Source organism: Onychostruthus taczanowskii, unplaced genomic scaffold (genome assembly GCF_017590055.1).
Source record: "Onychostruthus taczanowskii isolate IOZ18803 unplaced genomic scaffold, ASM1759005v1 scaffold42, whole genome shotgun sequence".
Lineage (NCBI taxonomy): Eukaryota > Metazoa > Chordata > Aves > Passeriformes > Passeridae > Onychostruthus > Onychostruthus taczanowskii.
The window spans coordinates 6,406,338-6,514,973 of NW_024501682.1; the positions used below are offsets into that span (position 1 = coordinate 6,406,338).

A 108,636-nucleotide genomic window follows, 5' to 3' on the forward strand; every position below is an offset into this window, starting at 1 on the left:
CATTGTCATATCCACATAATCCTCTCCTAGGTGGCAGAGATCTCTTGTTCTCTGCCGCTGCTATCTGCACAGGAGCTTGAATGTGATGTGAAACATCATCTTAAATAATTATAACTAGCAGAGAAGAGCCAAAGCTGCAAAGTCCCATCTATTTCCACTGTGCTCTGTCTATCTATGTAATTTTTAAGGTGCCAATCACCAAAGCAGCCAAGCACTGTCTAATCTGAATTCCCTTGGTGCTCATGGATGCTTGAATCTTAGCATTTTGTGTGAGCCCATCTCTAGCAAGCATAGGGACAGAGCTGCATACTGTGAGTGAAAAAGCCTCCTATTGTTTCATGATTTACTGACCAGAATCCCATTTGGGTTGGAGGAGTCAGGACTTCATGGTCACCCGTGCCCCAGGAAGCGTTAAATCCTCTCTGTTATTTCAGCAGAAGGTAGGGCAGGATTACTAAGGGAGAGCAGGGAGCCGAGGTGTATTGCCTATCTTCCATGTCACACAGCGTGGAACTAGGGGCAGATCTATACAGTCTGCACAGTCTGTACACCAAGGCTGCATCCAGCCTAGAGGCAAGAAGGTCCTCTGCCACCCCTCGCTGCAGATCCAAGCCTCCCCATGCAGGGACAAGGGATAAGCACGAGACAGGAGCCAGTGACCTGCTTGGCAACACGTAGGAGGAGGGGGAAGAAAATTATGCACCCAGTTGCTCTCTCAGCTGACCTAATGTCCCACATTTCCTACAGACTTTATGAAATAGTTTAAAACCTGCCAGAAGACCACTCATGGCTAACACATGAGTGCTAACAGTGGCAAAGGGACTCACTGTACTGAACATACTCACCTGCAGTGAAATGAGATTAAACGTTTCCTTCATTACCAGGGAAGGGGTATTTGTTCTTAGTGAGAACCTGTCAAGTTCAGGCAATGCCAGTAGCAGTGCAAATACTTTCCATCCACTGGGCTACTCTTAGGAAAAAGATCTCTCTCGGTGTCTGCCTATAGTCTCCTTGATTTGACATGACACTTGGCAGCAGGTTTTCATGGCAGAGGATACTTAGCAGTTATTGGGAGAGAGTCTTTCTGCTTGTAAGCGTCACATTTCAGTCTTTATAAAAGTGCAGGTCCTCTCCACCCTCCCCCATTGATCAGCCCTATCCTCCTCATCCCACATCTGCTGGAGTATTGTTAGTGACATTGAATAAATACATGTTAAATCTTTTTCCATTAGTGACATGTCAGAAATTAAAATGGCATTAGCTGTAATGCCTGCAGCAAATCTGCTTTCATCTAGGGCACTTGCACATGGTTGCCCAAGAGGCCAGGAACAACAGTACCATCTTTGCTTTTCCTTCAATCCATCCATACTCTCTGAACACCCTTTGTACCCTTCTTCCTCTAGAAATACTAATGGCACCTTCTGCTGCTGTTGTACTAACAAACTAACCTCAAATCTCCCAGACATTATGTGTAGGAGAAGTCTCCAGGTTACAACATTTCATCCTTTCCAGTCACATTAGACATATCCTCTCCAGACATGTATCTGAGATTTCTTAAGCCCCATTGTACAAAGCAGATTATTTTATTTTCCCCTGCTACAGCCACTGTCTAACAACTCCAAAGCTGCTTCCATAGCTAGGACTTGGCTGGCAGGAATCTAAGTGTATCAATAACTTGATTTTCCATCCACAGCCACAGCTGCCTTTGTCCCCATGATGTCCACTCTTCCGTATACATTGGCTTCTCAGCTAGACTTCACGTTTGACTCTAGGCCATGCCCACTCTGCCAGTCATCCCACTCCTTCATTTCAAACCTTGTTTCTTCCTAGACATCCTGCCTTGCTTCTGCCTTCCCCTGCCTTGTTTGCCCTTGTCCTTCTCCTGACTACCCATCCTATCCCCTTCCTTCCCTATTTGCTTTTTCAGTCTCCCCTGCCTCCCCATCCAATGCATCTTCCTCAGTCAGAGTTGGACATCTCTGCAGTGCCTGGTGGTTCAGGCAAATGGCTTGCATCCTCTCTGAGTTGCCCAAGGCAGGAACTTGCTCTCCTTTGCTGCTACTCCTTCAGGCATGCTTATGGATCAGCTTGAAATGCAGGGCATGAGGAAAAGTCTACACAGAGCTCACAGCATGTGTAGCTTAACAGGAGGACATCAGCTCAAAACCTCTGCCACGAAGGACCAACGAATAATGGTTGAGGGGAAGCTTGAGTTGAAAGAAGCTGAAATGCTGCAGCTATCAAACAAGCCAAAATATTTATAGCTGTGATTTGCAGGGTGGCTGATTGTGCAGGGCAGGGAAAAGCCTATCACTGCCTGCCATTAAGGAAGAGGGAAATTGCAAAACAAACATCCCCTTTGGATATTTAGTAGCACACCCAGAAGATTAACATTGATTGCATCTCCATATTAAGAGGCAAGATACTACCTTGCTTTAATTAACAAGGTGGGTTCTCAATCCTCAATTGCCTCTTTGCAAGTATCAGGTGAAACATCAGGGCTGGTGTTCCCAGTGGCATGAAGCTAGACTCTTCTGGTTAGCAGGCTAATCCTGAGGCCCTGCTCTTCAAAGGTATTTAGGTTTCAGGCCGCTGATGTTATTTAGATGCTTAAATCCTTTAAGGCTCCGGGCCTTAGGAGCTAAGAGGATGGCTACAAACTTCAGATTGCCTGGTTCAAGTCAAGTCTATGTAAGTCTTGTTTGATAAATGTTAGTGTTAGGTATCTGCATGATGTCAAATTTCTCCCTGAGGCTGGGTCATTTTGCAGTTGCCTGATGTAGCCTCTGTGTGCCTTTTTTTTTTTTCTGAACAAGGGGGTGATAGCCAGCATCAGTCCTCATAATGGGTTTGACGGACCTGTGTAGAACTCAGGTTGTTCTACAGCTATTAATTCATTCAGACAAGCAAGCCTGCTGCTTGATAGGTGCTTTGTTTCACTCGGGGGGTGGGGGAGAGAGCACAGAGAGAATTGGTGCCTTTCCCAGACTTGCACAATAGCAGGGCTGGAAATGGGCCCTGTGCAAATTCAATTACTCTGAGTTGCCAGCATTAACTGCTGGGCTGCCCACTTTATTGTAGCTAGGGAAGGAGGTGCAGAGAGCAAACTGGCTGCTGTGCTTTGGATGTGATGGAAATGCTGTCAGATTTTAGCAGTTCAGTGACCTTTTCTTAACAGTTCCTGAAGTCACAGCTTTCCCAACACTTGGCAATAGGTGAGGGTTGTGCACAGGTAAAGACTTTTGTTTCATGGTGCAAGATGTCTATGGAGGCATGAGCAAGAGAGAGAGATTGAAGAGATTGCTTCCTCCACCAGCCTTCTGCTTAATTACCGCCTGAAGAATGACATTGAACTCAGATCCTTACTTCAGGTCAGAGGTTTCCCAGAGGGAACATAGATATCTTAATGATGGAGTATACTCCTTCCCCAGACTTGCAACCAGCCCTTTGTTAATGGTAGGATCCTTCCCTCCCTCCCATTTCAGCACCTTTAATCTCTCTGGAGTCAAACTAAGCTCCTCAGATCTAGGAAAGCAAAGGGACCAGTTTTTCCTAGTGAATCTTTGAGCCAGGAGAAATAACAGCTGTGATGCTCAGGCTTTTCCCATCATTTTACACCAAAGGCAGTCTGCCATCAACCTGGTGAGCTTCTGGGAGAAAGCAGGCTGTGTCCTTTCTGCCTTGTGCATCTCATTAAAGAACAGTGGGCAGTTTGGCTGGAGATTCTTCAAGCTGGATGGGGTCAGATCACACTCCTGCTGCCTGGAGGCATCAAAAAGCCTGAACTGCTGTCAGCTTTTCTTATGTTTTCTGGGTTGCTCTGCTTCTCCCAACCATTCGAGTGTGGAGTCCAGGGGCTCCCACTAGTCCAACTCTCCATAGCTCACAAATACAGTGGAGAAAAGCAAAACTACAGAGCCTGTTCTTAAATTTTGAGGTCTCAGACAAAGAGAGTCCTGAGGTTCCAGAAGTGCATGGAAGATGCCAAAACTGGAGCAGAATTGACTTAGGGGTGATGAGTGGGGTTGTGAGGATGACTTCTTGTAGAAAAGTTTTAGGCGGGGGTAGGGGCTTTGAATCCACCTACACTGTGTGTGCTGTGCTACGGGATGCAGAGGACTCTGAATAGCAGAGAAAGAGCTGAATGTTTTAAAAGCCATTAAAAAAGCATATCAGGGTATTCCCATGTGCGTATGTTTGCTGTAGTTAGAGACAGAAGGGAGATTTCCTAATTGCCTTTCCAGTTTGTACCACTACAGGTACTGGAGAGCTCTTTTGTGAGGATACAGTGCAGCTGGCCAGCATCACTTAATGGTTCTCATGTGTTAGGTCAGTGGGGTAGACAGACTGCCTGAGATGTGACTAAACACTGTGACTTTTCTCCTCAGAATGGCCAAACCCAGAGAAATCTTGGTAGGTCTAGTGGGGCAGGCAATGGTGGGGGAAGGTGTGAGAGGTGGATGTTGTCTCTTGCTGCTGTTGTAGGCAGAGAAAAAGCAGCACTTGCCTTAAGGGTTCAGGTAAGGCTGCTGGGGAAAGCCATCCTGGGGGAAGATGCCAGCTCAATAAAGGGAGCTGGCATGAACAGAAATGCCTAAAGCTTTTTTATTATATACAAAAACCACCCAATGCCTTGCTCCTTGGGAAGAGTTCCAAGATAGTTGTCAGTCTGGCTTGCCCCTGCCCTTTAATCTGAACATGCCCAAATGGGCCAGGGGCCTTATTTTTGTATTATTGCATTGTTGTCTTCCTCCCACTCACTTGTGCTTTCCTCTCAGATGCCTGTGGCTGCTTTTGATACTTCTCTTCCCTGTTTTGGCCTCTCTGTTGGGCAAACTTTGTGGTTTGCCACCTTTTCTTGCCCCTTTTTCTACATCTTTGATGGTACAAGAAAGCTTCTGGTTGTTTCTCTCTTTGCATTTCACTCTCCACAGGGTTGTGTCTGATGTGCTGAGACAAAAACATATGAGTCCTTCTGAGTTCTATTTAGCAGGGAATGCTCAGCAAGAGACTGAAAAGCACAATGTGAAAAGGTTGTTCATTCCTTATATTTCTCAGCATCATAAAGACAAAAATGTTTCCTACTTGCTTCACGATAAAAGCTGCTGGCCCTATTTACTTTGTTCTTATGTGACATGCTTTATCTGGCAATTTCCAAGAACCTTGATAGTGTTATTTATATAAATAAATAAATCTCGTGTTGCTTCTGCGCAATATGCGTTTTCCTCCATTTTAAAGTTCGGGGAGCCAAGGCAGTTAAAAACTAATTGGCTTATGCAGAAGTACAAAATAATCTGTCCTTAAAGAGAGTAAGTCCTGCCTTCCATGCCTTCATTAATGGAATGTTCTCTACCTCTAGTTAATAGGCAGTCTGGTTTTCCTTCAGGTCATGATCATAAAAAGATCCAACTGTCACTTTAAACATGTAATTAAAGTGCCTGCCTTTATAATGACCTTCACCAAATGCACCAGCCACTGTGCAGGTGGGTAAAATGGTGCTATATCTAGAACTATGAGGCTCAGAGAGATTAAGAAAAGCGACCAAGGATTTGGAAAATGAAAACTCTCCCTGTAATACAGAAATGTTGCTTCTTACTGTTCTGAGTCCTAGAGAATATTGTCTCCCCAGTTTCTTGGGGGGCAGGTTTTTTTTCCCCCCTTTAATTTGTGGGGAGTTTTATTTTGTTTTGCTTGGTTCATGCTGTCCCATCCTGTTGTGTGTATCCCCCAAATTTCCTAAAGTTTGTGGGAAGAAGGAGACACTGTCTAGGCAATCTACACATCTGCTGGCTGTCACCATGAAGTGACAGAGTTGGTGACCGGAGTGGGTTTTATATGGACTAGGTTGGTCAGCTCAGCTGTGTCATGGAGCTTGAAGAATACAGATCCACCAAACTTTATTTTATTTATTTATTTATTTATTTATTTATTTACCGCCTTTCTAGTAACTTGTGCTGTTGAAATAGGTCACTACCCCTTTTCAGGAGTGGAAAAGAAGAAATTTCAAATGGCAAAGAAGTCGGGAATGGCTGTGATTGTGTTATGTGCCTTTCCTGGAAAAACCCCTTTATGTGATAGGTGGCCTGAAGACACTGGTACATTTGGACTGCAGCTTTTCCAGTAACCCAGCAGGATTTGGTGGGTGGAGGAAGGGGAAGGAACTCAGCAAGCTGCGACAATGGGAAAATCTTGGCAGGGACTGCACACGCAGTCTTGCAATCGGCCTCAATGTCCCAACTGTTACCAGAAGGGATTGCGTCGGGATGAGGAAAGCTCAGAACAGGGTGTGTGAAGGCAGCCACAAACCCGAGCCCTGGATCCGTGCGTTGGGCGGCGGAGGCGGCCACGCTCCCCGCGGGCTCGGTGCCACCGCCCGGCTGCGGCCAGCGGGGCCTGGCGCGGCCTTCCCTTCCCTTTCCTTCCCTTCCCTTCGCTTCGCTTCCCTTCCCTTCCTGCCGGGCTGCAGGGGCCGCGGGCGGCTCGGGCCGCGCGGCGCGGCTGCCCCCTGGCGGGCTGCGGGCAGGCTGCGCTCCGCTCCGCGCGCGGCCCGCCGTGCCCGCCGCTCGCCCTGCAGCGCTTCCTGCACCGACACCGCGCGCTGGGTCATTTCCTCTTGACTCAGCGGCATCAGTCACGGAGCGCACTGCTCCGGCTTTTGGCTCAGGTCTCCACATGGGAGGATGTGCCCTCCCGCTCACACGGGCTGTGGGAGACAAAGCCCCGGGCTTTGCTCCCGCGGGTCCCTCAGAACCACCAACTGCGGCTGGAAGGGTGCTATTCTCCAGCCTGAATACATCTCCCACTATACATTCCCATGGACCTGCTGGTATGGTCATATATCCATCATGTATGTGCTGGTTGAAAGGCATTGGCGTGGCTGGTGGGCCTGGCAAGTGATCTCCAGGGTCCTGCTGAGCAGGCTTTCCAAGCTCAGACTGCCATGCCAGCATGGCAGATCCACTGCACAGAGCCACAGCCTTCTCTGAGTGTCCCAGCACTGCATACCGTGGGCAGTCGGGTCTTACGGCTGCAGGTTTTAGCTCATGCTGATTCAGAGACCTCTGGCACAGTGAAACATAGCCTACATCTGGATATTGTCCAAACGCTTCACAGGCTGTGCTCTGCACCTAAGATGTGTACAGTATATTGTTTTATATGAACAAGCACATGATTAAGTTTAATGGACAAGTTGACCTGAATGAAAGGTTTTCTTTTAAGCAGCAGGGACTTTTGACTATATAGCTGAAGCCCTTTTCCTGTAAAAGTCAAGACTGGCTGCTGCTCATGTTGCATTGCTGAAGCAAAATCACTGCGTGGACAGAGGTTGCCATCCTATCTACAGATAAGTGGAGTGGTTTGAAAGCTAAGCCTGTAAATAAATACCCTATGCCTCCATATGACTTGTCTGGACTAGTTTGAGGGAAAACTAGCTATTAATGCCAGGGAAAATCAAAGTGTACTTTGTAATTTGGGACACACTGAAGGACCTATATGTGCAACAGGAATGGTCCCACGATTGCTGTGCCAATCCCATCATTCCTGGGTGTCCCACTTGTCTCTGCAAAAGGACATTGTGTGACTGACACAGGCAGGACAGAGCAAGGGCATTCAGGCTCTGAAGAGCTGCAGGGTTGTTTAGCACGAGGAGCAGGTAGAGCTGGTGGTTCAGGTTCCTGTCTGTCAAGGTGGACATAAGGTGCTCAGTCACAGCAGAGTCCTGGGCTTTAGACTGGGAATTGCCAAGTTATGTACAAGATAGACATGAAACAATGTTAGAGATTCACAGCCTCAGAAGCCTCAAAAAGCAAAGGTAATCTTCAGGCAAAGACCTCTAAGCATGGACAAATAGACACTGCAGTGTGAAAATCAGTATGAAAACTTCCCCCAAAGGTTTCCAATTATTCACAATAAAATTGCAGTGTCTGAGAAGCTAAAAATTCCCATTATCTGGAAGGGACACTTGGAATGGGGATGCTTGGAATGGAGACACTTGAAAAGAAAGACTGCTGATGGCTGGTCAGCCATCAACATAAACACCTATCTGTCACATTTTTGACAAGAAGTGCTTCCTATGCAGACCAAACTTGATACCTGTAAATATAATATATGAATGAAAAATATTCTACATAAATGTATATTATATAGACAGTATATAAATACATATAGGCAATACATGTCCACACAATAGGATTTTAGGGCTATGTCTGTATCAGTAAATCTGGGACAGTACGACTCCATCATCTAGAAATTAATAGCTGATTCCATTTAATTTATTCTTGCCATGGTTTTGGCCTGTGCCAGTTAACACTTTTCCAGACAATTCCCAGGCACAACTGAGGGAGTTACTGTGGGCCAGGGGCCGTTCCCAACAACCACTTGGATCCAAATGCCTTGCTTGAAGGATAAAAGAGTTTAATGTTATTGGTGCAAGCCATCCTGTGCCAGGGCTCTCGGTGCCAGAGAACAGTCCTGGGCACGTTTAATTTACTGGTATAGACATAGTCTATGAGCCCAGGGGATTAGGCAGGGTTTTAAGGGTTGCATGCCTGGACTTAGGTAGTTGATTTCTCCCAAGATCCATTTTAGGGAGCCTTGGGTTTTTTTGTGGACATGGGCCTTGAGCCTTTGAATCTTCTATCACCTCGGTTAAAAAGACACCTTCTGGTGTTCGTGACCCTTTGGTATTTTCCCTAAATAGCAAAAATCTGCTGGAAGTTAAACTGGGTTATAATTATGCAGTTTTATTATCGCTGTCTTCATGGCAGTGGCATATAACAATAGTGAGCTCTGTTTAATTAACACTTTTAAAATATTTTTAAGGAGAAAGTCACAAAAAAACCTAGGAGATAAAAATGAAACCATACAAACCAGTAATGTTTCAAAGCTTGGCTAATTTTCATCAGGCTTCATAGAAAATAATTTCCTTTGTCTTCAGGTAAAACGTGGAGATTTTAAGATTACACTTATATTGCTGTATGAATTATTATTATGGGGGGACTGATTACATTTTGAAAGGAACACCCCTGCAGGTGTATTCAGTTACACTGATCCTTGGGGTACTGCATCTCTTGGGAATGGTGCTATTAAGTTTCTAGTATGTACTTGAGCTTTGAGCTTTTCTATGTTCTCTGAAGAACAGCACAGAAAGGCATCTGGCTGACAGCAGCAAACCTGCACTGAAACGCAGGAACAAACCTCCTTTGGTCAGGATGCTAATTGCAGTGCTCCAAGTCACATACTTCTCCTGACCCATCTGTCTGGTCTAATCAGAGCTCTTCCTCCTAACTCTTTCTGTCACCTCCCTGGCCTGACTCCTACCATAACCTCAGTTTCATTTCTGTCAATGCAGACACCTCACTAGTGTCAGGACACACGGCCAGGACTGAGATCAACACTGGCATAAGGAGTGTCCTTTATTATCTGTGCAGCTCCAGTCCATCTGGTGGGACTGCTGCTCTCCTATGCAATATGTGACCTGGGTATCCAACCATCCCAGCCACAGGCTGTATTGGGACAGCTCTGATATTGTGATGATGATGCACTGTGGTGACGTTAGCAGCAAGGAAGTGGGCAAAAGTATACTGAAATTCCATTTGTCTGTGGGTATGATGAGTGTCTGCCATATATAACCAAATTAATCTGGCTCTTCAGAAGTCATCCCTTGGGTTTACAAGGGAGAAAAGAGGAGGGCTGGGAACTGATGAGATGAACATCTGATCCTTTAGATGGAATATGTCTGTCCTGTTTTTCTTGCCATTTGCCATGCATGCCTCCCAGAGATGGAGTCCCACACACCTGCTACATGCGTGGCTTTGTGGTGCATGAGCAGGTTTATTCAGGGGATTTGATGCTGTGTATCTGGGCCCATTTCCCATCTAGAGGGCAACCAGAATACATCTAAATAGATCTGTCTGAGAAAGAGGAGAGTTTTTTTCAAAAACAGGCTCCAGAAAATGACTCATTAATACCTCTAGGAATACTGGCTGTGGTGTGGAAACTAAGATGAAGAGTTTTTCCCTGCATTGTCTCTTCTGAGTGGAGTCAGGTGTGTGACCATACTTTGGTTTGCCTTTGAGGGCTAGGAGCCTGGTGTGGGGCTGTAACCTGTGTTGGGCTCTGATGCCTACTTCTCATGCACTCGAATGAAGAGAGGTCATCCTAAGGTGGGATTTGGAGACAGGCCTGATCCTTTCACTCTGGCCTTCTGCTCCAAGGGGGCTGGCAGAGCCTGGGAGCAGCAACCTGGCTGGCAGTGTGTGAAGACTTGGAGCAGCAACCTGGCTGGCTGCGTGAGACACCCAGACCTTTGGTTACTGAAGTGCGATTTCCCGCCTGAGCGTGTGCTCACATAAAGGAGCTCGTTGCTGCTACGCGGTAATGCCGCTTGCGCCCTCGGCCCAGCCGGGAGAACACGCACGCCGGCAGAGCTGGAGAAGCCCGGCAGCCCTGCATCCCCTGCATTCCCGGCATCCCGTGCATTCCCTGCATCCCGCGGCTCCCGGCAGAGCGGCTGGGCAGGGGGAGCCGGGACAGCGCCAAGCCGCGGTCTGCTGCGCCCCCTGGGGCCGCCCGGCGGCAATGCAGGCACGGAGGGAGTCGGGGACGAGACAGGAGGGGCTTTTCCCGAGCGTGGAAACAAAGAGAAATGAGGGAGTGATGGATGATAAGATCTCCATGAAAATATCTCACCCCCCACCCTTTATCAGCCCTTTGGCTTAGCCCATCTTTTCTTGCCAGCTGCCCCCACTTTTTTTACCATTTGTAGTGTTAGTGTGACTGCATGCAGAGCTCATGGTTTCTGATGCCAAATCTCATTTCCTCCCTCCCAAGGCTGTTTTCATCCTTGTTTACACAGCCTAGAGAGCTGTTTCAAGTGGAGTTTCTGGTGAGCTGCTTGCAAATAACTGTCCTTAGCTGTGGGAAAGTGATAAAGGTTTAATCGCTTGGTCTTGGCCTCTGGAAGAGTTGGGGAGGAGGTACAGGTGCAATGTGCAATTACAGAGTTCAGAAAGCAAGGAGTGCTTTAAATAAGCATGCTTGTGATTTCTTCTCATTACAAAATCTTCTAAGGCCCCTCCTTCCTTGGCTAGTCTAGCGATGTGAGCTTTTGAGACAGAGACTTGTGAAGACAAGTTATCTTTTTCTGTTCCTCAGTTTTATTGGATGCTTGGACCCCTTCCGTTTGCTTCTGGCTGGTTTGTGGCCACAAATCCTCAGTCATTAGCTGTTCTGCAGTTATTTTAAGGACCATATATTTTACCTGCAAGCCCTTCTGGGAGGATTCTGCTGTGCTGTCACTCCTGCAGAGGCCTCAGGCGGTGCTCCTGCTCCTCTCCCAGCCTTCCCTGCCAGGCTGAGCTGCTCAGCAGCACAGGTTCACACACACTGACTTCAGCAGACCCAAAACTGTCTTCCCTGCCCTGCAAGGAGCAGATGGGAGTCCTAACAATTCAGTGAAATATCACCAGTGCTGGCTGGTGTTTTCTGCTCACTGATGGCAGTCTGAGAGATCTGGCCAGGCTCAAAGTGGGGCACTGTGGCCAGGAGTTGCCTGGGATGGCCCAGCCAGGGTACAGCATGGGTGTGGCTTGGCTGTTGCTCTCCTCATGCGTGCATTGTTCCCGCATTAAGGCATCAAGTTCAAACTTGCACGTCCTGAAAATTCTTCCTAGAATTTCTCTCCCCCGTGATACTAACCTGGCTCTTTTTTCACTTCTCTCAGAAGCACTGAAGCTGCTCACAAATACATATCTAGATGGGGTGCCCAACTAGAGGAACTAGAAAACCACTTTGATTTTCAAAACTGTTTTTATTTATACACTTGGGATAAGCCCAGAGGCTGTCTGGGCAGCCAGGAAGTTCCAGAAAGGAATTTCCCCCCATCAGACTAGGAACCACAATAATATTTCCCCCTTCCTCTTCAGAGACTGCGTGTGCGCATTTCCTAGCATTTTTGCTTTAGAAGTTTCTCATTTTTGCAGGACCCTAGGACCTTTTTCTCTGTTGCTGCCCTTCTAAACATTATAGTTTGAGGTTTCTTGTCTTTGACCTAAAGACCTCAGGTCTGAGGCAGCTGATGAGCTGGTAAACTCTTTCTGTGGGGGTAGACTGGATATTTCTTTCTTCTTTGGACTGACTGCTCCTGACTGCATGGCAGGGCTCAGAAACACTGTGTGATCCCAGCTGAGGACTGCTATTGAGAAGGCATTTGAAAAGGAAGAGATGTGAGTGAGTTGCAGTGATTGCATTTGAGGGAAAGAAGGTTAGGTGAGACAATTCCTCTTCTCCAGGGATTACAGAAAGAAGCTATCCAAAGCAGAAATCATTGCTTCTCTTTGCTTGTGTTTCTGAGAAGCCAGGCTGCCCTGCTACCCTGGAGTTTCTGGGTGGCTGAGCTAAACTGTGAGTGCTGTCCCAGCAGCCTGTTACCGAGTGGGTGTCAAGGGGACCTTCCAGGCCCTCTTGCAGAGGAACACGTCTGCAGTACCATCAGGGGAAGCACAGTGTAAATGCCTAGTCTCTCAGGCTCTCGTTGTATCAGCCACATGCTGACTTTCCAATTGGCCCAAGCAATTTGCAGGGAGAGAATGGGCAGCAAGGGAATTATAACAGAGATGGGGCTGCCCAGCAGTGCTGTTGATAGGATTGTCTCTTCTAATTATGTATCTCACATGACCTATGCTGGAACAGTCACTGTTTCTCTATCAAATAGCATCTCTTCAATTTCCTTTTTCCTTCTTTTCCTCTTTTATGGCAGTCAAAACCTGTGTATGCCAAAACAAGTGTCCTAGGTACCTCATTGCTCAGATGAGTCTAAAGGATACATATGTAAAAGAGAACAAATAACTGTTACCCTCAGCCACATTTAACCAGCCCTTCCAGATTCTCCTTGAATGTCCAAAGTGTTTGCATGACAGCAGCTGGCTCAGTTCTGGGACGGTTTGCAGGCTTTAAGATAATGGTGGGCAGTTCTCACCTTTGATTGCTTATAGCTTTAGTGAAGGGTTCCTTCGTGTGTGGGATCTGTTTCCCAAGTGCCTGTCCCATCCTCCTGGTATAAAGACCACACAGTCAGAGCTTGGAGAGCCCTTGTGTGTGCTGCAGCTTCAGCCCTGCAGCTGGGTCAGGGGGTGTTTGTACTTAGTTTGGCCTGTGTTAAGGCAGGCATTGTGCAGAGGCCGAGCCAGAGATGATCCCTTCTGGAGGAGCCCACAGGCTCAGCAGTTCACATGCCAGGAGGAGGAATGCCCTGTGGTTCCTGCTAGAAGTGACTGGTGGCTGGCTAGGGACAAGGCTTGGTGCCCTTTGTCTGTTTTGTCAGTCACACTGTTCTGGGAACAATTCTCATTATTTTTTGTGGATTGTCCTTCTCTTCTGCTTTTATCTACATACGTTGGACTGTGTTTGAATCTGTTGGTGGATGGCCCTGCTCTGGAGCACCATTCAACATGTGCCTGGCTTTGGGTCCCACATCTTCCTCCAAGCAACCTCCAGGCTCAGCTTTCATTCTGCTCCTGCCCTCCTATTCTCTTTTAGCATTTTCCTTGGCAGATGCTCCTTCCCTGCCTGGCACTGGCAGTACCTCCAGTGTCTGTCTTGTACACCACCCGGTTAGGGTCATAACCAAGCAGGAATGGATGGGGTTTTTCCAGCTCAGCCTTGTCTCCCTGGGTGTAATGCGGGGAGATCCCCAACAGATGGCACTTGAAGCTTTTCCCTGGCTGGCTTTTCCCTCCAGCTTCACGATGCTCAGACCCGTGTATGCACAGATGCAGCATGAGCCTGTTACGGCACGGTGTGTGGGAAAAGGAGACCAAAAAGCGGTTCACTGTGTAACAAGGGGCGAGCAAATCCCCAGGTGACTTCAAAGGGTGAAAAAAGCATCTTTTTCCTTTTGAGAAGGCTTGGCCAGGCCTGCCTAATGAGGCTTTCTGCACCCACACACATTCCTGTTCTTGCACCTGGCAGTGTCAGTGGTACACCTTGGGCAGGATAAACTGCAGAAAGCATTAGCTTGTCCTCTGAGCACAAGAGGAAACACAGCCCAGAGGGAATCTGTGCATTAAACTAATCCTCACTGCATTGTCTTCACCCCTACTGCCTGTCTCCCCATTGCACTGTTTGGTCAGGATTCCCACAGAGGAATGTGTCCAAAGGAAAGTAAGATGAGGCACAGCAGACATCCAGCAATATCTTCCCCATGGCAGCAGTGGGCAGGAACATGTGGAAGTGAACCAGTACCCTGCCTCAGCTCACAGTCCCCTGCCCTCTCCCTGTCACCTCAGTGCCATGTGTTCTTGCAGGGAAAACTTGCCACTTGCCTCTTTTCTGCTCCTGGTCTGACCATGAGGAACTTAAAGAGCTCTACAAGAAATACTGGAGCAGGCATATGGGTTTACCCTAAATGTTCATGCTTTTGTCATGTGACCAGAGGAAACTTGAACTAGGTTTGAGATTTGAGATTTGGTTTGAACCCAGTAGGCAGATCAAAACTCCAGGGGTGAGAAACCCACACGAACCAAAACCAGAGCAGAGTGATCACATGAGATGCTTGGGAACAGAAACCACTAAATTTTGCATAGCTCCAGCAGTGTGATCTAGTAACAGGCTAGATTACAGTTTGGGCACATATGGCTTAGGGGCCAGGAGGTACCACTTCTATTCTAGGATCTTCCACAGCTTTTCTCAGTGACCTTCAGAAAGTCAAGTAACATTCTCTGACTTGGGTTTTTAATTTGGGAATAATATTATGACTTACCCCTGGAAAATATTTTGCTATCCTCAGATAGAAGTTACTTGGTAGTGTTCTGCAACCTGTGTGTGGAGGAGCAATGTCTCCAGCCCTCTCAGGAAGCTTTTTTTCCACTATGTGATGCAGCAGTGTGACTTGTCATCTACTGGGAACCCATTCAGCATGTTGAGCCTCATCCTCAGGGCACAGATCACCTAAGACAAGGGTTGCACCAGTGGGTTGTAGCTCTGCTTTCTGTGATGGTTTCTTTTCCTCTGGGGGGGTCTGCTAAATTGCTTGTCACTGGTTGCAGCAGTGTGTCACTGTGCCTTATTCAGAGGAGATGCTGGATGCCATGGATTGATGATTCTGGTCATATGAAATACAACGCAAGAAACAGCTGCTCTGCAGGTATTTGCTGAAACACATAGAGGTAAAGGTTGCAGAAGCAGGATTTGTAGAATTAGTTTCCCTCAAATTGCAAGTGCCCAAAAAAAGCTTCATCAGCACTTGGTTTTGCTGCTTGCCCTGAGAAGGCCTGGCCCTACAGCTGGTTAGGAGGTCTAGCACCAACCCTTCCCAGGCTGGGATCCGCACTGCTGTCCTGTGCTGGGGTGGGGTGAGCTCAGGTAGAGCCTGTGATGTGTTACAGTTGGGATGGCAGGTTCTGCCCTTCTCTGTTTCAGGGAGCTTTTTCAGCTTCATCTGTTCTGAAACAAAAACTAGTCCCTAGAGTTGATTATCTCTGAATGGGAATGCAATCATACACAGTAGTTTAAGCTGATTGTGGTTTATGGGTTATATCTTACAGACCATTACAAGGACAGTCAGTGTCTCCAGAGCTGAAATAAGGATTGAATAAAGGCTTGGGGAATTTTGCTTTATATGAAAAAAAAAGAAAAAAAAAAAGAAAAAAAAAAAAGAAAAAAATTATAAGAGAGTCTCAGTTGTTGGACTTTCGGATATACATTGGTTATTGGTTAGGTCCCAGAAATAATTCTTATCTAACATGAAATAAAATATTGCATATTTGTATGGAGGATTTCTGGTTTCAGTCAGTGTTTTACTCCCTCCTATTGGATGCAGGATGCCAGACTAGTAATCTGCCCATGTGCACTATTCTCTGGTTTTTTAAATCCATGCAATAAGAAAAGCAGAAGTACCTACAGCAATATGTGGTGGCTTAGAGTCATAAGGTTGGATTGTGATTTCAATTTGCTGTGAACTTGGGGAAAACGAGATGAAAACTAGGTGAAAAAGTCCATGGTGTGAATGCAGAAGGCACAGAACAAGTATAGTTTAACAGACGGACAGTTTCCTACTCCAGACATCTTTTAATAAGGCACTATCTGAAAAGCAAAATTTTTGCTTTCTGGCTCAGGCTCTGTGCTTGTTGTACTCATTCAAGAAAAAATACTTTGCTAAGTGGAGCTGAACCGAGGCCCTTTCCCCTGCAGCAAAGATGTGCTCTCTCTTTTCCACAGTCAGCACTTTAGGAGTGCTCTTATCTTGTTACAGGCCTGCTGGCTGAGAACTGGGAACCCACAGTTAACCAGCCTGCGCTCCTCTGGAATTTGTACACAAGCAGAGACCTCTGCAATGCTTCCTAGCTTGTCCCAGGAGGAAGGTTGGGACAGAAGGCTCTGCTGGCCCCCAGGGACGGGTAAAATAGGGACCTTTCACCTAGACACGGGGAGTTCATCGCCGGCACGGAGCCGGCAGTGGGTGAAAGCCCTTTGTTGTTACTGCTGGCAAACGTGTCGGCGGCTTCCTGAGCGTTCAAAGCGGCCGGGAGCCTATCAGTCAGCCCCGGATAACTTTCCTGACTGTTTTGCCAGGGAGGTGCTGGGGGACTGCCCATGGAAATGGGGCACCTTGTGCCCGAGGATGGCCTGTGCAGCAGGAGCTGGTGCTGGCCTGGCCCTGCGCTTGCGTTTCTGTGGGGAAAGGCTGTGGCGAGCTTCCCTGCTGCTGCAGGCGCCGTGCAAGTTCCCGGGGTGGCTCAAGGAACTCGAGACAGGACACACGAGCCCTCCCTATGGATCTGTGCTCTGAATGGGAGGACAGGACAGACGGCTCACGGCATCCCGTTTTGGGATCCCTGGACTGAGCGGGCTGCAAGCCAGGATGCGGTAGCGCAGAGGCAGCTACCAGTCCCCTATATGCCGAGCAGAGCCCGCAAGGACCGCCAGCGGTCAGGAAGGGCCGGTGACCCTTTAAGCGGAGTCCCCGCCCCGTCCCGCCCCGTCCCGCCCCGTCGGGCCAATGTGCGCCGCGGCAGCCGCGCCGCTTGTTGCAAGTTTCCCGTGGCGGCGGTGCCGGAGGGAGCCCGGGGTGGTAGCGGGCCGCGGCAGCAGCGGGGCGCGATGCCCGATGCCCGCCCGGGGCTGACCGGGCGGGAGCGCTGCCATGAGCGGAGCCCGGTGCCTCGGCCAGGGAGCTCTGCCGTCCCGCAGTGAGCACTCTGCGCCGAGTGTCTCTTGTCCCCTGCAGCACGCTGCCAGCTGGTACCTCCCTCCTTTCTGAAGCGTAACTGAGGAGGGGGTGGAAGGCAGAGGAAGTTTGGTGCTCAGTTTTTTTCCGCAGGCTTTGGAGAGGGATCGCCTTTGCGTCCCAGCGCGGAGGGCTGCAGGACGGGGTGCGGTGGCGGAGGGCAGAGGGGCAGAGCCGGGAGCGGCCGTGCGGAGCCGTGCCCCGCCGCCGCGTACCTGGCGTGCTGGATGCGAGCTCCGCGCAGCTCCGCCGAGCGTAGCGGCAGCGGCGCGGCAGATGCAGATGAGTGCGTGTGTGTATGCTTAACCCTTTCTTGGCTCCTCGGATTTGTACCATGCTGAAGATCCTCACCAAAAAGCTCAGGAACCAGAGTTTGAACGAAATTCAACCTTTCCAGCTAAAGGTAAGAGAAGCCGGTTTTGTCTCGGTTGTTTTTTTGTCCCCTTCAGGTAACTAGTAAGAGGGCCTTGAGAAGCTGGAAACTTGCAGTGTTTATTATGCTGGGTCAGTTTCCTCTCAGCCAGTGTGCTCAGGAGGAACTGGCCTAGGCTGTATTCCTGTTACTTAAAGTCCCGTTCCTTTGCACTCAGAATTACCCTGCGCAATTCAGATAATGCAGAAAGGTGTATGAAGACAGATGCAACTGTCTGTTCTTTAGAATGTTTTCCTTTTGATGGGATTCACATTGTGTAGGCATTTGCCTAGATACCCTTGTACGTGGGCAATCTGTAGCCTCTCAGCCCTTTCTAGGCTAGAACCCCACTGTGCTAGGTACTGTACAAACATGATTTACCTAAAATGCCTTTCAGCTCGTTATTTGCATTTCTCTCTCTTCTGGTCCTAAGGCCAGAATCTGAGCTGAAGTTTGCAGGCTGGATCATTGCTTTGACCCATAGCTTTCCAGATTCTTCTTGTACATCCGTTTTTAATGTTTAAAATAAAACTGAGGACCACAGATTCAGGATAAGAACTGTCTAAGCCCTTCCTGCCAAATATAAAGAGGAATTTTTGAGCCATATACTGCGGGATAAAAATGGAGCCATGACGAATGAGAAAAAAATACCAGATCCTGATTTGGCAAAATTGTTGTGAACCAAGGGATATCCCCTGAAATCAGCAGAGTTACTCTGGTTTTGCACCAGTACTGTGGGAAGTGCAGCACCTGGCCCCAAATAAAAGAAGGGATCTGGGAAAAATAGCAGCCCTCGTTGCCTGAGTTGGGGGCTGGGGATTCGTATACCAGACTCTAGTGGAGTCTTTTGTATGTGTTACACAGAGGCTCATTGCCGTGTGGCTGCACTTCTGCGCAGTCACTCTGGACAGCCTGATGGCAACTTTGATGAAACATCAGCACTGTTTCTAACAAAGTTTGCTGTACTTCTTCCTCTGGGGATTGCACATTCTGTGGCTCTCAGGGGAGGCTGGGTTAGATTTTATTTTTGGAAGTAAAGTAAGGGCAATGCTGTAGGTTGTAGTGGATTGATTCAGTGCAGAGTATTTGCAGAGGCAGTGAGGGTTTTTTTAACACTGTGTTTCTGGGCCTTAGGCTGCAATCTCCTCCTTTAGCTTTATTGTTTGTCTCTTGGAGCCTCAGGTTGTGAAACCATGAGAATCTTTGGAAGGAGCTCTCAGAGGCAGATACAGCCTTCAGGATGCTTGGAGGCCTGCAGGAAAATGTGCATGAGTGGGCATCTGCAGCCATTTTGTTCATGTTAGTGCCAAGGTTTTGTGCTGCAGACAGGTGGTCTGCATTTTTGCAGGCTCAGTGGAGACAGTCAAGCTTGCACTGTGCCTTGCTTGCAAGGCTTTTGCATAGCCCATCAGAGCTGTCTTTGCAGCCTGCAGTGGGGAGTGCTACAATGACTGGTACACATGTGTATGGGCAGAAAGCCAGACTTGCAAACTCTGAGTTTAAATCTGTTTTGTAGGTCTTTGGGGACCATGTGCAGCTGCCTGGTCTTGGTTGAGCCTTGCAGCAGCATACTAATTGCTTAATGGAGTGTGCAGTGCTGTGTCTTAGGTGTTGGACCAGAGCTCCTTGCAGGTATGGACCCTGGGTAGGTGTCACAGGGGGTGAGCAGTGTGGAAGCTTCTGGTGGCTGTGCTGTGCATGGACCCTGTGTCAAGGCCAAATGTCCTGTACCATTTTGCTCTACTGCCCTCATGATGTGGGGCTGCCAGGCACTGACCAGACTCAGCCTTCTTGGCCTTGGTTTGTGTCTATGCAGGCCTGTACGTATTCTGGCTTGTATGGTCAATGCATTAGTTAAAAGGTCCAGTGTGCTGTCATTGAAACCTAGTGAAAACCTAGGTGAGAGCACAGAACCAGGTCTGTAGAGGTCTGTAGCCCTGTAAGTGGAGAATGAGCCTCAAGTTTGGATAGAGTAAGAATTGATCTACATTCACCACCCAAACCAAGTGCTTTCTGAGCTTTAATAACAGTGTGCTTAGCTGCTCATCTCCTTCATTGCCCACTTGCTTTAGCACTTTGGGTTTTTTGAGAAGTTCCCAAATTGAAGGAAAAGCAAGCTGCTGTTGTGCTTCTAGGTTACAACTGTACTGAAAATAGCCAAAGTTTCAGGAGACTGTCCTTGGGTAAACTGTCAACTCATTTTTACAAGTGTGGAAGATTTGACCAATCTTGGATTGGCATCAAGCTTTGGAAGTCTTTTCAGGATGAAATTTGTGCCCACTGTAAAGGTTTTATTTTTGTAAGAAGTGTCCCAAATTGGTTTAGTGTGGCTGTAATAGGTCCTCCTAGTTTTCCCCTGCTTGGAGAAGCTGAGAGGATGCCATGTCCTTCTGTAAGTGAAACCACAAAATATGCAATCTTTGGGTGTTGATGTAATGGACTTCTCTTTTTCCATTCTAAAGCTGGCCTTTAGGCAGTTGGCAGCTAGGGCTGCTCAGAGGACTTTGACTCGAGATGTGCTCGTGTCTCTCAGAAAGTGTCCTTCCATTTCCCTTTCACCAGAAGTCACCATGGTGAGAAGGGAAGGACTGACTGACACTTCACCTGATGTTGGGTTAGCCTGATCAGCCAGTAGTTTCTGATAAGGGTGGCTGGGCTGTCAGGTGTGTTAGGGTTCAAATTTGAGTGCCTTGCCTTGGAAGACAGCTGACCTTGCTTCACAGAATCCCAGAATGGGTAAGGTTGGAAGGAATCACAGTTCCAGAATCATCTGTTCCAGGTTCCCTGCTCAAGCAGGGTCATGGTAGAGCACATGGCACAGGATAGTGTCCAGACAACTCTTGAATATCTTTAGTGAGGGAGACTCCACAACCTCTCTGGGCTTGGTCACCTACACAGTAAAGAAGTTCTTCCTTGTGTTCAGGTAGAACTTCCTGTGCTTCTATCTGTTCCTGCCTGTTGCCCCTTGTCCTATTGCTCAGCACCATTGAGAAGAGCCTGGTTCCATCTTTTTGACACCCCCTCTTCAGGTATTTATATACATTGATGAGATTCTCTCTGTTGCCTCTCTTTGAAACTGTTGAAACTGACCAGGTCCAGATCCCTCAGTCTTTCCTGATAAGAGAGATGTTCCAGTCCTTTAATCATCTTTGCTACCCTCCACTGGACCCACTCAGGAGTTCCACGTCTCTCTTGTACTGAGGAGCCCGGAACTGGACACAGCACTCCAGGTGTGGCCTCACCAGGGCTGAGTATAGGGGCAGGATCACCTCCTCGACCTGCTGGCAGTGCTCTTCCTAATGCACCCCAGGACAGCGCTGCCCTCCTTGGCTGCAGGACATGCTGCCGGCTCATGGATGGCTTGTTGTCCAACAGGACCCCAAGATCGTTCTCCACAGAGCTGCTTTCCAGCAGGTCAGGCACAGCTGTCATCTGTGTGCTGGTCCATGGGGTTATTCTTCCTTAGGTGCAGGACTCTGCACTTACCTGTGTTGAATTTCAGAAGGTTCCTCTCTGCCCATCTCGCCAACCTGTCCTTCTGAAGGGCTGCACAGCCCTCTGGGGTATCAGCCACTCCTCTCAAATTTGTGACATCAGTGAACTCAATGAGGAGGCATCTGTCCCTTCATCCAAGTCATCGATGAATGAGTTAAACAACATTGAGCCCAATACTGAACTTTGTAGGATACCTCTAATGACAGGCCTTCAGCCAGACCATCTACCACTGATTATGACCATCAGCCAGTTCTCAATCCGCCTCACTGTCCACTCATCCCGTCCACACTTCCTGAGTTTGCCTATGAGGATGTTGTGAGAGACTGTGTTGAAAGTCTTGCTGAAGTCAATGTAGACAACATCCACTGCTCTCCCTTTATCCAGCCAGGTAGTTTTTTCCTTTTAGGAGGCAATTGGGTTTGTCAGGCATGACATTGGTAAATTCATGCTGACTACTCCTTGTCATCCATGTGGATAGACATGGCCTCCAGAATGAGGCATTCATTCTGGAGGCCAATCACACATTTCTGGGGATTGAGGTGAGGCACACTGGCTGGTGTTAGTTCTCTAACTCCTAATTCTTGCCTTTTTTGAAGACTGGGATAACATTTGCTTTTTTCCAGTTCTCAGGCACCTCTTGTGATCGCCATGACCTTCCAAAGATGATCGTGACTGGCCTGGCCATGGTATTTGCCTGCTTTCTCAACATTTGTGGAAGCATTTCATCAGAGCCTGTGGATTTGTGGATGTCAAGTTTTCTGAGGTGTCTTTTCCATTGGATACTTGTGCCCCTGTAGCAGGGGCAGCATGTCTGCTCCTGAGCTCATAGCACAGCCTGTTAGCTTAAGAGCTTCAGCTCTTCAACCTTCAGCTTCTGTGGCTCAATCCAAAAAAGGAGAGGGCATTGCCTGGTGCCTCAGTCTTTGGTCTACCACTTGCTTCAATGGTCTGGTGTTATTGGCTAGATATTAGGCCAAATCCAGGAACCTTTTTGGCTGCTTTTGAGCCAGAAGTGGGTCTGACTTTACAGGTTAAGGATCATCTTTGATAATGGCTGGCATGTTTCAGAGCAGTTGAGACAGGAGAAAAAAGTGAGATCAGGGGAGTGTCCCACACAGTAGTGAAATGCTTCAAAACCGGGAAAGTGAGAGGGACTTGTAACTCAATACCCGATTTTTTTTTTTTTTTGTGCTAGTTGTCCAGTATTACAGTCTAGTGTAGTTTTTTATTATTTTCTTTCCTAGTTTTAGACTTGTAGCCTTGAGAAGCACTTCCTGAACTATTAAGTTAGGCTGATCAAGGAGCTTTTAAAATGCATATCTTGGGCTTGCATGTGGGTTTGTGATGGAGTACTGATATTGAGCCCTTATAAGTGTTCTCTAACCAGCTCCATGAGCTTTCTGCAAATCAAATGTCTTATTCATCCCCACAATTTGGGGTAGGGGTTTCTCACACAAATGTGTTTCTTCCAAGTTTCTCTTTAACTCTTGGGGCCTTGCTATTTATGTAGTGGCTCAAGTGTGGGTGTCTGTTTTCTGAGCTTTGCTTGCAAGCAAGCTCCTTCGGGCAGGGAGCATCTGGCTGGAACAAGTCTGTGCATTGCCAGTCAAACTAAGCCCTTAATTAGTGGCCCTAGGTGTTATCAGAATGAAACAGTTGGATTGTGGTGTGTTAAAAAATTAACTGGCTGGAACATGCAGCTATAGAAGACTGAGCACTTTAAAGGTGGCAATTTAATTCCAACTTGCTGTTGACACAAACAACTTTGGAGGTGATACAACTGATGTTCTAATCAACAAAAGTTGTTAAATTACTTATGTACTTGGCATATTCACTTTGGTCGTGGGCAGACATAATACAGGTATGTTTGTCACTTCCTTAATGTTGATCAGTGATACAAAGTCAAATGTGAGTGTTCTGGTGACAGGGAACTCTTCTACATAACTTTAATCTTGTACTTGCTTAAAGGGAATTGTGTGTTAGGTGCTAACACAGCCACTGTGTCAGTTGTCTTCATGTACTCTTGCAGCTTATATGTGTGCATAAACACCACTGGGGGCCAGAAAGTCATCCCAGTTATTTTCTGCTGGCATCTCTACCTGGAATCAGCTATGAGACTCTGGTCTGGCTGGCTAGCCCTGATGGGCCACTGGGAATCTTCTTCATCCTCCCTGTATGAAGGGGATTCAGCTGGCTGTGCAAAGTGAACCTCAAGGCTGCAGGCAGTGAGTCCTGCAGTCAGCTTGTTACTCTGTGGAGTTGGGAGCATTATTTTTTTTCTCCTTAGACCAAAAAAAGGAGTGGAGTAGCAATATTATTGATGCACGGTGCGTATGCTTTCAAAGATCTGCATAAGTGCTCAGGCTTACTATGAATGAGGACAGGCTGATTTCTGCCTTCCTTTGGGCTGACTGCTTGTTGTGTGTCACAGGTCTTCGGCTTGGTGCAGGGAACATTCAGCTTTGTCTGCTGTGGTGTGTGCAGGTTTTCTCTCCTTTGTGGGTTTTTCAGCAGATGCCACAGGTTCAGTGCTCTAAAGCTAGAGGACTCCGTTTTACATTGAAATTTTGCTTTTCTTCCTGTTACACCAGCTGGCTAAGTTAGATGCTTCTGGTTTGTCATAATTTCAGCAAAGTCACAAATGCGTGAATCTAAGTGTGCAAGTACAGTTTTGACTTTTGGAGTAATGAATATGCGTGAAGTTAAACTTGTGATAATTTGGACTGGAAATATGTAGGTTTGTGGGTTAGAAAGGCTGTGATAGGTACTTAGCTAAGGCAAAGAGTAGAAGAGGCAATCCCAGTCACTTTAAGCCTTAGGTTTTTGAGACTTTTGCCTAAGGCATTGTAAAATAATAGGTTTGCAGTTCTTTCTACTTGACTTTGAAGATCTGAATCTTTGAGGGTTGTCATCTTTTCTGTGCAGACATTCAGCACTGATAATCTCCTGTAGTGACTTAATTCCAAAGAGTGATACTTCAGACAAATTGCAGATAACTACATATACAGCGTGATGGGGCATTTGTTGACATTGAGGTAGTTTGTTGAGACATTCTCTCAGCTGGCCTTTATGACTGATAGGAAACTGTGGACTAGCTTAAAAAAAGTCCACCTCCCAAAGGCACAAAGAAATCTCATTACTTTGTCTTGTATTTCCCAATTGGAGTTGGTTTTTATTTGAATGAAAAACTAAATTCTGAAAAGTCAGTGCTATGTATTTAACTTGGGGATTTCAGTGAAAATGGATTATTTTTCTTTGCTGAATAGTGCAGTTCTTCATTTCCTGCTGTCATGCATTGTTCTACAAGTTCCAAATTGTCAAACTGTTTGGGATGCTAAATGTCTTCTTGAGCACGTAAAGAGCTCATATTTGACATGAAAACAGAAAGCAAAACCAGGTCATTATTTATTTTAATTATATGGCTTTCACAAAAAAGTAGGTTCACCTTTTCTTTTATTGTAAAAAGCAAGGCATGCATCTGCTTAGGAGAATTCTGTGGAGTGGTGGGTGGGCAGAACACCACTCTACTGTAGTGTGTCAGCCTGGCCAGCTTCCCTGGCTGTTCCTGGAGCATGCCTGGGTTCACAGCAGTGTTGTTGGGCTTCCTCGGAATGGGAACCAAGGGCTGTATTCCCTTTTCAGTGGGAAATAACACTCCCACACACATTGTAGGCAGCGCCAACCCCTCCCACCCCCGTGCCTTTATCTGTAGCCCCTGTTCTCCTGTTGAGTGGGATTCAGGTTGCCGGGTGATCCAGCTCTTCCTAGCAACCGGCATCACAGGTATGTGTGTGCTGGGCTGCGCGCTGCCGCAGGAGCTGCTGTGCGTGGCCGTGGGCAGCGCCTGTCTGTGCTCCTGCCACCGCTGGCCAGCAGTCAGCCAGCCGAGCTGCTTGTGAATAGGCACCAGCACCACCCACAAGTACTCAGCGGGAACACCCAGGCAAGGATTTAGAGAAAAGCCAATTAGTTGTGACCTTTATCTGCGCTGAAAGCATTCCCTGCGCAGCGAACTCTGCTGTGACCCAGGCCTGAAAGTCGATGTAAAGGACATATGGCCCAGTGTGACCTGTGCAGAGCCAGTCTGGGCACAGGGCTGCCCGGGCTGTGGGGATGCAGCAAGCAGGTGAAGCACAGCTCTTCTGGTTGGGCATGGTCACTCCTTTGGGGTGGACAGCTCAGGGTCTCTAGGCATTTCTTCCCCCTCTTGGTGTGTTCTTGCTTTTTGTGCCCATTATAACCTCCTCTCTGCCATGGGCTGGTCTGTTTGGACACAGACTTGGCATCCATATGTGCCCCAGTCTATATGTCACACTGAATTGTTCAGTTCCTGTAGGACAGGCATTTTTAGGCTGGGGCATCTTAGGAGCTGGCTGAGGCAGAGGGAGCAGATCTTACATGATGAGTAGTAGGGTTGTTTTTTTGTTTTGTTGGTTTTTTGGTTTGTAGGGTTTTGTTGTTGTTGTTGTTTTAATCTCCTTTGTAGTCACTGCACACCAAGTGCTCAGCCAGGTGAACTTTTGCTGTCCTGTTGAGCAGCTCTAGCAGAACTGGAATGCCACAATAGAGTACCCTTGTAAAGAACTCACATGGTTAGTTCTCTGGACCATCCCTGATGGCTTTATGGAGGGTGAAATACCATGGATGCTTATGGAAACTTCCTCTTGGACTTGTATGTAAGAAAGTTATCTTGCTTGGTAGATTTGCACCGAAGTGGTCACATGGCTGCATGTGCAGTAATCCAAATCCTGGTTCTTTCTAGCTATTCTGTGTTAGCACAACAGAATGTCATCTAAGGGTGGCAGGGGCTAAAAGCCCAAAGAAGATTTTGGATTTTTTGAGTGCTTTACAAAGCAGCTGGTGTGGACCAGCCCCTTGTTTCTTTTGTTTCCAGCCCTCTCCCCCCTCAGTGCTCTTCTCCAGGCAGCTCGTCATCCAGGCTCAGCCTGCTGCAGGGAATCAGCTTGCCAAGGCCTGAGCTGTGGTCCTGGGAGCAGATCCATGTCTGTGCATCTGGCATGCACCCTTCACATGAGTGTTGTGAGCCAGCAGATGTGGTGAAACCTGGGGAAGTATCCCTAAGGCATGGTAGCCTGCTAGGCTGTGGGATGCCTTCCTCAAACAGCATGACTGGGTTAGTTGGTCCTTGTGCCCAGTAAACATGCCTGAGGAAAGCCTCTGCAGCTTTGCCTGGATTCACCTCCCCATCCCAGCTCCAGCATCAGACCATATGAGAAGAACTATGAGTTCAGGGCTTGAAACACTTTCTGAGGAGGAAAAGGAAACCAATTCCTGAGGTCTCCAGAGGAGGCTTTCATTAGTCATGTCTCCTGTTTCATGGATTGGTTCACCTGAGGTTTGCTGCCTGACTTCAAGGTAGATGGTCCTTATCTAAATTTAGATTTTTGAAAAGATGGGAGATGGCTGGTATTTGTGAGATGTCCAAATACCTCAATGTTCATAAATATCCACAATGAGAATAGGTGGGCCTTGGTTTCTGATATATCTAGGGACCAAACTATTGCTTGGTAGCTGATTAATTGATTTGTCTGGGCTACAAACCTGGTTTTGAGTCAGGATTTCAAGGAGATCACACAATTTGAGGTGTTGATAGCACAAAGATCCTATCCCTTCACACCTATTTTGTTCAGCAATCTGTCTCATCTTACCTCTTCCTAATGGGGTCACATTGTTTCCATGATGCATGCTGGTTTTTATTTAACTGATGTCCTTGCTTCTTGGCATGACACAATCTGCCAAGCTCTATATGGACATAAGATGAGAATAAAATTTCCTTTGGTTGAATGGGGAATTTCCCATCTTAAGGAAAGGTGCCAGACAGGCAGCTAAGTTCTCCAGTTTGCTAAGAGTGTGTCTGGATGTAAGCTGGAAAAATATAAAATAATCCTTCCATATCCTGTCACCCAGTTATTACACATAAAGCCAAGTGGTTATTCCAGACAGTTGTCTGCAGCTAGACTATTCTTGTGTGTGCTTTTTTTTTTTTTTAATATAGTTTTTTCTTTATTCCTATGAGTTGGTTATTCCAAGGGAATAAGTTTCTATGGCCAAAGGCTAATTAAGAGGAAAGAACAGAGGTATTTGGTGTGAAGCATATAAACTGAAATAATTTAGAGGCTTGAAAAATCAGCAGCTTCCATGTACACATTTTTTTTGTTCACAGAGAACCCCTTTTTGTTCTGGCTTGGACAGGGCAAATCACTTTTGGCAAGCCCCTCAGTGGTGTTTTGCAGAGGGCTGCAGTGCAGTGCAGCTTTTCCCATCTTGCCCCTGAACTGATATGTGGGGATGCTAATTTAGTATGTAGTGCTTGGACACTGCCTCAGTAGCACTCTGTGGTGGGGTGGGTTGGACCTGGCAGAACACTGTCACACTTTGCTGTGTGCATCCCCCTTATGTTGTGACATTGCAAGTAATTGCATGGTGCTCTGTTCTGCTTCCATGAATGGGATTTAGGAGCATCCATCCCATGTCAGACCTACAGTTTCCCCCAGTAGCCTATCCTCCTGAATTAGTAACCTAGTAAGTTTCTTCTGCCTAAACCTGTTGATTTTACACCACCATGTCTGTGTAGGGGTATTTACATCCAGAACATCCTGTGGCAGAGTATTTCACGCCTTAAGTGCACACTGCCAAATGATCACTTGTTATTTGTTTAGGACATACCTCATACTAATTTAATTTTGTGCCTCCTGTCCTGTATATTGGAGAAGAGAGTGAATATTCAAATTCTGTCTTTGTGAGTATTCAAATTCTGTCTTCTTTTCTAGGTCACCCCTCCATGTGTGGGATGATCTGACAACCCATTTGTCAGATTTTCCCAACTAGGAACCGCTTGGAATCACAAAATATTTACCAGAAAAGGATCTGGTGCAGTGAGAGACATTGCAAGTTGTGACATGCTCCTGACTCTTACTTTGAAGGTGCCTGACCAGACGGATCAAAGACCTGGTCTGAAAGGATTAACCTACTGGTTTGCCCTCTGATAAAACACAAGAAGTTTGGTGTAAATCCATAGAGATGAAACAGCTCTCATCTGCTTGCACTCAGAGGGGTTAATGTGAGATTTTGAGGGGAGGAGAAGCCTGAAATGTCTCATGTGCTCCAAATGTATTTTCCAGCCTGACTGTAAGGCATTGTTCCTTGTGTTTGCAAATGTGGCTAATGTAGTTCTTTATGGCTGAGCAGAGGTGAGTGTCGAGTGAGGTCTCCCAACACAAGCAGCTTCTCCTTAGCTAAGGAAGTATCTCAGGGCAAAGGCAGTTGCCCTCTGAGTCTTTTGAGTAGGGAGTGGAAAAACTGTTACCAGATGTGGTGTTTATGCCAGCTGCTGTCAGCCGTGCTTCCCTGGTTGAGGGGGCTCATGGAATGCTGAGGAGCTGCTGTAAACTGCCTGAGAAGTTGGCCTGTGCAAAGAAACCTTTTCCCATCACAGCCATGTAGTAACTGAGCTAGGCTGATGGGATGGGGTATGGGTCGGGAGGGGGGCGTATTTAAATCCCCGTGGCCAAGGCTGGAATGGTTGGCAGTGGTGTGAGCAGCGAGCTCCCGTCCTCTCTCCTAATTTAAATGCATTACAGATAAGATCAGCTATTAGAGGTGCCTCTCGAGTTCTAGGTGTCCCTTGTACTGTCTTCCTCTTATGTCTGAGAGGGTTTTAAGCCTCTGATAAATAGTGTTGCTTTTAATCTGACTATTTGGAGCTGAGGTTTAGCAGCGGCTGTAAATTACAGATGGAGCTAAGTCACTGTGTTTTAGTGCAGCGTGGATGAGGCCCTGTAAAGAAGGTCTTTAATCCTTCAGGATCCTTTTTGTCTTCCTGGACTGCTGTGCTTTGTGGTGTCAACCCTGCTGAGTGACGCTGCTCCTGCCGGGTGTGAGCCAGGCGATTGCCAGGGCTCCAAGCTGAGAGCTGTCAGGGGAGTGGAGCTCCTTTGCAAAGGGATCTCTTTGCATCACAACTGCGTTGCTGCTTCTTTCTGATACGTTTCTTTGTTCTCATCTGAGCTATGTTGTCTCCCCTCATGGGATGAGAAAGCTAACACGTGAACGCCACCCTCATAAGAATCCTTGAAATTTGTGTAGGAATTAGCCATAGCTCTCTTTATTGCAGTAGCAAAGCTATAAGTAGAGTAACAGAGCTGTTGAGAAGCTCATAGTGTGGTTCTGTCACATGCAGGTGACTGCCAGCTGGGGCAGGCTGGGCTGGGTAGCTGCGAGGAGCAGAAGCTGAGTGTGGGAGGAATGTAGGAGGTTGGTGGGACACTTACTGGGCAGTGGCACAGCTGGGAGCTTTATGTGCAGGTAGAAGTGGAGTTGGAGGAGTGTATGGTTTCAATGGTTGTAGCAGAGCTATAAGCCTCAACTAGCCTCTTAAGCTAACAACATAAGGATAGTTGAAAATTTTGTAAAAGTTCTTGCTACCAGAAGGAGTGATGCATATCACAGCACGGAGCTGCACCATTCCCCTGGCTCCCATGCTGAAGTGGTCTTACTTTGGAACTCAGTGGTCTGGGAAGTCAAGAAGGAAATTGAAGGTTTAAAGACTCTACTTCCGTGGTAACACCTTTGTTACCAGACCCCATCCATGTGCTGAGTGAGGGCTGTAGTGACTTTATCTCTGTTTTTAACAAGTGAAATTATAACATTGAAACCATGGCTCCAAACATGACTGCAGCTATGTTTTATCAGAGATGTTCTTGTTCTCATGGTGGCTTTGAGGATAAATAAACTTAATAGTGTTCTCTCAGATTTGGAGTATTTTGTGTGGTAAGGAACAGAGTCTGGGTGTTTTTTGTCTAGGAGGCCTTTTAAAGACTAAGTTTTTAATTGATAGCATTCATTTTGTGCCTTTTGTTGTCACAGAAGTGTGATGCCTGATAGGAGGAGTGAGTGCCTCTATATGGGTGCCTATACCACTGGTAGAACTAAGTCTGTTCTAGGCTGTTTGCAAGTAATTATTTCTATTTCAGATGGAATTTAAAAGCTTGATCTTAGTTTTATTCTTGTAACAATATTTGCCCAGAGTTCCTGAGAACAGACCCAGGGTGGGTAGGAGTCTCAATTGCAAGCATCAGCTGTATTCACTTCCCTGGGACTGGGGAACATGGGCTATCTGCTTTCTGGTGCCTGTGCACACCAAGTGTTCAAGCACCGTAGGCTCACTGGTGGTGTAAACATACTTTTCTGGATTAATGGTAAAGCACTGGGACTTACTGGGTTTCTTGGGGTTTTTTTGTTTGGTTGGTTTCTGTTTTGTAAACCCTCTGGTGTTTTTATCTTTACTTTCCTTCTGAAAAATCATCTCAGCTTAGCCCTGGGAAGAGCAGGGGAAGATTTTGAAAAAGAGGTTTGTACACTCTGACTGCTGCAAAGAGAACTAATGTGGGGCACATGAGAGAGTGCAGAGAGTCAGCTGTGTTGGCGTGAACCGTGTTTTGACCAGTGAAAACAGCAACCCTTTCCAGGGCTGAAGCCAGCCCCACTGCACTTGTCTGCATAGAGTCCTCTGGCTTACTCTGCTTGCAGATGAGGATCCCCAGCACTAGGGTAGTGTATCTCTGCTTTAGTTCTAGTCAGATTTGTCCACAGGTGCCATTTCTTTCCAGAAGCTGTAGACAGTATGGTCAATACACACCTATGTATTTGTGGAAGTGCAGGTGGATGAGGGAGAGGATTTAAAATGGTAAGAGGACCAAGCATGTGCCTCCTCACACCCGTGCACCACTCATATCCTTACTGTTCTATGTAGGCCTTGTGCCTTCCTTTCAAGATCTAGGTAACCCAATTTAAGCCCATGCTTCTGGAAATGCAGGTCAGTCATTGCTCCTCAGAACAGAAGCTTGGCTTCCATGTTCTTTGATTAATGACTGCCACCTCTTGCATGACAACCGTGTTTGACTGTTTTTGTTCAGCACTGAACAAAAATAATAACTGTATTGTTAAAACATTGCAGATTTGTCTACCTGGAGTGACTCTCTGCTTCCCTCACATCTGTGAAACCACTGACAATTAATACACTCCAGGCTCATGCAGAAGCTGGCATTCCTACAACAGGAATTTTGCTGTACTTGGCATAGGTAGGGCTTAGAAAACAAGGGCCTCAGGGAATGCTGTATCCCACTGGCCCATCCCGGCTTTCATTTACCCAACAGCTGCTCTGTCAAGCAGGACCATGTTCAAGGGTTATGAGCCTTGGATTTGATTGTAGCCATGTGCAAGGAAATGGTGAATAGAGTTTGAAGGCAGACCTACAGTGATAATTAAAGAGGAACATAGTAACATGGAAAAAATATTCTAGAAGAGCTTTTCCAAACCAGGACGGTTCTTGCTGGGAATTTAGCTGTTGAAGGACCCCAGCTGTAAACCCCAGATATAGCCTGGGCAGTCACATCTCATATGTGGGTGTTTGAAGATTGAACTGAACTTTTAACTTGGCAACTTTTCTTCAGGAGACAACCAGCTTGTTGTACTAGCATATATTCTTCCTGATATTCACTGAATATCTCTCAAAATTAAAGGAGATGTTGGGAAAGGAGTTGCACATTAATTTGAAGGTCTTTTGACTCATTCCTTCCTTCTTCCTAATGTTCCATGGCTCAAAACTGCCTTTCAGTGTCCCATCTACCTTGTTTTCCAACTCTCTCTAATTCAGAGTCTCTTATAGTTGGCAGGATGGCACCTCCCTCATTCAAGATCAGGCAGTGTCCCGTGGCAACTGTACCAGTTGTTGACTTGGAAAAATAACACTAGGGAAATTCAGTGAAATGTTTTTGCTAAAGCCAAGCAATGGAAATGGAGAAGAGCCAGCAGCAGAGCCCTTTGCTGTAGGTTGCCCATGTCTGTAGCAGCTGCTCTGTAGGCAGTGTGGCAGGGGGGAGGTGAGTGAGTACTGGTTTCATTTCTCCAGTCTGAAGTCTGAAGAAATGGAAATCAGTTCCCCATCACAGAGATACCAGTAGTCGTTGTTGAGCTCATCCATTGCTTTCTGGTTTTGTGCCAGGAACCGGGGTGTGAGACCAACTTAGCAGAGTCTCTTTCCAGGGCTCTTGGAAGGGACTTCACTTAGTTGCAGAGATTCCCTGGAGTGGCTGGCCTGAAGTGAGCAAGCCTGGGTCACAAACAGCCTTGTATGTGCAGCACAGGCAGTATTGGCCTCTGCCAGGGAAACTGCCTCCCTGGAGGTAAACTCCCTCCTTCACACCCTCCTTTGCTCCCAGAGGGAGATTGGGAATGATGCCCTCCAGCCTGTGTGCATTCTTCATTCAAGCTGGGAACAAGGGGTTGCCTGTGATCAGTTGTATCTTTGTATTATCTCTTCCTCATGAACATACCTATGCTGAACCAAACCATGCTGTTGGTATTTTAGGTTTTTGGGACAATGCAGCCTTTAAGTGGAGCCTGGTGGGAGAGTTTTAGTCTGTCTTAAATTTGAGATTTCTTATCCTTTCTAAGCTCACAGATGATTTTTAATGTCATTGCTTTTGATTGTATGATAGCAGGATAATTTCTCTTCTGGAAGCCAAACCAAGAGGAACTCCACCTTAACATAATGGGACTTTTTAATTATCTGAGGTATTTCAGAGCTTTAGACTTTGAGGGTGATGTGACCCTTTAGGACCTGGACAGTTTCAATTGCAGTTTGTTACTCAGTTGACAAGCAGCAGTGTCATCAGAAGGACATATTTTTCTGTCTCTAGTTTATTTCTTGTATCTCCTAATTTGTCTTTCATGTTAAAACTCCCTCAGAAGTGTAAGCTTTACTCTTAAGTTTTCCTTAAATACCATCTGGTTATTTTACACCAAGCTGTATTTCCTTACTAGAGATGGATGAAAGATGAAATGCATGGGGAAGTCAGTTTGTTTCTGTCTGGAACAGAAGAAGTCCTTATCCTGACTGAAGGTGTGTCAGGTGCCTGAGCTGAAGTTCCCAGGTGTAACACTGGGTGGTCCTCATCAAGAGGAGGCTGCTTTCTGATGCATTTACTGAAGAAAGACTGAAGGGTGGATCACCACCTGTCCTTTGGATTTTGGCTTCTTTTGTGCCATAGGTTGTAAACATTTACACATTTATGTGAATTGAAGAAATTTTTTTTTTCCCTATTCTTTTCAATTTTGCATGTTAAGGCAGAGAGTGTGTTGGGCAGAGTCCTGGCAACTTTTCTAGTTGTTCCAGCTTGAGCAAGAGCTTGGACTATTGTGACACCAAGAGGAGTCTTTCAGTCTAAACAGTTCTACAATTGATGTGCTGTGAATGAAGCCATGATCTGGTGGGACTTTTGACGTGAAGTTTTTGAATCTTCTGCTACAGCAGTGTCACAGTTCTGAATTTCTGAGGAAAATGAGGCTGTGCTGCCTTGGACAAAAGTAAATCTGTGGCTAATATATGGGAGGCTGGAGGCCTGAACACAGTACTGCTGTGTTTAGTGAAATGTTTTTGAATGTTTAGGAGAGGGTACTGTTAAAGCCTGGGAAGAGTCAAAGGATAAAGTATTTATCTCCAACTAGTCAGAGCATTAGTCTTTGATTCCATAGATCTCTAGTTTTTGGAAAGTCTTGTTATCCAGACTGGCAGAGAATATATTTTTTTTTTTTGATCTTCCATTAATCTTTGCCTGTCTGAGGTATTGTGGCAAGGAGTTTCAGGTAAAAAATTTCAGCTCTGCAAGATTAATGGTTAGCCTGCTATGAATGGTGGTTCTCTGTTGGGGGACATGAGAGCTAGAGTCTCTTGTTTGAAAGATTTTCCTTTCAGGTGCTCTGAAGAAAACCTCTAGCAGAGTGTTTAAGGCAACTCACAAGGGTATTGGTCTGGTTGCCTGAGGGACTGGGGAGGGCTCAGTAGAGGAGAGTTATCCATATGAGGCCAAGGGATGGTAAAATTTCACTTGTACAGGAAAGAGTGAATATTTTGGGAGCCTGTGACCTTCAAACCAGAGACCTTCAAACGTCAGTCGTTGACTCAAATTGAGCTCCTATCTTAAGCATCTCAAGCCAGTGACATTGTGCAGTAGCTGTTTGACCTGCATGTGCTAGATGTCATTGGTTTTTTTTTTGGAAGCAGTGCCATGCCATATATTGACATTCACATTGTACAGAAACTGAAGCTGCTAGGTTTCCCACACGGAGCTGCTAAACCTCCCTGAAAACCCTGCCATGTCCAAATGAAAGGTTTTTATGTGGGAATGAGGCACAGACTAAGGTCAGTACCTCTCGAGTTAGAAAGGGAGCCTTAGCTTTTATAACGGAGACAGGACCTCTGTCTGTCTGTACAGCAGCTACACAATGGCACCTCAGTGTCAGCTGTCCCCTCTGTGAACTACCATGGTACAAACAAGGTATTATACCTGCTCTGGGGACAACTAGAAGTCTCTGTGTTTGGCAGTGTTCCTCAGTGCCAGCTGCCTTTATTAAATGATGCATGTGTGTGAACACATACAAGAAAATTGTAGTTGTAGAAGGAAAAACAATGTCCTCCGTTTACTTCAGGAATATCTGCACCGGGGATAAATCTGCAATCTGACTTGCCTGATTCATCTTTTGACAGTTGAGAACATAGTTTAAAGACTAGCAAGGAAGGAAAATATATTTTGATTTCTCAAAGGGCAATGTAAATACAGAAGGGTGAAAGGTAGCTTTAAAGAAGGAGGGGGGAAAAAAGGTGTCAACATGCTTTTGAGGGGAACAAAATGCCACAAACACAATCCTGGAGGATAGTCACAAAATAGGTGTGTTGATTTAATAGCTGTCAAATTCAGTATCAGTCAGAATTTCTCAACTATCACTATTTCTCTGCATCAGCAGTGTGTCTTTCATAGACACCTAGGTAAGTGTAGCTGCTCTTTTGTGTCTTTGGGTTTCTGAAACACTACAAAGACATCTCCCCAGGGTGCTGGAGGTATAATGGGTCCAAATCAGTGTAATGGCTGCATGCTTGCCCCCTCTTCGTAAAAGTCAAGCACAGTGCATCAAAGGTGTAAAATGGAAATGGCATGTAACCTTTTGAAATGTACTGCCATTAGATTCTGTTGTCAGCAAGTATTTTGAGGCAGCTAAGAATGATGGCCATGTTTGTTATTCTGAATAAAAAGGTGTAAGAAATAATGAAGTTCATCTTGCCATGATCGTGTTATTCCAGAACTGTTTCTTATAAAGGTTTCTTTTAAGTATTGCATTTTCCTTTGACTCACTTGGTTTTGGCTGCTGCCAGAGACACATACTAAGCTGTGTAGCTCAGTGGTTTGATCTAATAACTTCCAGGTAGGCTCTATGCAGCTGAACAAAAGTCACTTTAGTAACAAGGTAGGTGGGATTTCCTCTGTGTAAGAAACTCAGAAGCAGTGCGATCTATCTGACCTATAAAAGCTTGGTTTCAGATATCTAAATCCTCTCAGCTACCAGGTTTGTTCAGTGTTAGACATCTTTTGAGGGAGTAAGTGGCTTGAAGTCCATTGGCTGACACAGAGCAGATGTTCCTGAAAAGTCTTGACATTGACAAAATATGTGAATTGTTAATCTTGGAGCATTCAAAGGTGTTCAGTGGTACTGTAAATTATATCCTGGAGGGGACAGCTTAACAGTATTGTCTGTGTTTCTGTGAAATCATGTTTCTTTTATTTCTATTAAATACTTCAGGGCTGTCCTGTAGGAAAGCAAGGTGAGTCTGTTCTGTGGTGGATTGTGTGTGAACTTCAAGGGGGAGGTGTGGGTACATACACAGGATGGCTAAAGCTAATGTGCCACTTCCATTTGTGGGTGCCTTGCAAGTGCTGTTGACAGGATGTGTCTTTATCTCGGCAGTGGAGATTTTGGAGATTCAGTTATTCACGTGATGTGGATGTGGTAGGCCATGATGGTTGTAAGCTACATGTCTGGGAAGTGAAAAGCAGGATATTTTGTACTTGGGAAAGATCTGGCAGGGCAGCGTGGTGGAAACAGCAGTAGTCCATGTGTTGTGTGAAGATATGATGGGAGATTGGGGCTGGGATAGAGGATGTGTATACAGGAAGGTGCTATGGCTGGGCGTGTGTGGTTAGGTGGGGTGGATGCCTCCAGGATATGAGAGGGGGAGGGTGGGGGAAGTGGCTTGGGCAGCAATATTCAGTGTACATGATGAAGCCTTTTCTTTCTCCTTGTCCCCTAGATCTCCTATCCCCCAAGTGATGAGGACAGCGATGACTCTGAGGGAGAGAACCAGGAACTTGCTCAGATCGACAGAGGTAAAGGGATGAAGATAGAAGGATCCCGGGATACTACGGCTGAAGTCAGTTTTTCTTTTCACTCATGCTCTTGCAAGTGCCTCCTTTTCAGTCCCCAATGTACCACAATCAGATGCATTAAATCAGTCACCTTTGAAGTATTTGGGACCTCACAGACCTCACAGGGAGAGGCTGGTATTATCAGATGCTGCAGTTGCATTTTTACTACCAGAAATAGACATTGTTATCTATGTGTTCAAGTCCCAGTGCTGGAGGCATGGGGCAGAGATGGTCCACAATTGTGCCAGCAGGAGAGCTGGGACTAAAAATTTATCTTCTATTCCGTGCTTTTGCACTTGTGTCATCTTTGTTCTGGGTTTCCTCATCCTTGCTATTTTGAGTTTTAACCTTCAGTTTATTCATTCCCCTGGACTCATTATTTGATCATCTTTCTCCCTTCCTCCTAGACTGTTGGTATTGTGCAGGCCTATTCTTGCATCTAGTGAGAGTCTTTGATAGAGATGATACAGGTGCTCTGCTGGTGTTTTTGGTCTTGATATGAAGTTGCTTAGAACTGCAGGTGAAATCTGTAGTAAATGCATCTCTTAAATTACACTAAGTTTGCCATTAGTGTGTGCCCTGTGCCCGGGCTGAAGCAGATTCTTATGCAGAGGAAGCAGAAGTTCAATTCCTGACCACAGGACATGTCCTGTTAGAATTCAAATCCCTGTTCCATATGCTTATGCTTAGCATAAAAAGACATCAGCAGAAGAGATAAAGCATGCCTAGCTTGTAACTGAAGACAGGCTCTCTTGTGTGACAAGTCTTGTGACAGAGGACTTTGATTTCCAGAAACCAGATCTCATTTATTTGAGCCATAAAGGTGACACTTAAGGTAGTGTAACTTACTTGGCTCTTCTGCCCTGAGAACTGGTAACTAGAAATTCATGTTTTTGGCTAGAGGCAAGTGCCTAGCAATACATTTGTAGGCTTGTCTCCACCTTGAGGAGGTGAGGTGGGTGACAGATCTGTGTTCTTTCTCTGGAGCTAGACTTCCAAGTGATGGTTTGAAAGGGGATGGCCTTTAGCAGTCTGGTCTGAAAAAAGTCTGGAAACTTGCAAAGGGAAGCATTCAGCTGGGGGTCGTTTCATCTGGGGAAGAGAAGGTGGAGAAACAGCTCAGAAGTTTACTTGGGAGCAGATGAAAGCAGCAGGTCAGGAGAAAACATGCCCATTTTATATGGGCTGTGGGACACAGATCTGCTCTGCCACTTCTCAATCTCCTCCTCCCTCTAGAAAGAAGACGGAGTTGTAGCCTGACTCCTCTGGCCACCAACCAGCTCCAGAACCAGGAGAGCCAATGCTGCAAGGTTCGGGCCCTCTTCCATGCCAGCCTTGACCGCCACAGCTCGGAAGAGGAGCTGGAGCGCATCAACCGAGAGTTTGCCGCGGAGAAGCGGAAGTGGTCCCAGGTCAGCCGGCTCACCTGCTGCAGCGACGGCAACAACACCTCCTCCAGTGACGAAGAAGTGAAGAACTTGTGCGCCATGTCCTTCCAGCCCGTGGCAGAGCAGGGCGATGGCCTCCAGGCCAGCCCGAGCCCCGTGCTGTTCAGTGCCTCCCCTCCCAAGAGACTCCAGCCCCTGGTGCGCAGCCCGGCCTCCGGATCTTTAATCTTCACAAGCGTTGGGGCGGGCCTTGAGCAAGTCATGCCTTGTAAGAGACATCGACAGGGATATGGGGATAAGGTCAGCCGGCCCAGCCTTGACCTGGAAAAAATGCAGCAGGTAAGGCAGAACTTCATGTGAGGAAAGCAGCGTTGCTTGAGAAAAAGGCGTGGTAAGCAAAGACAGAAAAGGGTTATTGAGGCGAGGATCTGTAAATTCATAGGGCTGCTTCTTGTGGTCTTGTCTTCAGGGGCACACCTTCAGGGTACTTCTGCTGTGTCTCTAGGATAAAACTGGGGTAAGTGTAGATACCCCTCCTGAGAGGTAAAGACACTGCTTCTTGGTTCCTGCTGTGCTTGGGCTGTTCTCTTGCTACCCCAGGAGGAAGGCAGCACTCGTACTGTCCAGTTCATTGCATGGCACAGAAACAAAATCACTGGCATTTGCTTTCATCGAGTTATCACTGCTTCCATGATCTGACCTATGTCACTTACTCCAAAATAAATTAATTGCTTAGCATGTATAAAAAGAGCATTTGGTGAAAGTGGTTGTCTACGTGATGATAGGAATTTCCACACTTGTTGACCTCCTTGGGCCTAGATCGTTTCATGCCTCCTAGGAGTTCTATAGCGATGTAAAGGAGTGCTTTTTTACCTTCTTAACACTTTACAAACTGCTTACAGTTTGCTCTAGATGCAGTTACTCTTGATTTTTCAGGACTTTAATTTGGCCTGGGACTGAGGCATGGAAATGCTAGAAGTTTGCCTTGTCTTTGCAGAGCCTGGGAAATGGGGTAGGCTGCCCTGTGCATTTCCCATCTGGCGCCTCTCTTTCAAAAGGCCTTGCTGTAGAGTTAGTATTTCATGTCTCCATTATTTTTCTATTTGCTCTGGTGTAGTGTCAGTTTAAAAGGGTATCTGCAGACATCTGCTGGCCCTGGTACATTGCAGTAAGTTAAAAACAATTATTTTCAGTTGTGAATTTCCTCTCATTAGGAAAGAATTTCACTGCCTCTGGTTTGTTGGATGTACTAGTTTTAACCTTGCTTGCAACAATTCCTTTAAGCCTACAAGATGGACCCACTAAAAGAAAGGACTATGTGTTTATTTTCCAAGAACCCTAAAAGTGAGATTTCTATTTCCCTATTATGTTGTTGGTTTTTCTCAGTCCTGCTGGCAGCATACATCCCATGAATACATAATGCAGAGACTTGTGCTTTCAGTACGGTTTTCCTCACCCCCTTTTCAACCTTCTAGCCAAGTTTCTGCTCACAGAACATTCAAAAGGCCCAGTCTTGCATTTCACATCACCCAAATCTTCTACTGATACTGACAGACTTTAATTAGTCTCACATCCTTACAAGAGAAGAAGAAAGCTGCTACGCCTGTGCCCAGCCATCTATTTTTTCAGAATGCACATAAGTAAATGGGAAAATGTTTCTTTTGGCCCAGGTGATTTCTCTGATTTGGATGCCAGGCATAGCATCTGCCTGCTCTCCCTTAAGCATCTTTCAGCACTGTCTTGAGAAGTGTATTGATAAAGGTTAGGGGCTAATTTAAACGAGCTTTCCAAACTGTTGGTTTTTTGGGGGGGGGAAACCTTGCGAGAATTACTGGCTTCCTTGTCCATTTGCTCTCTACACTTCTGGAGTAATTGTGGCAAAGATTTTTGCAAAAGAAGTTGAAACCTGGAGGGGAGATGGCAGTGTGTTTTTAAAGTAACATTTTTACTGTGATGTCATTAATATTCCATGGTTGTGGAATCCATGTTATATAGAAAGGATAGTCAGCTGGTGGCTTTATTGACAGAAAGTGTACTGAGGGCACAACATGACGTGACACAAACATGCACAGTGGGATGTAGCCTGAATATTTTATTTGGTCATTTGTATTATTTTTGTAGTTTGAATTGGTTAACGTTCAGCCAGTAACATGTTGAAGCTTTATGAGTCTTTGTTTTATACCTGTACTTATTTCTCCTATGAAAATCATTCAGGGCCCCCATTCCCCACTTATAAAATGGGACCAGGGCGTTTGTATTTTAGTCTGTTTCCATTTTCCAACAAAAATGGCTCTTAACTGCCTGGGTGGTGTGTGGCATCCCGTGTTTCTTAGTCAGGTAAATGATGCATATGAGGAATGTTAATATTAAACAGGCTACTCGAAGGCTTCATCTGGGCTTCAAACATCAAGCTTTTCTTGCTTTGTGATTCTTATCCTTCCTATCATATGCTTGCCCATGAGAACACAGCTGAAAAGTTTATCAGCTAGACATTTTTTTTTGAGCAGCAGATGTGGCTTTCACTCTTATCCCTGAGCCTTACTTCTCATCCCTGCAGCTCTGTGCGGCTGACAGATGACAAAGAGTATCAGGCAAGATGAATTTGTGCCTGAAGCAAATGTGCTGTGAGATAAGAAGACACTTTGGGGGTGTGATGTGGTATGGGTAACTCAAGGGTGGATGAAGAGATGCCAAATGCTTTGCATCAAATTCTGTTTATGTTGGATGGTGATGGAATGTTGGTCCAGAAGGTTGTGGTGTAGAATGGCTCTGTGTTGGAATGTTTAAGAAGATTCTGCTTCTTCCCATGGGTCAGTGGCAAGTGGTGTCCAAATGCCTCCCTGTATTCCAGTGATTTGGTGCCCTTTGATAAAAAAGGGGAGCAAATTTGGGAGACAAGTGGGTTGGGGGCAGTCAGAGTGCTTTAAAGAAGTTGGGGAATTGCTGTCCTTTCTTGGCCTGTGAATAAATGGAAATCTCCATCATCCATGCCTTCTGCAGCAGGGAAGGCTGTACCAGGAGCAGGTTTAAAAAGCCTTGTTTTGGTTAGATGCCAGGCTATGCCTTTCCAGCTTCACAGGGTACAGTAATTCAGCCCTTCTACGTCCCAGACATGAGTTTGGACTGTTGGCCGATGTATTTCCCACCCTGGCTGGTCAGCTGGCCACCCAGTTCCTCCCTGTTGAGGCTGCGTGACGATATTTCAATGCATGCTTTTCTCTTCACTTGTCCAAAGGAGTAGAAAATTAGCTCAGAAGACTTCTATTCTTTCCCTTAATTGGGCAGAAATGCCCTGGCTTGTGCAGACACTCGCTTTGCTGCAGTGAATGCCCTCTCCCAGCACCCCTTGATCATGGTCCCTGGACAGACACATCATTGCATGCAGGCCTTGCTGCCAGCCACTTGCTATTTAATGAAGCCTGCTGTCACCCTGCATGGCTGCTACCACTTTAGCATATCTGGCTTTTTTGGCAATGCTGAGAGCACAAGGTCAGGGAGAGCAGGGATATCCTTGGGTTCAAGATGAAGGCACCAGGTTCACCTGAGGCATAAGGAAGTCTAGGGTGTCACAAAGACTTCTTGGAGCTGCTGAGCTCATTCCCAGGGGACTAATTAGTCTTGGCATGTTGTGCAAACAGAGAGGAAGTAAAGGATCCTCCTGTGCTATTCAGTGGGACTGCCAGGAACACCTTTGAAATCTACTTAAAGAAGCTTGTGAAGTCAGAGTTTGCAGGCAGAGAGATCTCTTGGAGGGAAAACAGCTTTGGGATCGCACAACAAGCAGTCCAAATTCTTTGTGTGGGTAGGTGCCTGATACAGAAAGCATAATTTTGAAGTACAAGGCAAAGAGGATGGGTACATGGGTATATTTCCAGGTACGCTGCAAAGTGATTAGATAGGTCTGAGCAAGACATGAAACCTTTCTGCTGTGGTTTGCCTGCTTGTATAGACAGAAATTCATAGAATATCTTGAGTTGGAAACAAGCCACAAGTTCAAATCCTGGCCCTGCACAGGACAGCACCAAGAATCACACCATGTGCCTGAGAGTGTTGTCCAAATGCTTTTTGAACCTTGGCAGGGTTGGTGCCATGGCCACTGACCTGGAGAGCCTCTTAGAGTGCTGAGCTACCCTCTGGGTGAAGAACCTTTTCTTATATCCAACCCAAACCTCCCCTGACACAGTTTCAGGCCATTTCCTTGGATCTTGTCACTGGTCACCATGGAGAAGAGAGCAGTGCCTGCCCCTCTGCTTCCCCTCATAAGGAAGTTCTAGACTGCAATGAGGTGTCCTTTCAGTCTCCTCTTCAGGCTGAACAAGCCAGGTGATCTCAGCTGCTCTTTATTTGGCTTCCTCTACAGAGTGCTGATACCATTTTCTTTTGGAGGCTTAGTGCCTTTAAAACGCAATGAGATGCTAGCATGAAAAAGGCTATCTGAGAAGAGAAAAATGCATCCTAGGCTAACATTTGGATTGTTCATTGCAGTGTCTGCACCCCCTTTAGTGGTGATGAGTGGATCTTCATCTTGACTTGACACTGGAGTGGCATGGATAAAGTGCCTGATGAGAATCCTAATTTGGGTTTAACTGTGTAATATCAAGACCATCTTCCTTCTGCTGTATGTTTCAATACTGGCATTTTGTTTGGACTGAGCATTGGTGGGGTGATCAGCACTGAAAATGTCCTCTGAGTCAATACTGGTTGCACAGAGGCTGCAGAACACCACTGGCCACATGTGACCAAGGACCCAGTGTGTGACCCTGGTGCACTGGGGTCTGGGCTTTGGGCTGCTAATGGCTCCAGGGTGATGTTTCCATATCCTTAGCACAGCTGGGTTTTGCCCTTGCCTGTCTCTCCAGGTCTTGACAAATAGCTTCCAGATAGCTTCCACGTGTGAGCTTGTGAGTCCTTTTCACCTCTTGGCCTCCCATTGGAATCCAGGCCTTTTCAGAATAGTTACCATCTGTTTGCCCATCTGAGCTTCTCTCTGTGGTGAGAGGGTGCCAGAAAATCTTCTGCTGGTTCTGGTGGTAGTTTCAGCACAGTCTCTGCCCTGGGCCTCACTCTCCAGAATGACTGAGTGGAGTTCAGGGGCCTGTGCTGGGTATAGTGGCTTACACCAATTCTTAAGGGGCCCAGTACCAGAATTTGTCTCTCAGTATGGGAAGTTGGGCCATAGCAGTTCTTTGTGGGCTTGTTGAAGCAACATAGTAAAGAAAGTGTTGCAGAAACTGGTTGCAGCAGTAGAGAATGAGAAATTCTTCTTCTGGTAACCCCCTGCAATTTTGCTTTAATTTTTCACTCCGAGAAATATGCTGCAGCAGCTGTTCTTCCAGCACAGAAGTGCTGGTCTCAACCCTAACAGTGTTTGGCACTGAAGTGGCCAGAAAACAAATGTTATGTGTGGCTGCTGCAAGGCAGTCCTAGCATGAGGAAATTTGGGGCTGAACATGATCAATGATATTGTCTGGTCTGCTTGCCTGTGAGGATGCAGTTCCATGGTGGGAGGCTCTGGGACTCTAGACATGTACCATATGAGTGGGAGAAGGGCATGGTACAGGTGTCTTGTTCTTTGCATCTTTGGAAGAGCTGGGGAGATGTTCTCCTGTGGTTTGATCTGTGTCGTAAAGACTGGCTCAGTGCTGGCTAGCTGATGTTCAGTTTGCTGACATCAGACACTGATAGCCTGACAGTGCTGGGGAGAAAAGTGTGCTGTCTGGGAGGTGGAGTGAGACTCAATAGGAGGGGAAATCATGAGGAACTCCACCTAGCCCCAAGGAGGTGATTATGACTCTGCCATGCAGCAGATACCTCTGTCTCTGTGTCTCATAAGTGTTCCCTGGATGGTTATCTAAACATTATGCAAAAACATTAGGAAGTGCCTGTGTGCAGCTGCAGCTGGGTGAATTGGAATGTAAGAGAGGAGTAACCCATGTACAACTTGGCTTAGCTGCTTCTTAAAAAGCATAATGATTTCCTTCCGGAAGAGACAAGTAAATTGACTGTGTTGTCTTTTCACTGACAGTAGGGTTCATTTTGCTGCCAGCTTGTAAATGCCAAAGGCAAGGCAGGCAGGATAACCTAGTCCTAAATTCTGGGCACCAACCAGTGTACCAGAGATTAGAGCATTCTTACAGAATGGTTGAGGTTGCAGAGGCCCTCTGGAAGTTATACAAGCCTGTATGTCAACAGCTTCTCCAAGAGGATCTGTGTTCTCTGTGTGTTGTTGAAATACAGAATTAATTTTAGTGGAAGTCCGCTCCAGTTCTGCCTTGCCCCATGGCATCTGTTGATACTGTGTTCACCTTTCAGGTGTGCTACTAGCAGATTTTCATTCTGAGCACATGCCCCTCTTTGCACCTCTTCCACTGTTGTATGAGCCCTGGAACAGAATGTGTAGTCCATACCTAGAGCCAAATGCTTCTGTTCTTCTCCCTTGATGTTTTCCTTCCTTGTTTTTCTCAGTGCAATTTTGTTCCGTTTTTGTAACGTGCAAAGGGACAACAGTTCAAGAGGGAGATGGACAAATGACCTGCTGTCTGGAAGTACTTATCAGTCTCTCTTTCCTGGGGTATGTGGCTGTGTAATTTTGCTGCCTTTTTCTGGAAGCTCTGGAAGCTTGTGTGCTGGTGAATATATCCATCTGGACTACCAAGGGAGGGTGAGCCAGTAGCTAGAACATATGCTGAGACATCTGAAATGTGGTTCCTTGAGGTGCTACTGCGAAACATGAAAGAGCAGGAATTAGGTTGGTTGGTTGGTCAGGGTCATTTGGATAACACCAGAGAGCTTAGTTGAGCAAAAGGAAGATGAGGGAAGGAAATTTGATGTGGCTGAAGTTTGAGAAGCAGCAGAGTTCTGTGGAATAGGAAGGTTAAGAATGGCAGAGACAGAGCTAGAAGAGACTGTTTTTGTTATATTAAGATTCCCAAAGGGACAATAATAGCACCTGGCACCAGTGGCAGAAAATTATGAGCCTGAAGTTCAAGCCAAGGGCTTATCATTTAGATTGGCAGGCTTGCTGGCTACCTTCCCAACCCTGCTGTCCTTCTTTTTTTTCCTCAAAGCTCTAAAGCCTGGTAAGAAAGTATTAAACTAGAGCTGAGTCTTTGGCTGCAGTCCAAAGAAAGGAGATCAAATGGGCATATGGGCATCACTGGCATGTGGCCTTGGGGAGAAGTCCTGAGTGATGCTGGTGATGCTGTGTAGGACTTGAACTCTTGGTTTGACTCTGATGGTTAGGTAGGCCTGGGAGGAGCAAATTGGGAAGGAGGTAAAGCACTTCCATTGAAAGCATCTGCCAGAAGTTCTGCATGTGAATGGACAAGGCTGGGGTTTTGACCTCTAGCATTTTGCTTTCAAAGCACCACATAGAATAATTAATTCCTACAGAACTAATAGAAGGAAGAGCCCAGTCTCCCATATCTGCTAGCTGTGTTTTATGATGAGCTGCCAGCTGGCCACAGGAAACATCACTCAGCAAAACCGAGAGGTCCTAAGTGCAGCAACAACACAACTGGTTAAAATGTGATTGGATGTGGAGTGAACAGCAGTCACAGAGTGGGTGCTGGATTGGATCCCCAAGGGTGGCCATTCTGCAGCATATCACTGTTCTGTCTCTTGTGTGTTGACTTCTGGTCCTTTTCAAATAAGGTTTTCTGAAGGATATTTTCTTTCTTGTTTTTACACAGTACTGTGTAGGAGGATAATGTTGGCATGTTATTTCCCAGTTCCTGAGTTCAGCCCAAGTAATCTCAAGAGCCTGACAGATTAAAAAGTTTTGCTGTGACCTGTGTATATGTTTCAGAAACACCAGCTTGGAGATGCTACTTGGAAGTGAAGGTCAGGACTTTCTCTGCAGTACTCTCCTCTTCTGCAGTAGCACTGGATTGTCCTCACCTCCCCCAGCCTTGCTGTGTCTGCACTAGAGGGGCTGCCTGGGTTGTGTCCCAGTGTGGCTGTTGAGTTGGCCAGATACCTCTCCCTGCCCACTCCTCCCTCAGCATGTGGCTCACTGTGATACAAATATCTCATCCTTGCCTGGGGAGAGAAGGAGTGTGCAGGCGGCTCCACCATATGCTGTCACTGCCCAAGTCGTATTTGGTCTGCGAGTGAGTGGATCGCTCTTCAGGCATAATAAGTTGCATCTTTTGCTTGTGGTACTGACCTCTGAAAAGGAGAGAGCCTTACAGTTTGGTTCTTTGGAGGGCCAGTGAAGTGGCTTGAGGAAACTGGAGAGGGTGAATGGCTATTTAGAACCAATCTGGTTATTCCTCATATAGTCCAGAGGGCATATGATGGTGGTGGCAGTTTTCAGCTTGATTTTCTGACTTTGTTGTATAGGTTAAGAAACTGAAATAAGCAGTAGAGATAGATTAAATTTTTTTCCTTTGTTCCTACTTTACCACCACTAAGTGTTGAATTCCCTTAGAATTCAGCAGCTACAAGATAACAGGGGCTGCTGTTGCTTAGAATTCAGATGGTTATAGAGTTGTTCAAAGCACTGTACAGAAGAGATGGTAGCAAGGAATAGAAAACAAGAGCTTGGTTTTCCTTAGTTTTTCCCTGGCATTGCTTAGCGCTGTATCTGTGAACCAGAACACTTTCCTTGCCCATCACGGCTTGGCACTGGTGTCTGAGAGGTGACACGGGCGTGCTTTGCACCCAGCAGTCTCCCATGGGCACTGTCCATGAGCGAGGAGGAAGGAGGGGAGTGGTAGTATGAGTGGTAACAGCAGTAACAGAGCAGTCTTGTGATGGTGCCGATTAACTATTGATATTGGGTGTTTGTGCTCCAGTTTGTCACCACACATGGAGAGCAAGCAGCTTGTCCAGAGCATGTCTGAGTCTTGAAAACGCAGCAGCCATTACTGCTCAATAGGCAGAAGCTGGCTGAGCTTTTAAGGCCAAGCCCGTGACTAGAGTAAGCACTCTGGGAAATGCTGTATTTGAGACAAGCTTTGGAGTGGTAGAATAGCCAGCCTGGCTGTCAACAACACAGCTGTCCTTGGCGTGGGCTGGGGTTTAGCTCTGATTTTCTGCCTTAGCTCTGAATAACCTCTCCATTGTTGGCTCACATGAGAACCACACTGCTGGGCTCTGCTCGCGCTTTCTTTCAGCCTGTTGATGTCAATGGGAGTTTTGGGCATTGGTCCACAGCTCATCTCACAGGGGGGAGGCACTCAATAGAGGCATCTACTTCTCATGTAGATGGAGACTGAGTTAAGCCAGAGCAGATTGCCTTGTAAAACTCCCTGCCCTTTTCCAGAGCTGTGAGCCCAGATACACTTCTCATTGAGCTGCATTTTGTTTTGAAGAAATGCTGACCAATAAGGGAGAGACAAACACTCTCTCTTCAAGCCAAAAAAACATGTAACAACACTTTTTCTAAATTAAAGATTTCAAAAACAAAAACATAGGTCCTGAGGGCCACAGGTAAATTGAAACACAAATGAAGACAGTTAAGAGAAACCCTCTGAAACTTGCTGGTTTTCCTCATTGCAAACAACCTTTCTGGTTTCCTGCTGGACTTTAACTGCTTATGCAAAGCAGTTTTCATAGGAATGAATTTGTAAAACTGAGCTTTGTCTAGAGTGTTAGGAACTTAATGTAAATGAAGTCTGTGGTCATGTCTATACTAGGAAAGGCTGTATTTTTAATTCAAAAACATGCTTGTGTTTTAAAATCCTGGCTTATACTTGCAAGCTATAATTTCACCTTCACATGTTTGATTATGAAAAAATCAGGTTGATCTGCTGCATAAAGGATAAACCCCTAAAATGCTTTGCAAGTTACTTTGCAATCTTATTGTAAGCATGCTCTTTTTGACAGCATAAACAAAATAAAAATTGTGTACCTATGGAGGCTTTAGAAACTCCCTCTCTTGCCTGTGACTTCAGAGGCTCATCAAACAGTCCTATAGGCTCTGCCATGATGGTATGTGGGCATGTTATGGTTAAGAAACAAGAAACAGTTTTAAAAAAATAATTTTCCAAATTTCAAATCTAGTTGATCTGTGTAATTCCTAGTACAGGTAGAAATGTCTCTATAATGGAGCTAGTCAGATGTCTGATTTTTCTCACTTCTGTAAACCTGTTCCTTATTTTTCAGGTGATGTGATTTGCAGCTGGGGGAACAACCATAGGTCAGGGAATACCCTGAGTTTTTTCAGGGAAGTTTGTTACAGCTACTGTTTGCTGTATGTGCCAGAAAGACAGACAGACCTCACACAAGAACATGGTGTACCTGACTGGATGATAAGACTGTATATTGATCATTCTTTAAAGTGAGTCTTTAAGTTGCAGTGCTTTGTTCAGAGCTCTGGTGGAAATAGCACAGTGAGTTCATGGTATGTTTGTTTTCGTTGTAGTACTGAATTTGGTGTGTTATCCAGTCAAGCTTTTAAGTAATTTTCAACTTAATATAATTTCTTGTTTTTCGCTGAATAACATAACTAACCCTTTTAGTTTCAAGTTATTGTTAGCGGAATGAGTGCAATTATGAGCACTGAAAGTGGTGCTCTTGGAAAATATTTTCTAAGCAGAAAGACTTATAGTACAACTATTCTAGCATTCTTATCTCTTCTCTTTCATGGTACACCAGTGTTCTATTCAAGCCTGACTGCTACAAGAAATGTGAAAGGTAATTTTGCTGTGCTGGTTTGTCCTGTTTGCATTTTGCAGACTCTTACTGTGGGCAGTTGTGCTAAGCAGTAGGGCTGAATGAATGGTATAACCACAAGAAGCTGAAAAAAAGCCAGATTGCTGTCTCATGATGGGGCTGCTGGTAGGGTTAGAGGTAGAAAACAGCTGTAACTACTGCTTCAACTGTGAGACTTGTCTGTGTTGCTCAGTCCACTGTATGAAACTCTGTACTGACCTGAGGCACTGGTTCATTTGCTTTCCAGATGCAAGCATCCAAAGCATTCAAACACCCTCAAGAGTATTAATATAATTGGATGTAAACTTCTGCTGTTGTTACCAACCTTTCTCTCTACAGAGGATCCTAATGAACTTGGTCTTGAGACCTTCTGGTCACTTTTGAATGTGTTAATTTGTACTTCTGTCCTTCTGCAGTGTGGTGAGTGAAGGAGCACTCTTAGTCCTAGGGCATGACTGTTTTGTAAGCGTGAGATGGGCTGAAATCCTGAGCTGAAAGAAGGAAAAACTGATATGATTTGTGCATTAAAACTGATGCATGTGTTATGAATACTGACATGTGTTATACAGGCTCTGATATGATCTTGCAAGCTATTGAGTTGATGGTTCATTTCTAAATATTTGGAAAGCGGATCTTGATGCAGACAATGGAGTGGCATGCTTGAGGGCAGCAGTTCTCCAACAAATACTTCATTCATGCACAGCTCTGAGGGTTGCTGTGCTCTGCTAACACCTGTTTAGAAGGGCAGTGATCTGCTTCTGGCTCTGATGGTGCCTCACTACCCTCACATACGGGAGTTTCAAAAAGTTGCAGGAGTAATGTGTATCCTGTGCTGGTACCCATGGGCAAGTAGAGATGCTGAAGCTCACTCAGCTCATTGGAGTGACCAGGGAGAAACACTGATTGCTGGATTGGTTGTATTGTTTCTTGCACTGGAGATGGTTCCCTGGACCAGCCTTACACCATCTGAAGCCATGTGCACTGTTGAGGATGTGAATGAAAGGATGCAAAATGGTATCAGAATCTGCAAGTGCTGATCAGCAGCACTGAAGGGAGACATATGCCTAATTAAGAGGAAGGACAGTGCCCCAGGCGAGAGATACTGGCTCCTCTGGAATATTTGCAAGTTGTTCACATGGGTACGGGCCTAGGCCAGCCCTTTCACCATTGGTAGGTCAAACCCCATCACAAGTTCTAAGTTTCAACAATCAGGCACCACCTGAGCAAGACCCTGTGTGCTGTGCGGCGTTGTGCTGTGAGGCACGTGTGGGCAGGCCCTGCTGCATGTGGGCATGGGAGAGCAATCTCCAAGTGCAGTCATTAGTTATGTTCTGCATAAATGGATTAGCTCCCTGGAGTAAGAGGCCTTTATCCTATTAGCTGCCTAGCTGCTTCAGCATACTTTTCTTCCCTACTGAACCTCACAGCACTAGTGTGTGAGGTTCAGTAGGGAAGAAGAGCAGGGGAACAAGTAGGTGATTGGGTGGGGAATGTGGGAACGGTTGGCTTATGTCATCATTTCTCTCTGTGTTGGTTGGTGTTGTACTACTCCCACTACATGGATGTCTGTAGGCAAAAATGGTATCTTAGGTTTGTTAATCATCTTCTGGTTTCCAATTTCTAATTTAGTATTTGTTTATTTTCATGTGCTCGTGCAAGCACATGAGATTTCTCCAACAGACATAGTGAAAGGAGAATATGCTCAAATATTTTGCAGGTCAGTGCAGACGTGATACATGTGTGTGTCTTTCAAGGAGAAGAAGAGGAACTCTGTAGCCCTGTGTTCAGAGCCTGAGCAAGCCCTGTGGCTTGGGATGTTTGCTTCTGTAAGACAGGCTTGTTTTGGCTTTCCAAAGCTGTTTATATAGTCAGTCTGCATTTGGCTTTTTCAGTTTTCCTGCTGTCCGTGAATCCAAGTTCTCATCTGAAGATGTGACCTTGTGTTTTCTGCTTGAAGTTCCACTTGTGAGTGCTCCCAGCAGCACCAGATGGACCCAAGGCAAGGGTTCCCACAGGGTAATGTCCTTTGCACTCAGCTGGAGAGCGTGGGAGGCAATTCAGAGCCACCTTTTGAGGTTCCTGTTGTGAAGATCCAGGCCATTGACAAATCCTTTCTTCATTTAGTGCAATGTGTGTATCTCATGTTGCCCTATTTTTGAGAAGCTCCACTAAGTCAAATCCTCTGGCTAAAAATCTCATTAATAGGTACATATTCCAGGTTCTCCTCACAGGAAACCCACTGATCTTTACTGGATATTTTCTGTGGTGGATTAGGTAGATTTTGTGTGGGTTTTACACCTCCTGAAAAGTTCCTTGTGCTAACTTTGGGGCAGGGTTTTGGACTGACAAACAAGCATTTAAGTCTAAGAGTTTCTACTTTTAATCATAAATACTTAATATGAACATCTGAAATGTTCTAGTTGTTTCAAAACCAGGAAGAAATTGGCTTAAAAATCTAGAATTGAAACCATTCTGAGCTGGTGGTTTTGGCCTGTTTTTTTCCTTTCACCATCCACTATCCTTCACATCATCTATCCTTTCATGTGGCAAACCTGTGTGAGCATGCAGTCTCTTCTGAAAATCTGGTGTTCTGTATGCTTGGCTGTTCACTTTGTGGCTGGTGTGCAAGAGGCCCTGTGGCATGCCCAGAGCATTTGGAATGTCTTGTAGTTTTTTCAGCTACTCAAGGATAGCATAAAGGCACACACTTTTATCCCTGTGTCCTCTGGGTTTGGAGCAGCTATCTGTGGATTCTCTTCCTCTCCATGTCCCTGTAATGTCACAGCTGACAAGAGTTGGTACCTTTCAGTTATTTCAGTTTTTCTTCTTTCCCAGGGTATGCAGCTGTGTGATTTTCAGAGCTCTCTGCATCTCCCTGTTTAAAGGGGAACTGTGTTTATTGTATTGCCTGACTTGTGCTGATGTCTTAACCCCTCCTTGGGGCACTTGGGGACAGCATTTAAACAGCAAAGGGTGGAAGAGTCTGGGACTGCTTGTTTCAAGCCCCCAGCACTGCCATCTCCCATGTTCTGCAGCAGCAGTGATGAGGGGAGTGGGACAAAGCTGCAGGAGGCAGTGTGCCTTCTGCTTAGCTCTGTCTGAAAAGTCTGTGGGGAGGGAGGGCTTTGGAGTCATGTCCAAGCCAAGGCCTCAGTTAGAAGTGAGATAAACTATAGAGACATCAGATGATATGTTAGACTAGACTGGACATTCCCTGTGGACAACTTTGGAGCCAAGGCCAGAAAGGAAGGGAGGAAACAGTCACATTGGCCTTACTGAATTAAAAGCTTTGTAAGCTTTTTCTCAGGAGCTGCTACCATGCCTGCCAGCTGTGAAACTAGACCCCCCCCCAGTCCCTTTGCACCCCTCCTCCTCCACAGACTCTAGTGAGCAGGAGGGGCAAGCCCAACATTTGAACTTCGGTAGCTTTGGCATGTGCAGATGAGTGATAGGGAATTAATGAATCCTCTCCTTTCTTTACGTTTTTGTTACTCCACAGGTGCTGGAGTTTTTGGTCAGGTCTATTTCCTGCACAAGTGGAGCTTTGGGTTTTTTCCAGGCCTCAAAGAAAACTCAGTGAGGGATTTGGGGTTGGCATGGAGTGAATAGATGAACCATCTGATGTACCCTGCAGATCAGCAGACTCAAGACTCTGCCAGACCAGCAGGGAAAGCGGCTGCTACGCCAGAGATGCTCCGTGGATAGTGTTTGCTTCCACCATCCCCAAATTCCAATCAAAGGGCTAGTGGTAAAAGTGCCAGGGCAAATACAGCCTGTTGTATCTGTTCCGAAAGGGACAGGGCTTCTGTACAGGTACAGAGTGTATCTGAAAACTGTGTGCCACAAAGAAGACAGAGAGGCAGTAGAAAACCAGAGTCACCTACAGGTAGGCAGACAGTCTGTTTGCTTAGACCACACTGTGTGAGTAGGTAGCTGTGTTTGTTAGCTGTGGCTCTAGTGTGATATGCAGAGAACTTCAAAAAGCAGCCTGTAATTTGAATAATTTAATCTGTTCTCTGGGCCTTGGGAATAGTGGGAATTCAGAAATTCTGCCAGGTGGCAGACCTTGCTGGCCGGACTTCAGCTCACTCTCTTCTGTAGCAGGCATTGACCAGGCCAGCAGCCTGGTGCCACTCTGCAGTGGTCACTTGCACATCGCCTTTCTGGGGCTGCAGTGCAACTGGGCTGTGCTTAATTTGAGAGCAGTTACTGGTCAGACTGACTTGCTGTCCTGCCAGTTTGTAGTTGCTGTAGGCTCTCGCTCATTTCTCTTCAGCAGTGATAGCTGAGCCCTTCCCAGTAGTGCACAAAATGAGGTGATTAATGATAACCCTGTTGGAAAGGATTTTGGTGACCACAGGAATTCATTTGTTTTGGTTTTCATGGGCCACTGTTTGCTAAGTGCAAGTCCTTGCAATACATCTTCTTTTATAAGGCCTTGCCTGGCTTTTTTTTTGAATTGGGAGTTGTTTTCAATGATCACTTAATAATCAGCATTTCCTCTACTGCCTTGTCCAGATACACTTAAGTTGTCAGTGTTTGCACTGTATGGAGGCTGAGGATTTTTGGCCCTTGGTGGCAGAGGATGATGCCTGGGTAACTAGGACTCCCATCTAGGTGAAGATGGGTGCTCTTTGACATTAAGAGACCAGGTATGTTGATGTTTAGAAGGGGCTTCAGATGGACTGAGGATAAATGTGGCAAAAAAAGCATTAATGACTAATTCAACAGAATATTTAACTAGAAATGACTTTCAAAAGAGTTAAGAGGCTTTTCAGGATGTTCCACACTATCACCACAGCTTAGTGTTTGGATGCTAGGGTTTGTTTTTGTAGAAGGGGACTATTGGCCAAACCATTTGAGTTGGCCTGCATTTTAAAATGCTGTGAGGCCATTTAACTTCTGATGGAGAAATCTGGAGACTGTGACTAATGATAATTGTAATTAAAGCTGTGCCTGAACTATACCCTTCCTGTTGCTGTGCTGCTTCAGGGGCTGGGCAGGGAGCTTGTGTCTGTGTCTGGCACATGGATGCTTTGCACCCTTCGGCCCAGACAGTGGGTGATCCCCTGGCACAGGGCATCCCCAGTGATGCAAATGCAGAGTACCCTCAGGTGCCTGCTAGGAAAGCTTGGCCCTCTGGTTTGTCTGCCAGTCATGTCTGCCTGGGAGCCTGAGCCTGGATGGGGGTTGGTGTCAGCTGGAGCTTCTTCAGCTGAAAAGCAGCAAGGAGGAGCCTGTCACTTTACCGTTTTTTCTGTACGGTTTTTGCACTGCAGGGCTAAGAGGTGATGCCCATGTCCTAGCAACACTTCTCAGTGCCAAGGAATTAAAAAACCCAGTCCAAAATCAACCTACAAAGTAGATTTTTTTTTTTTCCCTCCTGTTATTCTCCTAAACTCATTGGGACAGCAGACCTGGCTTTGTTCCTTGCAGAAAACTCATCTCTGTGTTGGCCAAAGGACAGGAGCCATGGCCCTCCTCCCTTTGTGCCCTGCCACGCGGGCATGAAGCACTGCTCTCCTGGGTGGAGGATGTCTCTAAAGCAGTGGGCACGGCGCTGTGATGTTTAAGCCTAAAGGTGCACGGAGCTGTTGTGTTGGGCCTTGCTACTGAACTGGGGCTGTGCTGGGCTTTCACATCTGGCCTGTGTAAGCACTGCCTTTGTGGGTAGCCGGTCCCCCTGCGTTAATTCAGCCTGTGCTCTAGAGAGGGCCTTGCTGGATCGCTGTTCTTCAGCAGCAGCGGGAGGCTGCCGCTGGTTTGCCGGCATGTGCCTGCCCGCTCCGCCGGGGAGCAGCTGCGGGCCTGCGGCCCCGGTGCTGTCCCGGTGCCACGCCGTGGGACGGAGGTGGGGCCCGGTCAAGCAGAAGCCTACAGCCACAGTGTGCCGCACAATGGCCACTTTGTGCGGCGCCCTGACCTCATCTGCCCACTGCGCTGCAGCTGCACCCCTGCCCTGCCTTAACCCTCTGCAGCTCTCCCCGCCCAGCAGTGTTGGGGTAGAGGACAGGCTTCCAGCAGCAGGGTAAAGCTGTTCCTGCTGGCCCAAACCTGGCGCTGAGGGCTGCTAGGAAAGGAGATGAGGCAGGCTCTTTGCTCTGCAATGCCTTCCCAGGGCAGGAAAAAGGGCCACAGGGCTGTTCTTCCCTGGCTGGCTCACTGGGTGTAGTGGATTGGTGTCAGGCTGGAGCTCACATGTAAGCATTGCCTGTGCGCCAGCATCCGCTTCACCTCATTGTCCCAAGACTTTCTTATTGAGGCCCCTGCAGTCCTCTGCTTAATGGGCCATGGAGCTGCCTCCCTGCCTTGCTGTGAGGCCATGTTCTCTGTGCACATTGCATCACTGGGCATGGTTTTTCCCTTTTCATCAGCCCTCTGCTGTGGCTTAGAGTGCAATTTCTCCTCGCACTGTACTGTTTCTTCTTTCAGTTCTTTTTTTGTTTGTTTGTTTGAACAAAGCAAACACAGCAAGCAACATCATGGGTTTGTTTGTTTCTGTGCTAGACTTTCAGGCTTGGTCTGCCTTGTTCCTGGAAGACTCTGGACAACTGGGAAGCTGGCTGGTAGGGTTAACAGCATAGAAGTAAAACAGGGGTAATGGAGCTGAGGAGGCTTTTTGGAGCTGAGGCTTTTTCTGAAAATTTGGACTGTTTAAACTTTGTATCCTGTCAAGAGCCTGAAGATGTTAACAAGAAACAGAAATGTCCATACCTTTAAAGTGCACTTGTCCTGTGGAGGGTCATTAGCAAAATAAAGAAAGGCAGACTTCTGGCCTGCTTGATGTTCTTTGGGAAGTTTGGTCTTTGAGTCAAATTAAAGCACAGTTACTGAATACAGATATTTTTTTTTTTTTTAAACTTTGAAAATCTCTTTCATTAAGCAAGTGAAAATCCCTGCAATATTCTTATATTGTAACAAGCTGTATATCAGTATGTAGCATTTGATGAAGCGTGTCATTAGCTGATGGGTTATGTTGAGAAACTGAGAGTTCCTGTGCTCTTTTGCTTGAAATAGGCTAAACTAGTCTGAGGAAACCAGTAGCAGTTAAACTGCGTCCAACTCTGGACAGACGCCTAAGTTTAAAACTGTGATCAGATAATAAAATAAATATCAATTTACACCCTGCCCCCCACAACACTAATGGACAAAAGAGTTGTTCTGTTTTGTGGAGGTAGTGAAAATGAAACTATTCTAGAACCAGAATTGTGTATATAAAAAGCAGATGTAAGATGAAAAGTGTTTATTAATATCTGTTATTGTAAAATATTTTACATTGTATGCTGGTTTGAGTTTATTCAAACTCTTAAACATTTGAAAATTAAGTTGTGATGCCTGTCTTTAAACTGTGTGTTGACAGAGTTTTAAATACTTTTGAACTCTTTTGAACTGTTGCAGCAGTGTGACATAAATGCATTAATCCTGGGGATATCAGTATTTCTAGAGTAATCTTGCGTTAAGAATGCCTGTATTTTGATTGTTAATATATATTACAGTCATCTGGGTGGTGCAGTTTGTATAGAATAGCTCTGTGGTGGCTTTTGTGCATAAGCAAATGCAGGCATTCACCATTTCCTTCTGGGTTAGTTCAGAACTGCTCAAGTCAGTGTTGGAGGACTTGGAGCACTGCTGCTTAAGCACTTGGAGGTATTTCCTGCAGCAAGGCTGGATTGGAGAGCTGTGCTCCAAGAGAAGCAGGGCTAGTGGCTCATTTCTGCTCTGATGGGGGTATTTTGATGTGGCAGTGATGTGCAGCAGAGCCACACGTGTGGCAGATCAGGGATTCATTACATTTCAGTCGGTTAATATGTGATTCTGTTCTTTCCAGTCCCTGCAACTCTTTTGAATCCAGGCTCAGGACTGAGAAATCTCTGGGTTGTGAGCAGGAGGTGAGATTGGTGGGCGGGTTCTTGAGCTGAACTGATTCTGCTGCTTTCTGGAGGGGTAACCCTGAAGCGTTTCAATTTAGCTTCGCTTTTAGAGCGAGGCATAACTCTTGTGTCCTCAGAAAGGCTTTAACATTTCCTTAGTCATACCATTTCCTCCTTTTAGTAGAAATCACAGTAGATAGCAAAATAAACTTCCCTTCATGCAAATAATAGTGTTTCCAAGCTGTATTTTTCAGCTCTGATGCTAGCAGTTCTGTCAGAGACCAGCAGGAAGGACTTTTTAATTGAAATAGGGACACTGCCTCTTCTTCCATTTCATTTTCTGCAGGTGGAAGAAAGTTTTGGAAACCATCTCCTATGGTTTTATTCTCAGCTCTGCTACTAATATCCTCCATGACCTTTGACAAATCTCTGCTCTGCTCATTGTCGTAACTCCCAGACAATAGCTTGAGGAAATAAAACTGCACTTTCACATTGGTGTAGTAGTTAGGAATGATCCCAGGGTTACTAAATTGAATATGTCACCTTTCTTTATGGGCCGTTTCCCCTGCTTTAGGCTACTGCAAGCCAAATAAATGTTATTTCAGCTCTGCCTTGTGTCTGTGTAAATAGGAGTTAATGAGTTGCTGCATCTCGTGGTTGGCTTGTGACGTGGAGGTCTCCAGAGGGAGGATGAGGAGAGGCTGCCGTGGAAAGTCCCTGGCTGTTGCTAGGCAGCACTGCATTTTAGCTTCCCTGTCCGAAAGTCTGTGCTCAGGTTTGGCAAGAAAAGGGAAGACTGAGGGATGGAAAACCATTCAAAGATGGCTTGACTTGCTTTTTCTAAAGAGTGGCTCTACTGTGCTGGGTGCAGAAAGAGTGTGGCTGCAAGTGAGGTGGAAGCAATTTGATTAAATAGAATAACATTTGATAACTTGCCTTCCATGTATTCATTCTCAGCTGCAGGATCATGTGGCTGGCTTGCTCTTTCTCTCCAGCTCTCTAGTTCAGATTTTATTATGATGTGGGATCTGGAAGCTGTGAGAGTGCAGCAGAAGTGGTCTTGCTCTGCTTTCAGTCTAAGTGGAAATAAGAGAGCTCCAGGGAGCTTCATATGCTGAGGTTTATGCTCCAGTTTAACAGTCTGTGGATGTGGGGATGTCATGTTTTTATTTTTCTACTTAGCTCATCAAGAGGAGCGCCAGGAACAAAGAGGAAACACAAGAGGAACAAAAATTATGTAGGGTGTCAAGACTCTTGCTGCACAATGAGACCTTTGCAAATGTATCAGTAGCGTAACTAGTGGCAAGATTCTTGTATAAATAAAGCTTATCACAAACAGCATCACTAAAAGAGCACTTCTGTTTTCTACCAGAAGAGTAGGACTTGGGATACAGCTGAGCACTTGAATTTCTCTTGGAAGAGTCTGGCTGGTTGTCCCATCTACCTGCAGGCTAGCTCAAGCCTTTTATTCACTCTTTCATTCACATTCTGTTGGTCCTCCCTGTATTTTTTAATGTAAGGCCAGGATGGGAAAATATCTTGCTGCCTCTGCTGATTTTACTTGGGAAATAATGTCTTTTGTTGCATCCTGATGAAGTCCTTGGGGGACCTGTGGACGTGACCATGCTAGGCATTTTATCCCACTGGACTGTACTGGAAGGTGTTTTACTTGCTCCTTGGCCAGCAGAGCTCTGTTTTTCCCCTTTCAGCAGAGGATTCTGTTGTGCTCACTGAGGTGATGTAGAATTTTGTGTCACAGCCTCACTTCATCCTGGGTGTTCAGCCAAGTACCACTCACTATAAAGCTCAGCTTTACAGTAGCCTTGGGAAGCTGAGGGTCTCACTTGAAGTCAAAAAGCTTGTAGTCACATGGGATGCAGCAGGGTTGTGTTCTGCTCCAACAGCATCCTTCCCCTAAAGGATGAGGCTCAAAATCATGAATACTTATTCTAATTTTCATTGCTCAACCTGACTTTGTCTTGCACATTTTATCCCACCTGTGGGCTTGTGGCTTGAGCTATCTAGTCTACCCTTCCTCATCCCACCAACCAACATTTCACAGCACCTGGAAGAGCAACTTAAGGAGAGACCAAAACTTGGCAAGACCTCACAGTTCCTCACTTTGCTCTTCCTTGCACCCTGGGTTTTGTCAGCCCTACCAAGGTCTCCTTCCTTCTGTAAAGGAAGGAGGCCTTAAGAAAGGCAGTGACTTCACAATAAATACCAGCCTTACCATAGTGCCTTGCAGCCTGGCTGGGAGCTGAGTCCTGCAATATTTTATATGAATTCCCAGGTTTACTTGTTTAATTGGACAGCTGTGAGCTGGGCTAGTTCAGTTCAGCAGTTCCCTTTGTCTCCTGACTGGTTTGTGCAGAAAACGGTTGGGTCCTTTTGGGTTAGAAACCTTGGAGCTGTGCTGCCAGGTCAAACCTCGGATCAGAGCAGTCAGGCATGGCTACTGTTGAATAACAGAGACAGCAGTAGGATTCACCTGCTAAAGGATTAACAGAAAAAGCTCAAAATCCTTGCAGCACCTCCTTTCTTCCCCCATGCATGCTTGGATAGTAAAATACACTATCCTTGAGCCCCAAACTATTCATGTGAAAGTTTCAAAGTGGGACGAGTGTGTGCCAAGTTCTGGATTTTAGATCAAAGAGGCTGATGTGCTTAGAAATGCTGGGTGGATCTCTAACTCCCTCTCCAAGTTTTGGGCAGTAATGTGGACTGGGACTGCAAAGACGTGCTTATGGGATGTAGAGTGGCAGAGGGCGGTGGAGGAATGGGACTACTTCCCACCTCCCAGCAGTACTTTCTACTGGAAAAATAATAAATACTTTCACCTAAGCACTGATTTCAATTTTGGGGTGGTGCTTTTTCTTCTGAATTTTTTGGATGTTGTTTGTATGTTTTGGATTTTTTTAGCTTTTTGAGTTTCCAAGCCTCCCTATACTGTGTTGCCTTTTATCTTGCTTTGTGCTAAAGAAAGCAGAAGGATAACAAACAAACAAAAAGAGAAAATAGAAAGGTCTCACTATTTACCACTCATCTTGGTAAAATGGTGGGATGTCTTTCTGCAGCCTTTAAGAGCTTCATCTGAAAAACACTTCAGTTGCTTTGTAAAAGCATGTGATTGTGGGGAGTGTTTTCCCATACTTCACACAGCTTTCCAACTGGAGAAGTGTTGAAAACAGAAGTGAGGAAAATTTTTTATTTCTTTCAAAAGCTGATGGAGAAGATTCTTCCTGATGTGCCTCCCTCACCAGGTTTTTCAGTATGAAAAATGCAGTTAAAGTATTTTTTTTTAATGAAAGAACTCTTCTCTTGAAGACTTGTTTTTCCACTTGGGAGTTGTTTTGTGACAATTTTTTGAGGGGAAAGAATGATTTTATTTACTTGCCAGCTTTCAAAACACTGCCTCAAAACTGGGATAGAACTTCAACTCACCTGTTTATTTCTGTAATTTCCCAGAATAATTGCTGGTTCAAGTATATCCTCTTTGCTAAGTTGTGTGGTTCATGTTATGACAACTTTAATGACTCTTGTAATATATGGCAAAGAGATTTAGAACTGCAGGCAGGTGCTTTTGCCTTGGGTTTTTTTTTTTTTTCATTCTAAATAAATAAGCATAATGAAAATATCTGTTTAATAATGGGAATGTCCACATTTGCATGAAATAGACCATTTTTTCCTTTGTAAAGGAAGATAAATTCACCTGCTTCAGGGCGAAGTTCAACCACTAATTGATGGAAATTAAGAAGATATTTCCTTTCAGGCAGTTGTTCTTTTTCCTTGTGAAATTTCTTGTATATTCTTTCAAAACCTAGGCCAGAGGACTCTATGCAGGCTGTGAGACAGCCTCAGATTAGGTTGATTTACTTGCTGGCCACCTTTGGTAATTCTTAATCTTTCATATCCCACTTAAACATGCATCCATCTTGTTTTAATGAAGTGTTGATCAAAAGGGACTCCTTACAATATCCCTCTTTCTGTTCATTCATGCTATTTCTACTAATCCCTGGATTCTACTTCTCTTTCAGAAGATGCTGCTCAAGAAGAATTGTGGAGCGAAGACTAGAGTAATTAAAATTCGTGTAAGTTGCCCTTTTCTGGTGCAGTTCCTTCATCTTTCCACATATACCTAATGTGGTGATTCTCACTGAACATCTGTGTCCAGAAGATGATTTCTGGAGATTTCTTGTGGCTTGATCAGCTGCATAACAAAAGTTGCTAGTGTGGAGTATGGAATGTAGTTGCAGTTTAGGTTAGGTGCTGACAAGGCTAATAATACATTGTCTTTTCCGTTTTGGAGACCGTGGTTTCAAAGCTTCCTTGGTGTCAAAGTCTACATCCCATGCTGTGAGCTCATACAGATAGCTGTCTGGTAGGGTGTCACTTGGATCTTCTTCACCAAGTGGTGTTTGGTGGGGGTGAGAGGTCTGGTGGATAGCTGGGGAAAAGGGACTGTACCTGCATTGTGTGCTGGTGTTTGCAGAACCAGATGGGATATGGGACTGGGTGATGACAGGTAAGAGCTACATTGCTTGGGTGGCTTTTTAGCTGGGATGAAGCTGCAGTGTCCTGAGTCTCTCCATGCTTGGCAGCCTGCATCCCTATCAGATATGCTCAAGTCTCGTCCATGTAGATTTTGTTACCTGCACCTCTGAGAGTTTTGTCTTTAGCAGCACATTCCTGGACTCATCAGCCAACCCCTGCTTCCTCTGTGGGTACCTTGTATTTCTTTTGGTCGGTGCTGTATGGTTGTGTGGGAGATGTATCCTGGGCTGAATCAAAGAGAAATGGGACAAGTAGGTTGAGGGAGGTGATTCTCCTGCTCTGCTCTGGTGAGACCCCACCTGGTGTGCTGCATCCAGCTCTGGAGTCCCTGAACAAAGAGAGACATGTAACTGTTGGAGCAAGTCCAGAGGAGGGCTGTGAAGTTGTTAAGAGGACTGCAGCACTTTCCCTACAAAGACAGGCTGACAAAGCAGGGGCTGCTCTGCCTGGAGAAAATAAGGCTCCTAGGCGACTTTGTACCACCTTCCAGTAGCTGAAGGGGGCTATGAGTGAGCTGGAGAGGGACTTTTCACAGGGATGTGTAGCAATAGAACAAGGGGGAATGACTAAGCTGAAGGACAGTAGATTTAGATTAAATTTTGTGAGGAAATTCTTTACAGTGAAGGTGATGGATGTACTGGAGCAGGTTGCCCAGAGAAGTTGTGGCTGCCCCATCCCTGAAAGAAGAATTGTGGCCAGGTTGGATGGGGTTCTGAGCAACTTGGTCTAGTAGAAGGTGTCCTTGTCACAGCAGGGGCATTGGAACAGATGATCTTGAAGGTCCCCTACAACCAAAAACATTCTAAGATTCTGTTTATTTGTGACTTTGCATGTTGTCACCAAAGCAGGTGTACCTCAGTCCACATGATCCTCCATGTTTGTGATACACAGGCAAAAATAGGTTAGGGGGAAGAAAACAAATATTCTTCACGATGAAGCTGCTGTTTTCACTGCAGTGTCTTTTATAGCCTTGCGAGAGGGATGAATGACAGACCAGGAGCCTTTCAAGGTTTTTACCTTGTCCAGCAGGCAATAGGAACACTGCCTTTGTGTACCCAGCAGTGCTCCAGTTGATAAGCATGCTGTTGGATGTCCTTGCCCATCACTGCTCTGGAAATGAATTTGGTGTCTGAGACGAGGAGGAGCAGGTAGAGCTGGCTAGAGCCTGGTACACAGCTGGGGGTGGTATTTTTCTGACTTCTCAAGCACCTTCTGTCAGGGCTCTTCAGTCCTGTCTTCCAGCAACCCCACAGTGACCCAGTACTTCTGATTGCATAATTAATCTTGATCTCTTATGTTCTTTCATCTGCTTCTGCCTGGATTGTTTTCAATACAGTTGTGTCCTTCTGTGCCCCGCAAGCTCTCCCCAGGCTGTGCCTGTCCTTCAGACCTGCCAGCTGTCTAATCCTGCTGCAATGTTTTAGCACATCTTGTTTATCACCTTCCTTTATGCCTGCCCCGTGCTCTTTCGCTGGGTTTTTTTTCCTGGGTGTCTGTCCCTGGACACCAGCTATTTCCAGCGGTGCTTGGTGATGGTTCTGTAGTCCCTTGGGTTTCAGTGATGCCTCAGTGAGGTGGTTTCCTGACACCTTAAGCTCATTATTGTGACTTACTATTGTGTCCCTGGAGAATCTGAAAGGAGAATTATCCCTTTGCTCCTTGAGCCCACGTCAGCTTGCAGTAAAATAAGCAGCAGAAACTGAGAGCACACTTTTCTGACAGATGGCACAAAATCCACTCCTCTCTGGCCAGCCATGCCAAGCTGGGACATTGCCTCTCCACCTGAGGCACTTGTGGCTTCCATGATAATAGCACATGATACTTCACAGCCTCTTGCTGGTCTGTTGTGGTGGCAGAGCTGTTAAGTAAAGGTGCATTTTTGCCTCCATTTTTCAAGGGATTGTGAATGCCCACTTTTGTGTACCCAGCTGAGAAAGGAAGCAGCAGATTCCTGGCAGAACTCTTTGCTGAAGTGCCTCCGCTCTGGAAACAGCTGAGAGAGATCAATACTTCTGAAAAACAGTGCTGTGCTCTCATCACATAAAGGGAAACCTCAATCCAGCCAGCAGGACATGCTTGGCATGGTATTCCTTCTCAGTGTTGCCCAGCAGCCAAAGAAGGGGTAACGGGCACAAGTAGAAATGTAAGTTATTCAGGTTGCCCAGAGAAATCGTGGCATCTCTGTCCATGGAAAGAGCCACTGTGTGCCAGGATGCAGTCCTGGGCAACAGTCTCCTGCTGACCCTGCTCAGAGGAGGGGGTTTGAACTCAGCTATCTCTAGAGCAACATCAAGACTTCTGTGATTTCTGGGTCTTGTCCATAGTGGAGTCAAAGCACTCTAGGTACCTAGGTTCTATTGGAAGGGCTATTCTAAGGCCCTGCTGAATGTGGCATTTTGCCAACAGTGATAGCAGGAGGCAAGGTGAGAGGCTTGGCTCTCTATTGCTGAGGGTCTGGTGGCACAGATTCATTGTTGGAACCTGTCCATTGTGGTGAGGGTAGAAGAAATGAAGACAGATCTCATACTGATGGGTTGATGAGCTGTCACAGGAGGAACCAGGCAGCTGTCTGTGTGTCTGAACAGGAAACATCACCATGTGAACCACTTTGCTTGTGTCACTGTGGCACTGATGCACAAGTGTTCCTGTTTCAGCTCAGGAAGAGTCTCTTTCTGAACTGAGATGGTCACAGATACCCAGACAGTGTACAGCTGGATGAACAGGCAGTGAGTGAACTGATCTGAGGAGCAGGCAGGATATCTAGTGGCTTGTGGCAGGGATTTGAAGCAAGGATCCTTGCTTTCTCCCTTCAGTTTTCCTGCTGCTGAATAACTTGTAGGAGAAAGGATCGTGCTTATTCCATCTTGTGTGAGGGCAATGATGACAGTGACTTGGTAAGATCATCAGTGAAGCATTTTCATCCTGTTCTTGCTGAGATCAGTGTCTCCATGTGGTTGTGATATGATGCCTGCTTTTAAAAAAAACCCTCCTCCTGGCTGATACTGCAGTTGCCTTGACATCTTGGCGCTTTGTTGCGTGTCAGTGTGAAAGGTGTTGTTTTCTCACGCATCATTGCGGCTGTTCCTTCCTCTGTCTTCTGCTGGAAAAGTCTCCCATGGGAAGGCAAGATGGAGGGGCAGTATCTTTGCCCTCTGGCATGGAAACACGGCTACAGGCTTTGGAAATGTTTGTGGTCCTTGGTAGTCTTTCCTAAGCAGGTGACCTGCTGCTGTTAAGCAGGTTTTGCTGCTGTTTTAACACTAAGGTGTCACCTTGCTCTTGTTTCCTGTGCTTAAGTTTCCCAGGGGCCAGCTGGGGTGGTGATCAGCTACAGCCTTTCCACTCACTCAGTGGTTCTTAAGAGGGATGATGGGATAGTGATGTGACTACTCCAAGAACCTAACAGTTATGGAAGAGAGATTGATAGCCTTTTCTAATGCGGAGCAGCTCAGTTTGAAATGTTTTCAGGAACAGCAGCTGTGACAGGTGGCAGCCTACAGTGAAGAGCAAATAATATTAAAAAAGAAAGAAATCTTCCTTCTGTTCCCTCCCAGTAAAGGATAATGGAACAGAAGAATCATGCCCTGTGGGCAAGCAGCGATAGATTAGAGGTGACAGCACATACATGAACTGTGGATTTGTACATAATAGTTAAATGTAGTAAAGTGCATGCCACTGCAAGGTTGGGGCAGATGTTGGCCTGTGTGCAGGTGGCACCTGAGCTGGGCAGTGTGGGTGTACAGACCTGGTCCCTGGTGCCCCACAGTGTCAGCCAGTGTCGTGTCTGTAACTGGAAGCGAGGCACTGGGAGTGGGGAGGGGCACACATGTTGTGGGTGTTTTGGTGTCCCGAGTGTGTTCGTGTAGTGAGGTGTGTTTTGCAATGGAGACAATTCCTCAGCACTGGAAGGAGGATGACTGGGTGACCATGTGCTCATGGGGGGTAACTCTGCCCTAGACCAGGCTTGGCCAGCTCTGAATGCAGAGACCTGTCTTCCAGTCTATCTGTAATATCAATAGTCTTCAATTCCCCAGGCCATCTTGGGATGAAGGTTAAAAGTCTGTCATTTATCCCTGGTTTTGTTCTTCCTTGACCAACTTATACATGCAGTCTCTGAATGGGATTAGTGGAGCTGAGCTTGTCTTAACAGCAGTAGGTGGGTAGAAGACACCCAGGGGCTTACCAGTTGTGTCTCAAGGATCTTGTTGGGGCTAGCAGAAAGGAAGGAAGGATTTCAAGGCCAATCTGATAACCTGGCTGATCAGAGAGATGTTTTCTGCTATGTAAAAATAAGAATTTTAAATCGGAACATAAACCTCTTGTGCTCTTGCCTTGATCTTATCAATGTTGAGAACACCCTCTGCTTGGACAGGGGCCAGATCCCTCGAATGACTTCCCTGTCTCTTATCTCTTACTCTGCATCCTAAAAGGCCACTGCAGAAACATGCTGGCTTTCCTTCTGCTAAAACAAGGGACCTTTTCAGCTTGGAGCTGAACAGGAGATATGCTGGCCAGAGCCTTCTGGGCAGATGCCTGAGCTATTCACAAGTGCAAGGCATACCAGGTGACAGAGCAGTATTGATGCAAACCTCTTGTTCTGGCTGTGCAGATAAGTAAAGATTTCTAAAAAATCAGAAGGTTCAGTGTGTGTATACACACACACAGACATATATATATATAAAACCACAGATGTTGCTCCTTCCATCACAGGCTCCCAAGGAGCTGTGCAAGCATTTATCTTGGATGCATATAAATATGCAGAGTGAGTTACACTGAGAAACCAGCAGAAGGTGCAACTCATTTGAAGAGAGGGTGACAAGAACTTTAGGCCATGTGTCCTTATTCATACCATATAATGAATGTAAACGCCCAGGGCATCTCAGGCAGCAGAAATCCCAAACTGCAGCTTACAAACAGTTTCTCAAACCTTCCAGGTTGTTTCTAGTATGTGTTGTTTTAGTATATCTAAACCTGACCCTGATCTTAGAATCTACAAGAGAGACTTCCCTCCCTGGCTAGTCACACGCTTGGATTACTTTATGGTGAGAAGCCTCTCTTGGAGATTTTGGTGTTCCATTTTCCCCTGTGGTGTCTTGGCTACAGTTGGTCATCCCTCTGCTGAGCAAAATGGAGAAGGCCCTCTGCTAAGTGGGAGCATGAATATCACTTTGGGTATCCTACACTCCTCCCAGCCCAGCTACTGAACTGCCTGCTGAAGATGATAGTTGGTCCTGGAGAACACCAGCCCTTGTTCTGAATAATTCCTGACAAAAGACTTTGTCCAGAGTTTCCTCAGTGTGGGGAAGGGTCCTGTGTAGCCAAGGGGGCAATGCCTTTGTCTGTTAAAAACTATTCCAAATACCTGGCTTTTACTAGATTTCATGGCAAAGGCTAACCAGCCTTTAGTCTGCCCATAGTAGGTAGAAGTGGGACTGTCATGTCCCTCTTCTCTTTCTGTAAGGATGAGAGCATCTATTGCTTCCTGCTTTTCATAAATTTCTGCCTTCACACCTGTTGAATCATCTAAGTGCCCACAGAACAGACTTTGTGTAATAACCAAGAGCTCTGTAATCCACACAGCACCATGAAAGTAGCAAGTGGCTGTTGAGTGAGGAGGCTGACTTCCTATTTTCAGCACTGTTCCTGCTTTGTGGTCTGGTGTGGATTGTGGGTCTGGTTTTAGAACTTGGGGAGGTGGGGAGTGGTAGAAACAAGGTGCAGCCCAATTGCTTCTGGGACAGTCTTGTGTGTCAATGGTGGCTATGGCTAGTGGCACTGTGGTTCAAGGGAATGGAAAATGGCAAGGCATGTTTCACAGAGAGAGGGTGAGATTTAATGACTTCTGGTTCATATCAGGGCGATGGAGCAGAGAGAGATGTAGGGGATGGCACAGGGCCACAGAGAGCCACTGTTCTCTGTCAGAGCTTCATGTCCAAGATGGCTGATTAGGCACGTCTGCTCACTGTATCCAGGCCCACTGCAGCTGTTCCTGCTCCCTTTTTGTTCACGTGGCTGTGGGAACCTGGCGCCCATTGCCTCTCCCAGTCCCTAGAGCTGTGATCCTCTTTTCCCACACACCTCTCCCATAATACACCCACTTCCTGCACTTGGCCTCTACAGCTGGGGTGGTTTGTCCAGAGGCAAGTGCACTATGTCAGCATGTGTTCGCAGCCTGCTCATGCCAGGCTAATTAATCCTCACTTTGCAGGTTTAATTTGTGTACCCTTCAAGTTGAAAGCAGCGTGCTGCTGTGTGCCAGCCTGCCTGGCCAGAGGGGATCTGCTTGCCCTGGCCTCATGCAAACTGGAAGCTGCACACTCCCAAGTACGCACCACGTGCCGGCTCTGTGGGAAGCACGGTACCTGCGCTTCCTGGCCCCGAGGGAGGAGGACTCTGAGGCAGCTGGTGGGATCCCTCTGAGAGGAGGGTGTTCCTGCTGCACAGTAAGGGTTGGAACAGGAGGGCGGAGAGGAAAGAGAGGGTAAGGTAGTGTCACTTGGGTAAGACCAAAACTAAGGACTTGGATGCACTTGGAGATTTAGGGCCAGATGGTGGCTTGTCTTTGTTTATTTGGAGCTACTCTTGCCTCTTCTCCTGCTCAGGCACATGCAGACCTTGTAGTATTTGAAGGAACTGCTGCAGGAAGCACAGGCAACTTCTTACCAGAAGGAAAAATGTGGGTGCGAGACATGGCTCACTAGTAGAGAAATACAGGTTCATGCACTTGTTCCTAAGGTATTTGTTTTGTCTTCACAGCGTGATCTTTACTGGGACCCTGGATTGGTGGGTTCCCCAGCTTGGCCAGGGAGCAACGACAGACTGCCCCTGTGAATGACCCATCTGTCCCTTTTAAGCCTCTTTCCTTCAGGTTGTCAGGCAGGCAAAATCAAAGCTTGCAGTCAGCTTTGTCAAAGACGTATCTAAAGATGTGTGAGAGAGGAGAAGAAAGGCTTATCATGCTGGTGCCAGCAAGGATCCAGAGCTGAAAATGCCTATTTCTGCTTTTGGGCAAGTAACCAACAAGCATCTGCTAGGCCCTTTGAAGTACCTTCCAAAAAGGTTCAGTGTTGTCTGTCTTGGTGGCACCTCTGTAAGTCTGGTAGTTGCCACCTGACAACTCTGCACACACATTTGCAAACGTTTGATTTTTTTAATTTTTTTTTTAAACCTTTCTAAGAGGAACAGTGATGTGTTTGTAAACCATTGAACTGCTCTTTGCAATGTGGTGGTATGGAAAAAAATAGGTGTTAGGCAGCCTTATGTTGGTGATGGCAGACAGGTCTTTCAGTCTTTTAGGGGAGTGTGATGAAAATCATAAGAAAACAGTACCCACTTCGAAGTCTTGGGTTCCTTGTCAGAACAACATTTGGAGATTACCTTTTTGTTCTTGCAAGAGAAAGGAAAAGAGTAGTCATAAAATGAAGTTCTGGCTATTTTTAAGCTATTCCTTGAAATAAAATTCTATATGAACCTGGGAGAGGAGGACAGACTTTCAGGAGGAAAGGAGTTTGCCTGTGAAAATTTCCTCCTTGAGCTGCTCCGGGTCTGTGACTGGAATAAATTGTTAGAGGCCCTGTCGGAGTTAATGAATAAGCAGTTAAATGTGAATTGTTGCTCCACTGGAGGAGCTGGTCCTGCTTGCCAGCGACTATTTCTTGAAAACTGCCTGAAGCAAGACTGTAATTGAAAAGAAATCGCCTCTCATCAGAAGGTTGAAACACCTAGAAGTTAATTAATTCATCCTGGCTGTAGTGTACTGTTGTGCCTTAACCCCATGATGAAGTTGCTAGCTTGCTACCCTGGTGGGTTGGGGGAGAGAATTGGGAGGGTGAATGTCAGATGTCTTGTGGGGTGAGATAAAGAGGATTTAATAGAGAAAGCAAAAACTGTGCATGCAGGCAAAGCAAAACAAGAAATTCATTCACTGCTTCCCGTAGGCAGGCAGGTGTTCAGCCATCTCCAGGAGAGCAGGACTGCATCATGTCTACTTGGGAAAGCAAAACACCAGCTTATGCCATCATGTGGTATGGAGAAGTCCTTTTTCCAGTTTGGGCCAGGTGTCCTGGTGGTTTGCTTCCCAGCTTCTCATGGCCTTCCAAACCTTCTCACTGTCAGGGCATGAGAAGCTGAGAAGTCCTTAACTTAGTATAAACACTGCTTAACAGACTGATATTTTTAGTTATTGCTGTCACCATTATTCTCATCCTCAATCTAAGCCAAAGGATACACTAGCTACTGGGCAGAAAATTAATTTTATCCCAGCAGAAACCAGGACATGTATGTATTATGCACTGAAGAAACTGAGGCATAGATGTTGGGAAGTAGCCTGGGCAGAACCATGTTTGGAATTACAGATGTAACTAGGAGCAGGCATGTGGGTCCTCTTCCCTTGCTGATGGTTTCACACATCCAAGTTGAAGAGTGAAGAAGTTTATTTTCTAGCACCTAGCAGGGGTGAGAGGAAGGAGGACAAAGTGGAGTTAAATCAGTGTACCTGTAAATGTTCCTCTGACGGTCTGACAGCCTTTACTCTTTCTGTGCCCTGCCTGAATATTGGTGCTACCTCTGACTTTGCCCATTCCTGGGCAAGGCAGCTGTCTCACAGACAGGCAGCATCCCAGGCAGGCATCTGTCCTTGCCAAAGCTATTCTGGGGATTTATTCCTTTCCACACGGGGTGGTGGTGGAAATCGGATGCGCCTTTACAACTTGCAATTACATGGTGCCTTTCATCCCAAAGGACTTTTAACAAGTGAGTCTACAGACTGCAAAGGGATCATTCACCCACCACTGGAAGGCAGCATCCTTTAAATGGAGCTCAGCAGCACTGGGGCCCAAGAGTAGGAAAGAAGGGACTCCTTTGCTGGATTGGCCTTGAGTATGGACAGGTTGGCAGAGTGCACAAGCTGATCTGGTTTTGAATCCCACCTGGGTACTAGATCTCTTGAGAAAGAGGACCAAAGAGTCCTCTCAGTGTTCCATCTCCCCCAGCACACCACTCCCTTCAAAGACATTGTTGTGTTGGCTAGCTGCATTTCCCCACTCCTGTGGGGATTGTCATTTCCATAGCTGAAAGCTCACTTGGACCTGTGCTCACTTTGGCTTTGTCCAGAGAGGAGAACCGTGATTGTATGGAATCATGAGACCAAAATCATGTTACTGTCTGCATTTGAGATATTTTCCCAGACTTCATAGAAGTGACCTGTTTCTAGGAGGAATATGCCTTCATATTAATAGATTTAGCTGTATGTGTTTGTCTTCTTCCTTATACTCTTTCCTTGCCAAAATGTACAGTTATGTTACAGGTGGGTTTATGGAACAGTTGTGCACTTGTCTGTTTTCTGAGAGCTGCTAATATGATTGAAATCAGCATTTCTTCTGTGATGTTTGATCTTACTGGCCTTCTTTGAGGCGCCTCCCTCCACTCACTATATTTAGGTGTGCTTCTTTGTTAATACACTTCAGATATGTTTCAAACCTTGTTGTTTATTTGCCCCCCTGCAAACAGCATGTACTGTTCTCACCAATAGCATTATCACTATTTAAAGGTGATAATGCTATTGGTGAGAACAGTACATGCTGGCAGGAGTCTACGTATAGGCTCATGTACACGGGTGAAGAGGCATCCTTGACCGAGGTGGTTTGTGGATAGTGGCTTGAAATGTGTACCTCCCTTAGGAGCTCATCTAACCCAGATCAGGTGTGCAGTAGGGCAGTGTGGGTATCTTCAGGTGCTGGAGCTACCTTGTGTTCTGAGCAGCTGTACAAGCCAGTGATGACCTGTGGTGCCTTAGACCATCCCCTGGATACTGTGAAGTTCTGGCTCTGCATGGCTTGAATTACTTTACAAGGAGGCAAGATTTGAGTGGAACAGCACTCCTTGTGATTTCTGAGTCAGGAGCCTGTGTGTGCACAGAGGGATGTGCACAAGTGACGAGGGAAACGCCTGTGTACTGGGGAGAATCTGAGGCAGGTGAGTATGTGCAAGTGAGCACGTGTGTTTGACAGAGTATGTCTGAGCCTGTGTGCTCTCCTGTGGCAGCCGTGTGAGTCTGACTCGGGCCACTCTCCAGCTGTGTAAATACATTGCTTAGCAAATTGAGGGCTCTGGTTAATGATTTCCATTAGCACAGGGCCCATATTAGGCTCCGTTCTGTGAGCGGTACCCAGCTGTCTGAATGCCATTAGAGTGAACACATGAGCCTTTAATGTCAAGTGAGTATTGTTTGTGCTCTGAGGAGCTTCTGCAGGAGCTGGCCTGGGGTTGCTCACCAGGGGCTTCAGGCAGGTTTATGGCAAGCTCCCTGGGGACCTGCTGCAGTGGCAACAACTCCTAACACCCTTCCCTAGTCAAAGCAAAGTCCCAGGCATGGTGTGCCCAAGGAGAAGGGCAGGCTGATGAGGATGCTTGCCCAGACTACAGGGAGGCAGCTGGCTCAAGCAATAGGGTAGCAGGAACGTTCCCCTCTCTGGCGGCTGGCTCTATCCATTTTTGTTCTGGAAGTACATCTACAGAGCTTTGCCTTGTGCTACTCATCAGGACCAGACCACCACATGCTGTGATGCCAAATGTTGTCTAGGACTAAGCCAGATCAGACCTGGTCATCCTTAGAGCTGGATATGAACTCCATTCTAAAAATCCTTTTCTGCAAGAAGAGAGATGAAGGATTTGGAAGTTTCTTACCTCCAGCAAGGTCAGTACCAGAGGTGCTGTTCTGTCAGTAAGGGAACAGGTGCACAAGGATCCTGTATAGCTCAGGGTTATAAAGGAGTGCAGATTGGTCAGGGTATTGCTATGGATGAGGGCAGTCAGGTTACTGCCTCTGCTGTTACTGCCTGCAGTTGGGCACAGGCCCATTCTCTCTCTGCCCTTGTCTGCGGTTGTTGAAAGCCAGTGGTCCTCTTGTGGCTGCTTGAGAGGTGCCATGATGAAGAGGCAGGATTGAGTGCATTTTGAGCCTCACTTGCAGCTGTGTGACTACCCGTCAATCTCAGCATCCTCCTGTGTCTTCTCACATCCCTGACCTTCAGCCTCACCTGTTCTGTGCCTATCATCCTGGCAGTGCCCTGGGAAGGCTCTCTGCCCCACACATTGGCCCCAGAAAAAGACCCAGAGAGAAACCATAGCACAGCTTTCCACCCAAAACCTGGTGAGTTTTGTAGATGACTTTCGTCTATCATTTGGGGCCGTCTTTCCCCAGCCTCTTCATCTGCCGTCTGCCAGAAATTAACAGATTCAGCTGCCTTTCCTAATCCTGTCTGGCATTTCAAAATGGAGGGGACTGCCAGGTTCTTTGTTCCCATTCCCTCTTGGCACTGGCAGGGGACCTTCTCTGCTCTGGAGAAGGACAAATGTGCTGATTTATTCTGCCCCTTAGCTTTGAATAGGGGTTGCTATGTTACCTTCCAGCTCTGAGGCCTGCCAGAGCATACACCATATATAACCCCACAGCAGGTGGCTATTGAGTAAAGGCCCTTAAATCTGCCTCTCTTGTTTCTTATGCTGCTGGCCAAGGTGTCAGGGTGATGTAGCAGGGCATGATTTGCTGGCTGAAACTCCAGGCACAGCTGATGCCAAGCACCATGTTGGCATTTTCCATTCTCGAGTGCCTGTCTTAATTTGCAGAAGAGATACCAACTAGGCAGGAACATGCTGCCCACACTGGCTTTTAGAGGTCTCTCCTGACATAAAGGCTGCTGCCCGTCGGGGCTGAGCTGTGACAAGAGCCTTGGAGACAAGAGGCTTCGAGATCCTGCTGTAGTTGTTGCAGCACTTAGGGCCTGGCTTGGACACTTCCTTAGCTCACTCTGATTTGCTGTGTGTGTTTGGATGAGACAAACCATCTGAGCAGCTTTTAGGGGATATTTGTGTGTTGCTGTCTTGTGATGACAAGTTAAAACTCAGGCAGAGGAGAGGTGGAGGCATCAAAACATCACGTTGCCATGCTGTTAAGTGTGTGATAGACCTGGATCTGAAGTGCTCAAATGAACTGTCTTCTGTGAGACAGAGTTGGTAATTGTTCCTAAAAAGCCTAATTCTTTGAGGAACAGTCCCACAGTGCAGGCTAAGCAAAGGAGACCACAGTTCTAGTTAGGAAAGGTCTAGAAAAAGAACAGGGAGTCACATAACAACGGAGCCCAGTGTGAATCACATGGAATGTTAAGAGTTGGAAGTGATCTTAAAGATCATCTAGCTCTAATTCCACCTGCCATGGTAGGGACACCTGCCATCAGACCAGGCTGCTCAAGGCCTTACCCAGCCATATCTTGAGCCCTGCCAGGGTTGGGGCATTCACAACCTCCCTGGGCAACCTGTTCCAGTGTCTCATCACTCTCACAGGAAAGAATGTCTTCCTAATATATAGACTAAAATTTGACCTCTTCCAATTTGTACCCATAACTCCTTACCTTGTCACTACAATTCTTGAGGAAGAGTCTCTCTCTGGCTTCCCTGTAGACCCTTTCCAGATACTGGAAGGTTCCTGTGAGATCTCCGTGCTACCTTTTTCCCTCCAGGCTCCAACTTTCTCAGCCTGTCTTCACTGGGGAGATGCTCCAGGCCTCTTAACAACTTCATGTCTTCTTCTGGACTTGCTCCAGCAATTTCATGTCCTCCTTCTGTTGGAGACTCCACAGCTAGATACAGTAGTCCAGGTGGGGTCTCACCAAGAGCAGAATAGGGCAGGAGAATCACTTCCTTTGACCTGCTGGCTGTTTTGATGCAGCCCAGGATTCCACTGGCTTTCTGAGCTGTGAGTGCACAGTGCTAGCCCACCTTGAGTTTTTCATCAACCACCACCCCCAAGTCCTTTCCTGCAGGGCTGCTCTCAGTCACTTCTCTGCCCTGAAAACCTGTAGGTTTTGGGGTTTTCTTCCTAACCTGTTTCTCATTGGGTTTTTTCCTAACCTCTGTGAAATTAGTGGTCAAGTCCTTCCCAAGAGTGTTAGAAGTGCAATGAAAATAGGGGACGTTTGCATGAGTTTCTGAGCTGCTGAACTTCCCACTTGTTCCTTGGGAATGAACTCTACAGAATCATGATTAAACACCTTCCTGGACCCTAGAGCATTGAGACCTCCTCTCCTGACCAGAAATTATCAGTGAAATAGCTGTCCCACTAGTGCTTCTCCTTGCATAAGGAAAGAAACAAACCAAAGTTCCTGAAAAGTTAAATGAAAGCTCTTTACATTTAACAGAGTGGAATTACTTCTTTGGCACTACAATTCCTCTGGGATCTACATATCCTAGCACAGCCTAGTGGAAAACAGCATTTCTGTCCTGTCACACAGTGCAGGGAGTACATGGCTATTTCTGGCCTCCTTACTGTGGACCTGCTCTGAACACTGGGAGCAAAAGGGGAGAGAATGGTTTTTAGTGGCCATGGTAAAACCAGTCTGTAAGGCCTTACGGGTGGAATGTTTTCCTCCAAGCAATTCTCAGCCATTCCTCCTCAAACTTCAGAGTCTGGAACCAGAACCCTGGAGAGCTTCAGCATGCCTGGGACTTTAAGAAAGAGTGGCTTGTAAATCCTTATTGGAGAGCTGTTGAAAAATGGGGCTGCAGATGTGTTTCTAGAGATAACTTGGTTTGTTTCCATGCTCTAAAAGTGTACCAGATCTTACTTCAAGGCCAAGTGAATTTAGCTTTTTGATGTGATCCTTTTGGTAGTAATGCTTTTCTGACCGCGCTGCTCTAAATGCATCATAGATATCCTGTTTCATTTAGTGACTACAGATGCCATGGACCCTAGTCAGGTGCATCCTAGGGACCTTAGTCCTGGAGGAAGGGAGGTGTGTCTGCTTTTTATCTTGAAGGGTAAGAGCAAGGATGTGAGCAAAGTGCTCGCACTGCTTATGTTCGTGCCATTTGCTGCAAGTGCAGGCATGACCACCTATTCAAGGAGGTGTAATTGTATCAGAGGGGGGCATGACAAAGTACTCAAGGCAGGAACTTCACCCTTTGCAGGTGAGATGAGCACTGACTTCATGTCTCTTTTTATTCCCCTGCAGAGCATCAGCGGAGGCCGCCCGCCGCCCCACTTTATGTACGATCCCTCCACTTTTGCCTTCCGTTCCCTCAGCACCTTGAAGCCGCTGAGCCCGATAGCTCCAGTGGAAGAACCGTCATGTGCCTACTGAAGGAGTTTCTCCAAAAAACCTCAGGAACTATCAACCAGTGTCCTGCCTGGCAGGGAGAAGAAGGGGAGGTGGTGATACCCAAGGCGGGGGGTGGGAGAAGAAGGGGCAATGACACATCTTTGCAATGCAGCTGCTCTGGCAGGAGGAAGCAAGTGGCCTGGCAGCAGTGCCTGTTCTCATACCACTGATGGATCCCAGCAGTGGCAGAGGGAGTGAGTTTTGTCTTTCAGGGCAAAGCAAACCAGTCAGGTCCACAAACTGCAATAACTGCCACCAAGGCAGTGTCAAACATGAGGATGGTGGCAACTGAAGATATCCAGGAGGTGTTCAGGGATTAGTATGACCTGCATGGCAGCAGGGATGAGTGATCAAGCTGTGAAACCAAATCCAGTCAGTTTCCCAAGGATACCTGGGTCTATAGTGCTTTGCTCTAGACCTGACACTTCTCCCACTCAGAAGTGAGCTCGGGATTGGAGACGGAGGCTATACACAGCTGCTTGCAAAACAAGATCCCTCTCTGAGAATTGTTATAATTGCATTCACATCAAGCTCTCTCAAGTGGAAAACCCTAGGACAAGAAGGTGTATGGAGGAGTAACTGGCACATTTAGCTGTGCATTCCAGATGATCTGCTGGCAGTTCGGTGATCATACTGTCCAAAAAGAGATTGAAATGGGAGAGTGAGACATCCATATGTAGATCTGGGGTTAGAATAAAATTCTAGAATTGGAAGGTCTGTGTTGAGCTATCCAGGAAAATGCAGCAGCCACCTTCAGTCCTCTCAGCATCGTCAAAGAGAAGAGCTTGGGGGTGACTGTGTGCTCATGGGTCTCCTCTCTGCTGGGACGGTGTGTGTTCTGGGGTATGTAGCACTTCTCCATAGTATTGTCCCACTACATGATGGTGGAGGTAAGTGGTGCCACCAAACCTAAACCAATTTAATGTCTCCAGCTAGCTTTCCACCCGCCTTGTTTATGCTAGCTCTTAAATTCAGGTACTCTCTTCTGATATCAGTGGGACAGTATTCTCAGATGAAGCAAGCAGTGGGAAAAAGTCGATTTTGTGGCTGTTGGTGGAAGAAACAGGAGGGGAGTTTTGAGTGAAGGTGGGGGACATTTCTCCACAGACAGTTCTGAGGCTGTTGGGACCATGCTAGGCCTTGCTACCACTGGTGTTGGGCTGGGATCTGTCCTCAACGCATGTGTGTGTCTTGTGCCAAAGGCAGGAGTTAACAGAACAAGCTCTCACCTTTCCTGTTGAGGCAGGGGAACAAAGCCTTTCCTCTTGCTGCACCTGGTGGAGAGAGTAACCTCTTGCTGTAGGCCTTGCCCACCATGAGACTGTACCTGAGTGCAAGGGGAAGTAAGTAGTTTGTCCAGAGGAGCAACTGTGAGTAATACAAAATAATTTTTGTTTTTTTTAAATTTGCCTCAGTGTAGAGTCTTTGCTGCTGCTCTTTGGTTGAGACCAATGGTCAGTCCAGCTGCCAGTAGGAGGATATCCAGTGAGCTGGTCTGGGCCCTTCACTGAGACCCCTGGGAAAGTCCAAAGGCTGTAGGCTTGGGGACCTGAATCCCCCACCCCCCCTCTTCTCCCTAACTCCTGTCATTCAGGCAGGCAGAGCAGCTGGGCAAGGTGGTGAGGGGATGTCTGTCCTGATGCTGTCCCAGCTCTGCCTGCTGTTTGGCTCTGGACTGTGACAGCTGGGTCACCCCCTGCACCAGCATCACCTCCAAGAGGTCACTTGTGTTTATGTGAGGGACCTCTGGCAGACCATCATGGTTCCCTGCAAGTCCCTGTTTCCAAGAGAGTGCAGTTCCTCTGCTGATTGCTCCTGCCCCTGTAGAAATTCTGCTTATCTTGTTTTGATGGCACACCCCAGCTCTTTAACTGCTGCCAGATCAAGCTGCCCAGTGCAGGACAGGAAGCATTGCTCCTTTGGACCAAATCCCTGTGCTCAGGAGATGGGACAGCCATAGCCTTGTACCCATCTAAGAGGCACATTCCTTGTGCAAATGGCTGGGGTGGCAGCCTTCTATATGGCCCTGCAGCCTCAGGCTTTGCTCAGCAAGAGCTGCCAAGGTGCTGGGGCCCAGAGGTGTGTTCCTGCCAGCCAGTCGGTGGGGCAGGCTGCCTTGCCCCAGGTGGGAGCAGGGAACAGGGATGTCCTGCTAATATTGTTGCCTTTTACTACTTTTGTAACTTTTCTGTCTTTTCTTTTTCAATCTGAAGAAAAAATAAAAAATTTAAAACCCCACAGTGAAAGAAAGTGTAAGAGCCGCTATATTCACACTTCTGGTGGGTCTGGTGCATTTGCCATCTTCTGGGTGTTTGTGGGTGGGGGTATGGAGGGGGTGGAGTAGAGTGAGCTATGACACAGTGCAGCCACTCCCAAGCACTCCACAATGCAAGGAGGCCCCCTCTGCAGGTGATTGGCTTTGGAAATGAAGAGCTTGTCCAAAATGAATGCCAGGTTCTTTGTATGTATACCTGCTCCATTTGAGGTATGGTGCATTGTCCCTCACTGGTGCTTTCCACACCAAGATTGTGCTTTGGCTTTTGAGTAACTATCCAAATGGTCTTTGGCTTGTCATTTTGAGTTCAGGAAGTCTTGCATGTCTGTCCTGAGAGTCTCCACAGCCCTTTTGTTTACAGCCAGAGTACGTTTCCTTCTCCATAATTTAGCTGTAGTTCATCCCTTTCTCTGGATTTTGCTCTCTGTGCTCCATCTCGGGTATTTGTAATGTACATTCCCCACCCCTTGTTATTTACTTGAGCTAATTCCTGTCTCTCCCCCACTCCTAACTCTGTATCTTCACTAGCATCTCACAAGGCTATTACCTATGTCCCCTTTTCCAAGGCCTCCTGAGAGATATTAGCATAAATTCCCTTAGCAGCCCTATTTAGATTCATTCCCAGGAGGCCTTTTCCATTCTTCCCTCCAAGCTCTGATCTCCTCTAGGCTTCTTGCCATCTCTCTTATCTTGAAGTCCTCCCCTCTCTGTCAGCTGCAGCTTGTTAATTTGCCTTGGCCAATTTTGCAAGGGTTGTACGGTGCCTTGCTGGCTCCCCCGAGCCCTTGCTCTTGTCCCTCCCTTACAGAATGCTTTCATCTGGGATGCTTCTTCCAGCACAGCCTGATCCCTCAGCGCACCCGCCCTTGGAGCCCCAGATGCCGTTCAAAACCGTGGTGGTGGCTATGACTCCACAAACCCTGATCGTCTGTAGGCTCTGCCAGGTCAAGTTTGTTGTCAGTCTGTTTTGTGTATTTAGAGAGGGATGCACTGCCCTTGTATCTGCTGGGCTGGAGTATGGACACCTAGTGCTCCAAAGCCAGGGGTCAGCTGGTGAAGGGTGGGAAGCTGGCATACAGCTTGGCATTGCACAGCCAGCCCAGCACCAGGGTGAGCTGGGGGTACAGCTGCTGTCCCCGGGCTCTCATCTGGGCCTGCTGCATCTGTTTTGAGTTAGTTCAATTGTGCCCACCCATCATCTCTCCCTGCAAGCTGGGCCTCTGGGTTAACAACAGAACAGGGCAGTTTTTGTGGTGAAATGTGGTGGTAAACTTCAATATGGCAACAACTCTGAAGCTCAAGGAAGGCGGGTTAGGGGTATTCATGAAGATCTTACAGGGTACTTTTCAGTTGTAGGTACCACTGTTACTGACAAAGGAGAGTGGGGATGTTGGCCTCCTTTGGATGCCAGACCCTGGCATGTGGCAACAGTTTCCCAAAGCCCACTGCAGAAGGTATCAGCAGAAACGAGGGAAATGAGAGCTGAGCTGTGGTCTTTGAGCCACAGTCCTTGCTGTAGCCACTGCCCTCTGTTGCAGCCTCTGGCATCCGTCCTGCAGGGCTGATCACCGCTGTGGCTTCCAACCAGCTTGTGCAAACACTTCCTCCTCTGCCAGAGTGGGCAGGGATGCCGGCTGAGGTCTGAGCGCTGTCAGCACAGTCAGCTTGGTGTGGGTCGCTCAGGACCTCTACTTTGCTGGAGCTCCTGGCTTCGCATCAGGTTTGGGCTCTGGCTCAGCATGGGATCCTGTAACTTCTAAGCTGAGTCCTTTTTCTGCTCTGAGCCATCTTGCTTGGAGATGTGCAGGTGTTTCCCTTCAGAGCAGAAAACACCCTGTGAAGAGAGCAGGGCTGTTGTGCCAGAGTGCAGCTCAGCTGTGTTAACCATCTGCAGGAGGGTGAATGGGGACAAGCGGCTGTTTGAAGAGCTTGGCTACAGCTTCTCTAGGATTTAAGCAGGACCATTTAAGCTAATACTGTTCTCCAATTAAAGCAAGTTAATTAGTGCTAAGGCTTTTAAAAATAGCAGAGAAGAATGAAGATCACAGCAGTGGCAAAATGGATTGTTATATGTGTACCCTGAGCCTCGGTGAGTCCCTTTGCAGCCAGCACACAGGATCGTCTCTTCTTTGCATTGTCCAAACATTTTCTGACATATATGTATGTACATGCATGCACACATGTAATATATATATATTTCTGTCTCACTATGTTTCATTTGTGCAGAAATCTCTGTCCTCTGACAGTCACTCATGAGCAGGGTGCCCTGTGCACACCTGCCTGGCTCAGTCTTTGACAGGGCTCTGTATGAAGCCCCTCTGTGGCACACTCACCAACTCTGTGCTGCAAAGCTTGGAAACCCCACCCTGTTTCCAGCTGCATGCTGAGTGTTCACCCATCTGCCCACCTATGGGATTGACTAGATAAATGGATAAAACTGGCAGTGCTGCTGGGGCTAGGGTTTTCACCCCAGGCTTGATGGAGGCTACTGAAACATAGCTTGGCACAGGAAAAATTGAGAAGCAGAAGTTCCATTTCCAGGAGCTGCATAGCATGTTGAGGCAAGGTGTGGGGTGGAAGAATGCATTGAAGGGTGTGTATCAAGTTAGGATTGAATGGGGTATGTGCTGATAAAGCATGGATATATAGACACAGTGCATTTACAGTGGCATTTATATGCCTGTAGTATTTGTATTTATGGCACATTAGTTATATTTTAATCAGGACGTATTGGAGGAATAAAGATAAAGGGGCATGCACGTGTGGTTCTGGAAGGATGGACGCTGGAGGATGTGCAGCTGGAACTCAATGCTAGGTGATCTCAATACAAATTAGAGTGTGATTGTATGCTGCTGCTTCTCAGACAAGAACTTCAGGGACATCAAATAAAAGTAGCAGGTGGCAGGTTCAAAGCAAACAACAAGAGGCAGATCTGCACAGAGTGTGTGGTTGCACTGGGGACCCCTATGCCACAGGATGCTGTGGCTGCTTGGTTTTTACACTGCTACAGACTTGAAAAGAAAGAAAGAAGAAAAAGAAAAATACTACCTAGGAAACTGCATGCACAAATCCCCCCTCTGGTTGAGGAGGGTGGTGACATAGGGGCATTTTCTGGGGTAGGTTACTGTGTGCCAGTTCCATCTCTGCCCCCTCCTCAGTGGCAGGGTCTGCTCCTGCCAGGCTTCCAGGTGGGGCAGTAGTTCCAAACAGGCACATGCACCAGCAACTGACCCTGCCATGCCAGCACTGCCTTGTATGCATGTTCATTGCCTTTACACTTCCAAGAATTTCTCCCTGGGGGGGTCTCAGTGGTGACTGGCCCTCACGTGTTTGATGGTGAGGCCGGGGTGACCACATTCACCTCCTGCACTGCTCCTCAGGGAGTGCCTGAAACCTGAGTCACTCACAGATCTACCTGCATGTCTGCAGTGGGCATCCTACAGATCCTCTCTGCCCTTAGTGTGGGGGTGCTGGGGCCTGCTAGGAGAGCCCTGGCTCATCAGGGCTGTCTGGCATCCATCATGTCCCTTGGCACAGCCAGGCTGAGCCTGAATCATCTGTGGTCACTGTGTGCAGCAGTTGGTCACAAAGGCATAGCTCAGGCTCAGGTTTCTGAAGTGTGTGAGGTCTGTCCACAGTGGCGGGCCAGTGTTCCTGTATCACAGGAACAAAGTGAGTTTGGTTTAAACACTGCTGAAGGCTTATGATGGGTATGTTATGCATGGAATTATCTTTTGAAATTTAGGAATAGGTTAGGAAAGCAAGGACAAGCATCCTCCAGTGATGGGTAACCCTCAACCCAGCAAGCCAAAGAGGATGCAGCTGAAGCAGCAAGGCTCTGAACATCAGTGATGATGAGAACGTTTAAGCATGTCGGTATCGCACCATTTCCTGAGCTAGATTTCAGTGGGCTTATTCAAGCAAGGGGGTGAGGAAACAGGAGTTGTAGATGCTTTGAGAGCTCACTGTGGCTGTAGCTGCACGTCAGCCTGGCAGGACCTGACCACATGTTTTGAGTTAACCTGGGGCAGGATGTGCAGGCAGCTCCAGACACATGAGGAGCCCAAAGATCTGTTTGCTTTTGTGGCTGCTCTCATCAGTGCCTGCTGTAGCAACAGTTGGCTCTGTTGGTAGGTTGGCCAGAACTGATTGCATGTTCCTCTCTGAGATGCTCACAGCAGAGCAGCTCCGAGGCCGGATGAGGGGAGGAGCTGGGAGTGCTGTGGGAGCTGGATGCCAAGTAGGGAGGTGAATGGGGACAACAAAGCCCCTTTGAAAGGAACGTGGTTGCCATCTACAGTGGGAGAAAAGTTGCTTTCTACCAAAGGGTCCCCTAGGAGCAATGCCTGTCTTGCCCTGGCATGTCCTGCAGACACTCCAAGGCATGCTGGTCAACATCTGTCCTTGTTCTAGTGGCCTGGGAGTGTGTTGTGACACAGGCCTTTGCTCCCCACTGTGGTATGGTGAGTACTGCTGGTGTGACACCTGTCCTGCTGTGCCTACAGCTCTCCTATTTGTGTGCTCCTGCAGGTGTTTGAAGCACCTTTGCTAAGTTTTTCCCAAATGGCTTGCCAAAGTGTTCTGCCCTGGGTGGTTTCTTTGCCAGTGGGTGACATTTGGCAATGTGTTGGTCAGGGTCTTGTCCAAGAGCAGGCTGCTCAGCAAACCTGGCCTTGGCAATGCCACCAAGCCAAACACATCAGGGCCAAACCTCAATCATATTTAGCTCTTGTGAAGCCTGAAAGCCTTTTTCAGATCTTTGCCATGGAGCCTCCACAGGCCCTGTTTTGAACAGAGATGTTTTGTCCTTTCTAGGCTTTAAACAGTTCCCCAAAATAAACCCTCTGCTATTTACCAGCATTGTTTTCTTTCTGGTGTTGAATGCTGATAAATAATCAGACCCATTATATTGTATTCGTATCTGCCCTGGTAGCAAATAATTACCACAATTACTACCAAATCAAAATGCTTCTGTTTCTTCTGGTGTCATTAGCATGTCCCAAACATTTTGTTCTTGTGGTTGAAGGTGCAGTAATAACATAGTCCAAGTGCAACACCCGGAGCGGAGCTTCCCAGCACAGCAAGCTTCCCAGCCATGATTGCCTCTGAGATGCTGCTAATTTTCAATCACAGTGTCAGATCCTCTTCTACCGCAGGGAGAGCAACTGCTTAGCCTGTGATGTACCCAATTTATTCTGGTAATAACCGGGTTGGCTGTGTAGCCATCTGTCTGTTTTGCGTGCTCCTCCTGCCCCCGCCCTGCTCCAGCACACAGACTGAGCCGTGCCTGTGGCCTTGCGGAGCAGAGGGAAGGCACCGCTTTGCCCAGGCCATGAAGCAGGTCTGTGTCCACCGAGAAGGGAAGAAATGTTCCTCCCTGTCTCTGCTGACCTCTAGATGTCAGGGCTGCCAGCAGTGGGGTCTGCTGCAGTTATTTCCATCAAGCGGGGCAGGAAAGATCCCTTTTCAGATAGGGCAGGGTGGGTTATCGAGATTTGGTGGCACTTTGGCCCAAGTGAAGGGAGCTATGGCCCAAGTTTGTGAGGAGGAAACTGAGGTAGGGAGCAGCTGAAGCAAGGACTAAACACAAAGATAGGGGAAAGATACACATCAGCCTGAAACTGAGTCCACAGATATGAAAACCATCATGGTCACATGGCTCTGTCTGTGAAGAAAAACATTGTATTGACTGGATCATTATAAAGCTTCTAATTAAAGAGCAGAGTCCTCTCTGCCCTGTGTAATGTTACTCAGAAACAGACCTGCACACATCTCCTTCAAAGCAGATGTCAGTCAGGGTGCAGCCCTAGATCAACAGTCATTCAGAATCAGTATTGCTTGAAACCACTGGGTAAAATCAAATATAAATAGAGCAGAGAGCATTTGAAGCAATTAGGGTCTCGGGGGAGATTCAGTCCCCATAACAAAGCCAAGGAAAGGGGAGATGATGCATCATGTCTGTAATGCAGCGAGGACATGCAGAAGCTGGATTACTCAGAAAACTTGGAGCAGCACATATGGTTCCTATTAAATCACCTGACCTTTCCATCTCCACTGGTATTTCTGGGGCTTTCATTACTGTAGTGTTCTACAAACTGTAGACTTATGATTGCCCCTGGGACACAGCACAATATTTGAGGTAAATAGGCTTTTACTTGTGCACACCAAAATACCAAATTTTCTGGCTATTTTTGAACCCCACTGGTACTGCACAGAGGAAAGATCCTCCCTTTGGAGCTGAAATGCAGAACAGAGTAAGCAAAGAGTTGAGGTCCTTAGGGAGATCACTCGTTGCACAAAGACTTTCAGCTGTGGCTGGAATGGAAAGGGAAGCAGGTGGCAGAAGTGTTGGCACTAACTGGCATGCTTGATGTAGGTATTGATGGGTATTAACCACCACAATTGATCCCAAGTGAGTGGGATCATCTGAAGCACCAGTTAAAAGAAGAAAATGTTCTATAATTTGTGGCCATGGGAATCCAATTTCTTTGTACCTAAAGCAGTGCTGTCTAAACACCATGAGCAAGGTATTCAGAGCAGCTTCACACTTCCCATTGCTCCTTCAGTGAGCTTTGTCCACGTGCCAAAGGATGTTACAGCTGTTCTTCAGGTGAGTGGGGAGCTGGGGCAGCTGAGTGGCTTTGCCCGGTGCTGGGTTGGGCTATAGGAATCAGGCCTACACCCCTGTTCAGGGTGTGCAGGAGGAGAGCTGTGAGTGAGTGCCTCTCCAGCCCCACTCATGAGGGAACGCTGCTCCATCAAGCTCCTCTGTTCTAGACCCAGGACTTAAGGATAGCTCACCAAAGGCACCTCCTGGTGCTGAGCTGGGGATGCTGCCAAGGGCTTCCTGCATGAGCAGGCCTTTGCTCTGTGAGTGGTGCTGCTGCTCTGTGGAGCTGAGGCTGGCCAGGGCTCACTGCAGAGTGTCTGGAAATGCCCTGGACATGAACCAGAGACTTTGGGCTTCTCAGCTGGGGTCATCTGCTGTGTGGTTGCTTGCCACTGTAAAAGGCTGGGTACCATGGACTGGCTAACTCCTCATCTCACCTTCCCATGGCATCTTTGCCTGGCAAAGTTTTAGCCCTTTCCTTACAGTAGCCACTCAGAAATTAATCTTCTAAGACCTGTATGGGTTGGAAACCCCCATCAGGCTTTGGAGACGCCATCATTGCCTCTGCCTGATGGCTGAGCTCAAAGGTGGCCTGGCCTTGACAATCCTACATCAACCAGGAGAACAGCACATTGTCCTGGTGCTGGCACTACCAAACAATTCACTGACTCCAAAGGAAGAGTATTTATCTTCCCTCTGAGAAATGGAAAGTGTCTTGATGTCTGAATCACTCCCTTGCTTTCCTTTGTGTCAGGTAAATAATTTGGGCTTCCTGGGCTTGTGACAGAGCAGGGATGGAAATAAACAGGGTGTAGCTCAAGTCATCCTTTCATGTCACGATCTTGGCTGGGCCAGGCTGTTGGGGATGTGCAGCTTTGCTGGGGACTCCCTTCATGGTGAGGACAGAGCAAAGGTTCCATTTCTCTTTGATGCCATGTCCAGGTGTCCCACCACAGCTGCCAGCACAGACTTGCCCCTGTATCTCTGAACAGAAGAAAGACCCTGAGACCAACGCCAGGCAGATGGGGATGTGCCTGAGCTGATGTGGTCCGGAACAAAAGATGTCCCTTGAAGATGGTGGAGCATGTAGAGCTGCCTTCCAGCTCCAGATCCCTATGGGGCCTACAGGCAACGTGAGCCTCCTGCTTCTCAAGGACTTACCTGGGGCAGCCACGTTGCTGATTCTGGGGCAAAATAGGAGTGGGCAGGAGGGCGGCACTGTCCATGCTGACAAACTGCTATTCCCAATCACTTCCTGAAGAGGAAAAACAAACAGCAAATATCTGCTTGATTTCTCTTTTTTTTTTTTTTTTTTTTATATCTTTGATAAGCCAAGAGAAGGAGTGGCAGCAGATACCCATTTGCAGCTCAGGGGTGTGCAACAAAGAAGTGCCTGCAGCCAAAAAGCAGGACTGGTAGTGCCTGAGAGGAAGAAGAGGTTCTTCTCCCTGTGGATTTATAAAGTCTTGGCTCACAAAACAGGAGGACAAAGTGCATTGCCAAAACGGCATCATGCTTAATGTCTGGGTCAGAGAAGCTCCAGCTGAGCCCAGGCAGCCCCTTCCACCTCCCCACCTCTTGAGAGCTGGCCAGCAGCTGAGGACCAGGCCAGCACCTCACCCCGGCACTGACAGGAAGGTGAAAGAACCATGGGAAAACCCAGCTCTGGTTGCTGCTGTCAGCCTGGCAGCAGCTGCAGTATGGAGAATATTCCTCTGCCCATGGGCCCGCCCCACCCTGCCGTGGTCTGCCTCAGCTGTATGAAGGCAGCAGCAAAGGCTGTCCCAAGGGAGCAGGGAGTGATGGATGACCCAGCCGGGCCAAGTTCCTGACTGCTGCACACGAGGAGCAGCTTCAGAGCAAGTGCTGGGCGCTGCAGCTGGATCATCTCAGTACTGTGCTAATCCCATGGAGCACAAGCAGGTCCCTGTTGCCTGTGCTTGTTGCACGGGCACTCAGGGCACAGCTCTGCCCCATCCTCTGCCAGGGCAGTGCCTGGCACTGCTGGGGCTGTCCCCAGGGGTGATCATGGAAAACCAGCCCTCACCTTCTCCCTCGTCCAGGGCACCTTGCACTCTGCTGTAAAAGCAGCCTTTCCCCATGTGCCCCTGTGCCTTGCCATTTACTACACTGCAAGGGGAAAAGGTGGCTCTGGCACTTTCTGGGATTTTGGGATGTGATGCAGCATAGTCAGTGGGATGGGCTCAGAGAACACCAGCACCAGGGAGACTGCAAATCTCCCATGGTACAGTGTCCTATGTGTAATAAAAACTAGCAGTCCATTTTGGTCAAAGCAAAGAGAGCCCTTTGGAAAAGCCTGCCTTAAGAGGACATGCTGTTTCCAGAGCATCCTACAGCCCCCTGATGATGCTGCAGTTGGTGTCAGTGCACACAGTAAACTGCTACAGTACTAGCAGCCCCAGAGATTACAAAATCTTAAAGAAAGCATCAAAACTCACAGCACTGGCTTTAAAAATAGATTTAAAACTCTGCAGTTTGAACTCTGCCTACGCTGGGTTTTGAAAACTTTTGGATTTAGCTGGTCTGCATTTTTAGGTACCTTTTGCATTGCAATGGCAAGGTCACAACAATTACAGTAGAGAGTTTATTTCTTGAAGAGTGTTGAGATTATCATATATTTATATGTAGAGGGAGGGGGCTTTAACAGTTCTCTAGGCTCTGAGTCTGTTAAAAATTGCAACAGCCCCTGACCAGATAATAGATTAACCTCAGACCAGTTTATCTGTGTGGTTACTGATCACCTGCTCTAAATGAGCAAGTAGTGGACTTGCCTTTTCAAGGAAATCTACATGTTTGCAGATGTGCTGACAGAGCATAATTTCCGCTGGAAATATTGGCAAGGAGGAGGGAGAAAGTGAAGTGAATCTCAATGCCCAGGAAAGCATAAAGACAGGCTGATAAATAATCAGGTGGTGAAACAGCTACTTGGCAGTAAGTGGCAATAACTGGTGAGGCAATTGCAGTGCAGTAAAGCCCAATAAGAAAATATGATGTCATGCGTGGCCCTGCTTGGCCAAAGTGTGCCACTCCCTGCAGAAAATAGCAAAGAACTGTAAAAACAAAATATGTTTGTGTTTCAACTGGAAACTGAGGCAATAATCACTATGGTGAAGTAGCAAGCAAGCTCTTGGTGAGACATTTAATTTTTTCTCCCAAGGAAGACTCTGCCACCCATTGGCTGGGGAGGCTGGAAGCTGGGACACAAAGCGAACATTGGCTGCCTCTTTATGTGCTCCAGCCTCTGGGGCTGGAGCAAACATAGAGGGAGGCCCTGAGGGTGTGTTCCAGAGGACCCACAGCCTTGTGTGCCGTGGTCCTTTCTCCTCTCCCAGTTCCTCCATATCAAACTGGAGAGTGAGCCATCAGGAGATGCAAAATATAAATATATACATGGGGTTTAGAGCCCCATGTAATGGCTGTGTGTGGGGAGGAACAGTGTATCTGAAGACGGGGAAATCTTCCCAAAATCCTTGCAGGGAGATACATCAGAAGGTCAGACTCGCCATGAAAGTGAACACCAGGGAGTGAAGTTTGCAAGTTTGGTACCATGGTTTTTGCTCCTGAGTTTGCAGGTACCTATTGCTGCACAGCAATCCCTGTGCCAACAGTGTTTCTTGCTGGGCATCCTCAAAAGGAAGGCCCCTACAATTGCCAGCCTCTAGCAGTGCTTCCACTTGTCCCAAATTTCTGCTGAGAGACCCATGGAAGCTGCCAAGGCTCCACCCCAGAGACAGCTACCCTTCACAGGGAAGATGGGGTCAGGTTCCATCAATACTTGTGGAACAGTTTGGGGTGAATTACAGAAACATAATGATTCTTTTGATTCTGGGGAAGATTTCCCAAACCTCCTCACTGATCTAGTCCAACTTCAACTCCACTTCTGTCTGTCAATCAGCACCAGGCTGCTGCTGACAGTGGGGTGACAGGGTTTGTTTTCCCACCTTCACCACTCAAGTTTAAAAAGAAAATCAGACCCTTTAAAAATAAAAAGATCCAAAGAAGAAGACAAACAAAGCATCCAGCAGCCTATGTTAGAGATGTTATGAATTGCTTTTGAAGATGCTTGTTTGCCTGCATAATGACAGAAGTGCCTTCCTCTAACAATGCTGCAGAAAAAAACCACCGTCCCCCAAGTTTGGGGTGCTCTGGAGGGCAGCCATGCTGGAATTGTGATTAAGTGTTTTGGGCCATGCCTTTCACTGCAGCCTGCCAGATAAATATTTACAGCTGACCACGGAGAAGCAGGGGGGGGAAGGAGAGGAGAGAAGACATCTGTAATTTCTTTGGAGTCTTGCTGCATATCAATTTTAATTTCATTCTCTTTTTTTGTTGTTTTTCCATCCACACATCATTGTCTCTTTCTCTCAACCCACAGACAGCTAAAGAAAAGAGTTTTGAGAGAAAGGTTATTTCTAAAACCTCAGGGGACGGATCCTGCTTGCAGTGACCGTGGCATAAAATCTGGAGCTGTGATAAACCAGTGCTGCAGAGAGCAGACCACAACCTTTGGTTTACTAACTGGCATAAATCTAATGTAACATTATTGATCTCTGTGGATTTACTCTCAGCCTCATTGCCTCCTCCCTTGTTTTCTTCACAGCTCGCTTTATCCATGCGAAGTCACTGCCTCTGTGGCTGCAATATGCCAGTAAATTGCAGTGTTACACCCACTTCTCAATGGTGTAAATGATTCCCTCCGTTTGGCCTCTGTTCTCAGAAGAAAGCAATTCTCCATGCCCAGTGGGAAAGCATCAGCCACAGCCTTGGCCAGAGCATCTCCTCCCACTGCCCCCAGCCTGCCAAGGTGTCCACAGCTGAGCCCTGCAAAGAGGGGGCAACCTGGAATGGCTTATGTGAGTGAGGGCCCTCAGCCCTGGGGGCTCTGTGCATCTTGATCTGTGAGCACATATGTCCTGCTAAGAAACATATGCAGGAATCTGTAGCTGTAAAAGCCACTGCACCACCCAGTAATCCAGCCCAGATGTGCCTCTCCTTTCATGGCACGGTCAAGGGACCCCTCCAAGCTGAGGCAGGCAGGGATGGAAAGCACTGCTCATGTTCCCTCACCCCAGTGAAAAGTGACCCTTGCAGAGGTCCAGAACAAGAAGGCTGGTGGGGACAATTGACTTTGGGATGGGGATTGGAGCAGCAGGAGTCAAGTGATGCTGGTCCTGGTGCACAGGCTGGGAGGCTGGCGAGCTTGGGGTCCCTGTGAGAGTCAAACATGAGCGTGTGCAATGCAAATGCTGCGCTCACCTGAGCTCCCAAAGCTTGGTGCAGAGATCATGCAGGCAGCTGAGCCTTGTTGGGGGGGTGCTCACCTCCTTAAAAGCTTCAGACTTGAGAAAAGAGGCCAAGTAATGAGAGTCTGGGGGGTGGAATTAATGCTGATCCATTTGGAAGAACAGGGGAAAGAGTTTATGTTTTGTTGTAGGTCATGTTTGCAAGTGAGCTACCAGGATCTCCTGATCCCCATGTGGTAGCAGCTTGGGCTTGAGGCTTATCCCTGCTCTTATCAGTGACCTTCTGAGTAGCCAAAAAAGTAGCATTTCAAAAAAACATCTGTGATGGCTGCAAAGTCATCTGGGAAGTTACTCTTTCTGTTAGTGTCATAAAGCTGCATGGCCCTAAATAGAAAGTGTGGAGGCAAAGGTCTTGCCCCCAGGGCTTTGCAGTCTCAGCACAAAGAGTGCGGTTATAAAGCAAGTCACGGAGTCCAGGAAGGAAATTTATGGCTCGGGAGATGGATAAATAATACGCCAAGATCAACAGCAGTGGTAATGTTGAATCGTACCGAGTGGAGTTGCTCTGCTATTACAGGGCTGTAACAGGCTTGGAACCTTGCACTGCAATGAGCCAGCTGCTGGAGAGCTGCTGCAGCACTGAGGCCCTGCCATGGGCACCACTGACTCCTGACAGCCTGAAGAGGCTGTTTGGATGGGGGAGAGCAGTGCCACTCACCAGGGATGTGTCCTCCCAGCATGACCCTGCTCCTGGGGTCAGCGCTGGCTCGTGATGAAGACGGGGGTTTTACAGTCACGGACTCACGCATCACCTCCCAGCGGTGATGTGACCTCATGGGGTGCTGACATGGCTCTGACTCTTCTTTTGTCGACCATCTGGAAGCCTTTTGGGCCCCCAGATGTGGTGAGAGGAGAATTAGGGTTTGTGTAGCTCTTGGAGGTGGAAGGAGACAAAATTTCAAATCTTGGCAGTTTTTTGTGGCTCTTCTCAGCTTTCCCATCCACCTCCTTACTTCTGTTTGACTTTCTTCTCTCATGCTGGAAAGTAAAGTCACTCCACTGTTTACTTTCTCTGTTCCCTGCCCAAGTTGTTAAACATGTCCTAGGTCACCCCTACTAATGGATAAAAGAGTGGTGGAAATCCATTTGTGGATGTGTCTCAAAGGAGAGGTTGGAAAAACATGTCAGAAGCACTGCAGGGATAGCTGATGTACTCTTGGGATTGCTGATGGATTAAACAACCTCCCATAGTGTTTTCCAGCCTTAATTTCTGAGCTCCTCCGACCCCTAAGTTCTGTGCTGTACAGAACACGTAGCCAGTGTTTAGTCCCGTACTTATTCTCCACGTGCACTGTCTGAAAGCAGAATGAATTGTTTGGGGCAATATCCCAGCCGCCCCCAGCTGCTCCCAGGCACTGTACAACCATCCCCTGTGCACGACCTGAGACACCAGAGACAAACTTAACCCCTCTCCTCGGGGTTTGCCCTTTGAATACTCTTGAAGGTCCAGCTCCTGGAGTGCTGTGCTGACACGTGGCTCTCATCTCCCACATCCTCAAAGCAATGACAACAGGGCTCCTGACGGGAGAGGAAAGCTTGTGTGTAGCTTTCACAGCAAGAAAGCAAACCCAAGACCTCAATCCTTTAAAAAGAAATCTTACATTTTAAGAAGGATCTTCTGATTTTGGTAGGGACAATTGCCTGAAGCTTGGCTTATACAATCCTCATGGTTAGAAGACCTAGTGTGAGAGGGATCTGAGAAGCAGCTGGTGAACAAGACCTTCTTAAGACCTTTCCAGGCTAAAAGGAGCCTGGAAAATTATTATGGAAGGATCCACAGTGGGCAGCGGAGGATCAGCATTTTGCTCAGCCCTTCTGCCTATGACACAGACCTGCATCTGTCCAAACACTGGCGCACCCCTCCGCTGGCCGACTCCAGCCAAGGAGGGGCAGCACGGTTCGCGTCCGTCTCCCGCAGGGATGGAGAGCTCCCCGCTTCCCTGCGTGTCAGGCTGGCTCCCTGCAGCTTGCCCCGGCTCGGGTTTCAGGCTCTGGTCTCCGCGTGTGTGCACTCGCGTGTGCTTTTAACTCACTCTGAAGCCTTCGCAGGAAATTAATTTGTGTCAAACGACTGGGTTTTGTCCTCCCTTTGGTTTCATGAGGGCAGGGGCTGGAGGATGCTGTTGATTCAAAATGCTGCAGCTACTGCCCTGCTCTTCTGGCCCCACAGCTGTGTGTGCCTGGTGCAGCTTTTCTCCAGAATCAACTAAGGGGAAACTTTCTGGTGACAGCTCAACCATTCTAGGCATAGTTATCAGGAATGAGCCCAAAAAAGCAGCAGAAGTTGTTATTCTGGAGTTTGAATTGATTCTTGCACAACAGCAGGGTAGCAAGTGGCTGGATAATCCAGAAAATGGGTAAGAATGACAGGCAGCAACCTTCTGTGTGTTCCTCAGGATGTAACATCTCCATCACACAGCAAGTGCTGCAGCTGATCTGTTTGCAGTGCAGGGGACGTGCCCGTGGATCTCCTCACTCCTATCGTGATCCTGTCAGTTCATGGAAACCAAAGAGGTTTGATCCAGGTTGGCTCTTGGCTGAGAGTCCTAGGAGAAGAGGCCAGGGTGTCTCCAGACGTGACCACTTCTTTTCTGGCTCGGTAGGATTGATCTCTGTAGCCTGCTGTGACAGGGCTCTGTGAGTACTGACTTCTGGAGCCTGAGCTGATGAAACAGGGCCTTCACATTTCTGTGACCAGGAAATATGAGCCTGGGCCACACATGCCTCTCACAGCCAGATTTCACTCTATTTCTTTGAGCTGTGGATTTTTTTTTTTCTTGTCCCAAATTGCTATGCTTAGAGATCCTATTTACTTGCTAATCTACAGCAATTTTACTAGCCCAGGGGAGCTCTATTTGGGAATTAAGTGAGTGATGCACTGGTGATTAACGTGCAGTTCAGAAATGCTCTGCATCCCTTCAGCTCAGTGGCTGTGGGAGGCCATAGTGGACTCAGCTATACAGCCACTACAGTGGTGAAGTGATCACATCATTATTTTTCCACTGTCAACAACTGTCTGTGAACCCCACAGGCAAAGTGTCCAGAGCAGGCTTACACAAAGGATGACAAATAGCTATTGCCCTCACTTGCTCTGCCAGCTCAGGGCTGAAGGCTGCATAGTAGAACTCATGGACGTGACCCTGCTGAGGTTCTTGTGGGTACAAGGAAGATATGCAATAAAGTTCCTTTCCTCTTCTCTCACTGTGCTTAGAAAAACCCAAGCCCTATTGCTTATAACCACTTCCTGCCCTTATCACTGAACAATTAATTCTGCCACTGTGACCTTAAATGATGCTGTTTACCAGGGTTGCAGTGGTCATATCTCTGATGATGTCCTTTTACCAAAAGAGCTTTGCTCACATGTGCATCCCTGAGTGGGTGCACGTCACATGTTACAGCCATCCATGACCTGCCTCATGCCCATCACCAGTGGTGGAGAACAACCTCCCATGGCGTGGTGGGTTCAGCAGGACATGCAAGTGCATCAGGGTGTGCACACGCCTGCAGTGGGGGTACCACGCTGCAGATCACAGGGAAAATGAATCTCTAAAATGTTTCATTTATAAAGTGTATTGCTGTTGCACTGCCGACCTTGGGCCCCAGATTTATTGTCTCAGCACAGTTCAGAGATATTTGTTGTAGATTAAAAATGGAAGAAATAGGAAGGGGGCCAGGTATGTAGATTACTGAGTAAAAATAGAAGCTCTCACATTTGTTTGTTGTATGAATTTAGGTTTTGTTGCTTTCTTCCCCTGCTAATTCTTTTCTCCCCTCCCCCTTTCATTTATTCCTAAGAGCCAAGGGGTCACGTCTGTGTTTTCTTGTGTGGCCGCACACAGTATGTCCTGACAGCTCTGCTATCTCTTAGGTAGAAACTGAGATTATCCAGGCATGGCTTTTGGAAAGGAAAACTCACTACAGGCAAATCTGCTTCGCTTTTAGTACTGGAGGTACCGTTTAATCTCAGCCCCTGACTGTTTCTCTTCCCACAGCTCCTCTGTTTGGAGGAAAGTCATCAACTCAACACATGACAAACAAATTAACTCTTTTTTGTGGCCACATATTTTCAAAAGAAGAGCAGTTCTTTGAATCCTGCTCAGCTGGTTGTGTAACACAGCTCAGAGAGCCTGGGCCGTGGTGTCCGGCTTACTGGCATGGCAAGGCTGGCATGTCCCTGGCAGGATCTGACCGGGCACTGGCTGTGATGGTGCTGTGGGCAGGCACAGAATGCACTTACACTGCCTGGGCCCATGCAGGGGCTTGTGGAGAGCTTCTGCCCTCACTGACTACTTATATACTGACCTTCCCACCAAACCAGTCTCCAGTCACTCCTTTTTGTAGTGTAGCTGGGATAATGGTGGGAGGCAGCAGGGGAGAGCATGTGCTGTGAGGGGGAGAGATGAGAAGCGTAAAACCACAACTTCTTTTCACCTTTAATTGCCAGCATTCAGCTCTTTCTCTGAGTTCCAGTGGGCTGATGGAGGTTTGCTCACACTATCACGATCTGACTTTGCCATGGAATGAGGCAGGTTTGTCCACATTCACAACTGAAAGTACAAGATCTCAAATACTTCTCCTCACCACCTCTTACTGATTATCTCCTGGGCTGGATATGTCCTCACTGTGGCACTGGCTATGTCTTGTAAGGCAAAAAATCTCTGGGTATCAAGCACTCAGTACCAACAGAGCACCTTTCTACAAAAGCTTACACTGTAGGTTGAGAAGACAGCCACAAGGAAGGAGATACAGATCCAGAGAGGGGAAGTGCTGAAGGATTTTGAGCCAGAGATGGTATCAAATACCTTGTGTTTGATTTATGGTTCTGGTTCTCCATAAAGCTTTACTCCAAATGGTAAATTCCCCTTGCAACTCTGAGCCCTTCCTAGCAGGCCTGGGCAAATTTAAAGGGCTAAGATTTGGGATCCTACATCCTATCACTTGAAGGGAGCATAATCTTTGTGCTAAGTGTCAGCCCTAGCTGTGTGAATCTTAAAGCCACAACTATAAGCAGCCACAACTATAATACTTCATCCATCTTGTGACCCTCTTAGGAGGCAGAGCATCCCACATAAGTCCCCTGCTAATGCCTATCTCTCAGGGATTCCTGACAGCCATCCAGTAGCTTTCAGCTGAAGAGCTGGAAGCTATGGCCATCTTGCTGGATGCCAGGATCCCCACTCAGCTGTGTTTGTGGTGTTGGGTAATCTTATGAGTGCTCTCCCCACACCTATCTTGTCACCTTTTACCTCTGCATCATGCTGTCCATTGTAAAGGCTGCGGTACATTAAAAAATCTCTGTCTCCAGTGAGGTTTAGGTATAGATTCTAATATCATAATTACAGCATGTAAACAAAATACCACTCGATTATTGAAACCATATTCAGTGAAGCTTAGCTCCCATGCAAGAGATACATACGAATTTAATTGCTGTTAGACCTCTGCAAATATCCTTTCAGGGAGGCACTGGTATTATTTAACACACAGATCAAAACAACTACTGAAATCTAGAGCCGATGCTGGAGATTAATCAGCGGGCTTTGGCCATTTCACTGCACAACTGGTTATTTGTGGGATGCTTCCTGCATTTTGGCAGCTGGTACAACAATGTCACGCCCATGGCATCCAGCTCCAGCCATTGCTCAGACCCATCCAGGGCCTTCTCTTGAGCTGTCCTCCTCGTGGGAGAGCAGCTGGGACATAGCTGCTCTTACCAACAGTGACCAGGCTGTCTTTCATACCGGCAGGATCAGCACTGGGAATAGGCTTGTGAATGCCAGTGGAGCTGGGTGCTGCTGTGGGGACAGTAGGGCAATGCCACCTTTGCCAGGATCTCCTCTGGCTGGACAGTGTGTCCATCACATCCCTCTCCTGCGGCTGCTGTTGTCTGCAGCTTGGCTGCTCCCTTCTGCTGCTGACATCTGGAGCAACAATGTATACAAAGTCTTTACAGAGCAAAAACATACACAGAAGAAGGAGATTAGGTTCTTTTGAGCCTCTTCCAGGCCCAGCCTCCCCCAGAGCTCTTTGCTATGTTTTGCTTTGTACACTGGGAGGAAAAGAGCTTGGGTAGAGAAGAAAGGACATTTTACAGGTTAATGAAGCCTAGATTTGATGCAGGTGTTGCTTCCTGGGTCTTTCAAACCCTGGTGACAATTGAGGATGTTTTGCAGAGCCCAGAGGGCGGTGGGGAAGCTTGGGACAGCTTACAGACGTCTGCTTTCCCTGGTCTTTCCAGCCTTACAACCCAGCCATGGCTGTCTGTGGCTGACTGCAGCAGGACCCCTGCAAAAGCAGCGAGCTCACCAAGGCAGAGCCCCTGTGGCCTGTGGGCACCGCCGGGAAGTGCCAGGGCAGCAGCGGTGGTGGCACGGAGCTCCAGCGTGAGCCCTGGCTGGGGAGCGCCCAGTGAAGGACAGCAGTGTCCCTCCCTGACTGCCAGTGCTGCCCACCTCGCCAGGAAGAGCTTTGTCACCTCACAAATACCGTCCTTAAAATCTGAGGTGCTGTTATTCTCATTTTACATACAGATCCTCAAAAATGTTTAACTGTCCAATTTCCTGCTCAACTGAGAACTCAGTACCTAAATTCCTACTTGGACCTAGGTGATTTGCTGATAATATGCTGTAAATGAAATTTTGGCCTTCCAAACTGTTTGCTGGTGGCCTTACCCTGAAGCATCTGTTTCTGACAGAGTACAGGCCGCTGCTCCCGCATGAGGCAGCCAAAGAGCTTGTGGCTCCTTGGTGGGGCTCACCTCTGCCTCCAGCCCTGCTGGTGCTCCCCTGTGGCACAGGGAGGGCCTGAGATGTTGTGGGGATGGGCTTGTGCTCAGAGGAGACAGGACATCAGAGTCCTGGCCACACACAGCAGGAGATATCCTACAGCTTCTCCCCCTTCTTCTCTGCCTCCTCCTCCCCCAGCAATGGGGTGCCACCCTGTTGTTTTTGGCAGTTCCCAGTGGGAATAATTACACTGTGCATGCCTTAAATTCCCTCTTTTGCAATGACAACTGGATGCAATTTCCTTTGGAGTCTCACAGATGAAGCTCTCACATTGTTGGAAGCCATTCAGTGAGTGCTGCAATATGTTCAGAGGTGGCTGCTTCTCAGCAGGACCCCAAGTGATTTCTAGAAACCTTCCTGTTGTGTGGCTGTTGTGCACCTCGGGACCCACTCAGCAGGTGACACAGGGGAGCAGGGTCTTTCAGCTAAATGCAGGCCTGTTATTGCCACGCTGCAGAATACCAGGATAGCCCGGCTGGCGGCACACACCCACATGAGAGAGAGTGTGAAATGCAGATCTGAAGGTTTAAAGATTTCATATGCTGTTGGGATTTTGCTCAGGAAATGCCAAACCAGAACTGAAACCTGTGCTTGATGTCTGATTCTCATTCATGCTTAACATAAATATTGCTCTTGCTAACCAAACATTCCCCGGAACAGCTCTACAGAGCTGAGTCTCTGCAGAGGACTTTATGGACAAGTTTTGGCCTTTGCCTGTGACAGCAAGGGACTTAGATACAGCCCAGGTCTCTTCCATTCTCATTATCCCATGATGAAAGAGGGAGACTCACCAGGGCAGGCTGCTCAGGGAAGTGACTTTTGAGACCACATGTACGTGCATTAAGATGGTCTGTTTGGTAGGAGGGGAAATAGTCCTTTTCATCTGGAGACGCTGAGATAATAAAAAATATTTCCTCCTGCAAAAGGCTGGAGGACATGGAGGAAAATGCTCTTCTGATAATGAAAAGCACTACATCCCTCCTTGCTACACACTGTGCTGTGCTGAAGATGGCCAGCATTGGGCCACCAGGCTCAGCACCAAGTCAGGCTCTGAGCGACCTGAGCTAGCTGGACATGTCCCTGCTCACTGCAGGGGGGTGCACAGGTGATCTTTAAAAGTCCCTCCTACCCAAACCTTCTATGGTTTGGTGCCACTTTCAGACTTCTCCTGTTGACTTGCAAAGGTTTTCATGCCAACACCCCAGCAAAGTGCTTGACCACTGAAGGACAGCCTACAACACCCTTCCAGAACGTTCTCCAGGCAGCTCCTGAGAAAGCATGATAACTCTAGAGGCCTGATGAAACCCAGCTCCTGCCTGTGTGGGCAAATGGTCTGTGCAGTGTACAGAGGAGAGGAGAGGAGAGGAGAGGAGAGGAGAAGAGAGGAGAATGCCTCTAGGACTTGCAAAAACAATGTCCAAGGGAGGTAAATGACAGACAGAGGAGGAGCAATACGTATTGTGGTTGGAGAGAAGGGGTAAAAGAAAGAGCCTGCTTCTCTCATTTGTAATTTGGGAGGGAGGTCTTGCACAGATAGTTTATTCCAAGTTCCTGATCTTTGCCCTATCTGGGGAACATAGGAATTAACTCAGATATTAAGCAAATGCTTTGGTCTCACTGGAAAGCAGCTTGCACTTATGTGGAGCAAGTGAGGCCTTGGGCAAAAGTCCATGTCAAACAGCACCTTGGGGAAACTGTGCACATGGTTCTGGATAAAGAAAAGCCATCTCAGTCCTTGAGCATGGTGGGAAAGAAGCTGCCTTAATGGCTGAGTATGGAGGAAACCAGCATGGCCCAGTAGAGCAGTGGGGATATTTTGGGAGCTCTGCTGGGCTATGGTCACCTGAGAGGGTCAGCTGTCCCACAGTGCTTGATGAGCAGAGCTGCCCTCCCAACAACAGTGCTGGGCAGGTAGTGCTGTGTTTGTGTCACTGTTTTTTCCCATTTCCTGACAGCCATAGCACCTCAGGTGTCCTTAAGGCATGGCAGCCATCCCTCTGTGCTCTGACACAGCACAGTCCTTGCCAGCCTGCAGTCCATGCAGTTCTCAGGCATCCAGCAGTGCTCAGCAAATGTACAAAGCGCAATACAAACCATAACATTCCTGCATTCGCAGCCCAGTGTGTGCAATCAAAGCTGGGGAATGAAGAGGAATAAACAGGCACTTAGAGCTGAGGTTCACTTTTACCTGGGCCTAAGTACAAATCACTTGGTGACTGTGCCACAGGATGCCTTCAGTTTATTCAGGAAAGGCTTAGCAGACCTTTGAATAAAGCACATACATGATGCTGGTCTAATATTTTCAAGGCAGAAGCTTGGAGAGCAAGATGGGAACATGGCAAGCACATGGTCCTGAGGTGTTCCAGGTGCTCAGAGTCAAATAAACTCTGCTCTGCATTCAAGACTCTGTGGGACCTAAGGACTGCTGCTGTCCTTTGAGGAGTTCATCAAGGCTGTGCTCCTTTCTGTGGACACTGCAGAATTGTGTTCTGCCCAACATTGCAGGCTGATACTCAGGGACACTGCTGAGTAAGAGCTTATGGAGCACTGGGAACAAGAGAAAAATGTCTCAACTTCAATAGCTTCAGTAGAAAAAAAATAACTTTCTGCATACAGTGTGGAATATGATGGTGCTGGCCACACTCAAACCCAAGAGCAGCTACAGGTTACAATGGCTTTCCAATACCTACTCTAATTTCTTTCTATTTTCACAGCTTACTTGCTGTTGGAAGAGGAAATTTGCCCCGAAAGGAGGGAACCAGGGCATTTGCTTTGTTTATACTTCATTTCCCTCAGTGATTGTTTATTCTTGGGGAACATCATTACCCATCCAGTCATCAAAGCATCAGGTTCTCATAGTCAATGTCCTGTCCTTGGACTGTAACCACAAAAAAATGGAAGAGTTCACTTTGCTGTGGACATTTTGGGTGTTGGCAATATTTGGAGATACAGTCCCATGCTGGTGGTGCCTGTGTGGTCTAATTAGCCTTCATTGCTACTCTCGCCTGCCCTCCTTCCATGTTAATTTATGTGTCCCAAGACGTGCCTGCGCATCTGTTCCTTATTTCCTGGGTATGCATCTATTTTCTTGCTGAGTACTGAAAGGGAAGGAGATGAAATGCATTGAAGATCTTGATTTACAGCTTCAGCATTTCCCTAAATCTGTTAGGAACTGTGTTTTCATGTCCCTCTCCTCTCTACCCTCTGTGATGGCAGTGAGACACCCAGCCTAGCACGCTGGAACATGAGCACCAAAGCAGAGAGAGACCCTGTCACTTCCCTGACCACAGCCAATAATGGGCACTGTCTGCCCTGCACCCAATCCTGAGTTCACTTTTTGGGATATCTTGACCCTCCAGTGCAGCACTGTACACTCACCATTTGGTTCTTCCAGCAACACTCCTGTGTCATTTTGAAGTCGGTGATGTAACTGGAGGTGGTGATGCACAGGGACTACTTTGGGATGCAGCTTGTCTAAGACAAGGAGGAAAAGATGGGAGCAGGTCAGAGCAACTTCAGCTCAAACAGCCACCACGCTGTCTGACCCCATGGCTGCCCAGTTGCCTCTTCCTTGTGATGCTTTGCTACAAGGAAGAAACTTCTGTCAGTGGAACAGATCTAACCTAACTCTACAATGAATTTCATCACATTTTTTCTCCTGCACTTGCTGTGCTTTGGCCAGTGATGCCTCTCATGTGCACATGTCAGAGCAAGCCTCTGCTGCCAGAAGAGGGGGGACAACTCCAAGGCAAAGCTCAGGACAGGGTGATTCCCTGAACAGAGTGACAGCCAGACTACTCCAGGATGTCACAGCCTGGACTGGACTGTTCTGTCCACTAAGCCTTCATGTTTGGTTTACTGTATCAGTCAGGATCACAGGGAAAAGCAGCTGCTGGTTGATCCAAAATGTTGATGTCAGTGGTTGATTAGGAACAATCTGTCAGGGTGCACCTGCCTCTCAATCCCTTGAAAGGGACTTCTTTTGGTGGTGGGTCCTTCCTGGTTCCCCAACAGCACATACTTGCCAGTCCATGCTGCTGTGATGAGAGGGCTTTGAGTCAGCTGGGATAGCACATCCAAGAGAGGTCGCTGAGATATGTCATCCCTTCCTGCTGCTCTGAGGTCCTGTGTGACTACTAGCAAGCTTTCCCAAGCAGGAATTATGGCACTCTGGAGTCCACTGAACCATTTCTCCTGCGCTTCCTCAGGCCTTTCCTCTCAATTACATTAAAACTGCCGAAGTCATGGGAAGAGCATTTCTCAGCTTGTGGAAAAGCCTTTATTTAGGTGTATGAAGCAGCTTGTTTGAACAGGTTGTGTCCAACCACTCTCCTCACTTCACCCTTGCCTGGGCATGTACGAGGAAAGGAAAAACAGAGACCAGTTTGTGCTCTTGGCTGTTTTGGGGAATCCTGCCACTGCATGGGTCAAACCCATGTGCTTAGACCTCTGGGGATCAGCAGAGGTAGAAGACATCTGGAGGTCTTCTGGAAGACTTCTGGAGCAGGCAGCAGGACTTTCACTCCTGACCAGGATAATTTTTTTTGGGAGACTGAAGAGCAAACATCTATTAGCTTTAATTTTGCTGGCAAAGGAAGGTGGCAGGCACCTGGGAGAAGCTCCCCCCTCACCTGTGGCACATGAAAGTTCCCTACCAGGCTGGCAGACACACTTGTGTTGGAGGAGGGACCCCACACATCCTGGGTGGACTCCCTGGTAAAGCTGGCAAGAGCCATTCATGATGGAACATGAGCTGAGGACCCTGCAGGGCACCCCAGTGTCATCCCCCTGCCGTGGCTGGCCTGAGGAGTCTGTGTCAGTTGAACCCAGCCTGCTGCTTGGAAAACCCCTGGCTGTGCCATGGGACTAAGTGAAATATCATTTCCCAGCCTAATGGACAGATTGTTAAATATACAATGATTTACCAGCTCTTTCACTGCAATAACTGTTCACACATTGTCTCTTTGCCTCTTTCACTGTTTTTATGATTCACGCTATTTGGTTGCCCAATTGACATTTCCAAAATGAGGTTTTCCTTCCTTATTTCTCCCCTTTGACAGTTTATAGGCCTGAGAGAAGTTTTTCCAATCATGATAATATCTTCATGTTTTGTTGACAAAAGGTCAACCTAGGAATAAGCCAAACTGGTTTTAGGAAAAATATTTGCTTATTTAGTAAGGGGATGTGTGTAGGAGATCAAATTTATGAGGGTGAAATTGAATCTGGTTGTTTGAAGGATTCTGAAATAAAAGCTTCCCACCCACTCACAAGAACAAGATTAATAAATTGCTTTAGGCTGAAGCAGAATGTAGAAATAAACTAAGTTTTTGTGCAAAAGGTAATAGGATCCAAAGAAAGAAGTAAAACCAGAGCTTAAGAGACAACAACCCCTTCACTCCCTCATGCACTGTGTTCATTTCACACTATCATTCCTTGCAGAAGAAAGGTCTTCATCAGGTTCCCCAGTATCTGACCTTCCAGTTCCACAGCATCCATCCTTACCTGTTGGTCAAACACTTGCTCAGTCTCAGAAAAGGAAGATCCAGTAGCTACACTGGTCACCTAGCCAGGGAATCCCTCCTGTAGCATCATTTCTCTGGTTTGACTTTAAATTATAGTTCTAAAACAGGCCTCTCACACCTTTTCATGAGAATGGCCCATGCCAGGAACCCCACTCAGTTCAGGAGCAATTTGCACGAATAGCACTGCTAAACACGTGTGTTTGGAGGGTCTGGTCCCAAAGATCTTCTCTCTTTTTTTCTGAAAAGACTAGCCAACAGTGCAACAGGTTAAGTCACACTTTTCCATACAGAATATGAAGAGGGAATATGCTACATACATGCATATATATTTTGCATATATATTTTAAAACTCTATATGTGAATGTGCATGTATGTGAATTAGAATAATTCAGGCTGGAAAACCCCTCTTGAGGGATGCTTTCAACCCCTCTGGAGGTGATCATGTTTAATCCCTGGAAAGACAGCCCAACCTGATTGTTCAGGCCCTTGTCCAGTTATGGTGAGCCCTTCCAGATGTGAAGAAAATCTCCTGATACCTAATTGGAATTTTCTTTCCTGCACCTTGTGACTGCTGCCTCTGTCCTACCACCATGCACCTCTGAGGACAGTCTGACATACATATGAGTGTATCTGGGCACACACACACACACAGACACATACAAACACACACACAAGGTTTCTTTTGTCCTTGCTCTGTGCATCTGAGAGATAACAAGCAAGCGGACTTTGCTCTGCCCCAGTGCAACTATTCCTGTTTCTAGTAAACTCCGAGGGACTGTGGGGAGGATCTGGCATTTTCTTCCTTCTCCTGCTGTTGCACAGCTCCAGTTCCTTTGTATTATTTAGACACATGCCCCCCTCATGGCTTGGGACATGACATTTCTTTCCTTTTGAAGCATGATTATTACAAAACACAAATTGGAGCAAGAACTACAGTAAAAAAAAACCCTCTTTAATGAAGTCCCATTGACACTGGATGCTTGTTAAAAAGCTTAACAAAACATTAAGCAGGTCTTTGCAACTATTAGAAACAAAGATGAGCCATTATTGAAAGCGTTCAACTGGTTTGGTTAAACCCTACTGTCATGCATGACACATTTTGGCAACTCTAGATAAGGAAGAGGCAGGATTCAAAAATGAAATAAAATTTGCTGGAGATGTTATATGATTTTTAAACAAGATAACAATATTGGTTTTAGGTTCTCGTTATTGTTTGTAGATATTCTGCCTCTCTTTCTGTATGTAGCCACCACAGATCATGACTGCAGGACTGGAGATGAACTATCATCAAATCCTGCTGGACACGGGACTTGCTTGGGCACAGCTGCATATGTCTTGGGCTTAGAGCCAGAAGAAGAATGAGGCCAAACTATCTCACAGCATAGAGGCAAAAATGATGAAGCTGCTTGATTGTGAAACAATCTTCTTGCTGGGAAAGCTGCTTGGGATTTCATAGTTGTTTTGTCCTCAAACACACCACAGCTGCTGTGACCTGGCCTGTGAAAGGATGATTAGAGAGAAATACATGGCCAGCATTCACAGGCACGGAATCTATTTCTGACAGAGGTAAATGGAGATTAATCTATCTGTACCTGTGGACCTCCCAGCCAATTTTCTCCCTAATGGATGGTAGAGGTTTTTTCATTCATGCTTTTCTCACTTTGTAACATGAAAGCACAGTGAGAGCTGTAACCTCTCACCATTACTCTAAGAGCACATCTTCACATTTGTCTTTGGGGAACAATCAGGGATTGTTCCCCAAAGACAAGAGGATTTTAGTTACTCCAGTACCACAACAGCTAACCAGCATAATTTTTTGGAATAATAAAATTGTATCTCCTGCCCATTTGCTCTCAGTGGCCCATCAAAGTATATAGTGAGCTTTTTTTATAGTTATTTCAAACATACCTCAAATTCTGCCCTTTTCTACACAAGAGAGCTCCTGTCATCCTCCCCGCTCTCCCTCCCACTCCAAACACCAAGCCCATCTCCAGCGGGAGGAGAAACTTGGCTGCACCTGGCTAACAAAGCTCTTCACAAAGGCCTTACATGTACTGCCAGTGTCTCTCAGAGAGATCACACTCACCAAGTACAGCTGCATTTCTGTAAAATTAGCCACACTTCACTGCTGGATGTGTTGGGTAGCAAGAGGTAAATGCCATAGAGAAGTCAGAAGTTGGGAGTAGGTCAGGGTGCAATCTCAGTAGCTGATTCTGCTTGGGCTAGAGCCTAAACTGTTTAGTACTTGTCTGTGTGTTTTGAGCAGTCAAGGAGAATGTGCATTAGAGCATCAGTGCTTCACAACATGTCTCCTTGTCTGACTGCTTTGCAAGTGCAGATGACAGTTCTCAGGCAAATCTGCTAATTTGGAGGGAGAAAATGGTTTCATCTGTCTTGCGGCGAGACACCTGAGAAGCCAAGGGAGCTGTTTCAGGAGAAAGCACAGAGAAGGTCTGTGTACTTACAGCTGTGCTTTCAACACAGGAAAATAAATCATCTTTCCACCACAGAACCCATTATAGTTACCCTCACATGTAAGAGCAATTAGGATGTTACTGCCTTGCTGTCACGGAGCAGCCTGAAGAGGTGTAATGGGAGTAGGGTTATTATTTGTGGTTGGGGAATAAGGGTATGAATGAGTGAATTATGAGATTTCAGATAAATAATCCTGTTTGCTTTTTGCAAAGAAGTGTTGTCCCACCCCATCACAAGCTGACAACTCTGCTATTTCCTGCCCAAAGAAATTCATAAGAGCAAATATCAACTCTTCCCTGACTCCTCTCTGACGAGGGAGAACAAGAAGGGAGAAATTTGGCAGTGGCTATTTGGTGTTGTGCCACTTCATACTGCTGGCTCAGAAGCCAGCATCCTGTTCAGTTCTGCCCAAATGCAAACACACCTCCTGCCCAGGACAGCTGCGGGAGCCAGCCCTTCCTGGCAAAGGTAAGGGCACAGCATGGAGCTAAACCTGGTTTAGCCACAGATACTGCCCACTTTGTTCTGTGCTGGATGGACCCCCCCAAAAAGAAAGATGTGACAGATCCAAAGAAAGGGAGCAGCTAGGAGACAGGTGTGTGTCCCCTCCAGTCTACTTTCCCAAAAGAAAACAAACCAAAAATTGGTTCAGGTTCCACTGGGATTGGAGGCTCCTCTCAAATCTTTGAAATACAAATTCAGATTCAGTTTCTGCTTCATGGATGGGAAAAAAATCATGGTTCAGGCTGGTTTCTGGTTAAGTTCAACTCCTAGCAGAACCCCTCCTGTAACTCAGAAGCAGGACAAAAGTATGATGGAGGTGTTTTGCCATATGGGTAAGTAGAGTTGGGCTTGAGAATGAAGATGAATAAAGGAAGAGACTCAGCACAATGATGTCCTGTCCCATGGGAAACAATGAAGCTTGAACTGACTTAAATATACAGGAAAAGCAGTAGTGGAACAGAGAAACAGCAGCAGCCAAACAGTCGAAGATCAAATTAAATCAGGAAAGCTGTTGTCAAGGGGTGGCTTCAAGAGGTGTCTGTTAGTCCCTGGCTTCTGCATGAAAAGAAAATGATCACTTGTCAAACAGAAGAAACTCAGAGAAGCAACTGGATAAATCTTTCCCTTTAGGAATTGCCTTTTTGGAGCAAACTCTGCTCTGCTTGTATTACACATGCCAGCTCTTAAAACCTTCTGTATATATGAAGATTTTTTGATTCACACAAACATCAATTTTTGTCAGAGTCCACGTGCTGCATTTAAACCAAAGCACTGCGCAGCAAGAATGTATTGTGTACAGGGGTGTGAACATGATCCATACATCAAGAGAAGCTCTTTGCCTTGGGTATGGGGCAGCTGGTGAGCCTTCTAATGTGCATCCAAGCACCCTCATTGCTGGGGCCAGCACAGTTGGGTTTTGATCTGCTGTTCCATGAGCCTAATCGCCATTAGACTTCCCTTGAGCAGTCACCTGCAGGAGGATTCATATCATATGCTATTCTTAGCTCACATATCTCATTTCTGGGTGTTACAAGAAACTGGATTAGAAACAGGTAATCAGCATGAACAAGTGAGCTGCTTGAAATGCCCTAAGACTGCAGTTTCAGCAGTCTGCATCCAGCAAAAGAATAAACCAGAGTTTCAAGTGGTTTCAAGGTCAAAGCAGAGGAACAAAGTAATATATTCATGGTTGAAAGAGCGCATATACACCTGCATGTACATCCACACAGCTGCACAACAATCAACAAAACACTTCCACAATTTAAAAGCACAATTAAGCAAATTAGGCTGATATATAGATCTTTTTTTTTGACTTAAAGAACATTTTTAACGTCTTACATCACAATGACTTAACTGAAAATGAAAGTGAGAGCTCATAAGACAGCACTTCATTTTCAGAATGTAAAAAAGTAAACGTAAAAATGTCCCCCCCTCATCAAGTCTACAGCTATGCTGAGTGTACTTTGTACCTCAGAACAGCAGAACGTGATGCTACGCAGGTATCAAAAATATATATTCTTCATGCATGGAACTGCAGCCAGCTGCCCAAACATTAGGTGCTCAAGGGCCTAAGGGCATTGATGCCTCATAAATTTAAGAGTATGTATTAGGTGACTACAGAACTGGAAGTTTTGTAGCAGTGGAAAGTAAGTATGATAATGAGGTAAACACATGTTCCAAAGAAAATACAAGCTAATCATGCCCTCTGTAGAGGAGACAGCAGCTTTAAACAATCACCTAGGGAATGCTGGAGCAAGGCCTGCAAGCTGCTACAGGATGGGCTCCTTGTTAATGACATCTCCCTGTATTCTGTAGCTTTTTAATCCTGCAAATACAGTTTGACAAGTAGGTGATCATATAGGTGTTCTGCTCCTTTGAGTGCTTTGAAGAACCTTTTGAATGCTCCTTTCTGTTCCAAAAAGTGGTGTGCTACATGCAGCCTCAGTTTTCCTTAGATAAGTAAGAGGAAGCATCCTTCAGGGTAACCACAGGTAAAGCTGGGATTCCTCCTTGGGTCACAGGACACCTCAGGTGTGGTGAGGTCTGTGCATCGTGGGCTCCATCTGGAGGTTGTTTGCTCTAATCTGTGCTTTCAGAAGAAATGGAGAGAAAATGCAGCATTGCTGGGTCAAAGTCACCAAGTCATCTGGAAAACAATGATCTTGCTAGCTGATGTGCTGATGTGGAGGTGTCACACAGAGATTGGTGGGTGGTGGATGAGCTTTACTTGCCCTTGGTAAGGGGAACCTTACAGCCATGCCTGAGATGAAGCCTTTGCTGTAAGTTTCCTTATCCATTGCTCAATGCAGCAAGCACAGCCAAGACTGTCCCATCAGACTACTTATGGTGGAAGCAGCTGCCCTCACAAGTCTCCAGGGTGTGTATTTAAAAGTCTGTCTCTACCCCCACCTTCAAATGTAAAGAGGATGGCAAAGGAGACATTGGCCTGATCTGTGGCTTCCACAGAGCAAACAAGCAGTGGGAATGGTCACTCCAGAGGTTCAGGGTGAGGTAGCATGTGAAAAATGAGAGGTTTGGTAATTTGAATGAGGTTCTGATGCATGAAGCTCACAAAGCACTTGTTTGAGACGGGACAGAGTAAGTTCCTGATGACTTATTCCAAATGTCTGCTGCTGGTGGTGTTGCTCAGATCTTTCCTACAGCTTCCACTGCAGTCTTCCACTGTTATCTTAAGCAATAGGAATTCTGACAAAAGTTTCAGACTGAGTCATTATGCTTGTGCAAAGTCAAAGAGAACTGAGGTGTGACCAGGCTTTCCTCCCACTACTCTGACAGTAAAAGCTGTTGGGAGTGAGGAACATAGGACCCCCACAGCCTATCTCTGTTCTAATGTTATACAAAAATCAGTTCTGCGTGGTTAAACCCCAACAGTGATGGTTCTTTCCATTTTGCCAGAGGTCTCAACGTGCTTTAGCAGTGAGGAGTTGGAGTGGTGCAGAACTGTTGAGCAGAGCAAGAGAGCTCCATGAAAAACCAGTGTTCTGTGCACAGGAAGGTCATGCTTAGTGGGATCTCTTTGTTTGAGGACCTGCTGCATATTAATGTACTTATCATCCTCTTACCTGAATGGAAAAAAGTGCCGGGGGATTCTTAAGCCAAGGAACCGATCTAGATATCCCAGGGACCTTTTCCTCTTCTGACACAGTGAACATCATTGTGGGATTAGGGAGGTCAGGAAAAGTCTTTGGGGTGAGAAATGTCCGTGACATTTGCTATACACCCTATAATCACAGCCATAGCTGTAAATATTATTGCCAGCTCTGCTTGCTGCGTGACCATGCACTTAACACCGACAGCAGAAGGAGATGCCCCAGCTGCAGTCTGCTGCATGGGCCTGGGGAACCCAGACTCTTTTGCTGTGATTTTATGTGGAAAAGCAGCTCAAAGGTAGAGACTGGAAGGGCAGTCTGTGCCATGAACAGGCCTGCAACACAAGCCAGCAGCAGAGCTCCATGTCTGGGATCAAAACCCCATGAGCAGGGCAGGGCTCTCCTCTTGAGATGGAACGTGCAGGAAACCATGCATGCCCAAATTACCATGGAGTCAGTGCCAGATGCCCCATGGGATGAAGGAGTGCCATGGAAAACTGAAGGAGAATGGGAGCTTAAAGAGACACGTGGACTTTAGTCAGCTGCTTAATGAGAAGTTTCAGGGCTACACTTCTCTAACGCCAGAGGCTATGATGGCTGCTCCATTGTCAGGCAGCTTCTGAAAGAAAAAACGTGTCTGCAATTAATTACCCAGGGTGTTAAACTGATGTGCAAGCAGAGTTTTCATTTTCATAGACTCTTTTACATTTTTTAGTCATGAAACTAAGCAGTCTTCTCTAAGTTGGGAAAGTTATTTCCTCCATTTTTTCAACAAAAAAATCAGTTACATAGGCCCACTTCCACAAGAGGATTATTATAGACTGCACAGGGTGGTGCTTAAGGAAAAAAAAGTACTTTTTGACATGTACACAGACCATCAGGAGATCTCTGACTTGCAGGAAGAGCTGAGTTACTATTGCCAGCAAGATGTAAAAATTTGGAGGAAAGCCTGCAGATCATACAGAGATAAGATTATGGTGATGGCTTATCACACAGTGAA

General features: G+C 46.8%; 1 protein-coding gene across 4 annotated transcripts; it reads left to right on the top strand.

The window, feature by feature from the left end:
• The first annotated feature begins 17,022 nt into the window (after positions 1 to 17,022).
• On the top strand, positions 17,023 to 77,265 carry LOC121340710. Of its 4 annotated transcripts, none has more exons than XM_041413640.1 (5): positions 17,023 to 17,627; positions 36,295 to 36,370; positions 37,646 to 38,136; positions 60,365 to 60,418; positions 74,888 to 77,265. In XM_041413640.1, exons 1-5 carry the CDS (start codon positions 17,523 to 17,525, stop codon positions 75,014 to 75,016), a joined length of 855 nt encoding a protein of 284 aa, XP_041269574.1. In that variant the 5' UTR covers positions 17,023 to 17,522; the 3' UTR covers positions 75,017 to 77,265. The 4 variants fall into 4 exon arrangements, with proteins under 4 accessions (XP_041269574.1, XP_041269575.1, XP_041269577.1 ...); XM_041413641.1 differs by having other exon boundaries at positions 60,368 to 60,418; XM_041413643.1 differs by lacking the exon at positions 60,365 to 60,418 and adding an exon at positions 38,267 to 38,314 and having other exon boundaries at positions 74,888 to 74,945.
• The last annotated feature ends 31,371 nt before the right edge of the window (positions 77,266 to 108,636 follow it).

Excerpts from the sequence above, each read along its gene's own strand:
- LOC121340710 (XM_041413640.1), top strand. The coding sequence starts at position 17,523 with ATGCTTAACCCTTTCTTGGCTCCTCGGATTTGTACCATGCTGAAGATC. Across the intron at positions 38,137-60,364 it reads ACCTGGAAAAAATGCAGCAG|AAGATGCTGCTCAAGAAGAA; the intron begins GTAAGGCAGAAC and ends CTTCTCTTTCAG. Across the intron at positions 60,419-74,887 it reads CTAGAGTAATTAAAATTCGT|AGCATCAGCGGAGGCCGCCC; the intron begins GTAAGTTGCCCT and ends ATTCCCCTGCAG.